General features: G+C 44.4%; 2 protein-coding genes across 2 annotated transcripts; both read right to left on the reverse strand.

Annotated features, from left to right (window-relative positions):
• Window positions 1-14,918: 14,918 nt before the first annotated feature.
• Window positions 14,919-49,190, reverse strand: LOC138246937 (elastin-like). Its single transcript, XM_069201685.1, has 14 exons — window positions 49,154-49,190; window positions 41,042-41,101; window positions 39,441-39,509; window positions 38,744-38,815; window positions 36,232-36,312; window positions 30,637-30,714; window positions 28,170-28,247; window positions 27,428-27,505; window positions 21,535-21,588; window positions 21,152-21,211; window positions 18,935-19,027; window positions 17,875-17,919; window positions 17,178-17,234; window positions 14,919-16,799 (listed from the first exon to the last, which is right to left on the reverse strand). The coding sequence occupies exons 1-14, from the start codon at window positions 49,188-49,190 to the stop codon at window positions 16,774-16,776; spliced, it is 888 nt and encodes a 295-aa protein (XP_069057786.1). The 3' UTR covers window positions 14,919-16,773.
• A 301-nt stretch (window positions 49,191-49,491) lies between these two features.
• LOC138246938 (uncharacterized) lies at window positions 49,492-91,708 on the reverse strand. Its single transcript, XM_069201686.1, has 17 exons — window positions 91,551-91,708; window positions 79,568-79,627; window positions 79,371-79,433; window positions 77,511-77,564; window positions 76,723-76,770; window positions 74,612-74,656; window positions 73,682-73,714; window positions 73,483-73,527; window positions 70,316-70,348; window positions 70,144-70,191; window positions 67,468-67,665; window positions 58,881-58,913; window positions 53,964-54,020; window positions 53,143-53,187; window positions 51,286-51,342; window positions 50,768-50,812; window positions 49,492-49,637 (listed from the first exon to the last, which is right to left on the reverse strand). Exons 1-17 carry the CDS (start codon window positions 91,615-91,617, stop codon window positions 49,492-49,494), a joined length of 1,077 nt encoding a protein of 358 aa, XP_069057787.1. The 5' UTR covers window positions 91,618-91,708.
• Between the last annotated feature and the right edge of the window lie 52,471 nt (window positions 91,709-144,179).

Consider the following 144,179-nt stretch of genomic DNA (forward strand, 5'->3'; position numbering starts at 1 on the left):
GAAAAGTCTTTAAGTCATTATGGATCAGCTTATGGGAGTTTCTGAGAGACTTTTAAGTGTGCATGATTCAGAGACCTTTCTGTGTTTCTTTTATTGCTTTTTGGTGTTGGCAGAACATTCTCTAAGGAAACATTTCAGAATGAATTGCACACAGAAGGGTGTTTTCTCAAATGTAACTCTACACATGCAAATTTACTCTAACATTTTACAGTAAATGTACTACTTTTGGCTATTCACAGTTTGCAAATATAAATTTACCAGAAAGTATAGACCGTGGGGGCTATTCACAAAGGTAACTTACACTTTTGAGTAATTTACATGTGTAGTTTACTCTTCAACTTTTGAGTAAGTTTTCTACTTTTGGCTGTTCACAAAATCCGAGTGTAAAGTTACTCAACAGTATACACCCTACCATTGGTGAATAACCCCCTTAGCTGTCTCCACCAACTGAAACAGAAAGTGGAGACAAAAGGTACGAGTGCAAAGTTACTACTAGTAACTTTTCACATCTATAGTCGGAGGTCTCCACCACCGGAATGGAGATCTCCCAATGTCAAAGTGTAGGGACATTTTTAAAAGTTTATTAAGCTTAAAAAAACTGTAAACATAAATGTATGCTAACACTTAACGAAAACTAATTTTATAGATCAATGTTAAATGCAGAACAAAATAAAAATGCTACAACACTTAATTTTGACTTAAAAATTGAATTAATTTAAACATATTAAATTAAAAATATTTTTTATGATTTATTTAAACATGTCCCAGTTACTCTAAAATTTTTATATTTATGTATTTTGTATTAAAAATACTAAAACCTATGTACAGCATAAATGTAACTTAATTTGTATTTGTATTTTTGATATTTCTAAAGAGCATTCAGGACATCTGTATCGAAGTGCTAAGCTGGATATGAAAGGCAGGCACAATACAAACAGACACTACTGTGTAATAAGCTACATTAATTTATAAATATTTTTTTACATTAAATAAAATGTGTGCATGTTTTAAAAAGTTGAAATAATAATTTATTTAAAAATATTTCCTATGGGATGTTTTTTTAAGTCCCTGTCTCTCTTAATTTCTTTGGAAGAGTGTTGTAGTACCAGCGGTTGGCCATGGGTTGTAATGGACTTACTCCGGGTCTGAGCTGGAATATATTTACAACTGCATTGAAAACTTTTCAACTGTAGTAACTGTAGATGAGCAATTTGTGAATAGCAATGGGCTTAATATTTTTTGGGTGTGTCTTTGTCCCTCCGCTAGCTCATCCATATCCCTGCCTAAACCACTTCCATTTTGTATTAACTATTCCACATTTTCCAGCCACTCCTCCCCGATCCTCCCAATTTTACTACAAAAATGTAGGCGTACATGTGTGGATATCTCAGCAATCGAGGGAGAGATCTATGCATTGAAAGGATAGGAGAGGCAAAGGGATAGACCTCTGCATGTAGTTTTGTGATAGCATTTTGAAGTATGTGAGTAGTACTATTGGAATACAACTAAACATGCTACAACATGCAGTTTGTGAATAGGCCCTAGAGTATACTTGTAATTACATTGCAGAAAAAAATCTGGAAATCATGGTGAATCTCCTGAAGTTGAGTGGCAGTGCTAGAATTATCATATGGGCCATATGGGAAGCTTTAGATCGCTTTTGGAATAACAATGACAGAACAATGCATTTGTTAGCACAATCACCACTAAAAATAGGTACATAAATATGGGTGTGCAATTTCACATTTTTGAAAATGTGTTTAAAATCTTTCTTCAGTTGTACAATCCATTCTTTTAATTTTTCCATGTTGTCACGTGCAAGTAGATTTTTAACTAAATAATTTACATGAAATTTTCGGGTGGAAAAGTGAACGTTATACAAATCTCATAGAAAGAGTCCATTGCATGTCTAAGAACCTTATACAGCTGTGCTTCCATTTTTTTTATAGACACTTTTTGGGATCAGATAGCAGACAGATTACTTTCATCCTACATGTTGAGCTTTCAGACAGCAGAAGTGATAATATCATTAAAGCTTTATCAACACAGATGGTAAACTAAAACCACAAAAGTACTGAATTTACAGCGTCTGCAGTGTGTTCCTTTCTGTTTCAAAGAAACAAGATCAGCAATACATCTCACACATTCAGCATGGGATTTATCTTAAATGTTACCCTTAAAAATATTTTGGAAATGCAATCATTTTGGCTCAAAACCCCTAGTTGCCAATTTCTGAAACTGGGCATATTTTGCCATCAAACACAAAGAATTCAATGAGGATAAATAATCTCAGATCATCCACAGAAAACCTTGTCATTCCATAATTACCTCCAATATCATTTCATTTTAGTAACTGCTTGTGTGATCCCCAGATGTCAAAATGTTGTTTGTATCAAGTAGTCAAGTCTACTGTTTCCTTACATGGGACCTTGTGCCTGTCATGTTTTTTTTATTACATAAGGAAGAGATTATCACCATCATTATGCCAGGAAAATGTAAATTATGTCAAGCATACCGGAAACATATCAAGGATAGGCAACAATATGCAAGCACCGCTACAGTGCCAGGAATATCCAGAATTATGCCATGAACCCCAACAGTATCTCAAAGAGCAGCACCATTATACAAGAGGCAACACCATGCCACTGATTCTCGCATTTATATCAAGAAAACGAACAATATGTTAATTGTGGGCATCATTACGCCAGAGCGCCATTATACCACATATAACCAGAAATATGTTGGGCATGCCCACAATACAGTAAGAATAACACCAACTAGCCAGGGCCAAAATTATGCCACTGATAACCGTAATTATATAAAAAATGCATAGTTAATGTCAAGAATGGTACAGTTATACCAAAGTCATGGTACGTCATGGGACTCACAATTATGGCAAAGACATTCTCAATATATGAAGAATGAGCACCAATGTGCCATGCCGTCATTATTGTAAAGATAGCCATGATTATGTGAAGAGCACCCACAGCACGTCCAGGATGGACACCATTATGCTAGCCCCCCCCTGTATACAAGGGATAATCCCAATAATGTCAAGAATGCAGTCTGTCAATAATCAACACTATTATGCCTGTGCCACAGTTATGCTAGGGATAGCTACAGGTATGTTAAGAGTGTTGACAATAGGAGGAAGATGGGCACAATTGAGCCAGGGAGACACATAAGTATGTCAGGAATGCCCACAATGTATCAAGAATGTGCTCACGCCCTCGAACAGTACCTACAACATGGCAGCAATAACAGTAGGATGCAGTCGTGATTGACATCTTCTCCTTCTCCCACCCAGCTCCCTGCCTCCATTGATCATGACTTGAATTGACAGCTCATCTCATCCATTTAATAGAGGAATGAGGGATGTAGGCGAAGGCCTTTGCTTGTGTGAGGTCTAGGGCCTGCACTGCCCTTCCTGTACGTAATGCTGTGGGCTTTGTTTTTAACATGCACACTGTATGTAGCTGAAGGCCTTTAGTTAAGGCTATGGCTCACCCACTCGTCTACCTCATACTCCTCCTGTCCTGTTTGTTTTTCAGAGGCAGTCACTAGCTAAGATGCTGGCCAGAGTTTAAGCCTCATAGAGTAATTTTTTGCACAGGAATGCCTACCTTACATCTCATTAAGGCAAGGTAGGTCTCCACTCCCAGAAAATGACTTTGACTCCATAAATTTGGCACTAGACGGGTTTAGCACCAAAGTATAAATATGGAGTTAGTTTTGCACCGAATTAGGGTCCAAAAAAATGACGCTAATTCAGTGCAAAAAGAGTATAAATATGCCACTGAATTCTGCTTCTCACTGAACTTCGCAGAATCTTGCAGAGTTTTTAGATAAGTCCACGGAATTCCAAGGAGTAAAATTTAGCAAGTTCCGCCCACCCCTAACTGCCACAAAGTTCCATGAAGCTGAACATAAAAGCAAGGGATAACATTCTCCCAACTGTTACTGCTACTCATTTGCTAACTGCTGTTCACACCCAAAACTAAAAGGAGGTAAAACTAAAATGTTCTCATTATTTCATTGATTTAATTCCCAACCTGTAATCGTTCATGTGGCAGTAGACTGATCTGCACCAATAGAGTTTTAAGATTCTGCAAACACCTGGACATGATACTTGGAAAGTACTTTGTATTAAATCACCCGCAATCATTTTAACATGGCCTTGCTCTCTTTGTTTTCTTTAATTATCATTCGGGGATAATTAAAGCAGTCTAAGAGCACAGTTTTAAGTATTTGCTGCTTGTGTTTACTTTTTAAATAAGTACTGATAAGTGGAAAAATGCCGTCTTTAAGTGATTTTCTTTTGTACCATTTGAAACATTTCAAATACTGGTCGTGCAGGTAAAAAAAAACACCCCGAAGTGGCTACCCTAGCCCCCAAAAAAACACATCCATTCACAGAGTATGTTTTCAGCTCTTCCTTGCTTCTGCATAGAAATTGCACTCGTTAGCCAGCCGGTGGCTTCCGAAGCTTTGTATGAAAATGCTGCACCACAGGTTCCTCTTAGGGGCATATTTATACTCTGTTTGCGCCAAATGTGCGTCAAAAATTTTGACGCACAATCGGCGCAAACCCTGCCCCATATTTATACTTTGATGTCCGACCTGCGGGAGTCAAAATTTCACCATGTGCGTCATATTTTGGAAGGGGGAACCTTCCTTGCGTTAATTATATGCAAGGTAGGCGTTCCCTTCCAAAAAATGACTTTAAGGCCTGTGCCCCATATTTATACTCTGACGTCATTTTGATGCACAGGAGGGGGTGGGCCTTAAAAAACGACGCACAGCCTGATGGGCGCCGTTTTTTAACACTTGGGTCAGGGCAGGCGTTAAGGGGCCTGTGGGCTCGGAAGGAGCCCAGAGGTGCCCACCCCTGCCCCCAGGGACACCCCTGCCAACCTTGCCCACCCCAGGAGGACACCCAAGGATGGAGGGACCCATCCCAGGGAAGTAAAGGTAAGTTTGGGTAAGTATTTTTTTCAGATTTTTTTTTGTGGCATGGGGGGCCTTATTTGGGCCCCCCTACATGACACTATGCCCAATGACCATGCCCAGGGGACATAAGTCCCTTGGCATGGCCATTGGGCAAGGGGGCATGACTCCTGTCTTTGCTAAGACAGGAGTCATGTCAATGGAGGTTGGGCGTAAAAAAAAATGGCGCAAATCCGGTTTGAGGCCTGAATTTTGCCTCAGACCTGACCTGACCCATTTTTTGACGCACAACCCCCATATTCCCATACGCCAGCGCTGCCTGGTGTGAGTCATTTTTTTTTACGCCCCCAGTCCGCAGCGCCGGCTAACCTCATTCCATAAATAAGGCGCCCGCATGGCGCTTTGGAATGGCGTTAGCCGGCGGTAAAAATTTTACGCACAACTGCGTTGGCGCAGTTGTGCGTCAAAAAGTATAAATATGGGCCTTAGCCTCTCAGCCGCTGAGCCACCTCAAGGCTATAAGATTACCCACCAGATTTAGGCTTCTGCACAGAAGTCCCATAAATCAGGAGTGCTGCATGCTATAACAGTGTTACTGAGAGCCTGCGTTGTGACAATTTTTTAATGTTTTTTTTCTATAATAAAAATAAAAAAACATTCAAACAAGACCAACTTGCACATGCAGTAGCCATCTTTGAATGATTTCTCTTGAAGCAAAAAAAGCCATTCCGAAAAATGTCTGCCGTGCATATCCATGAGAATTATAAATAATGTTTCAAGCATGCCTTAGATTTGGCAGGGTTAACAATGTGAGAAAAAATAAGCAAAGGCCAGTACAAAATTCAATGATTGAAAAAGCAGAATTGGGCTCCAAACACTACAAGTAATGTTGATATTACTACAAAATGTAGAGATAAAAAGGGAATAAAATCTGTATCAGTGCTTCTAGGCGTTTTCTGCATTCGTTGGTACAACAAATGGATGGAGTGTGGTATATTAGTACCTCTTTCCATTCAGTGGAAATAGGGTTTCAGGGCACAAAAACCTCATGTGAGCCACACAAGTAACACCACCATGGATGTCCGCTGGTGCCTAGTTTTCAGAAATGTCTGGGTTTGGTTGGTTTCGCTGGGAGACAGATGAGCCAAGGCACGAAATCTACAGCTATTTATAGTGCAAACAAAGGGTTGGTTTTGAGTACAATTTGATCTGCTCAGATCTGTCCATGTTGCATTTTGGGTCCTTTTCTGTTGCGGGCACTAAGTCCACCCACACAAGTTGGATCTTTTATTTGTATTGGGAGACCTGTGGAAACACTGGGTGGTAGGAATTTAGTGGATTTTCTTGGTTTTTTAAACTTTCCCTCACAGAAATATTAATAAATGTGTTTTCAGCCAAAGTTTGATGTTTGCAAGGGCTTCTGGGTAAATTATCTTCATGCGATCCATGCAAATCACACCACCCTGGACTCTCCTGGTTGGCTAGTTTTCATAAATGCTTGCTAGGTTTCCCTGGATGACAGCAGAGCTGAGACATAAACACCACTGCTACACCATTGCAAAAACATTTTGGGGCATATTTATACTTTGTTTGCGCCAGATTTGCGTCGTTTTTTTTTACGCAAATCCGACGCAAAGCTAACTCCATATTTATACTTTGGCGTTAGACCCGTCTAGCGCCAAAGATCTTGGAGTTTGCGTCATTTTTTAGTGTGGACACCTACCTTGCGTTAATGATATGCAAGGTAGGCGTTCCCTTCTAAAAAATGACTCTAAGGCATGTGCGCCTTATTTAAACTCCCGTGCAAAAATGACGCACGGGAGTGGGCGGGCCTTAAAAAATTACATCCAGCCACTTTTGCGTCATTTTTTAATGCCTGGTCAGGGCAGGCGTTAAGGGACCTGTGGGCTCGGAAGGAGCCCAGAGGTGCCCTCCGATGCCCCCAGGGACACCCCCTGCCACCCTTGCCCACCCCAGGAGGACACTCAAGGATGGAGGGACCCATCCCAGGGAACTTAAGGTAAGTTCAGGTAAGTATTATTATTATTTTTTTTGGTGGCGTAGGGGGGCCTGATTTGTGCCCCCCTACATGCCACCATGCCCAATGACCATGCCCAGGGGACATAAGTCCCCTGGGCATGGCCATTGGGCAAGGGGGCATGACTCCTGTCTGTGCTAAGACAGGAGTCATTTCAATGGGGGTTGGGCGTCGAAAAAAATGGCGCAAATCGGGTTGAGGCGAAAATTTTGCCTCAGACCTGACTTGCCCCATTTTTTGACGCCCAAGCTCCATTTTCCCCTACGCTGGCGCTGCCTGGTGTGAGTCATTTTTTTTGACGCACACCAGTCAGCTCCGCCGGCTAACGTCATTCAATAAATAAGGCGCCCGCATGGCGCTTTGGAATGGCGTTAGCCGGCGTTAAAATTTTTGACGCACAACTGCGTTGGCGCAGTTGTGCGTCAAAACGTATAAATATGGCCCTTTGAGTCCTTTCCTATCATGGGTCAAAGACCACACACACGAGTTGGGTACTGTTTTGATCTAGATGTGTGAGACCACTGGATGGTCGGAGTTTTGTGGATTCCTGCAAAATCACAGAAATCTGAGTAAATTGCATGATTCTATGCAAAGTTTGACGTTTGCATGCTATTCTGGGATCCACACAAATCACACCACCCTGGATTTTCTTGGGTATCTAGTTTTAAAAAATATTTGGGTTTTCTAGGTTTCTAGGGTGGCCAAATGCTGCAGCTACCCCCAATGCGAAATCAGATCATTTCGTGGCGGTAAATGTTGGTCTTCACATTACATTTTGTGGTCTCTCCTATTGAAGGCCTTAAGCCCACACACACAAGTGGGGTACCGTTTTTATCAAGAAATGTGTGAGAACCCCGTGTGCCAGGAAATTTGTGGATCCCAGCAGATTCCAGAAATTTCCCTCACAGAAATATGAGGAAAGAGTATCTTTAGTCAAATGTGGACATGTGCAAGGTTTCTGGGTAAATAAAAGAACGTCATGAGATCCACACAAGTAACACCACTCTGGACTCCCCCGGATGGATAGTTTTCAGAAATGTCCGGGTTTGGTAGGTTTCCCTGGGTGGCGACAGAGCCCAAAGTCCACAGCTACTGCACTGCAAAGAAGGGGTCAGCTTTGAGTGGAAAAAGTTTATCTGTCCATGTTGCATTTTGGGTCCTATCTTGTTGCTGGCACTAGGCCCACCCACACAAGAGTGATACTCTTTTAACTGGGAGATACGTGGGAGTGGTACATGGTAAGAAAATTGTGAATCTCCTCTGGTTCCGGAACTTTCACTCTCAGAACTGTGAAGAAAATGTGTTTTTTTAGCCAAAGTGTGAGGTTTCCAATGGCATCTGGGGAACAAACGTCATGGAATCCATGCAAATCACATCACCCTGGATTCCCCTGGATGTCTTGTTCTCTGAAATGTATGGTATGGTAGGTTTCCCTCAGTGATAGCCATGCCCAGGGCCAAAAATCCACATCTACACTCCTTCTTTCCCCCTATTGTTTTTTTTCTCTCTTTTGCCTTGATCAAAGTTTGTTGACAAAAACCCGCCTGCAAACGCCAGCTCAAATTAAGCACCGCTGCTGTCCCTTTTGCAAGGGTGGAGCCTGCACTCCACAAAATTCAGCCACCTCCCCCTGCATTGTAATAACACTGCACAACAATAGCCAATGTTGTCACAAAGTTGGAATAGTTGTGCATATTTTAAATGCATTTCTTTCTAAATACTTTTAATATAAAACAAAATTTGTATGTGCACTGCCTGGTGTGCCCGTACTTCGTAGCTCATGCACAGAACTCCACCTGATATGACAGCTCGTAGTGGCCGGAGTATGGCTGACTATGGCTGTCCCTTATGCCTCTGGCGGTTGAGCTCAATCCAAGTGCCATTCCATGTTGCTGCACCCTGCAACATCATCCTGTATGTCTTAACCCAGGAAACCTTTGCTGCAATCCATGGCAATGTAAACATTGCTGGGAATCTTATAACTGCTGCACCAATAAAATGGCAACATGATAGTGAAGAAGAAATACTCCTGAGGCTGATCCAAATTGTGAATAACACATTCAACAAGTGATGGTGGAAGGGGATTGACACAGAGCAACCAATGGCTAAGGGGAGCTCACCAAAAGCTCCTAAGTATTTTATTTTAATCATGATAACAGCTTTGGCAAATAGCCAGAACTGCCTTTAGCTAGGAGAAATTAAGTTTGTCATAGTAGAAGAGGAATGGGGCAAGTTCACAGTGCTTTCAAGTTTGTCGATTTTGTGTGTGAGTATCACACTTTTGTACATAGATATTAACACGTCACTATGGGAAACAAATGTTAGGTCCCATCATGATGAGGCAGACTGGAATTCCACCCAGGAATTCTGCTACGCCAGACTTGTAATCGGACCCTTAGTGTGCCTTGGAGGAAGCCCAAATAATGGATCTCTGTGTAAAGGGAAAGATGAAGTAAGTGGGTATGCATGAGCTGGATCCAGAGTTATTGGCTGTGCCAGCAACAAGTTGATTGGGCATGTATTGGCAGCATGTGTCTATAGTGGGTAAATATGAGTGCTCTGGAAAACACCAGGGAATAGATTTACCAAAATGTCACACAATTTTGCACAGCAAGAAAAACTGTACTGAGCTATGTGACATGGAAAGAGCAGAAATGTGCCATATTTACTAAAAGATCTGTTCTCTCATTGTGCTGGCACATTGGGAGCCACGTAGAGCCAAGGCAGGCACCCTTGTGCCATTGTGCAAGGAGTCCTTCATTACAGGCAGGATTGTTATTGTGCAAAAAGAGACACCTTCCTTCAGAAAAGCAATCCTTTAGGCATTTACACCTCAGATGGGAAGAAGTACTATTTTGACACATTCTGAGGTTACAGGTCTCTGTAAATCTGGTAATGCGCCAAAATCAATGGATGGTTGCATAGGAATGCCCCCACTCCAACCATGAAACACCCTCCCAGTGAAGAGTAATCCAAGACAGTGATTTGCACTGCCTTGTGTTACTCACGGATTCATCACTTAAGCCCTTGCGTTATCTTGCATTACAACAGCACCACAAGGGCTTAGTAAACCTGGGCCCAGATATCTCTGACAAGAACAAGGACCTCGATGTTGAGCTGCCTGTGAGACCTTGGCACTGCTGCCACAGCTTCGAGGGAAAGACGGGAAGAAAATCTCCCTTTTTGGAGTATAAGTCTGGAAATTTTCACTCTTTAAAAGCAGATTCAGGGATCTAAGTCTTGATGGTACGGTGCAAGGTCAGGCCTGAGTCACAAACAGGTAGATTCTCTGGGGACATCTTAGTCTCCGGCCTGTCTTCACAAGGTGTGTGGCACCGGAGATTGAGATTAATGGGAGGAACCCAGATTAATTTACCAGGGGCAGCTCCTCTGCCATGGTGGAGGAGCTTCCCACCCCACCCCCCACCAGCAGCAGCAGCTGCAAAACTTTTAAACACTTTTAATATAAAACGATAATAAACTATGTTTATTATTGTTTTATAGTAATAAGGGTGGGGCCACTGGGCTGTGAAGAGCGCAAAGGGGACTCCCCTCAGTGCGCATGTATTCTTGGCCGGCCGTGACGGGCTTGCCAAACACACATGCTCACTGGGCTCTCTCCAACCCGGCACTGTGTTGCTGGGCTGGAGACAGCAGGCAGAGACTCTCACTCTGCCTCCGAGCCCCCTGGCTGGGTGCTGTATCCAATCCTATTGCTGTTTTCATGCTGCTAGCAACATGAAAGCAGCGTTAGGATTGGACTCAGGGCAGGCTGGGAGCCAGGGCAGTGGAGGACTGGAGTGGCGAAAAAGGTGTTTTTTTATTTATTAATGTATTTGTTTTGGCCTGTAACTCTCCCAGCTCGCTCCCGGAAGCTGCCCCTGTCATTTACTTCTTTGTAGGTAGCAAGTGAGGTCTGTGATGCTGGCCACCACTAAAACGGGTACCAATCTCATTGAGTGAGATGAGAAGGTAGGATCTGAGCACTCCAGCCATGCAGACGAGTCCTATTTATAACCAAGCTCTTGGATAATTGCAGGCTAGTTTCCCAGCAAAGGACACATAGCACAACCTATCACATGAGCCCTTGTGAAGTAGGAAGAATTGAACCTCACACAATTAAGACATTCTGGGGTGACTTACTAACATTTTGTGCTGGGTCTGCATCATAAAAGTGCCGCACACCAGAACAAAATGTTTTTCTATTATTTACTTTCCAGTGCAAAACTTGTTTTGCGCTGGAAGTTGACTAAAAGTAACACAAAGTAGCGGTGCTTTGCATTACGTAGCGTCAAGGGGTGTTAAAAGGGCATTCTGATGCAATCACCCACACTTTTTGAGGCAAAACCCTAAGGGGCATATTTATACTCTGTTTGCGCTGAATGTGCGTCCAAATTTTTGACGCACATTCGGCACAAACACTGCCCCATATTTATACTTTGACGTCCGACCCCGCGGGCGTCAAAGTTCCACCATGTGCGTAATTCTTTAGAAGGGGGAACCAGCCTTGCGTTAATTATATGCAAGGTAGGCGTTCCCTTCCAAAAAATGACTTTAAGGCCTGTGCCCCATATTTATACTGTGACGTCATTTTGACGCACAGGAGGGGGCAGGCCTTAAAAAACGGCGCCCAGCCTGATGGGCGCCGTTTTTTAACGCCTGGGTCAAAAGGAGCCCAGAGGTGCCCTCCCATGCCCCCAGGGACACCCCCTGCCACCCTTGCCCACCCCAGGAGGACACCCAAGGATGCAGGGACCCATCCCAGGGAAGTTAAGGTAAGTTCAGGTAAGTATTTTTTTCGTATTTTTTTTGTGGCATAGGGGGGTCTGATTTGTGCCCCCCTACATGCCACTATGCCCAATGACCATGCCCAGGGGACATAAGTCCCCTGGGCATGGCCATTGGGCAAGGGGGCATGACTCCTGTCTTTGCTAAGACAGGAGTCATTTCAATGGGGGTTCGGTATAAAAAAAAATGGTGCAAATCGGGTTGAGGCCAAAATTTTGCCTCAGACCTGACTTGCCCCATTTTTTGACGCCCAAGCTCCATTTTCCCCTACGCCGGCGCTGCCTGGTGTGAGTCTTTTTTTTTTACGCACACCAGTCCGCAGCGCCGGCTAACGTCATTCAATAAATAAGGCGCCCGCATGGCGCTTTGGAATGGCGTTAAAATTTTTGACGCACAACTGCGTTGGCGCAGTTGTGCGTCAAAAAGTATAAATATGGGCCTAAGTATCAAAAATGTGGGGCGAGGTTTTGCGTAAAAAAATAACACCTTTTGACTTTGCATGTGTGTTGCACTGTACAGCACAGGTGCAAAGTAGAAAAAGTTAAAAAAATTGTCTAGGCATAGTATTTTGCACTGGAAGTGAACTTTTCCAGTACAAAGCATATGCTAGACTCTCACACGCACCCTTGCACTATGGCACAAAGGTGTGCGCATGGTGCACAGCAGCAAAATTCTGTGTCGGTGTTAGGGAGGGGGCAGAAATAGCCATATCTCTGTAGATATGGTGCTCTCCTGCTCCCTCCCTGTGCTGCTTTGGGTGACTTTTTTGGTAAATCTGCCCCTCTGCGCTGTGTCACTGCTAACTACAACTCTAAAGCATCTGTAGGATACTTCTATATCACTGCTAGGGAGAGTGAAGGCCCCTAGTCCAAAGGAGTGGAATTGAATGAATGAATTAATGAATGAGGCTTGATTTATAAAGCACAATAGTTACCCCTATGGTATACTGGGGTTGTAACACAGCTAGTCAGAGAGGATTAAGCAAGCTGGAAATGCCCCAGTTTAGGTTTGTTCCTCAATAGACTGAAACCAGGGTGATACTGAAAAGATCAACAAGATAATACCAGTATTAAGCTGATATGAGGAGGATCTGCCGCCACCGTCTGCATATTTTGTTCCTTGGGATAGCAAGTTTGTTGACGGAGGCTGGTGGCAAGAATATGTTTTCCTGAAGTGAGCTGACCCAGTATTATTGAATGCTCTGTAAGTAAAACTGAGAACTTTAAAGATGGTATGTGTGTGGAGGGTAAGCCAATGTAGTGCTTCAAGATGAGCAGAGATCGAAGCTTGTGGGGGAGATCTAGAAAGAGGCAGGCAGGCAGGTGCTTAACAACCTGAACTCTGTGTAAGATATAGCGTTGTGCACCCTGATAAAGCAAATTCTCAAAGCGGGAGGAGAGGAGAGCTTGATCTACGGTTTGTGTGATGTGGATGGAAGCCATGGAAAGAACTTACATGGCATTCTCAGTATTTGGAAACACGTTGCAGTCATGCAACTATTTTGGGTTGAAAAAGACAACTTGATGTCTAAAACTACACCTAATTTTTGGTGGAGTTTACAGGAATGGGTGAGAGTTCTAGCTTAGTAGGGCACCAGAACAGTGACCAGACCGAGGACTGTTTGCCAGACAGAAGTACCAAAATCCTGTCCCTATCGAGTTTAACACAATTCAGACTCATCCACTTAGAGACGGCTACCATGGAGGCCCGAAAGTTTTCTTGAATGAAATTCTGAAAAAAATTCAGAAAAGGACACAGTGATTTGGGTGTCTTCTGCATAGGAAACAATGTTGAATCTAAAAGAGCGCATCAAATAGGAAAGTGGGTACATGTAGATATTAAATAAAGTCGAGCTGAAGAAGGATCCCTGAGATATGGATGGAGTCAGGTGTAGACCAAAAGTGGGGAAAATGACCATCTGAGATCTATCCGAAAGAAAAGAATGAAGCCCTTTCAAATCTGACTTCCAGATGCCAAAGTAGGCAGGCGGGAGAAAAGGTCTGAGCGGGAGATGGTGTCAAAAGCCACAGACAGGTCTGGAAGGACCAGAGGGTGGGATCTCCTTGCTCCCAGATAATTCTGAGCTTGTCTGACATTACCAGCAGTGCTGCTTTGCCACTGTGTGTTGGTCGAAAATCTGACTGAGAGGGCTCTAGCAAAACATTTTCTTCCAAGTAGTGTCAGGAGAGTTGAATCCTTTTTAGGAGACATAGCTATTAGCTAGATGGAACTGAAGTTGGTCAGGATACTGAGATCGGAAGAACAATTTTTTAGAGTGTAATCTGAATTTTTACCTTTCGAGAACTGCTACGGCCAAAATGAATGTTAATTTTTATTTTGCATATTCCTTGATTGGATGACGTCAGCAGCATCTTACGGATAGATAAGGTTCTAACTAGTTGGCATATTTTGCACTACAGCTTGTGCATAGGGCACGGACACAACTGAGCAAAAGTTGTTACTGACAAAATGATAAGTATATTAAGGTTCGAAGACCCCGATAACTCGGTGGAGGCACTAAGTGACATACAATAAAGATGGTGGAGAAAGTCTTGGATGAGAGCCAGAAATACTCTGCACTTCTGTCATGATGCGAGTTCACTGAGCAGGTCAAACCATTACCTAAATATACTTCTTGGGGGGTGGGTGTTGCAGATACGGCTCAAAAGGGCTACACATTTTGCAGCAGGATCTGTGCCCCAACACCCCATAACACATTGTCAGGCATTTTCATTAGCTAGAGGTAGAAACTGACTGGCTGCCATATGCCTTGACCACATGCAAGAAGTCTGTGTACACATGAGGTTCCCTCACATCTACTTGCAGTAGAAGTCAGCTCAGCGGCCATGTGGTTGTGTGCGTATATATGTATGTGTATGGTTTACAGAGTACTTCTATAATCATATGGATGAGCTCTTAACAGTGCAAAGGTAGTTAGTTATTCATGGGTTCTTCTCGATGGTTCTACATAAATGAGGTCTTCTCAGTGCTCCTATACGATTAAAGGAGGTTACCTCCTGCCCATAAACTAAGAAGCATCTGTTTTGGGCACACATACATCACAATTCCTCAGTGCTCATATACACGTGCAGAAGCAGTGAAGCGATCGCTATGGCACACACAGACTTAACTGACGATACACAAGTTTTTGTTTTAGGTTTTTATTTATGTGGTTGAGGTGAGCATAGATGATGGATGATCACATGGACATTCCTCCAGGTCTTACAAACATTAGAAAAGTGTTTCAGGGAGGTCCTTCGATAACACAAGTCACTTGTGTCGCAGTCCGTTACCAGAATTTTTCACACCGGCCCAATGTAAGGATCCTGTGGGTGTCTCTAAATAAGTTTGATAGTCATACATTTCAGAGCTGGTGTTTGGTACCAGAAGCATGATCTTGTCTTCTACTGTCACTGGCATTCAGCATATACACTCTGGTACCATTGCTGACATCACTTGTTGGAATCATCCGTGTTAGGCACATCACCCACACAAGATGCTACATGGGTGCAGGAATAATAATAGAGAACAGAGAAAATGTATTCTCAAGAGCTTAATTTGTGCCAGTGGTTGCCATTGCTCGGCACCAGCACTTATCATTAAACATTGACACTTGTTTATGACAGTACACCACATGGTGGCAATCTCAGCCTATTGTTGATAGAGAAGATCAGTTCAGTATTTAGCAATTAAAGGTAATTAAAAAAATGATAAAACTAGCACTTCTACACCATCCCCACAACTTGGTGTGACCTGGAATAGTCCAAACTGTCACACTTGTTTAAGTCTCTTGGTTAGTAGGCAATGCTAGCACTGACATTTTGCAGTAGTGTTTGGCAATATGTGGGTGGCACCACCTGCAGCAGAATACCCCGTGTCCTGGCACTTATTTTTTTTACATATTAAGCACTGGCTTAATATGAAATGTAGCTGGAGCTCACACTCAAAGGGGCTATTTAATTCAGAAGCACTTCTCCAACTGAGGCACTTCCCTCCCCAGAGGCACTTTCCCCACCGGAGGTATCATCCCTGCTTGACGCTCTCTCACCAGAGGGCTTTTCCCATCGAGGCACTTTTCGAACATAATGCCCTTTCCCTAATCATAGCCCTTTCACCACATGAGGCGCATTTACCATCTGAGGCATTTTCCTCTCTAGAATCATTTGTTTTACCTGTCACAAGTAATATTACACAAAGTGCTCTCCTACCAAAGGCTTTCCCGCACCCACTCACCAAGAAGTTTCTCCCACTATGAAGCCTTCCTTATCCTGAGGTACATTTACATGTGCCACCCTTTGCAGACCTAATAACCTTCTCCAACCATTTTACTGGGGTCAAGTTCTTACAAGATTGTAGTTCGATTATACTGTGGTCCATCCTTACCAGAGGCCTTCTTTTACCAACTGCAGGGTTCACTCTAGCCCTGTTAGACGTAAACCACCCCAACCATTCTTTACTCAAGGATATTTCCTGCAAGATTAAAAATTGAGGGGCATATATAAGAGCCCATAGCGCCTCCTTGCGCCACATTAGCGTACTTTGTTTACGTTAATGTGTCCCAATAAGGGCCAAAATCCTTACGCCATATTTACAAAGTGGCGCAATGCTTGCCCTCGCCGTGGTGTGCCGTATTTTAAATATGGCACACACACATGGTGGCGGTAGGGGGACGGTAAAGGGCGCAAGAAAAGTGGTGCTGCACTTTTCTTAAATATGCCCCTGAATGTTTAACAATAATTTACTAAGAGACAGAGCCCCTGAATTGCCCCAGTCATGTGCCCTGTTGTGCTGTCCCCTCTCCACACCCCAGACCCTTCCCACCACCACTTCACCCCACATGAAAATACAGTAAAAAAATATGGACACTGATTACAAACACAACATAAAAAACAGTGATAAAAACAGAGATATGAGGAGCTCTAGCTCAAGAGGTCTGTGGTTGGAGCTAGGATTCTGTTGTTGTCTGTGGCAGGCCTTCTGGCACTTCTGTGCATCTCCCTTTAACATTTACCATTGGCACATCCACCTGCAGGGAAGAATAAACAAGATGGTGTGGGTGCTGCAGCACAGCAATCCTAATGCAAGAGTCCACTCATCTGAGGCCATCCATCACCAAGGGTGCTTCTTTTTATATCACTGTGCCAATCCCAGGTGACCATCCAATTCTAGAAATCAGAGGTTCTACATCTGTGTCAATGCAAGGAGGCTTACCACTATAGTGGTGACAGATCTGCAACCGTGTGCCACCCCCATATGCCCAACCAATGCTAGAGATAACATGTTCTGGATCCAACTGTCAATACCTTAAGCACATCTTATCCAAGATGTGAATAGATGGTTAATCTCTACACAAATTCCCAGAGACTACCCAACCCAGCTCTCTCCGCCCCAGCTTGGTACTCACCTCTATAACCTCCATTTCCCAAGTAGCCATTCATTCCATATTTAGATTCTTTGCCACCTGGAAATGTAGGAGAAAGCCTGTGACATAAGTGTGCAGTCATACCTATTCTGCCTCTCACTCTGGCCTACTTCATTGGCCTACTTTATTGGCTACTGTCAACAGTTGCATGGAATGTGGCTGACCTCACGCCTGATCAAATTTTACAGGCACTGGCATTTCCGAAAACCTCACTTGTTCCTGTACACCAAATTACCTCGGTATACTATCAGGTTATTCTATCAAGCAGTGTCACTTACTCATTAGTTGTTTTTACTTCATAATGAAAATACTAATATTTACCTTTAGTAAAGCTCATTCCAGAATATAAATTAACTCTCAAACACACAAAAATGCATGATTTATTTCAAAGTCAAAAATGATAATTTAATCTCCTTTTCATAATTTAATCTCCTTTACAGGGATGAATAGCTGAGTAGGTCCACAAGGAATTTCAATCCTTGACCGAGAGATTACACTAAGACAACTGCTGTGGTACATTAATCCACTAGGCTATGTTACCAGCCAAATTAAGCCTTATATATTAGTCTGCTAAATTCTCACTTTGCTAGTTAGACTAGACTCTCTTTTATTAGCGACTTGAGCATCCATAGACCTCCCACCTCCCTCTGTACAAGTATTGAATAAAAAAGTGACCTACCGTATGGATTAGGAATTTGTCCGGCTCCTAGTTGTGCATATCCAGCTAGGAAAAAAAAGTCAGTGGGTCAGAATTGAGAGTCAGAAGGGTAGTTTATCTCTCCTGGTAGGAGGCTGTATGGAAGGACGCAAATCGGTGGAAATGGCAGTCTCTTCCCACATTGGGCAGTGTGGGGATGTCCCTGTTTCCCCCAGTAGGCGCTCTAAAGTAATACTGCAGCATCTCACAGTATGTGCTCTAAGTGTCTCCTATCAGGATCTCTCAGAGAATGACCCAGTCTTTAATAGAAGGGGGTGGAGCTCTCAGCATCCCCCAGAAAGGGTTGGGGACTAAATCAACCCTGCTCAATATAGGTGAGGTGACAACGCTCATTCTCTACCGATTTGGAGCAATGTAGGGATGTTAAACTCTCTCCTGTAAAGAGGAGGCAAAAGTAGGATGTGCCAAACTATCATGGCAGGGCATGGTATATTCCAATCCAGGATTCCCCTGTAAGGAGACCCAATGGCACTATGTGTGCATCTCACCTCATAAGCCGAATGTTGTCCCAACTTCCATCCTTACTTTGCAAACTGACTTAAGTCAGGAGGCTCTTGTGCATCTTTATTGTTTGGTGTTTTCCACAAGCAGAAGCCTTGCGAAAGGAAAGCTGAAGCATTACATGTCAGGCCGCTATGACAGAGAAGCAGCAAGCAAGCAGTTAAAGGACAATTCAAAATTCAAAGCTCTCAAGAACAGGGTTCAGGCCCCTGTGATTTTCAACCACTCCAAAGATAAACCTAATTTATGTTGAGAATCCTGCCCGCAATAAGGACATCCCAATTCTGTCTCACCATAGTGAAATGAAGCCTACATAGGAAGTGGGGAGCCGAAGAGGTGGTGTGTGCTTCCAGTGGACAGCCTTATGGAGCACACCATCCCTGCAAGCTTACTCTTTGTCAAGTCAGCTTTGCAGCCTCGGTGGGAAGATAATGATGGAGCAAAAGCCTAATAATGTGTCATACCCCTCTGCCCTTCCAGTTTCCCTTCCCGCACCTCCCTCACCCCACCACCCTGATACCTTTGCTGGATTTTGTGTTCATGGATTTGGACTGAGCTGCATACTCCGGGAGTGGCTGGTGGCCCTGCACCTCCTGCAATGGAGCCAGAGTTCCTGGGAAGTCGAGAATGTTCACAATATTAGCACCTCCAAGCATTGCTTTAATGGCTTATCATTTCTCACTTCAAAAGGGTAAGATAACGACCTGCTCCTACTTGGATGCTCTGGGAGTGGGTCCTAAAGAAGAGTGGGAATATGATTATAGTAACATTGACTATGGCTGCAGATTATGCACGCCAGGCCAATTTAATCTACTAATTCTCCTGTCTCCTCATGACACAGACTCGTCTGGCCTCTGATGGTGCTTACGTTCTTAATAAGGTTATCGCCTATTGTATACTTCAGGCCTTTTTTACTTTATTTTCCTTCTTTGTCTCCACTGCCGCTCTGGAGAGACTGTGACTGTTTTGAGCATTCTTTATAGGTCTATGTGAAAGCAATATTTCTAACTCTCACCATCAAGTCTTACACTGTGACCTCTAGTTCTCAAAATATTTGTGAACTGAAAGCAGACAGCTCTTCCTTCACATGTGAGAAAAGCTATGTATCTGTTCACTGTGACATGAAACAATGCCCTCATCATAGGAGTCTTGAGAAGTGCCTTAAAACTTTTGTAATAGCAATTCAATCAAGTAAACCAGCCACTTAGCATGAAATGTATATCGAGATTCGACACAAAATAGCTCTAATTTTCCCAAAAACATTATTTCTCAAAACGTTTCAGTTGGGTATGCTTTAAATTCACATTACATATAGATACACTAAGTTTGGTCAATGTTTATTAATTTCTTCCTGTCCATCCTTACCCCAGTGCTGACATGTTTCGAATTTCCCTTCTCTTCTCATATACCTTGTGGTTCACACTAGCCTCCTTTCTGTCTGCCTGTCCCAAGACTGTCTGCTGTATGCTTACGTTCTTGTGTCTCCATGAGCTCCTGAACAAACACAATTGGCTAGATGATATATCCAGAACTGGGCATGGTCCTCCATATGTGGTCCCCAAAAGCTACCACGTTACTCCAAATGGGGCTTCACAGGTAATATAGAGTCATACCAAGGCCGGCCCTTTTCTTCTGGTTATTATACCTCACATTCCATATCTCAATAATCCTCCTGCAAACTGAACCCTGGCATGTCCACTATCACTTCCTGGGATACGATACCCCCTGAGCCCTCCTATTATTTGTGAACCTCAGAACCTCTCAACTTAAAATGCACTGCTTCTTGGGATGTCTTCATCCAGTGAGCAGGACTCTGGTCTTGGGTTACCCTGTGGAGTAGCTGATATCGGAAGATTAAAGTAATGGGAGGGGAGGGGAAATCCTAGTATCATCTATGGTAAGCACTGTCAATTGTCTCTTCTCAGAAGTGAACTGTGGAGGTAACTGGGAGTCCCAGAGGATGAAGGCAACAAATGGGGATGCTACTGACACCTTACGGTGAAGGTGTGCTGCCTTTGAAGGAAGAAGATCCAAGTACTGATGACCTTTATTGGAGAAGGTAAAAAAGTAATGCCTGAAGCAGAGATATCCAGCTTTCTCAACAATTCCATCCAAATCGATTCACAACTGGGACCACTAAAATCCAGGCCAGGATGTGAACACTTCCACTTTCCACCTCGTCAGTGCAGCTGGAGCAAAATCAAGCTTTCTTTCTGTGCTCATGTAAACTGCACAGAAAAAAAACATTCAATGAGGCAAAGGAACCTTGCATCATATTGGACCTCCATTCCCCAAATGACCATGGTTGCGCATTATTTGACCTCGACGACATCCCAGCATTGGCAACTTACCCAACCCATCGACTACATTCTGTCGAAGGGAAAGAGGAAGTTTGAAGAATGAAAACAACATAATGCAATCTAACAGGGTTTTTGGCACTGCACCAAGACCATTTTGGAAGGCCCAGGAACCCAGTTCTGATATTGGAGAGTTTGATTTCTGCACTAAGCCCTCCCTCAGGTCACCGCTATGCATCACCAGTCACTGAGCTTTCTAGAATTGCCCAGTTGTTAGAAAAGATACCCGCATGCACGCAGACCAGCGAAGGATGGGGCACCCCATCCCGGGCAACAGAAGGGTTAGTAATGCCGTAGACATTGCTCAGAGCAGGGGGGAGGAGGTGGGGCTTGTCCTCGTAGGTTTTGTTCTATAATGCACAGTGTCGCCAATATCTCACCAGGCGCCAGTCCCGCAGGCTGATCGTCTCCATTCAGATACCCCATGTTACTGACAGTGCCTGAAATCAAGGTCAAATAACGCAGTGTAAGGGAGCGGTAGAAACACAATGGGAGAGGTAAAGGGAATGTTTGGGGGTTACAGTGCATAAACTACAATGCCTAAAAATAATTATACTCAAAACATACTTTTAATCATAATTACAATGTCCACAACTACATTTTTGAAAATGTGCATAACAAACATAAAAAACAAATTAAACCAATTCTAAATCTAAGCATAATGCTAAATCTGAATCATGCTCCATGTTTAATTCTTTTGTAGATGCTTTTTTTTTATCTTGACGTGATACAGAGAGAATAATACCTGATTGTGCCAACTCACCATCCAATCCAGTGGGGACTACAGGCTGGCCACCATATGGAAGCTGAGCTGCACCTAATGCAAAACAAGATAAAGATGCAGGAGCAGTGACGGGAAAGGGTGTGAAGAGGAATAAAACTGGGTAAGGACTAAAACAGAGGGTGACAAATAGAGGAAGGGATAGAGATTTCACATTTGGACCAATCTGAAAGCATTCTAGCTTGTTCTGGCTGTGCATGTATAGTTGGTCTTGCCCCCAGTTGACCTGTTGGCCCTCCTCAGGGTCATTGGGCAGGTCCTCCCACATCTGCAGCTTAGGTGCCTGGAACCTTTTGGCTCATTTTTACTACTTTGGCCCTGCTGCAGACATATGGCCCTCTCTCCAATGCAGAGAACAGTGTGTTACTGTTAATTCACAGTCACTACATCATGGTACCTTCACTACAGTGTTTTATATCAAAGTAAATTGTATCAGGAGTTGTTAAATTGTGTTACTATATGTTGCAAGCTGTTACTTTGCAATAGTTAGTATTCAGTGTTTGGGCTCCAGGGATGGGTTGAGGATAGCAGCAATAGGGAAGTTTAGGGCTTAGGGATTGAATGATTGTAGGGGTAGAATGGGTTTTTAAGGCTCTGGATTGCGTTGAATATACTCGTAAGGGTTTATTTGGGGCTCAGTAATGTATTGAGTATAGGAGAAGTAAGGGTTTTTGGGGCTCGGGGTGGGGTGAGTGTAGTGTTAGTAACGGGGTTTTAGGGCTCACGGATGGGTTGACGTTAGGGGTCGTAAGGGCTTTTTAGGGCTCAAGGATGGTTTAAGTTGTGTGATGTAGTGTTTTATTTGTGAGGGTTTTTAAATGGAATGAGGGTAATTAAGTATTTGGACAATTTATTTTTAGGGTTCATTATGGGTATGTAGAAATATTTTTTCAGGAATTTTATGTTTTAAAAATTGTTTTTGGGAAGAGGAAGTAACAAGACAAATGGAATCTAATCATATGTGTTATAGTTGTACTTTACATAGAGGTATCTTATAATGCGATGTAAAGTTATCAGAAGTAAATACTGATTTGTAAAGTACCAAAAAGTAAAGTGTCACAAAGTAACAACGGACATTCACCCAGATCAGAGCATGCTCAACAAAAACCACCAAGAACTCTTTTATACTTTCCAGATTAAACATCAGCCTCGAGGAAAAGTCCATCTTCTTCTGAACAACAAGAGTCAATATCATTGAAGGAACAGTGAGTCAGAGCAGATAACATCAGAGCAGATACCCAAGGAAAGGCGTTCGCTCAACTTTTATTTACAAAATCAGAGATTACCTCTTCTTTTCAACACAATTTTCAAAATGTCCTTTCAAAGAGGAGTCCATCAATGATTCGGGTCTCTTCACTCCTTTCTCCCCAGTGACTGCTGATTTTAATTTAGCTCTTTATTTCTGCCCATTAAGGGAAATTCATGATATCCTTCCTGTTATCCTTCTTCTCGCTATCAAGTATTTAAGCTAAAGTTCCAAAGCCTGGAACCCGAGTCACCTATCTAAGTAACTCAGGGCCTGATTTAGAGTTTGGCGGATGGAGTTACACAAACATAACGGGTATCCCGCCCACTGTATTCCAATTCCAATATATCCTACGGACATTCTAATACGGCGGAGAGAATATCCGTCACATTGGCGACAGAGGAACCCGTCCACCAAACTCTATATCCGGCCCTTAATGCCAAAGCATTTCCTCCTCCAACTGAAAGTATCACAGTGGGTTTTTCTAGATCTAGCATTGTCAGCCTGTCTTTCCTGAACCATAAGCAGCTTAAAACCAAATGTCATTTGGGTGTTGTCTCCTACCCACCTGAAAATGAATTATTACTAAAAATAAGAAGCAACTCACAGATCCTATAGAATTGTTTATCTATTTATTCTGGTTTCTTATAAGTCTCCATTACATCGAATCACTTGTCAAAAAGCTGTCTGTTAAGGTTGTACATCAAACTATCAAACTGGAACCTAGCCTGTTTTAAGAAACCGTGTTTTAGGGGGATTTCTATAAGGAATTAAACTGATGCCATGGCACGCAAAGCTCTTTCAGAGCCTATTTTCAGATACATGAACACAAATCTTTGCAAAACATTTTGGAGTTGATTACGACTTAGGCGGACAGAAAAGGCCGTCTGCCGAAGTTGACTGTCAGGTTGCTGCCAGTGTGGCTGCCTTCCAGCTGGCCCCATTAAGAGTTTCCCGCAGGGTCAGCGGGAAATGGCTTACAACATTGATGCCGGCTAATAATAGAGCCGGCGGCAATGCTGTAATGCGTAGGGTGCACCAGCACCCGTAGTGATGTTCACTGTCTGCACAGCAGACAGTGAACATTGTGACTGGGCTTGCCAAGGGGGGGCCTGCACTGCCCATTTCAAGTGCATGGGCAGTGCAGGGGCCACCCTGGGGCCCTCTGCACCCCGTCTCCGCCAGAAGTTACATGGCGGTGCTAGTGCCATGTAACCACTGGCAAAGTGATCCCTAGGGCAGCACTGCATGGATTAGGACCGCCAGCACTGCCAGTCCCTTCTGTATAGGAAAACTGGCAGTGTTGGTGGTCCGACCGCGAAGCTATCGCTACGGTCGTAATGTGGCTGTCGGACCGTCACATTGGTGGTGGTCCGACCGCCACCACGACCCTTGCGTTCTCAAGACTGCCAGGGTCGTAATGACCCCCTTTGTGTAAGTGATCAGACAGGATTGTGCAGACACTTTAAGCTGATTGTTATAGTTTGTTCCATTAGTTATTCTACTTTTTTCAATAACTCTCTCAGGAGAGTCTAGTCCCCCTTCCAAAAAAATCTGTAGCTAAGCTACTTAACAATTTGTAAATGTTTATGTTTAAATTTGGGCAGTTTAGATAGTATTATGACATTCTTCTTTGATTCACTTAGACAGTTAGGGGCTGATTTAAGGGAAGTGGCACCGCACCCAATGCTGCGTCACTTTCCTTGCACCCCTTATCGCCCTCCTACTGGCACCATGTGTGCATTGTATTTCAAATATGGCGCACCATGGTGCACGGTAGGGAGCAATAGCTTAATTTTGTTTACGCTATTGATGTACTCTGCAGGAGTAGCGCCACAATTTTGGTGCAACTCCTGCAGAGTACACAGGGGCCTACTGTATTCAATGGCATGCCCCCTTTTAACGCCTGCTGTGAGTAGGCATTAAAAGTACTGAGAAAAATGATGCAAAGAAATCTCTTAGATTTCCTACCGCCATTATTTCAGGCCCCCTAAGGGGGGCACACCCCCTTTGAATAACTTATGCCTGGCACAGGCATAATGTAGCACAAAGGGTTACAAAGTTGCGCAATGCATGTATTGCACAACTGTGAAAATATGGCGCAGCGTTTTTGGCCATCCAACGCCACTTTAGCATTAAAAAATGACCCTAATATGTCATTAGGATGGCGCTAAGGGCTCTGAATGTTTCAAACTGGACATCTGCGGAGGACGCGCGCTGGTGGGGTAGGTTTATTAGCCTACTATCAAGACTCTAAAAATCTTAGTTTCTGTCACTGGCCAGCGATCCTTTTGGGCTCTATCCTGAAATTAGGGATGGGCTACCTTTGCATTAACAAGTAGGACTGAGTAAGTGACTTAGTTTTTACACACTTGTTGATATTATAATTTTTGGAGAAGGTTGTTGTCCTGATGAAGCGTCGCTGGATCCGGCTGGACCGCTTAGACGCGAAACATGTAGACTTTTGAGTGTGAGGAACCATAATTGGCTATAACCTCCCCATTTTTTGAGAGTAGGTGAGCATCATTAATCACTCATTACTCCTCATTTTTGTTTTTAATCTTGGTTACCATCTGATTCACTACTGATTAAAACGATGAATTATTGCCTATAGATGGTAAATCAATTTTAAGTTTTGATTCTCTCCAATAGCTGCTCGGTTACTTAAAATTAGGTATCCCAGTGATAACTATCACTTTTTTGTCACAACTACGATCCGTTTAGGGGAGCCCATCAGGCATTGTAGTACCAGCCTGATGAGGAGCTTCCCAATGATGATGCTAGACATCCATTGTGATGCATGAGGGTTTTGCTCCTGTCAAATTGGGTGGCCCCTGTGAATTTTTCTATGTATTGGAACAGTGTACCTATTTTTGTGTAAGGATTCGAGTGGGAGGCAGTACACTGGACCACTAATCTCCCGGTCCCTCCTTTATCATTGTTTATGTGCATATGACAGCCTTTGCTAGTAGGTGGGCGGATACCCACTGAAAAAAGGTACATCAGGAATGTGTGGTGTGTTGAAAGGTAGGATGGTGTATCTTTTTTTCTGCGTAGTACAGTAGACCACCCCTATCATGCAGTTCTGTACATGCGCGTTAAAATTACTTATACTGAAAATGTTGATACATGCTGTGACTCACCTCCCAAATGCCCCTTTTTGCCAAAGGGCAATCTCATTTTTGAGAGCTGGAAAGTGTTCTCTTTTTACATACTTTCTTAAAAACTCCTTCTCCCCATTGTATTTAAACAGGAAGCTAGTACCTACTTTGCTGTCCCAAAACGAAATTCTTTTAAACTTTTAATGTTGTGGGCATCTCAGCACAATGGATATGATATGTCCACGAGAGGATGTAGTTATTAATAAGCTGATGAACTCCTTTACTGTTATATTTATTATATATTTTTTTACTTACAACAGCTCCTCGAGGAATAAACTGCATACGTCTTGGATCTATGTCCTTGCTCTTGGCTTTATTTCTATTATTTTGTTCCCATCTTTATTTTTGCCCAGTCTGATCTTAGCTATTTTGTTGCAATAGTTTTGGGGAATAAAGGTATACACTTTTTAACTCTTCTCTGAGGCTCAGCCTACATTGTACCATACTACGTCACTTTCTGTAACCAAAGAAAATGGCCTTCATGCACAGAGAGCAACGTTGCAAAAATACTCTGCTTGATTCAAAAGAAGTTTTTGTCGACAGATCATTGTATTATTTGTTTTAACACATAACTTTCAATTCACTGAGGACAGAACTCTTTTACAGGTTGAGAAAACTGAATAAAAAGGATGACAATATTTATATAAAAATTGTCTCCTCATCGTATGCAGTGACACAGAAGTAATATTATATACAGAAGAAACAGTATACAGTGGCAGGGAACACTGTAACAAACATACAGTGTGGGAAGAACAATACAAAGACTTAGGGGCTAATTTAAGTGCCCCTAGCATCTCCTTATGCCACATTAGCACCATTTGTTAATACGCTGATGTGACCCAACAAGGCTGTAATCGCCGCACCAAACTTAGAAAGTGACACTTTGTAATCCTTTGAGCTACATTATGCCTGCGCCTGGCATAATGTATGCAAAGGGGGCGTTCCCCTGTTAGGGGGGCAAAAAAATGGTGCAAAGAAATCTAAAAGATTTCTTTGCATCATTTATTTCTGCACTTTCAACACCTGCTGAGGGCAGGTGTTAAAAGGAGGAATGCCATTGCTTACAATGGGCCTCAATGGTTTTTTCAGGATTAGTGTCAACATTTTTGATGCAATCTTGCAAAGCTCCAAACTAGCGTCAAAAATGTTGCTGCTAGTTCCCCTTACTACCACCATGGTGTGCCGTATCTTAGATACGGCACACACATGGTGGCTTCCGGGGGGGGGGGTGCTAAGGGAGGCAAGAAAAGTGTTGCTGCAGTGGGTGCAGCACCACTTTTCTTAACTGAAAGAACTATGCAGTGGCATTGCAGTAGTAAGGGAATTATTTAAAAAGTACAGAAGTCTAACAAGGGTTTGCAGAGACCATACCATAAGGAGAGGCAAGGAAGTTACATCGGAAGTACTCTGCAGCGACAAGACGGATATGTGGGCAGTATTATACAATTATCGATTGATGTCCATTTACCATATTTGCCAGCTGATGGATCAACACCAAGCCCTCCCTGGACTCCTGCTTGTGCACCATAGGGTAACTGTCCGGCACCTGTAGGAATAAGAAAGAGTCAGTGTCAGTAATGGACTTGTGGTAAACCAATGGAAAGACCTTTATGGGGAATAAATACAGCAGTGGTATTCATAAACTGATAAATCTACTGATCCAGCTGTTGAGGGTATTGGAAAGGGTATTCATTGTAATATACAAAATAAATTAAGAAGGCATAAAACAAAGCAGATAGAAATAGCTCACCTGCCTTTCAGGACCCAGCATCCCATGCTAGAAACCCTCTCTCTTTTTGTAGCTCTGCCTTCAGTTCTCTACAGCACATCACTGTGCTTCAGCAAGGTTTACTCTTTACCAATACCAAATTATAAAGTGTTAATGGGGAAATGTTTGCAACAGTATCAGTGCGGTTGATAGTGATCATGAAGCTAGCGAAGCATGCTGAAGACGGCATTGGAGAGATTACTGGAACCGTTACTGGAGGGTTTAGAGAAGTTGTGATAAAGCAAATGAAGGTACTGTTGAGTCCACTGTTGAAAATAGTATTGAAAAAAACCTATTGCTAGCTGTTGACGAAGTTACAGGTTACGTAACTCATGAAGGCACTGGGAAAGACTTTGGTTATTCTAGCTGAGACATTGTTCATGGAGTAATTATAACTGAAGAAGGTAATGGTAATGTTATTGAGTCACTGATGCTATTTTACCATATTTGGCAGCTGATGGGTCAACACCAAGTCCTCCTTGAACTCCAGTCTGTGCATCATACTGGGGTTGACCAGCACCTGTGGGGGGAGCACAGTAGAACACACAGCTTAAGTTTTGTTCAAGCTTTACTGAATTATCTTCTGCATTATTCTTGGGCCTGCTCTTGATTGATCTACCAGTTGTGACTTGTGAGGAGGAGGGATTTCTCCAGTCGCAGCACAGTGAGTGCTGCCTGGCACTGGAGTATTTATCGCAGAAGGAAATTAATGTCTCAGGTCTTTGGTACTTCATTGTGAGTTTATAATATCTGAATGAGTGACCAATAAACAATTCTAATCCACCACAGTCCTGCTATGACCTTTGAGGTTCCTTTTCCTTAAATGCTCTGGACTATTGGATCTCCATAGGAGCAACAGAGTCAGACAGCTGCCCAGGCCTTGGTATTTTATTGAAACATTCAGGGGGTCATTCTGACCTTGGTGGATGGCGGAGGCCGTCCGCCAAGGTACCGCCGTCAGAACACCGCACCGCGGTCGAAAGACCGCGGCAGTGATTCTGATATTTGCCCTGGGCTGGCGGGCGGCCGCCAAAAGACCGCCCGCCAGCCCAGGGCAAATCAACCTTCCCACTAGGATGCCGGCTCAGAATTGAGCCGGCGGAGTGGGAAGGTGCGACGGGTGCAGTTGCACCCGTCGCGTATTTCAGTGTCTGCTGGGCAGACACTGAAATACTTTTTGGGGCCCTCTTACGGGGGCCCCTGCCGTGCCCATGCTATTGGCATGGGCACAGCAGGGGCCCCCAGGGGCCCCGCGGCACCCCCTACCGCCATCCTGTTCATGGCGGGAGAGCCGCCATGAACAGGATGGCGGTAGGGGGTGTCAGAATCCCCATGGCGGCGGAGCGCGCTCCGCCGCCATGGAGGATTCAGACGGGCAGCGGAAAGTCGGCGGTACACCGCCGACTTTCTGTTTCTGGCCGCGGCTGAACCGCCGCGGTCAGAATGCCCAGCGGTGCACCGCCAGCCTGTTGGCGGTGCTACCGCCGACCTCCGCCATGGCGGTAATTACCGCCATGGTCAGAATGACCCCCTCAGTCTCTTGCACAGTTTTTTGTTCTTTAGAAAAGTAAACACCTCAATCAATTTCCAGTCATACTGCCCACCCACCCTAACACACATATATATTCTTTTTATTCTCTTGTCTTAGAAGTTTAATACAAGCCCTGTTTTGCCTTTCCACCCTTGAAAGTCCCCCCAATAACCCTTAACCTTAGTGGCGTTTGGGCTCAGATCTAGACACAGTGCGTCCAGATTCCAAAAAGAACTCACATTTTGGCTCAAGACACCAAACTGCAGATGTGGTTTTGGATACCCAGATGTGGGAACAGGTATTATGGAATGATTGTTTGGTAAATACCACAATGCAAGAAGTTAAGGTATAGTGGCACCATATAGAAGATGATGTATAAAGGGCTATGCATGTGTTGGGTGGAGGGAGAATGTTTTTAACCATATTGTGCTGCAGAACCGTCAACGCCACGTCCTTCTGCTTGAACACTGAAAGACGACTTGAGAGCTCATGCGGTGACAAGGAGTTCGGTGAAAGGGATTCAAAATATAGCATGTGATGAGAACAGTAATATCAGCTCTTTTGTCGCTCCATATGAAAGGCTGAGGTTAATAATATGTCAGGAGGGTTGGGGCACAGATAGCAACAAGTCTTTTCAGTGACTGCCAGATTTCCACATTCCTTTCTAGGACAGTAGACTTAGGGACTGATTTAAGAGGCCCTAGCACCACCTTAGCTCCGCCATAGCATAATTTTTTTATGCTAAGGCGGCGCTAAAGTGGCTTTTTACACATGCCATATTTACAAGGCGGCACAATGCATCCATTGCCCTACTTTGTAAACCCTTGAGCCAAATTATGTCTGCACTCAGAGCAGGCATTAAAAGGGGGCATGCCATTAAATACAATGGGCCCCTATGTACTCTGCAGAAGTAGAACCAAATATTTTAGCACTACTCCTGGAGAGTACATCAATAGCATCAGGAATTCTGATGCCATTGCCCCCTACCCTGCTCCATGGTGCACCGTATTTTTAATACGCCACACACATGGTGGTGGTAGGGGGCCACTAATGGGCGCAAGGAAAGTGGCACTGCACTGGGTGCAGCGCCACTTTTCTTAAATCAGACTCTTAGTCTCAAAGTAAATCTATTTTCATATAGGCCTTTCTGTTTTTGCCTCTCATTTCTCTTCAGATACAGAATCCAAACCTAGCTTGACTACTTGCTATCAAGAGTATCTCTGTCCAGTAACCGCTACAAAAGCTAGTCACTATCTGGAGGTACCATGACTGCAGTCCCGGGGGGAATGAATGCTACCTGTCATGAACCTGCTTCCCTAAACACACCTTTATACCCCTAATCATCTTCATCTCTGCATCATTCCAATTCGCTACTTACCATACTTTCCAGCAGCGTAGTCTCCTCCCAATCCTGCAGGCATGATTGGCTGCCCATTGTAAGGCAGCTGCCCAGCTCCTGCAAGAAAGTAGGGGCAGGGCTGAGAGATTCCCACATACAAGCAAAGAAAGGGGGACAGAAAAGAACGGTATATATGCAGGATTTCAGTGTCCTACTGGATCCACCATAATAGTATGAAACTCATTTAGTGGCAACTTGTCACTCCCATTTCATCTATTCCTATCCAGAGGACCCTCCATCCCTGAGATCTCTTTAGTCAAAAAATTATTGAAAATAATTATAACCAGAAACCAGCACGGGGGTCAGTTGTGTTATGATACGGTGGCAGGCCATAACTACTGAGGGGCAGGCCTATCTCCCTCTGATTCACTTCAGGGGGAGTGGAAATTGAACCTCGATTTCTAAGAAAATCTTATGGTACTAGTTGTCTCAAAAACGGTGTTAAAATCACTCAAACTTGTATTGTCCTGTACTCCAGGGATTACCAGTCTTTTTATCAAGACACTTGAAGCAATAGTCAGATCCTATATCAAGATAATAGATGCAATGATTGTGTGCAAAAAATAATACAATGAAAGTGTTAGAGTGCAAACATTATTAATAAAATTGTGTCACTAAACATAATGAAATACCATGTTTTAAAAGGCCTAACGGAAATCATGTATTAGAAAATTAAAAAAAATGTGTAGCTGACATGGCGGACACCATAAACAACATATATTAATATGAAAATATAATATCTAACGAAAATGTATTTTGCTTAATAATAATTAAATGTACTGAAAAATGAGTATTAATATGTACTAAAAGAGTTAATAGTTTAACTAGTATGAAATATTTTATTCTTCCTGTTTTAGCATTAGTTTTAAAAGCATCTTGTTTTAGTAATTTTCCAAAGGCACGATGCCTAAAGATTGTTAACTCTGCAAAATAATGTTTCTTCAAATATCCTGTGTGACTTGCTCACTGTGGAAAAGATATGTCCCCTGCTTGTAGAGTTTGTTTCCTGGGATGAGATAATAATGTATGAACTAAACAAAAGACTTCAGTGCTCAATGTCGTGTTTCATTTTACAATATTTGTATTTGCTTGAGTTTAAGTTTTTGCCAGAGAGGAGATGAGCCAATCGTGGGTGCAGAAAAATAACAAAGAATCTTATGGAGTGCAAAACAAAATGTATTGGTTGAAACTAAAACACCACATAGTCTGGCCAATAGAAACTTAGGTAGTTGCTTACTAGGATTTTAATATAGCAAAGTTTAGGTGATGTAAGCTCAAGATTCCTTTTTTTTCTCAGCTAGTGAAAAGATGTGTTATGTTCCTTAGCTTTTTGCCTCTATCAATTCAGATGCATTAAGACCAAATTTTACTGAACTGTTCCCTATTATGCCATTGCCCAATGAAGAACAGAAGATGCTCCACTGATGAAGACATCGCTGCTTGCTGATCCATTTAAGAGAGTTATAACTAAATGTGCATTTGTTTTTATTGCAGATTCTTATGTTTTCTTTTTTAGAAAATCCAACTGCTATTTTTGGTTAGCGCCATATTCAGATGTTTTCCAAATTAATTTTTGTCTTCTTTTTCTTTTTGAATGACGCCTAAACATGCTTATTGAATTAGAGTGATAGGGATGCCAAAATCTAAATTCGACTGTATATATATATATATATATATATATATATATATATAGTTTGATTGTAAACAACTCATCTTTGATAAATAAATGTATTCTTTTTCCATCACTCATCTGTTATTGTTGTTATTCTGTATTGATGTTCTTGAATGTTTAATGATAAATATTCTATCTAGATTGAGATTCTTCCGACTATTTGGTCAGTCTGTATTGTTTCTGTATTTTGTATAATTTGGTTCTGCATTTGATTTACGTGGTCTTAGCATTGTTAATGTAAAGGGCAATAAATGTTTGAACTTTATTAACCTGGTGTGGTGATTCATTACCACATAGGTCATGGTGTGTATAAATGACTGACTCCAAAATTGAAATTGATGCTTATTAATTTGATATTGTTAATGTTGATTGTTAGGACGTTATCACACTCTTGTCTGAGTCAAAAGGTTCAGGTTCACCTCTAAGAGTAATAGATGGTTATCCTATACGTGTCACCTTATAAATAAAATATCAAAAGAAATTTAAGTATGGGCGTGCCCATAAAAGTAAGCAGAGAATATGTTCATGGGCTGGATCAGTTGCTTCCGAGATCAGTATTTGATCTCATGGTCACAGGTTCTGATCCAGGTGGGATCACTAAACCATTTGTCCCAATGAGGGGAGGTTGATTAAATGACTACTGATTGGACAGGAATGTCCTCGGCATGGCATATGCGACTATAACCTTGCGTTTAGTACCCAACTACATGTGAAACTGGTACCCTGACTTTTATTCTGGCCCATCCAGTGCACTAATCCAGTGTGTGCTCTCAAGCATAGGCCTATACATGGTAAAGCCAAGGTCTTGATATTGTTCTATATACTAGGAGGGCACACCAAGCACATCCTCGTAGCAACATGGGACTACTGTCTGTTTCTTGGGTTGTTGACATAAAGCAGAGGGGCAGTGGATCAATTTATCTGACTCAGAGGAGTGCAGCCTACAAACTCATTCATGTAAAGTTCCAGTAGGATGTGACAACTGACCCTTGTGCTGACATGTTGTGTATGCTGAATTTGTGTGTCCACAGAGGAGGTATGGCAAACATGTTATAGCATGACTCTGTGTAGCATGAGCATGGTTGCTGTGACCAGTGGGATCTATTTGAGATGCTTTCTGGTATAACACAACACTAGATGAAATGTAGGGTATGGACTTGTTTCTGATATGGGGGGGATGAAGATAGGACCACCCTTAACATTCTACGAGGACCTTTTAGCAAGGGACTGTCAATTAACTTTCCTGAGCGCTGTCATTTGGTGAATGGTTAGACACAGGAGTGAGATAGCAGAATCTGTTGCTTAAAGGTAACAAAGTTTCTAAGCAGGGTTGGCCCTTTTGTCTTTCCCTGATCACCACTTCAGGAAGGCTGGTGAGAGGTGGGTGCAGAGATCTCATATGTCATTGTACCCTTGATTTGGATATTTCTGCTTGGAGCCAGCATGATTATTACATACTGTGAGAGTCATCACATTGCACAAATACTGCTTGCACTATAGACAGAAAATTATATTTTAAAGGGAATCACTGCAATCTTGTCCTAGAGCCTTACACAGTGGATCCACATCCTGTCTGGAAAATAAATGTATAGGTGGGATCCAAATCATCCCACTTTGTTTCAGTTCAGAGTTTTTGTTGACTAAGGAAAGAAGTGCAATGTAGAGTACTAAAAGAGCTGCAGTTTGACCAGGGTTGGAATCTGCCTGACATTCAACTTGCCAGAGGTGAGGGGACATCACCTGGAGTCTGTGCAACTTTCTGACTAGCCCCTGAAAACCTGCTTGTCTACTCAGTCAGGGAAGTAGGGGGCCTGACCATGTCCAGGATGAGAAATGTAGCTATGTTCCCGGTCTGAGGAACACCCAGAAGTCAACTTGTGTGTGGGAGTGAACCCAGTCAAGACCCAAAGTGACAGCCAAACTTGTGTGGTTCATTTGGTGACTTACATGAAGTAATAATAACTTTCATCATCAGTGCACAATCTTCCATCTTCACGGTAAATTGAGGAGTTAGCCTGTCGCCAGTGATTAGCTATGTGTCTAGACATCCCTAGCACTGCATCATAGGGCCTCCCCAATAGTATGGAGACCACAACTGCCAAGGAGAAACAACCACAGAGCCTGGTCTGCTGTGCTGAAGCTTCATGTGATCCAAGAGGTAGAGGACTCTGCCGAGAGACTGCACAGAGCACGGCATGACTTCCCCACCCTGGTGCAGTGTTTCAACTGGGCAGGTAACAGAAGGCCCTGTCTGAAAGATTGAGAAAGTGTATCTTGCTTTAGATCTCTGTAGTTAAACCCAATGAGTGGGACAACCAAACATTTAGCAAACTACAAGATTGAGCAGATTTGTGAATCCCCTGTAATGATCAAATATCTGTAATTGTACTTGCACCTGAGCAGGTTCTTGCCACTAATTACTTATAAGTAAATGTCCTTTACAGAAGGGTGGGGGATACTCTCACAGTGGGATATCACTGTGGTAGGGAAGAGAATCCCACCCCTGATCAGGAGCCCAGGTAGGTGCGGACACTATCCATCTTGGTTACAGCTAACAGTAATTTGATGAACCCTGTAAGTGAGCTCCATTACTGGGTGTAGCATTACATTCTGTTGAGTTATAAAAAACACTTCTCTTTTTGTACAAAAAGCACTGGACTGGAAAGCATCTTATTGAGTATGTTGTTTGATTGTTGAGTTTTTAACCCTACATCATTCCCTGAGAAGCCTTTGTCTGATCGCCATCACAGCCCTAAGAAACAACTGCGGAACAGTTTGGAGTTGGCCTAGTTTGGAGGAACATAATATGGTGGGCACCAGGACACTGGTTGCCAACAACCTCAATAACTAAGATTGTGGGCCAGTATCGCTGTCTGCCCTGCCCCCTCTTCCCAGGATCTGCCAAGTATCATTGAGTTGGGTAATAATAAATATCCATTTTCAAGAGGACCGAGGGACTACTCATGAGTGAAAGTGTGCTGTACACATAAAGTTGCTATGTTATATTATGTTCTTTGTTGGTCTTTTTTAATACTGAAAATCTAATTGAAAATGGCATCCTGCAGCCTAATGTTCTGGAGTTTTAAAAGTCATTATTGCTTGCCCCATTATTTGTTCAGCAAGTGAATATTTAAATCACAGATTTATGACTACATAACTGAGGGCCATCCAAATGCAGAGACCAGCAGACTCTAGACCCAAACTGGCTGCCACAAACAAGAAAGTGTACTTGGGTCAAAATAAGTAGTTTTAGATCTACAACATCGCATGTTCTGCATCAAGATGCTCCATGCGTATTGGATTGAGAATGGCTCAGCAGAATCCCGCAAAATTCCATAATTACAAATCTAATTTCTCTAAATACCTAGGCACAAGTCATTAATACCACCCTGCTCTCAGCTCGACTATTGTAGCATATTTGTGTATAACAGTGAAGTTACTTGGATAAACAATGATTGGTGTTATATCACTATATCATGGTCAAAATATTGATCCTTAAAAATCACATCCACTATTGACTGCTGTTATTTTTTTTTATGGTAAGTACACGTGATACAGTGGATGCATTAGTTGTGTAGGTTATGATTAGGCCATACTATAGTGACATGAAACTCCATAATCTCACTCCGTATATCAATGTAATGCATTTTAACATTACTTTATGCCACTGGACATTTGTAAAGAAATTAAGCATACAGTTAAACCATGACTTGATTTATAAAGTACATAATCTGAATGGGCCAATGTTTGATTTTATGGGCTGTGGTGTTGATAAATCTGTTGTCTGGTAAGCAGGGTTTTCTGGATTCTGTTGATGTAAGTCAGTGTAGCAGCTTAATTTAGGAACTGTATCTAAACCCCTGACAATAGCAATTCTGCAGCAGTCTTGACAAATACTTTACCATATTTCCCAGCTTTTGAACTACCATCGTAGGTACCAGCAAGTGGAACAGAAGGCTGAACTCCAAGAGGACCAGCACCAGCTATGGGGGAAGTGAATAAAAAAGGTTAAGAGATAAGATACCAAGAAAAGATGGCTGAGTTATATATGTGATCTCTGACATATGAATAGGCCAGGCATGCTGTACTCCTTACGATTCTATGGAATATAGAGGCAAGGAATATTGTGATATGTTAATATCATGGACAGAACATCCAGAGGCAAAATATGGAAAGATACCAGCATGTAGAGGAAACATAGATTTACTATTCTTAACTCCACAAAAGTACCTTGAAGCCATCCGAGAGAGAGAGAGGTAGTTATAGTTAGGACCAACTTTTTCCACAGATGGACCATTTTTTGTGTTGTCATTAACTTTGGCGCTGTTTGACGAATTGGCACACAATTTGTAAAACTAATAAAACAGTCAGTTCAGCTGCTGTTTTTACATTTTTGGAATGATTTGTCAAGTTGGGACCCGAGAAAAAGTGGGGTCCCAAAACATGTTTTCCTCATTCTATGTCTATGGGGATTTTGAATTTTTTAGACATGACTACAGTATGAAGGGCTAAACGAAATTACACCAAGTTTGGCAGGAAGCTAGATCTTGGTCCACAAGTTGTGCTTTTTGTGATTTGGTGTAAATCTGTTCAGTTGTTTTGAGTTAAGGTTAAAACAAATATGGATCTCTAGGGACACGGATTCCCTTTGTAGGGTCCGTGGATCCTGGGGAAAAGCAAGGTACTGATTGGCTGGCTGTAACCTAACAGAAAAGTTGCGCCTGTCATTTTGTTTCTCGCATCGGCTGGGGGTGAGAAAAAACAGTGTAAAAAAACATATAAGAGGTCAGGATACAGGTATCCTGACCCCTTAAGACACATGGAGGGACCCCTCATGGCCAGAAAGTTGCCTTTTTTTCAGGCCAATCTGCGGCTCCTGGGAACTGCCACAGGGCTCAGCGTGGCTCCCAGTGTAAACTTGCAAAGAATCCGCGAATCAAAAGAAAAAGAAAAAAAAACACACACCAAAAGCACTGTGGGTTTCGGTGGATGTAGGGGCGTTGGTTGCAGGTTATGTCCTGCTGCCAACTGCAAGTGACCACGGGCAAAGTCGGAAAAGTTGCCGGAAAGTAACTTTAGGCAATGAGTTATAGTTTATAAACATAAGTATAACTATAAGTATAACTGCTGAATTTCTATGTTTTTTTTATGAGTAAAATATTAATCTAACTATAACTTAGCTGTAACCTTTGTTTTTTTTCAGTGACTATATAAATAGTCAAGGTATGTATATGTGGAGTTAGTTATAGAAACTCTATACTTGCTTATCTTTAAATATTTTGTCCTTTAATATTGTATCCATGATATTTGCTGCAAGATTCCTATCTCGATATTCCAGGGGAATATTCCCCTTCCTGACAGAGGCACCAAGCAAACTTGTCCCAAGAGAAAACAGAGTTGCACAAACTTTGTAGCATCCACTTCAGAAGTCTCAAGCCCCTTCTTTAGGGCTGTTCCCTGCTCCAGGTTTCATCCCACTCTGTGCCACGCCAAAACTTCTAATGGGGTCATGGTCGGTTAAAGGTTGAACCCTACATTTTGGAATCTATTTCTCATGAAGATTAAAACAAAAACAGAGGAAACACAAATCATATATATATATGTATATATGCACAGGGTACGAGTTCACCAAATATTTGTCAAAAAACTTTCTCCAGCATGATAGCTATTTATTTGCTTCCTCTACATTGTGCAATATTATATTACATTAGCGGCCATTCCAACACATTGAGCTAAGCTATGGAATACATATTTTTCAGTAAGACGCACATGAGATTTGGTTGGCAGCAGGGTCGGCACCTCCGCTAAGGCAGAGGAGCGTCGCCACGCCCCACACCCCCGCCTGCAACAGCAGCTGCCAAACTTTTACAGTAAAAACATAATAAACTGCAAAAGGGGCAGGGCCACGGGTGTGACAGGGACAGAGGGGGAGTGCATAGCAGTTCCCCTGAGTGGGCATGTATGTTTGGCCGGCCATCTCGGGCGAGCCAAACGTATATGTGCAGTAGGCTCTGTCCAACCCGGCAATGCAGTGCCGGATTGAAGAGAGCAGGCAGAGGCTCCCACTCTGCCTCAGAGATCCGAGGCATGGCTCTCCGTCCAACCCTACCACTCCTTTCATGCAGCCAGCAGCATGAAAGCAGCAGTACGATTGGACATAGGGCAGGCTGGGAGCTTGAGCCTGTCCCTGCAGATTGGAGCGGTTTGGAGGTGGTGCAACGAAACAGTTAAGGTTTTTTTTGTTTTTTTTGGTCAGGCTACCCCCCTCATCTCCCCTCTGTGCTATGCCTAACCGCCCCTTCACCCTCCTGTGAGCCGCAACTTGCTGACAGGCACTTTCTGTGTCCTCATTCCTTCCTAGCATGTTCACCATGTCTTGCTTGGTATTATACAATTATTTGGAATAATTCCTACCATATTTTCCAGGCTTTCCTTCAACTCCACCTCCGAGCTGGGCTCCACCATAGGGCTGCTTACCGGCCCCACCTACAGACAGATGTACAACGGATTAGATGGTGTTATCGGCCAAATTAGAGTTATAAAGGTAAGAAAAAAGAGAAAGGTTCACCAGGGAACTGGGAGGACATGACAGAGATTGATCCTCGAAATTGGCCTTTTTTGCCTATTATTCAAACACTTTTATACTTGAGGAAATGAGATAGAGTCAGTGTTTCACAAATATCCAGGCAGTCTCTGGGATTAAATGTGTACTAATTATAATGCAATTTTTCATGGACGGCAGTATTCCTGTGTATAAGGCTAGATTGAATTAGGGAGCTGTATTTAATATAATGTTTTGCTTCAGACCATTAAACTCACTCCTGTCCCGTTTTGTGATGGCCTTCTTTGTGATTTTGAGTATGGCATAAAGAGAAGTACATGTTATAAGAAACATATGAAGTGAGGACTAGGAGAGCTACCATTGAAAGGGAGTCCTAATATCCCTTGTTACCCAGTCCCCATCTGACAGAAACTCTGCCTCACATGCATGCACCACCGACCTCAGAGCAACCAGAGGTTGATGATGGTGTATGTTCAATGGCCACACATTGGCTGGCCCACTTGGTAGGCCTCCAGAGGTCCAAATTGTTGATAAAAAAGGAAGCCTCACCGTATTTAGCAGATGCTGGGTCGGCACCCATACCAGCGCCAATGTTTGCACCATAAGGAGTTTGCCCTTCTGCAAGAAATAATAACACAGACGATTGAGTCCAAACAACAGGATATCAAATGGCAAAAACTTCCAGGAGATCCAAAAATGTGATATTGGTTTTAAATAGTCATCTTGCACCTATCCTTGCCATGTCTAGCAGGAAACAACTTCTTCAGGTATTCGCTGCATGTACAACTCAATCACCTTGGCCACACTGCCAGCAGAATAGATACTGCTGATCCTATCCCAGGTGTAATAAGATATGACATCAGTAGCAGAAAATGATGTTACTAACTGTAAGGAATCTGCAGCTGGAGAAGGTAGCATAAACCTACATAATCTACCTAATTATTCAGTGTCAACGGGGTGATCACATTCCAATTTGCATTTCCCATCTAAAAAACAGTTTAATCTACGACATTAGTCCGTTTGGTTCAATTGAGGTAAGACAGGAGTCCAGCTCTCAGAATGCATTCCAGTAAGCCCAGATCTGAATTAATGTGGTAAACATATACACTCAAGCTATCAAATTTGAAACAATATTTTACAACACAAAATCTACTGCAGTTTCTACAAGACGTAGCAACATTAAACCTATAATCTATGCAGCAGAACATGAAATCACAGAAACTTAGTACATGGGATGAATGTTACGTCACTCAACGTATCACAGCTGATACAGGTATTACTTAAGCATATAACAGCTACAATGAGTTATGACATCACAGGTACGGCAGAATATGATATCACTGAGTCCATCACAGCTGGAACAAGGTCTGACCTCACTCTTGTGGCAGTTTAGGACATCACTTAACATAGTGAAGAACGACCTGAAACAGCTGAATCTTTCAAAGCAGTCACAAAATACGACTAAACCTCTCACAGCACTAGCAAGCAATGGCACGAGCGAGGCTGCCTTGTTTGTACCCGGATATGACTTAACTGAGGATTTCACACATCCCTTTGACCTCCCTGTGTGTCAGACACTGTATCCCCCATCAGTGTGTGTGGTCTACGGTGGTCAGACTAACCCAACCCTCTGCTCCGCCAGTGGTACCTTCAAGCAAGCCTGTCTGTTTTTCAGAAGGAAAATGTCAATTTTAATTTTTTTTATAAAATGTTGGATTGTGCTAATTTTTCAAGAAACATTTTCCCGTCAGGTATATGCACTACTGCCAAGTAAGCTGTAAATAATAACCCACCACTTTCTGCAGCAAACTTCCCCTCTTTTGCGTGGCCATTGGTGACCTCCATCTGACCGTGGGTGAATAGTTTGCACTCCCAGTGGCATAATCTAATATTAGGCCCTGCCAGTGAGAGAATGATGATACCTGGAGAGGAGCTTTGCCTCCTGGTCCCTCAATCTAACTCCTGCTTCACTGCTGTCGCTCTGATCACAATCTGAGGACATGCACCACAACAAGCAAACAAAACCACTGCAGTCAGGGCGATTCATCCCCAGGCTACTTGTGATGTAATAGTCCAGCAGCCTCTCCATTTCCATTGGGGCCTAAATGTGCCTACATGACTTGGAACCCCAAAAGAAAGAGGAGCCTTACCACTGCGGTACTGTGGCCGGAGTCCTGTGCCAGGGTACGGGCGGGCACCAGCATCATAAACTGAAGGAGAAAAAAAAAGTTGTCTCAAGCATCCTCCTATAACCAAATGAATATGCTTGCTTGCCCGGTGCAAAGTAAACGACTTCTAGGTGCATAACTACATAATGGAATACACATCAGGCATAGGTATATGTGGGAGCAAAAGAAACCCTGAAAACGAAGTCCGCCTCATTAGGATGTGCAAGACACAAAGACGGGTGGTAAACACAGACTAGAGAGCCACTGATGAGTTAATGTAGCTCTGAAGGTTAATGTTCTTGTTGCATAAATGTGTGTAATCTACACGTCCTATATAGAATGTAAGATAAAGACAGCTATGTTTTGGAAGTTCCTAAACAGTTAACGTAAACAAGGGGAATGGATCTTGGGTGATATGTATTTTAGCTCCAAGAGACTCATTCGTAGGCTTTATGTGCTAAGTACAAGCTGCGTCCCCATCACTGCGGTTACGGTTGAGTTTACCTAGGAAATGCTGTTCTTTGCATGATGATTACTACAGACTTTCAATTGCACCACATTTTGGAAATGCTTGGGCCCGTATTTATACTCCGTTTGCGCCGAATTAGCGTCGTTTTTTTCGACGCAAATTCGGCGCAAAACTAACGCCATATTTATACTTTGGTGTTAGACGCGTCTAGCGCCAAAGTATGGGCAAAGAGCGTCATTTTTTAGCGTGAACGCCTTCCTTGCGTTAATGAGATGCAAGGAAGGCGTTCCCGTCTAAAAAAATGACGGCGACGCAAATGCGTCGTATTTATACTCCCGGGCAAAAATCACGCCCGGGAGGTGGCGGGTCAAAAAACCCCGCATTTGCGCCACTTTTTAACGCCTGGGTCAGGGTAGGCGTTAAGGGGCCTGTGGGCTCAAAATGAGCCCACAGGTGCCCTCCCCTGCCCCCAGTGACCCCCCCTGCCACCCCTGCCCACCCCAGGAGGACACCCAAGGATGGAGGGACCCACCCCAGGGACATTCAGGTAAGTTCACGTAAGTATAATTTTTTATATTTTTCAATTTTTTTTGGGTGGCATAGGGGGGCCTTATTTGTGCCCCCCTACATGCCACTATGCCCAATGACCATGCCCAGGGGACATAAGTCCCCTGGGCATGGCCATTGGGCAAGGGGGCATGACTCCTGTCTTTACTAAGACAGGAGTCATTTAAATGGCGTCTGGGCGTCGAAAAAATGGCGCAAATCGGGTTAAGACGATTTTTTAGCGTCAACCCGACTTGCGCCATTTTAAGACGCCCTAGCGCCATTTTCCCCCTACGCCGGCGCTGCCTGGTCTACGTGGTTTTTTTCCACGCACACCAGGCAGCGCCGGTCTGCTTGCGCCGGCTAACGCCATTCCATAAATACGGCGCCCGCATGGCGCTTCGGAATGGCGTTAGAGGGCGCTAAATTTTTTGACGCTAAACTGCGTTAGCGCAGTTTAGCGTCAAAAAGTATAAATATGGGCCTTGGTTTATTTAATTTTGTTATTATTTTCAAATCTGGTGCAGATTGATAAAGAGGGTCAAATGTTATTTTGGAGAAAAAAAAAACATTTTGGGAGTGTAAATTTGAAATACCTAAGTTAATGTTGACCTTCCTCTGCAGTCCAAACTACTGGACTGATTCACACCAACTTTGGCTTGAACGCAGAGAATGTTGTAAACCTGGTCCTATGTATTGATCAGAGTAAATCTGTTCAGTATTTCCGGAAATATTAGAAATTAAAAGTCGTTAATCAACACTTTAAAGGGTTCATTTTTATATGTATACGCAAAGCTAGCATTTTTGGTTCACATCTCATACACAATTTTCACATATTTAGCAGTGCTGATTGTTCAGCGTTATTGAAATTCCACGGATTCGCACATTATGTCTGTGGACCCGTTGGATTCTGATTGGTTGAGCGTATGTAAGAGATTTTTCTCTGCTGGCCTTGTTGGTCCTCGGGCCTCAAGAACTACAGATGCTACCCAAAAGATGTTTTCCTAGGGCTATATGATGAAACCTCAGACACAGTTCAGAAGGGTACAAAATGCAGTAATTCCCAGAAGTGGCACCCATGTGATCTGTCAATGACAGGACATTGCACATTCTGTGCCATGGACATTTAGAAAGTATGTGATGATTGATCAAGATCGCAGATCTCCTGCATAGTTCCCGTGAATTTCTTGGCTCACTTTCAACACTATAGTGATCATGGTCTCTATGTGTTAGGGGACCTCCGAAAAATGTGAAAAATATGAATAAACCCAAAAAATGTATTGAAAAATCTTACGATAAGCAGCGTTGTGATTGAAATCTACTTCACCTCTAAAACCCACTGAAATTGCCAGTTTGGGTTATTGGCAACATGTGAGCAATATTGTATCATAATTACACTTCAATGATATTAATAATAATAATACGATTGTATTTAGGCTGCGGTAGCGTGGCGGTGACGAGAACCATCACTGGACAATTTCAGTGTTTAAGTTGGGCTCACCAACATTGTCCATTAACATGTGTTTTTAGCAACATGTGTTGTCGCAGACCAAACCTTAAAAGGACTAGCCCCCAAAGGCATGCTTTAGCCTACAACAAAAAACATAGGCTCTGCAGCCTTAGTTGATCCCACGGGGCAACTCTCACAAGTCTTACTAAACTGAGGAGTTGACCCACTGTCTGCGATGCACAATTTCTGAACAAGTGATCAGGCTTTTGTCTCAATGCTGTATAAAGGAACTTTGCAGGAGACTGTGAGAACATAGGCCAAGACCTGCAGCCAGTACACAAAAATATAAAGAAATTAACCGAAGTAAAGTGCAGTGTGAGACATCTAGCCTGCAGATTAGAATGCTACTCATGTTAACCATTGCTTTGTTACAAATTTTCTCTTCGCTGAATTTCCTCAGAGTTTACAATACTGACCACACCTACTGGAAAGCTTGATTCCCATGCTTAGCAAAAAGAGCAGTACACTATGACAACATTTGGCAACACCAACCACAAAAAATTAAATCACGAAATGAGTCTATTGCAACTGCATCAGCACTGAAGATCAACGACAAAAATAAAATACACTGATCTGGTAAAGTAGGCTGACAACATTCACCTCTAGCCAGAGAACAAGTATTTGCTCCACTCAATTGAAGAACAAGTGTGCACGAAGTAAAATGTATTTTGGAAACGAGGGGAGCTGTGGCTGGCGGAAGAATAAGTAAAAATGTTGCAGCAAAAAAACGAGATGTAAATTTGATGCTGAAAAACAAATGAAACAGTGGCAGCTCGCATGCCTACTGTAATATACAAAACATAATAGCACCCAACGAACAGGAATACAAATAGCAAAGGATTAATTTTAGGAAGTCAGTAAGGTTACAACAAAAAAGTTTTTTTTAAAAGTAATTTCATCAAAATTATTCTGTTTTGAAGTATATAATTTCAATTTTTCCCAAACCCCACTTCCAATGCATCACAGAAGGAAACCTTAAAAATATTTCAGTGTATGCTATGTTTCCAACCGAACAATAGATCTTTATTTAGCAACTGTACAGTAAAAAACATATTAACCCGCAGGTTACATACCACTGCTCAAATTAACTTGAGTCAATAACTGATACTTTGTCACAAGAAAATCGGAAATTGTACTTTTTATTTTTTACGCAGCATTCTAAGAAATTCTGTTTAGGGTGTATGATTTGTTTCTAAATACTAACCTCACCATGGGGTTTGTGGACAGAGAAGAATAGACCAAACATTTCCAAGATGAAGACCGTACCATATGTTGTTTTATGGTAGCAGCCATACCTCTGCATACGCCACCTCTTACAAGCCAACATATGATATGTCTAAGATCTAAAAGTGATAATAGTTTAATCATAAAAGTGACTTGTGAAGCACACATTTCCTTCATATAGATTCTGTTATATGTTTTTTATGAGAGAAAAACTAAGGATGTCTTTTATTTATGTAAACAAACTTATTCCAAAGCACTGTCCATATTCTGTAAATAACCACTAAAGACATTAATAGCAATATAATTATGCCCTGCTAGTTTGTTGCTTCTGTTGACAACTCTTTAGAGGTGTTAGATGCGTTTGTCTGCATGTAAAGGATGATCATATATGAAACATGGTGCTTTTGGGCACATCATCCACACCAAATCAGCTACATATTTATTTCAACCACATGTTAGAACAGCAACAGCAACTAAATTCCAAAAAGGTGTTGAATAAAGAAATACAGTACGTGTATCTATGCTCAAATTCTTCCCACAGAAAAACGTACTGTTCAATACCTGTGCCATACGCAGTATCACAACATGTGGAGAGGCGGGCACCAATAAAATACCTTGGTAAAATGCATTTGTTAAATTAAAGGACAAACACATCAAGGGCAGGAATTTCCAGGCCAGAAAGACATATTTATAGATAAGGTGAATCACCCAGTTTGGAGAATAATTGTATCTCCTGGAACAACATATAGTAAATTGACTTCAATTTGGATGTGGTTGGACGTGCATATTAACGACAAAATCAAAAAAATTGGAAAATAAGGCTGGAAAAATTAGTTTCATTTTATTTTAACAGAATTTAAAGTCTTGCAAGAGTTCTTGTCTTGCATTTCTACAAAGCTATAATGAAGTTAACAATAGCAGAGCAGACTGAGAGGATGTATGGCCCCAAAAAAGGAGCTAAGTAATGCCCTGTATGCTAAGTCATGAGTGCTGGCAGGGAGGGGCCCTGGAGAGAGAGAGACTCGAGATGCGACGCGAGGCTAAGCAAGTTTCACATCGTTGTCCCTAGATTTAGCTACATTCTACCAGAAAGAGCATATTGTAGCTTTGCTGTGCATTGAGCTAAATGACCGGGTGTTTCTTTTGTAAAATAAGCTTATTTTAGGAGCCAGAGGCAAAGGAGCACAGCATTGGAATAAAGCCAAAACACATGTCAGCGACATGGGAGGAGGCGGGATGAACAGAATGCTGCAATAAAAGGCAAGCAGCTACAAGCCTCAAACACCCACAGAGACAAGGGAGCACAAAATAAATAACAAAAATAGTCAGTCACAGCAATAGATAAATAAATCAAAGTGGAATAATACAGTAATTGGTAACTGCTCTGAAAAAGAAAAAGGAAGGAGAAAAAGGCAGAACTGACCACTAGTGACCAAGAATTTTTAAATGACACTGCAACCAACAAACTAAATCGCTTTAAGCCATAAGAAGTATACTAAAAGTATACACGAGGTTGAACGCTTATGCTCGATCTAAAAAGCAGAGAAGGGCGCCACATTTTAGCAGTGGAGTGTAAGACAGTGGGCATCCAAGGGTGGATCGCAGAAATTTATGAACCAATAGTCAGCTATGAACTAAACATTAAAAAGCATAGGGTGGACAAAGGGAGAAGAATGCTGAGCCATGGGTGAACCCAGGAGAAGACAGGGAGAGGCCAGCCTGGGTTTGGGTACAGATGATAAAGAGCTGAAGGTGGGCTGTGACAGTGAGAAGTTGTGGTAGTCTGAAGAGGCTAAGACTTTGAGGAACTAGGATGGCTGGAGTAGACTATAAGAATCTAAGTGTGTGCTGACACCTAACAGTGGCAATCTTGGGGAATGCAGAGGCATCAACAGTGATGGGCTGGGGTGGAAAAAGCACATACAGTGAGGAGCAGAGTGTGTAGATCTAAGGGCAGAGCACAGACAACTAAGGACTGAGGATGGACCGTGGTGCTCACAAGGATGAGCCAACCCAGACTGAACAGCCTGACTTGAGCTGGGGCAGTCTCAAACCAGACAGTGAAGAACTGTAAGTGGATTGAGCATAAACACTGAGGCACTGAGATGGGGGTGGCACAGGTGGTGAGGAGCTGAGGGTGGGCTAAGCATAGAAAGTAAGATGGTAGGGGTGAACAGGCCACCAAAGAGATCCAAGGGAAGGTTGAATATGTTATGTTATGTTTTAATATTTCATCTTATAAAGTGTGAACAGCTACCCAACAACAGGTTTCCCAGCGCTGACAGATGAATCGATTGAAAACAGCTGCTGTCCGAATTATGCAAAAAGATGTGTCTTAAATTTTTTCCTAATACTAAGAAGATTGCAATTCGCTGTGATCTGGACTGGGAGACAGTTCTCCAAAGATTGGATGCACGGTTTGCAAATGATTGACTTCTTCCTCTTTTTTCCTAATTCTGGGAACCTTCAAAAGAGAGACAGCGTTTGACCTAAAGGCTCTCGAGGCTACATGTGGAGTGATGATATGCTGAAGAATATAAGTGTCATTTCAGTACTGCAGCCTATGAACAATACATAAGGCTTTAAAATTAACTCTTTTCTCAGTCGGTAGCCAATGTAAACAAGCCAAGGGCCGGCACACAGAACTTCTTCTTGGCAGCCTTAGCAATACTTGTGCTGCTGCGTTTTGAATCACTTGGAGCCTTTTTATAACGTATGTTGGGCTTCCCAGGTACAGCGAATTCCCATAGTCAAGATGCAATAGAATTAGGCCTTGACCCACAATCCTTCTATATGCCAAAGAGAGCTATCTTAACATTTTCCTAATGGAGCTTAGTAACCTGAAGCAAGTGCCTGACACTTTATTCACCTGATAACTCACAGTTAAGTCCTTATCCAAGATAACACAAAGGATTTTTATTTCAGGTTTGGGAACAGGAGGATTTCCCAGACAGGTGGGCCCTAAATATTGGTCCCACAATGTGGGTTATTTCTAACCACCAACACTTCAGTTTTATTCCAATTCAGCTTTAAGCAGCTGGCTGCCATCCATCTCGCTACTTGAGACATGGATGTGGCAGTGGCTAATTTGTGCTTGCAGTTTCCAGTACTGAGCACTAGCACTTATTTTGAGGGCCGGCGCTTATTCTTCTACCCCAAGCATTTGCTGCGAGCAAAAGACACATATGGGAAAGATGGAGGAAGAGAAAAACTAAAAAGCGTCACAATGGGAGAAAGCAGAAAGCTGCAAAAGTGAGCTGAAGGGGGAGGGAGTGACTTTAAATGGATTGAAGAGTCCTGAGATGGCTTCAAGATTACGCTACCTCAGTATTCCGTGTTCGCATATTTAATTGCAGCAGCCATGTGTTTAAGAGGTGGGCTTTGAGCACCGGCAAGTCTTTATTTACAAATTAAGCACTGGCATGTGGTCAGTTTCTTGGAGAAGGTGGTAGTATCTGGTGCCAATGAGACCACAATTTGCGTATCGTCCACGTAAGACACTATTGTGAATCCATTAGAGCAAAGAATGTCAAAGAGTGGTTGCACATATATATTAAAAATTGTTGGGCTCAGAGATGAACCCTGAGGCACACCAGAGTCCAGCAGCTGCATGCTTGACAGATAAGGTCCTTCAGTAACTTGAAAGCTTCTATTGGTAACAAAAGATGTTAACCATTTTAGAGCTGCCCCTGTGATCCCTAATGCTTTTATCCTGTCTCTCAGGACTGCATGCAATACCATGTCAAAGGCTGCTCTCAAATCCAGAAGGATGAGTGCAGCAGACCCTCCCTTGTCTAATGTTCTTTTTATATATTCTGTAGCTAGTAGAAGAGCTTTAGCTGTGCAACAACCTCGGCGAATGCCAGTTTGTGTATGATGCAGCAGATTGTTAGATTTCTGAAAATTAAAGAGAAACCCATTCACAACTCCTCCAGGACTTTACATATCCTTGGGAGTGGAGAGAGATGGGCCTACAGTTTTCTGGCTTGTCTTGATCTTAGGACATTTTTTTCAACAGAGGCTGGGTAACAGCATGTTTCCAGATGGCCGACACTGGGCCTGATTCCAACAAGGAGTTGTATGAAGAAACTAAAGCAGAAGTAATGAGCTCTCCTCCTTGTAATAAAATATTCAATGGAGCAGGATCAAAGGGGGGTCCTGATTTTATTGTCCTTGCTACCTTTAGAAAATCAATGGTATCCCTTGTTGGAAAAGATGATAGCATTATATTAGGCCTCCTATCTATTTCCCTGAATTGCATTATAGCAAGGGAGTCTGATGTACCTGCTAAAGATTCATAAATCTGCTTGACATCAAGTCCCAAAAACAAAAACAGTTGTCATACCTGAATCTTTCACCTTCCCCTGCCCGGCAAAAACCATGAGCGAGAATCTGCACTGAATGAAACCAATGATAAGCCAAAGAGAAATCTCCATTGATGTATCAAAGACCAAAAGGGTAAAAAATGATTGACAATCTACTGAAGTCTCAGATCTGTAGGATATAGTGAGGTTCCAATGAAATGTATGAATTGACTGGTAAATAGAGGTTAAGACTCCATTTACATCTGTGAGACATCCCCGATGGATAGGTTGGGCAGTTGTCCAGCAATGCTCACTTTACATGTGATTCCTTAAATATACCTCAGTACCAATGTTCCTGGCAGTGGTTTAGTGTGGTGGGTCATGGAAAGCATGTTGGTTGCAGGTGATATTTTGTGGTACTCAAAAGGTAATGTCTACCTCTCAAAACTAGTCCCATGTGGGTCTTACCATTCGGGTACCCTTGCTGTGGTTCAGCTACTTGGTAACCGTTTCCTGCTCCATAACCTGACAAAAAAAAGATAGAAGGTTTTTGCAATGGTAAATATTGACACAAAGAAGACGCAGAAGTGTTCATCCGAGGAGTAAGGTCAGAGACTGCTTCAGCAGAGGCAGGACATAGGCAACAGGAACACACAGCCATTGTTAGTGTTGGGATTTTAGAGGAGGACAATGTGCGTTAGTAGAGTTTTGCAGTGCTTTGCTACTCTACAGTGATTTTCTAACCCATTCCCAGGTTTCTATCGCAGATCAGAGTCTGATTCAGATTGTGGAGGTGTATAGTCAGATGGGTGATGGAATTTGCCTCTTAGTATAAAACTGAGGCCAGAGCATTGTCTCAGGTTGCTTACATGTCTTCTTATTCTGTTGTGTGAATATTGCCCAGCAAATGTATTTTTGCGCTAGGTAGATGGTGAAAGCATGTGTGGCTAGCCTGTTAATGGCATATTAGGGTATTGTTGAAAGAGAAAAGAAATACAGAGAGCGGGGGTACAGAACAAAAAAAAAAAAATCAGAGAAGACAGCAGTAGATTAAACAAAGAGAGAAAATAAATCAGAGAAAAGAATGAAGGAACTGGAAATAGAGGGGACGCACAAAAAGATCTGCAGAAGGAAGTGAGGAGAGAGCAGAGAGTTCAGAGGATAGTAATCTAGACAGAACAGGAAGTATAAAGAAAGAAAGTGAATTGAGATGAAAAATTGTTGACTAATGAAGGACATAACAAGGGGTAAAGAAAAGAAGTGAGAGGCAGGTAACAGTGAAAGGAAGTAAGACCAGAGCTAACAGTACAGCTGAGGGAAGTGAGGTGATGACTGGAGACAGATAAAGAAAGGAGGGAACGGGAAGTACAAAGAAAGAAATGGAATACAAAGGTAGTGAAACAGGATCATGTAGTATGGTGGAGGAAAATGAAAACAAAACAGGAAGTACAAACAAGGAAGGGGGGTGTCTGGTACACGGAAATTGAGTGGTAAAAGAAGGGGCGGCAGTAAGGAGAGCAGGAAGTAGTGTGAAAACCATGGAAAAGGGTAGAAAGGGGAAGAAGGGAAAAGATAAAGCATGTGACGTGATGAAGGGTACGTCAGCCTGACCTCTCCATAGGTCCAGAGACACAGAAACCAAATAAGTGACATACCTGCTTTGCCCAGCTTGGATCCCAGACCGGTGCCAGCTCCTGCAGCTGTGAAAGGGAGTGACAGAGCACAGGGTTACATCAGGGAAGACATCCGGTTGGTGGGCCAGCGCTTTGTAGACTAGATATTGTGATGAGGCCAAAACAGAAGACAGTCATATGGTAAAACGCACCAGAGGCAGGGGAGAGAGACTTGTATATGCCCTGTGGAAGGACAGTAGAATAACTCCTGTTGTGACATCTGATGAGTAGGCCATGTGGTGAAGCCTGCAGAATGGGAAGGTATTGTATACAGGGGTGCATGTGATGAAACCACCTTAAGAAATCCTACTTTAAGGTCAATAAACAATAACCATTTGTCAAGCTGGAAGAGGAGGCCTGATCATAAAGCCTGCATAACTGATCACTGCAGTTGGGTATTGTACCTGTATGGTGAGGTCAGTGGAATACATGGTTGGAGCAAGTCTGACCTAAAGCGTGCCTGTGGGGAGGTTTGTATGGTAGGCTGTTGTGAGTCTTACCATTAGGGTATCCCTGCTGGGCACCAGCTCCCAAGTAAGCGTTCCCAGGTCCATAGCCTGCCAGACAGAACGAAGACAGTGGTTACCCTGCAGCCACCATGTAATGCAAAGTGCGTGCAAAAAATCTTATACAATAAAACAGGTAAAGCAGGTTAGGATTTAACTGATAAACAGGAGTTGCCAGGAAAGGAAATGAGAAGGGAACAGGAAGCAGAATGGAAGAACATGCAATGAAGCCGGAAATATATGGCATTGCAGAATGAACATCATGAGTAGAGGAAGGAAGGTAGAATACAAGTACAACAAAAGCAAGAGTGACAGGGAGTACTGATGAAGCAAACAAAGAATATGCTGAGTGTACAGAGAGACCAAGGGCCAGATGTAGGTAGAAATTAATTTGCGAGTTGCAAATTGCGAGTCCTTCCGACTCGCAATTTGCAACTCGCAAATTGGTATGCAGAAAGGTGTCTCAGACACCTTCTGCGACTTGCTATGGGGTCGCAAAGACCCACCTCATAAATATTTATGAGGTGGGTCGCAGTTTGCGACCCCATAGCGAGCCTAGGCACTCACGGGGATGGTGGCCTGCTGGAGACAGCAGACCACCATGTCCGTGACTGCTTTTAAATAAAGCAGTTTTTTTTTTCTCTTTGCAGCCCGTTTTCCTTAAAGGAAAACGAGCAGCAAATAGAAAAAAATACCGAAACCTTTTTGTTTCGGTTTTTTTCAGAGTAGGCAGTGGCCCATAGTACCACTGCCTGCTCTTAAAAAATATTATTGGGAGCATTCACAAAGAGGAAGGGGTCCCATGGGACCCCTTCCTCTTTGTGAATGAGTTACCATCCACTTCAAGTGGATGGTAACTGCGGGTTGATTTGCGAAAGCTTCTGCGGTCACAAATCAACCCTACATCGCGGTGCGACTCGCAAATAGGTAGGGAACGCCCCTTCCTATTTGCGAGTCTGAAACACATTTTGCGAGTCGGTACCGACTCGCAATATGTGTTTCAGCATCGCGTGAGGGCATTAGCGCCTCGCAAACGGCGTTTTTTGCTGTTTGCGAAACGCTAATGCCTTCCTACATCTGGCCCTAAGTCCCTCATTTTGAGTCCAACTGTCACTAGACCACCAGCACAAGGTGGTCGGACCGCCGCCAATGTGGAAGTCTAAGTGCCATATTTCAACTCAGGCGGTCGGGGCATGGTGGGACCACCAGCACTGCCAGGATCAGGGATCCCGGTGGTCTAGAGGTAGGTGTCGGTCCTATTCCGCCAGGCCAGCACTGCAAGCAGTGCTGCCCTGGGTATTACGGCCTCGTTCTCTACCAGCATTTCATGGCGATCGCACCGCCATGAAAAGGCTGGCAGCGAATGGATGCAGGGGGCCCCAGGTGCTGATGTAGCTGGAAACTCTTAATGGGCCTGGTGGGGAGGTAGCCACTATGGTGGCAACCTTCCCCTCGGAAGTTCGTGGACGGTCAAAACCGCCACAGACATCACATGCAGGCCCTAAGTCAAAAGTGGGAAATAAAACACAATGAATGGAAACGTGGGGGAAAAGCAGTAGCTGAAATAGGTAAGAGAGCATGAAACCTAGAAGAAGGATGGATGAAGAGAAGGATGTAAACAGTAAGAGATGGTAAGGAAAAGTTGAGAGAAGAGGAAGTAAACAGGAAGAAAGGAGACCAGAAGTACAGTAGAAAAAAAAAGCCCAGAAGTACGGTTGAATAAAGGAAGAATTGGGACAGAACATAAAGAGAAAGAAGCCAGGAGGACAAGAAGTATGAAAAACATGACGAGAGAGCAGAAAGCAAAGAGAGAAGAATAAGCACAAAGGATCCCCTCCATGAGTAACTCACCTCCTTTGCCAGGCTTGGATCCAAGACCAGTGCCAGCTGCAGCATCTGTGAACGGAAGACAAAATGCAGTGAGGGAATGCAAGAAACTGAAAGCCAGAGGGTACGAGTAGGTTAGGTAGTAGAAGGGCGGGTGAACAGACTGTGGGATAAGGGTTTTAGAATATATCAGGGCCCATATTACGTAATGGGCGCACCCACCCTATTTGCACCACGGCCCACCTTTAACAGGGAACAGTTCACCCTCTTACTATTAATGTGCTACCGCCAGGGAAGCCACAAGCTTGTGCCACCGGGAGGGAAGTGCATTCAGTGAAATATGAAGCAACTTTTAAAAGATACTCTGTTTCACAGAGCAGGTGCCTGCACTTCAGAGAGGGGGGCAGAGGTCCCTTGCAGATGGGTGCAGTAAGCCCACGCCATCCCCTTCACTCTGAAAGGGCGCACTGACAGGGCTTCTTTTCTGTTGCATCCACATCCGTAACAGGGTGCGGGCACAGAGGCAAAATGATTCCTTCATGTGCATAGGGTCACATCCCATGAAAATGAGCAAACACCCTCTCACGAAACTACTAGTGCTATGTATGTTCCAGCGCTATTAGTGGTACAGAAGGGGTTGCACAAGCATCTGCAACCCCCTTATGTAATACCATAGTGCTGTGGGGGTGCACACGCATGTTCTGTCTCCAGGGCACTATGTGCAAAGTGGCCCCAGTTGAGTTGCATGCGTGTGGTGAAAAAGCTCGATAGATTGGTTGGTAGAGCCTCAACTAGTGTTTGTATAGCAAGCCTTATAGAAAAAAGAAGTCTTGGGTGGCACTTACTGTTAGGATAGCCCTGCTGGACACCAGCTCCCAGATAGGCGTTCCCACGTCCGTAACCTGTTGTAGAAAAGATTTAGATTTCATTAAGCAGTGTGCAAAATTATAATTCTGCCAGCATGTTTGTGTCAAAAAGTGTCTGCACTTAATGAAGCTGAGACATTATTAATTTTCTTGTTCAATAAAGCTTTTGCTGGATTTCTTCCAGTTTTGTGGAGATTTTATCTGTAAAAAAATTAATTTATAGGTTTTCTCAAAAACTGAAGGACACTGACCACCCAGGGGAAAAAACACAGAAATTGTTTTAGGAGTTTAAAGTCGTGGTACTGTCTCCATAACATTCATGAAAGATTATGGATCAAAACCTATGTTTGCACATAAATGTTGAAACAAAAGAATTTTAGCACAAACTTATACCTTAAAATATTTTTAAGGACAAATGTTGCCCTCTGGTGTATTGCACACTGTTACATCCTCTCAAAATTAAATTTTGCCAGTGTACTTAAAATCTCACCCGCCCAGTTTTAATTTTGCAAAGTCTATTTCTGCCAATTTGTTACCCAATAATTGCCTAAGAATATTTTGCAACTCCATTGCAATTTCTTCCAGAATTTCACAAATTTAAGAGAAGCCAAGTTCCACAATTGCTACTTGTATCGCTGGACTCCCATGGGTACTAGTAGCAGGTGCAGGTAGAGGATCAAAATAGAACAACCAGAGACATGCCAAAAGTTGATTGACTAACTGGCTATAACAGTGAAGATAAAACTGAAAACATTGAAGGAAGAGAAGGGAATGGAGTAGAGAAAAAGATACAAAGTAACATTATGGAAGTCAGGAGTAAGAGCTACAAAAGAAGAAGCTGGATTTGGGGGTTGTTCACTGACACAGTATCAAGTAAAAAAATATTATTGGCAAAAATATTGTGTCAAGAATGTTGTTTACTACAATATTGTGCCACTACGCGTATAATGCGAATGACAAAAACACTGATTCAGACATACTGTGGAAGAAATATTGTTTAAATTGTTGTATATACCCTTTAAGGACAAAAAATAAAAATATTAAAATATCTGCATTTAATTTAATGTGAAATAAATAGCTTTGAGTAAATATTTCATACTACATCTTTATAGAGATGCCCATTCCAAACTCCAATGCAGCTTAGCAAGTTAGAGAAAAAAATAACTATAATCATTATTCAAATACATTTAATTGAAAATAGTTAATTAACATAAATTAAAAACAAAAAACATTGCCTAATGTAAATGTTTACATAAACATATATAAAAAATTGCTATTTAAGAATCAGAATTAAATAAACAAAGTCAATATAAAATTAAATATTATATTAAACCTCGCAAAAATACAATTTACTAAAAAAATTAATATAAACAATTACAAAAAAAAGTCTAAAGATAAGCACAATTACATTTTTTTATCATAAATCCAGTTTCGCCAACAGAAGGGAAAGGGTTGAATTTCAGAGGGATTAGATTTACTATTTCCACTGCAATCGATGCAACCGTGGGGAAAGTGCTGGACTTTGGAGGGTTTAGATATACTATTCCCATTCCAGTCTAAACAACAATAGGGAAAATGTTGGAGTTCAGATGGGTTAGGTTTACTATTCCCACGCCAGTCCAAGCAACACTGGGAAAATGCAGGACTTTAAAGGAATTATACATAAAGAGTAGAAGTCTGATTATTGAATAAAATATTTTAATAACTGATCAAAATGAATAGATTATACTACATGATGAAATCCATTTTATTTAATAAAATTATCAAATTTTTAAAATATATAAAAAAAATATATTACTCATTAAAACCTTCACTTGACTAACACACAACATAACAAAATATCAAAATAAGCACCAAATTATTTAATTTAAATACTTTAAAAAAAAAAAAACTTAAAAACAAACTGCAATGCTCATGAGACCAGAATATTCTACTTAGTAAAATAGAGGCCTGTTGGGGCCCGAGGGGGTTGAAATCCCCCTTGGGCTCCGAAGGTTTTGTAAACATCTCTTGCTGTGAATGTTCTACAGCTAACAGCTTGCAGGGCCATGGCTGTTCGCTGTTGAATATTCACAGCGAGAGCTGTGAAAGGGAGCTGAAGTCAGCCCCTGCTTCTCTACGGTTTGGCTGAACTGCTTTTTGTAGTTCAGCCATGCCAGCGAGACCCGGGAGCTGACCAGCATTCCCCCCCCACTCCTTATGAAGCCCTAGTTTTAGTGAGCTACAGGAGGAGCGAAGGGTGAACCCTGCTGCATAGCCTCTGCCTTTCGCTTTCCTCTGCCTAAATAATATATGTTCGAGAGGCAGGGGAAAGAAAGAGGCAGATGCTCTGTATTAGAACATTGAAATGTTAAGAGCAGCGTGCCTGTACCAGTTCAAATAGGCTGCTGCTTCTCCATTGTCTTCAATGGAGCTCTCATCACTCCAATGTTAAATTTACAATAATGAATGAATTGCCATTAACTTTCAAATTTTTAATTCAATTAACTTCCGGCCCTATTCCGCTACAAACCCAACAACCAGCTACAAAAATATAACTTTAAATTAAAATACACATTAAAATTCACAAACTAAACTAAAAAAAAAACATAACAATTAAAAATTTAAATAATTAATATTCAACTAAATTAATAACTTACAATAAAAACGCATAACCATTACATTTAAATTATTCATAATTTAACTTACACCCTATTCCCATACATACCCAACAAACAGCTGCTACACTATTAATTACTAATTGAATTAAAAAATAAATTTCTAAAAACATTAAAATAACAAACTATATTTAAAAAAATGTATAAAAATGATACTAACATCCTAACACCTAAAATTAAAATACTAACCAAAACATGTTAAATATTAAAAATAAAAATGTTTACAAATATATTAATGAAAAGAATATTCAACGCAATGGGCCTGATTACAACTTTGGAGGAGGTGTTAATCCGTCTCCCAAATGTGAGGGATATACTACCAGCCGTATTACGAGTTCCATGGGATATAATGGACTCGTAATACGGCTGGTGGTATATCTGTCACTTTTGGGACGGATTAACACCTTCCTCCAAAGTTGTAATCAGGCCCAATATTCTTTAAATCAATATTATATACTAAAAAACACCTGATACTCTTGACAATTATAATCTGTCCCACGTTATTTTGATAGTAGCAATATTTCTTTAATGATATTTTTGTCCCATGATAATTAAAACTCTATATTTTGTCCAAACGCTAATGGGGATATAGCGGAATGAGCATAGTAAAAAAGATGCACACATAAATTACAAAGAAAAGAAGGCACAGCGCGTTCACTGGAATAAAGGAGAGTACATGAAGTATTGATGCAGAAAGGAGGACACTGAAAGGTAACTAGTTAGGAGGATACAGAAAGTACAGAGGTAGAAAGGATGGCGTGGACAGTTCAGCTGAAGATGACAGGGTAATGGAAATATAAAGCCTGATAGAGGGAATATGAAATAAAGAAGGAACAGCGTAAAGAAAGAAGAAGAGAATAGGAAACAAATTAAAAAGAAGGGAACAACTACTAAAGGAGAAGAAGGGTGGAAACAGTAAGTAAGGAGAGAGGAACGTACAGGGAGTAAGGCGAAAGGAATTAACTTGCAAACAGAATTTACAGAAGATAGGGGATGAAGAAGTACACAGGAATTAAGGGTAAAGCAGAAGTAAGGAAGGTGGGAATATGAAGTAGAGTAGCAGTTAGAACAAACAGGAAGAGTAAGGGAGATTCAGGAAGACAGGCGGCAACGGGAAGAGAAGGGGGTGCAAATGGTTAGATATAGAAGAAAAAGGGAAAGTACTGAGGATGGAACAGGGAGTAGAAGAAGTGAGGAGGACGCATGAGGTACGGAGAAGCGAAGAAGCAATGAGGTTTAGTCAAAGGAAGTGAGAAGGCAAAAGGAGGAGAGGGGCTTGAAGTGGGTCGGCATACAAGTAAAAAGGAAAGAAGTCAGAGTTGTACAGCAGGTGGAGAAAATGACAAGACACATGGAGAACAGAGTAGTGAAGAAGGAAGCCATGAGGAACTCATGATAAATAAAGTGGAGACCAAACAGGACCCACAGAGAAAGGAAGGGAGTTGCAACCAGTAATTAAAGAGGGAGAGGGAAGAAGCTCGAAAGGAATGGGAACAGGAGATTAGATCAGATGGTAGGGAAGAGGTGGGAACAGGAAGTACAAAGAAAGGAAGGAGGGAGGGAAAGGAGACACCAACAACTGCAGGGGAAGAAAAAAAGAGGGAGTAGAAGTTGAGACGAAGGAAAGGGAAACGTGCAACGGGGCAAAAAATAGGAAAGAAGAAAGAAGCATAAAAGAGGGAAGGAAAGAATGAACGAAAGAAGGATGGATTGGCAGAAAACGCTACAAAAAGGAAACCAGAGGTAAGGTAGGCGGAATAAAGTGTGCATGAATTTCAACGGATAGATGTGAGAAGTGAGGGGGAAGTACAAAGGAAAGAAGTCAGAATGGAACAAGAGACAGGCTGAGGAAGAATGGAAATAGAAATGAAGACGAGTTTGGACAGGAGGACATCCATCATACTGGGTGTCCACCAAGTGGAAAGCAGCCAAAAGAAATGGCATTTGCAAATGAGAGAACAAGAGCAAGAAAGGAAAGGGAAAGAATGTGCACAGAAGAAGCAGTAACGGTGGGGATGGTATGAGATACTGAGGGACAATCAAGAAGAGCACAGCAAGAATCTGAGCAGGGAGTCAGAAGCACAAAGGAAGTGAGAACGGAACTCGAGGTACAAAAAAAATCAGTGAAGCAGGAAGGTCAGAGGGGAAAGGTGAGTAGGGAAGAGTCTGTGGTGAAAAGGAAGATGTCTCCCCTCTACCGTGGCTCCAGGGGCCCATTGACACCCGACTGGTGACTAACCTGCTTTTGCTGGCTTGGACCCGTGTCCTGCACCTGTGAATGAAAAAAGGACAACCAAGTGGTTATTTCGAGAAAAGAGAGGGCAGGTGAGTCCTTAGAGGGGATGCTGTCAACCCTCAGGAGGAAGACACTAAACCAGGGGCGCGCCAGAGGGCTGTTGCCAAGGACAAGTGAGCTTGTTGGTGAGGTGTTGAATGACAACAGCAATGAGCACCATATTTTCTATTTTCCCTTCAGTTACTGTTTAAATTGCAACTGTAATCCACACGTGTGGGAACTGTTGCTTCCATCCACGGAACATAGAAGAACCTTGACATGTGCTAACCCAGTCACCAAGCAGAATCTGAACGCAATGTCTGAGAGTCTGAAAGCACACAGTGAGATGGTGTGATACCTGCTAACAAAAGCTGCCAGAGATACTGCTACGGCCGTGCGAAGTTCAAGTAATTTGCTGTTTCGTAACTACGCAAAATTTTGGCAAAATTACGTGAAACGGAAGTCCTCCTGTCAATTTTTGCTGTGCGGGTGCATTTTGCGCCAAAGAAATACAGCAAAAAACGAAAAGAACCACGAAAACAGCCACCCACGTTGTGCTGTTCTTGTGCGTTCACAGTATTTTTTTTAACGCGAATGGCGTGTCTGTGGCACGTAATTACGCAGAGTCGCCTAATAGTGTAATTTTGAGAATTTCGCTGTAACGTAACAGGACAGTCTCAAAAGTATGCTTATTATGCAGTCATAATTCAAATTTCAAACAGACCCACTACTGACACGCTCAGTGAAGAGGGACAGCCTTGTGGAGGGGAGGGAATGCTCTTCTGGTGATAACTGTTGACCAGGATTGTGAGGACTGCTGAAGCACAGCCCTTGCGTGGAACCAAATACTGCGTCTTACAGCGACACCTTCTGGCTATGGCTCAGATTACAGCTGTAGTGACCCTTGCAGAAACAGAGAGATAGCAAGAGACAGAGACATGCACTGACACCTGCTACATGGTGCTGGAATTAATGGAGTGACCCGTAAGGAGAGACAGCTCTGTACTGTTGTTAGAGTGACCCCTGCTGACTGCGGGCACTTCGGAACGAATGTCCTACCACTGGCATATTGATGCAGAACCCCAGGGCCTGGGTATGTACCTCCATTATAACCTGGGAATACTTATAAAATATAGGGTTCATAATTTGCAAACACGTGAAGAACTAGGAGTTTTTTTTCTTCCAAACAGGTTAGATATTTTTACAGGTGAATTGCGTACATAATAGCAATGCTCCACGCTCTAATCTGGGTAAGTTTGAAACATCAATCTCCAAAAACAGTGGCTTAGTTCAATTTCCGCTTTACAGTGATTAGGCAAAGCTAAAAGCGTAGATATAAACACAAATTCATCCACGGCGATCTTCGACCCTGAAGACTGATCAGTAAATAGGTCAGGGGCCGAGGAGCCGGAGGCGCGCCAGAGGCAAGCCCGTCTGCGCCCGTCCGTGCCTGGACCGCGCCCAGCGCCACCCCCCTTGGTCCTCACGCCCCCCGCACCCCCTGCCTTCGATACTCAGCCAGCGAACTCCTCGCCCTCAACCCTGGCCCCTCCACAGAGTGCTTCCAGGCCACCCTGAAGCACACCAAAGGACCTTTTTCCTGCCGCACCTGCAACTTCACCTGCAACAGAACAACGAAGCCAGCAACAACCAACACAAACCACCTGCACTGCATCCTCCTCAACACACGCTCCGCACGAAAGCACGCCATCGAGTTCTGGGACCTGCTCGACACCACCGCCCGAGACGTAGCCTTCCTGACCGAAACCTGGTGGAACGACTCCTCGGCCCCTGACATCGCCATCGCCATCCCTGACGGCTACAAGATCACCAGAAGAGATCGCACCAACGGAATCGGCGGAGGAATAGCCATCGCCCACAAATCTACCCTCAAGATCCACACCCACACGGACGACACCCTCAAGACAGCCGAACACCTCCACTTCCAGATTCACACGGACCCCAACACTACCCTCAGAGGAACCCTCATATACCGTCCTCCAGGACCAAAAGCCCTCTTCAGCGACACCATCTCCAGCCTCGCAAGCACCCACGCCCTCACCTCTTCAGACTACATCCTCCTGGGAGACCTAAACTTCCACCTGGAGAACAACAATGACGCCAACACCGCATCACTGATCACCAACCTCTCCAACCTCGGACTCCGTCAACTGGTCAACACACCCACCCACGTCGCCGGCCACACCCTTGACCCACTCTTCACTTCAAGCAACCACATCTCATTCAGCCACACCTCCGAACTCCACTGGACCGACCATCACTGCGTCCATTTCTCCTTCAAGAAAAACACCGAACACCACCGCACCCCTCTACCGCCTCACCGCCTCTGGGGAAAAGTCACCGAATCAACTAACCAGCACCCTCGCCAAAAACCCACCACCCGACCCCACCGACCCGGACTCCGCCGCCATCAACCTCCAACAATGGATCCTCAACTGCGCCAACATCCTAGCCCCACTCAAGAGACCCAGCGCCAACCAAGAAAAGAAAAAAACAGCCTGGTTCACAGAAGAACTGACCACCTCCAAACGCACCTGCCAGAAACTCAAGAAAAAATGGATCCTCGAGCGCACACCCGACAACCTTGCTACCCTCAAGGAAGCCAACCGTGAACACCACCAACTGATCCGACTCGCCAAGCGCTCCCACTTCACAGAACGCCTTAACAACAACGCTCACGACTGCAAGGAACTCTTCGGCATCGTGAAGGAACTCTCCAACCCCAACGCCAACGTCAACGACGTCCCTCCATCCCAGAAACTCTGCGACGATCTCTCCACCTTCTTCTACCAGAAAATCGCAGCCATCCATGACAGCTTCAACACCTCACCCCGCCAGACCCCACCCCCAACAACTCCTCCCACGCCGACCACATCACCACCTGGACCCAAGTAGACGACGCCGAAACCCTAAAGACCATGAACTCCATCCACTCAGGATCTCCCGCTGACCCCTGCCCACATCACGTTTTCAACAAAGCCGACGCCACCATCGCCCCCAAACTCCACAAGATCATCAACCTCTCCTTCAACACCACCACCTTCCCGGACAGCTGGAAGCACGCAGAAATCCAACCCCTCCTCAAGAAACCTAAGGCTGACCTCAACGATCTCAAAAACTTCCGACCGATCTCCCTCCTCCCTTTCCCAGCGAAAGTCATCGAGAAGATCGTCAACGCACAGCTCGCCCACTACCTAGAAGACAACTCCATCCTAAACCCCTCCCAATCAGGTTTCAGACAAAACCACAGCACAGAGACTGCACTCCTCGCTGCCACAGATGACATCAGACAACAAATGGACAACGGCGAAACCTCAGCCCTGTTCCTCTTAGACCTATTAGCCGCCTTCGACACAGTCTGCCACCGCACCCTACTAACCCGTCTACACGAAGCCGGCATCCAAGACAAAGCCCTCAACTGGATTTCCTCCTTTCTCTCCGGCAGAACCCAGAGAGTCCGACTCTCACCTTTCCGCTCCAAAGCCACCAACCTCATCTGCGGCGTCCCCCAAGGCTCCTTACTAAGCCCAACGCTGTTCAACGTCTACATGGCCCCCCTCGCACAACTGGCCCACCAGCACAACCTCAGCATCCTCTCCTACGCTGACGACACCCAGCTCGTCCTCTCCCTGACCAAAAATCCTCTCACCGCCAAAGCCAACCTCCACGAGGGACTGAAATCCATCGCCGAGTGGATGAGCAACACCCGCCTGAAACTTAACTCCGACAAGACGGAAGTCCTCATCCTCGGGCGCACCCCCTCGGCCTGGAACGACTCGTGGTGGCCCACCGCCCTGGGCCCCCCACCCACCCCAGCCAGCCACGCACGAAATCTCGGCTTCATCCTCGACTCCACTCTCACCATGTCCAAACAGGTCAACGCGGTCTCCTCTTCCTGTTTTAACAACCTCCGCATGCTCCGCAGGATCTTCAAGTGGATTCCAACAGGAACCAGAAAGACGATGACCCAAGCCCTCGTCAGTAGCAGACTCGACTACGGCAACGCACTCTACACAGGCATCCCAACAAAAGACATCAAACGACTCCAACGCATCCAGAACGCATCCGCCCGCCTGATCCTCGACACACCCCGCCGATGTCACATCTCCCCCCACCTGAAGGACCTCCAGTGGCTCCCCGTGGACAAGAGGATCACCTTTAAACTCCTCACCCACGCACACAAGGCACTACACGACACCGGACCCACCTACCTGAACACCAGACTCAACTTCTACGTTCCCTCACGTCAACTACGCTCTGCCAACCTTGCCCTCGCCATCGTCCCCCGAATCCAGCGCAAGACCTCTGGCGGCAGATCCTTCTCCTACCTCGCCACCAAGACCTGGAACTCACTCCCAACCTCACTATGCCAGACCCAGGACCTCCTCACCTTCAGGAGACTCCTCAAGACATGGCTTTTCGAACGATAGCAGCACCCCCCCCCCCCCCCTTAGCGCCTCGAAACCCTAACGGGTACATAGCGCGCTTTATAAATTTATTGATTGATTGATTGAAAAGTGTTATTTTTCTTAAGGAATCAGCACTTCAGGAGAAATGATTTCAGGAAAGAAACTGAAAACATCTCGACAATAGCAGAGGTAGCTCAGAGCCAAAACATGTGAACCCTAATACCTGGAGCTCCATCTACACAGCTAGGGCAGCTATTCGAGATGTTTTCGTCTTTCTTATTTAGGTACTCTGGTGTATAATATTTTAACCACATACTGTTGCTGTAAAATTGCATTATTTTTAAGGACTTCCCTGATATGCTGGTTGGATGAGGAAACAAAGGGGCATATTTATACTCTGTTTGCGCCGGATTTGCATCGTTTTTTTTTACGCAAATCCGACGCAAAGCTAACTCCATATTTATACTTTGACGCTAGACCCGTCTAGCATCAAAAATCTTGGAGTTTGCATCATTTTTTAGCGTGGACACCTACCTTGCGTTAAATAGATGCAGAGTAGGCGTTTCCATGCAAAAAATTACTCTAAGGCATTTGCGCCTTATTTAAACTCCCGTGCAAAAATGACGCACAGGAGTGGGCTGGCCTTAAAAAATGACGTGCAGCCGCATTTGCGTCATTTTTTAACGCCTGGTCAGGGCAGGCGTTAAGGGATCTGTGGGCTCGGAAGGATCCCAGAGGTGCCCTCCCATGCCCCCAGGGACACCCCCTGCCACCCTTGCCCACCCCTGGAGGACACCCATGGATGGGGGGACCCATTTCAGGTAAGTACAGGTAAGTAAAGGTAAGTATTTTTATATATTTTTTTAAGTGGCATAGGGGGGCCTAACTTGGGCTCACCTACATGCCACTGTGCCCAATGGCCATGCCCAGGGGACATAAGTCCCCTGGGCATGGCCATTGGGCAGTGGGGCATGACTCCTGTCTTTGCTAAGACAGGAGTCATTTCCATGGTGGTTGTGCGCCATAAAATGGTGCAAGTCAGGTTAGCGTCAACATTTTTGACTCTAACCTGACTTGCACCATTTTTTGACGCACAACCCCCATTATTCCCTACACCTGCGCTGCCTGGTTCCCATCATTTATTTTTACTCTCACTAGGCAGCAGCGCCGGCTAGCGTCATTCCATAAATATGACGCCCGGCTGGTGCGTTGGAATGGCGTTAGCCCGCGTTAAATTTTTTGACGCAAAACTGCGTTAGCGCAGTTTTGAGTCAAAAAGTATAAATATGGCCCAAATTTTTCGTCTTTCTCATCGCAACATATGTACCCCACATTCAACTTCCCATTTCTGAGAAAACCCTGGTGTTTACATTATGGTCGATTAGCCAAGTGTACATATTGGCTATGCCTTATTTAATTGATTCTGGAGCATATAGATCTACCACACCTCCGACTGTGCCTGGATCTTTGGTCCAGATAAAATTCTAAAGGTGTTGTTAATTTGTTAAAAAGGCAACAGCAGCTGGGCCTTTTAAACTGATCTGCAATTGAGTTTATAGTTGCTTTAAATAGTACAGTACAGGGAATTATACTAGACTTAAGGGATTTAAAGTGAAACGATTTGCACCATTGATGCGGGTACATAGACATGCAACTGGCATTGTTTCCCTGAAAAAAAGGATATAGGCATGGGTGAGAAATGACCATATGTGATGTTCAGTTTCCTAGACCCAGCTAAACCCTTGTTCTAATCCTGGTGCTGTGTGTGTTTATGTGTGTGCTAAATTTTTGAGATGCAGCAGTATCTTAGCTGGTTGAGAAACTGATTCGCCCTTGTTCAAATGAGGCAATGTAATCTCCTCTCTCTGGTTCAAATTCTTTACCTTGTCCGAAAACCTACTCTTCTCAGCAGAAAAAAAAGGCACCAATAACAAATACCTTTGTTTCAGTCAGAATGTTACTTGGCTAACTGGGAGTGCTTTTGTGGGCTACACACAGAGTAAAATGTGTGATTGACATTTACTTCCATCTATGGGTGGCGCTTTATAAGGGAGCTCCTGTGTCAACCGGGGAAGCGTACGTCGCGCAACTTGTAGATTTGTCATCAAAATGGAGAACAGGACGTTAACATTGCACTAAGCGGTTAAGAACACATCTGTCTCATTATGTGGGTAACCTATCACGTGACTGCGAATGCTCGTCACTGTATCTACAAGGACTACATTGCCAACATTTACATTGTTACTTCAGCTCGTCATATTTACATGTCGTCAATACACACAGCATGTGATGTACGATAGGACATTGTCTTCGCTGCATCATCAATACCACTGTTTCGACAGTTCCCCTAATCACAATTCCTACTGCTGGCCCGACCCCTTTTCCTAACTCCACACCTTACCACTACGTCTGCAGCGAATACAAAACGCCTCCGCCCGCCTCGTCCTCGACATACCCCGCAACAGCCACATCTCCGCCCACCTGAGACACCTGCACTGGCTTCCCGTCAACAAAAGGATCACCTTCCGGCTCCTCACCCACGCACACAAAGCCCTCCACAACAAGGGACCCAAATACCTCAACCGTCGCCTCAGCTTTTACACACCCACCCGTCAACTTCGCTCCGCCAACCTCGCACTCGCCGCCATCCCTCGCATCCGCCGCACCACGGCAGGTGGGAAATCCTTCTCCTACCTGGCGGCCAAGACATGGAATTCCCTCCACACCAACCTCAGGACCACCCATGGCCACCTCGCATTCCGGAGGGAACTCAAGACCTGGCTCTTCGAGCAGCAGTAACCCCCTCCCCCTAGCGCCTTGAGACCCTCACGGGTGAGTAGAGCGCTTTATAAATGTTTTTGATTTGATTTGATTTAATCCTTGCCATGCCCTCTCCCTAGCGCTAACCTTAACCCCAGCCGCAAATAGACACAATTCAACTCGAAACCCTAACTGTTGTTCCAATCCTACCCCTGCCCAAACCCTACCCAGGACCCTCTGCCTCGCCACTAACTCAATGCTTAACCACGTCTCCTACTTCAACCGTACCACAACCCTAAAATGACCACTGACCCTTAATGCAACCTGCAACCACGATGCAGCTCCTAATCTAACCTCCACTGCTCATAAGCCAAAACTTTAACTCCCAGCCACAAACCCTAATCTAACCGCTAACCCTAATTAGCCCTTAACTCTCGGCCCTTGGTGACAGCACCTCTAGTTCAGGGAAATGCTGGGAATACCAGATTCTTTTATGACATCCAATATGGCTGGTTACATTTGGGTTGCATGCACAGTATTTTCTGTGGAGAGTTCCTGCCTTAGAGGTGAGAGCAGCTCAATAGTAATTTTTGATGTTGGGGAGCGTCACCCCTCTCCCTTGCCGGCTATGAGCTGAACAGGAAGAAATAGAATGGCAATGAAAAGGTAATTTCTTCCTATGCAGCGTGCACCAGCCCAGAGACATGTTGGGCGTGCCCTCTGCTGCCGGAAGCAGAGGTAGCAGAGAGCTGGAGCAGTACCTGGACTGGATGCTCCAAAGTGCGCATGTCACTTTGACCGGCTGCTTTGCGCCCTTTGAAACTCTCCACCCAGCTGTTTTAAGACACAGGCCTCCAAGGCCTGAAAGAGCGTCCAGCCAAGTTGCCCCATCCAATCCAGGCGCTTCTTTCATGCTGGTTAATAACATGAGAGCAGCATCTGGATTGCCTCGGGGAGCTCTTCCTCTATCGGAGAGCAGACACACAGCCCGTGGGTAAGTACCTTCTTTTTTTTATCTGTGATGCATGTGTAATGCATATGTGTAGTGCATGTAAGTGTAGTGTTTGTGTTTGTGTTTTAGTTAGGGTTTTTAGTGGGAGGGGCGATTTAGTTTAGGGTTTTGGAGGGAGGGGTGTTTTTTTACTCGCCCCACTGCTCTAAAAGGGTACAGGCTGCCTCTGTGAAGAGGAACGTAGAGGTAATGGATTGCATTACTGGCAGTGGACTGCTTTCAAACAACATTTAGAACTAACGGCTGTTGTAGTCTGTCGGACATGGTGTAGGAGCACTACGCTTTTTCAGTGCCGAATCCAGAGCAGACGGGAGGAAAGTCTAGCTGCCTCAGTTGTTCTAGGTCTTACCTTGCTGTACTCCAGCTCCAAGATAGGCTCTGGTGTTAGGGTAGGCTCCAGCACCAAGGTATGCCCCAGCACCAGGGTAGGCCCCAGCACCAGGGTAGGCTCCAGCACCAGGGTAGGTTCCAGCACCAGGGTAGGCTCCAGCACCAGGGTAGGCTCCAGGTCCCTGGTAAGCTCCAACACCTGCTCCATTTGGATAACCTGTTGGAAGTTAATTTAATTTCAAATCTTGACATGGTCGAGCCTGGCCACATAGCGGCTGAATGGCAGAAACATCACCCAGGGGTGCAGAGCAGTAAACAGATACCTCAAAAGACCAACAACACACCTCCATGCCTGTATTTCTCACTCTCACTACTTCCCTGAAGCCCAATTCCACAACACAAAGCATGTGAGCAGTAGTCAGTGCTTTAAATTGTAAGGTACTGAGTACCTGAACTTCTTAAGTTTTAAAGCAAAAGTACCTGTACTTCTGAATAGAAATGCAGGGGCATATTTATACTCTATTTGTGCTGAATTTGCGTCATTTTTATAACGCAAGTTCGGCTCAAACTTAACTCCATATTTATATGTTGACGCTAGACCCTTCTAGCGTCAAAATATAGGAGTTAACGTCATTTTTTGGATGCATGAACCCACCTTGTGTCAATGAGATGCAAGGTAGGCATTCCCGTCCAAAAAATGACTATAAGCCTGTAGCGCCATATTTATCCTCCTGTGCAAAAATGATGCACGGGTGGGAGACAGGCCTAAGTCAGACCAGGCATTAGGGGACCTGTGGACCCATTTCCATGGTCAAACACCATGGAATGGGCCCACAGGTGCCCACCCCAGACCCAGGAACACCCCCACACACACCAGAGGAGCACCAGAGGATGGGGGACCCTATCCCAGGTAAGTAGGGTAAGTTTTGGTAAGTATTTTTGTTATTTCTTTTAAAGTGCTATTGGGGGTCCAACAAGGGGGCCCAGCATGGCACTGGGTGCGATGGCCATGCCCAGGGGGACACTTGTCACCTGTGCTGGCCATTGGGGTGGTGGGCATGGCTCCTGTCTTTCCTAACAGGAGTAATATTTTTGGTGGTTGTGCACCAGGAAATGGTGCTAGTCTGGTTGGAGGCATTTTTTTTTTTGCTTCTAACCAGGCTACCGTCATTTTCTGATGCACAACCCCCTCCTTCCCTACCGCCACCCCCACCCAGGTAGTCTTCTTTTACGACGCTAGCCCATGTTTTGCGCCATTCAATAAATATAGTGCCTGGCTGGCGTTGTTAAATGACGCATGTCAGTGCTAAACTTTTTGCCGCAAAACTGCAAAAATTGTACTCTGGGACAATGAGAACCTGGACTTCCACATTCCAATTGCATGTGTTAAGCCTATTAGGTAAAATGGATCAGTGGATTAATCAACTGCTACAGAAATCGGTCTATTTAACCTGCTAGTTACAGTTTTTATTTGTCTTGGCCGAGCTGAATGAGTCGCTTATATTTTAGAGGCTCCATAACAGAGTGCCAGCTCTTTGAGTATTTAAATCACAGAGGCGCAGATTTACTATTCTTTGACCCAAGGCAATGCTGAACCAAAGTTGCTGAGCTGCCTTGTGTCAAAAGGAGAGGGAAAACATTTGCCTACTACCATCTACTAAGATGTGGTACATTTTTGCCCCCCAGCGCTGGCGCACTATTAGCAGCCATGCAGCAATGCACACACCCTTCCACCATAGTGCAAAAGTGTGCACGTTCCATGAAGCATAGGTTTCGTACTGGAAGGAGTCCATTCTAGTACAAAGACTATGCTCTAAGGCGTTTCCCACTGAGCCGTACAAAGCAGCACGCATGCACAGTTAGAAAAACGGGGAGAAATGAAAACATTCCTACTCATTACACCTGCCCTCAGGAGCTGTAAGAGTTTGCCGCTAATCCGTGTCTATGAATGTTTGTAGGCTGGGACATGCGCCAAAACCCATGGGCCGTTGGATGGCAATGCCCATGCTCCACCCAAGGAATGCCCCCCTTGACACAAATGAAAGGCAAGCTGCGTATGGCACACTTTGCATTCGTTTGGGATAGTATCTAGTGGAAATCTCGATTCACACTGGATAGAAAATCTCACTCCATTTCAAAGCGTTAGTAAATCGCAGCCCAATTATTCAAACCGTCAGTGTTATAAAATATTCTGACCACTTATGGTACAACGATGACCCTAATAGGGGGACAGATATTAGTCTGCATCTCAGCCCCATCACTTCGACACCATCCTTAGGCACCAAGCTTCACACTGTAAAATGAGACAACTTTAGGCTGACTCACTGGGTGTATGCCTTGCAACTTGGCCTGGTCCAGTGGCAGCCGTGATTTTAATAGAATCTATCATATCGTGACATCGGTGCTTCATATGTTACCTGTCTTTCGTGGACTTACCATCTTTTATTGACCTTACAGGGGTAGTTTGCATGCATGCTCACCCACATACCCAAATATGTATTATCCCTGCAAGTCGAAACTGTGACAGGGACGACCTAAAATACATTTTTCCCAGATATTAGAAGGCAAAATTTAGTGGTAAATTGTTCTGGCCTCGAATATGTCGCTGTATTTCTAGCATGCCTCTGCTTTTAAGCGGAAGTACGGAAATACAGCTGGAGACAAACATACGGGACTCCTTCTGCCTGGTCCTCACCTGCTTTCTGCTTCCCGGCGTTAGGGTAGCCGCTCTGCCGTCCCAGAGCTGCGAACCAATCAGAAACAACCGAGCTTCAGAATTGTACAGTGTTTTTGTCGTCCAAGGACAATTTACAAAATATGTTTTGTTTTAATTTGCGGCAGAGTAAGGAGAATACGGAGTTACTCACCTGCTCCGTAATTTGGTTGGACTCCCCCATATCCTTCAAGAAAGAGAGAAAGAAAAAAAATTGTGTCAGGAGTGGTGGCGTGAAAGTATTACAGGTTTATAGTCGCGCCTCCTCTATTTAAAACGATAGATACGAAACTGCGCCACCTCGTGTGCATGTAATACAATAGCATGCCCAGAACCAGGAAGACATTCCAATCTATGAACTGATAAGCAGCCTCCTTTATTTAATGTGAATAAGTATAGGAGGGAGGCGAGCAGAACGCCCTCTCATGAGTGAATCTGTGTGGGTTGAGTAAATTATGCAGTAAGAAAAGGCAAATCATGCCTTTTGTAATACTATTGCCTCATGATTTTGTAATACTATAGTTTCATGATTTGGGGTGAGGGCAAAACGCTCCCTCCCTCTTCTAATCTCTCTTTAGGGGGATTTGAACCACGCTCATTTTACCACAGTCACTTTCATTGGCTCGTTGGCTTGCCTTTTAAAATCTGCTTGTTTTCATTCATGAAAGGTATGCATAGGTCATGCCTTTTCAGGTGTTTAGCCCTCCTTGAGAGCACCGGTAAACTACTGGAACCATACGAGGCTCCATGTTTTCCGTATGGTTCTGAACTACTTTTTCTCTTTATTTCACAGAAAAGTCCGGTTAGGAGTTTCCAACGCTAATAGCTCTAGCTCGACATAATTCGAGACCCGTTGCATTGGTAACACTGTCTGCTCATTAGCTGCACCTCAGTGGTCAAATTTTAACACCCAAATATAGCAATAAGTAATAGCAAGGTGATCAGCCCAGCATCGCAAAGGGCCTTCCACTGCGCTGCAACACGTGTTGCTCCATTTACAGTAACATTTGAACCGTTTGAGCTTAAAACTAAATCTTTTTTTTGTAAAATCTGCAGATTATGCAGCAGATGATGGATTAAGTGCAAATGCTGCAAATTTATAATTATGCAAAAATCACCCCGGCCGCACAGTCACATAATTCCGTGGCCCCAAGTATAGCCAATTCGACCCTTATTATCGAGACTGAGGAACTGCGGGAGAAATAAAACAATACCTCCCTTGTCGTGAGTACAGCCGCAAGACAATGACGGCAACTTAGAGTAGATGTCTTTAAACTGGGGAGGACCCCTGACGTGGCCTGAATTGATGTCAAGGAGGTGTCAAACTGTGGCCTAAAAAAACTTCGTGGGGGGGGGAACGCTTCCAAAATTCAGTCAACACTTTTAGGGCGAGAGGTCTACCAAGAATATGTTGGCAATCGTTTTTAACATGTTTTAACCCCACTATCAAAAACAAGAACTGGAAACAGAAGCAATGTTCCAATTGTTAAATATGCCAGAGCTGTCTCACGGCCCTATTTCTAGTGAAATATCTGCGGCTTGTATTTTAAGCGCACTGCATTTTGGGGCTTGCACTTTCATATTTAACACTGCACTGAATACTGGTGGGCTCAGAAATCCCACTTACAAAAAGTGCCTTTTTGCTGAAAAGCCAGGACTGGACAAGTAAGTGTCACACTTTCCAACAAGTGTGATAAGGTGACAAAATTGAAGGCTGAAATGAACTCCAGTTTTTGACAAATTTTCTTTGATGCCGTTTTAAGCTCCTTAAACGTTTTGGATGACTTGACTGCAAAAAATGTTTAATTTCAAGATTTATTTGAACCAAGAAGAGAGACAAAGGATAGCATCTGGAACATTCTGGCTTGCTTTGTTTTGCCTTTCATGCATCTAGTGTGAGTAGTTGAAAAGCACTACTGTAAATCAGATTTATGTGTTAGAAAGTGCCCTTTGAAGCCCCACAAAATGTTTGAACTTGCTCGCAATATTTAATATTTTATAGAGAACTTGTTTGTCATTTGGGAGGGCCTTTATATTACAAAAGGGGTGGAACGTGGGTCTGAGTATAAACAGTTTGAAGACCTTTGACTTAGGGGGATGTGTAACTACAACTGTATAAGAAAAGCAATAGCAACTCCTAAGATAAACAAAAGTAGCAGCAAAAGGATAGGAGCACTACTCCCTAGTGGTTTAGTGATAAGTATATGCAACTACAGGAGGAAATAAACAGAAACACCATGTTGGTCTGCAGTGCAAGTAATAACTGATGGGATTTTAGTGGGGTCCATTGTGGTGACTGTGCACACTTCTTAGTTCCATCCTGGTAACTCACACCCAAATGCAAGGCCGGCCTTGTCGTACAGAGAATCAGGCGTTTTCCCTGGGAAGCTGGAAGGGTGGGGGGAGTTTGTCTATTGGAAGTGTTGACAAAGGGTAGCACAGAGAGTTAATGTGCCTGCTACATGTGTACTATGCAAATCACAGAACGAAATTCTATGTGCGTAGCTCAGTGGGATACTGCTTTTGTCACAGAGCTAATTTTGCTTCCTTGCAGTTCAAAAGTTACAATCAGAATCTAGCACAGTGAGCTATGAGCTGCCAGCTAAGAGCTGCATGCAACTGTAGGGTACAGGTTACAAAGTTATGTCTCTTCCCCAGTCTTTGATTATCCTAATTTTGCAAAAAAAACAAAAGGTTTGTTTGGATAGAAATACATTTCTATTAGTAAAGTCAACCCCAACCATTGTGTTACATTCTAAATCTTGAGCTTTTGCTTCCGCAGACAAAGCACTCTTAAAAAATGCCTACCAGTACGAATGACATGCTAATCGTACACCTTGTAGTTCATTTTGTCAACATTTTCTATACACTGATTTACACACATATGATTTATTGTCTCTGTATGTGTGCATGATGTAAAGTGCTCCAACACCCTACGCTGATAAGAGAAGCGCTATAAAACAAAGGAAATACATGTGTGAGAAGGGCTATGGAGAGTCGAGAGGCACTGCTACAGGGTGATGGTGAGGAAATCATTTGAGAGCCCCAATAAAGAATGTCGTCTCCTGGTGCACATTAAGGTCATCATTTACTATGCTTTAAAAACGAATACAATTAAATATATAACGAAAAATGTGTTGAGGAATGCACAGTTTTTTTGCAATTTTTCCCTCAAATTTTCCTGGAGGGAAGAACCCCTCAAGCACTACTGTAGTGGTCAGGCTTGCTCGCTATGTACCCTATGGTGGCTGGTCTTACAAAATCTGCCAGGGCAGCTTTGGGTTACCAGTCCGGCCTTGCCCAAATCCCACACTTACTCACCTGCTTTCTGATTCCCAGGCTGAGGGTAGCCGCCTTGGCCCAAAGCTGCAAATCAACACAAAAAAAACCAAGAACATTATCATTGAGTGTATGGTATTTATTTATTCACAAAGTGATAACTCTAAAGGTGAGAATCTTTCCCTCAAAAGAGCTGGACCCTGGGCCGCAGGGTGAAAAAAAAAAAATATATATAACTAACCTGCTCCGTAGTTTGGTTGAGGCCTCCCATAACCTGCAGGAAAAAGGGAGAGAGATTGAGGGACATGTTGAGAGTTCAGGGGACGCAGAGATGGTAAGAAAGACTGGTGGAGCAGAAGAGGGATTGAGGTACAGTGAGGTGAAGGAGGCTGTGGAGGTTTACCCATCTGTGAAAGGATGTAAAGCAAGGTAGCACTGAGCAAAGATAGCATACAGAGCAGTGAGAGTAATTCTAAATTATCTTTAAATTGCACTGTAGTAGTGTGCAGGTGTACTATTTTGACTTCTGAGGTAAGAGAAGAAGATAGGGGGAGGCATAAAAGAGGCAGTTTGAGGGTGGACATTTTAATCAGCAGATTGACAAGACACTGACGATTCTGCTACATTAGGCAATTAAAAATGTTGTACCATTCCGCGAGCAATACAATTTCTCAGAGGCCCATGGTCATTGACAAGCACCATCATCATCCTCATCAGCAACATCCTGCTAAACAAGCCCCTTAATGTAAACAACCCCTGATATGCTAGGGATCAGATATACATGCAGAGATATGCCAGCCCCCGGTATACCAGCCTCATACCACACTAGTCCTTAATGTAAACACCACCAGATATAAACACCAGATATTCCTGCAGAGATATACTAGTCTTCTGATATGCCAGGCCCATGATATACCAACCCCCGACACACCACTCCATTATATGCCAGTATCCTGATACACCCGATCCATGACATACCAGCACTGATATATTAGTTCCCTAATGTACTAGCAGCCTGCTATGGCCTACCCCTAACACACCACCACATGATACACCAGGCACATAACACTCCACCCTAGCCAGTTAAAACACTAGATCCTAACAACAACCATCTTTTAGATAGGCCTGAGACCCAGCACAGTGCTGGGCCCTGGGGGTTCACCCTCCTCACCTGGCTTGTTTGGCTTTAACCCACGTCCATAACCATTTTGTGCACCTGCAGGAAGAAGGGAGGGTAGAGAGAGAGAGACACATTGGTTAATGGCCACCAAGCCCCCTCCTTCAACACAAGGTATCCTGTATCCAATCTAGTAGGAATAGAAGCAAAGTCCCAGTTTTTCCTCTTTGCATGACTGTGCTCAGATTAGTGCAGTGGAAATCCAGTTTCTTTTCTTTCTCTCTTTCTCTGAGCATACACCCAAGTCCTTTTTAAGGGGGCGGGTTGTAAATGGAAAGGGCAAAAGGCAAAGTCTGATTCTTCTTCACTCAAAGTCCATCCCAGGAGGGACAGATGTCCAGGTCTGGTCCCGAGTCCACTCCAGTGGTGGACTGGGAGCTGGGAGCTAGAAGCAGAATTGCAAAATGGGCTCATACAGCCCCATATGAGTATAATGAGTGGATCTGACTGTTTGTAGGAAGATTTTTTTTAAGGGGGAGGGCAGAAGTTTTGGTCTACAAGAAAATTGCCTGCCTTCCCTTGGGAAGTTTTAGTAACAGGGTACCTGATGGCCCCTTCTTCCAGCCCCTTGTAAAAGCAATGGATGGGTGTATTACACATATAGTGCAAACCTAGCAAGGAAGCTACGTTATGACATGACATAACAGATGATCTACAAGACTGTGTACATCAATTGGAGATTACACAAATGCATTTTACTCACCTTACATGTCACATATTTTTTTAGGCTTCAGAAAATTAAGAGATTTGCCCAGAATAATCCAATGTCGAGTCAAGCACTCAGACTGGGATTCAAACCTCAAGTTCTTAAGATGGCTAGCCAATCCTCTCTTCTTCCACCTAACAGTGGTTTTCCATGTCCCACGTGGAGAGTCCAGCCATGGTCCAATCAAGGACAGACACACATGCAGTTTTAGTCCTTCTCCCAAGGGTTGGCTAGAGCCCAATTTTAGGAAAGATAGGGTGTGCCACACAATTCTTATACTCCAAGAGGCTTCAGAAACAGTCCCAGGAGAAAAAGAAATCCATTGGTGGAATCACTCTCTCTAGTTTGCAAGGAGGCTCCCTATTTGTGGCCTTAAAATATGTTAATAGATTTCAAAGTTATTCATTGCCATCCCCCAACTAAAAACTTAGACTGCAAAGAAAGTTAAAGAGAGGGGGTGTGACTCCAGCCCTTTACACTTAAACTCCCATTTTCAATATCTGGGTGGTTTGATGGGATGATCTACTCCTGGGGATCATTGCAGGAAGGATACAAGTCAGTCTCTGGTGTGTCTCCTGTTCGAAGGTTTGCACTCCGAGTCCATTCCAGGAGGCCAAGGAAACTAGGCCTGCCACACCGTCATGCTCCTGTACCTGAATCCATTCCAGCTGGATTCCAAATCCAGGACCTGAACTTCTCCATTTCTCAGTACATTCCAGAGTACAAAAATATAGATGAAAGGCTATCTGAGGCTAATGGACATAAACAAAGCTCTATGACCTGCACAGGAGATGTAGACATGAAGGGAGGAATTCAGTTGTAGAAAGTACCCTTCATTGGTTGTTTGGATAAAAGCCTTTTCGAGTTTGAAGAAGGCAATGTACTCCTACCCGCCGCTTAATAGATGTAACCCCCTTTGTAAACCTTTTCTAATTTTGACCTTTGCTTTCAAAATGTTTCATGTGCAATCGTTAATTGGTGGTGTACAACCATACCAAAAATGCAATTCTCAGAATGCACTCATGAGGCAAGCAAAACAGTGGTTTGGAAATAAGCTGTCTTTGTGACACATCTATATATGTTAATCCTAGCAGAGCTACTTGTAATAGAGAAGAGGGGAGCTGTGGGTGCTTTGGCCATGCATCCATATACAGTAGAATAAGAGAAGGCTTCTCGGTCTTGGGGATTGGAGTGCTTTGTCCATGCCAATCACCTGTCAAGAAGGGACTGTGTTGTGCTGAAGTGTGGAACGTCGTTGTTTGCACCACGGAGAGCACATTCCCTTTTGTGCCCTATAATGTGCTTGAGTTTGTGGGAAACTTAAGGTATTACTCAGGTTTGCTTCAACAAAAGGTGGGCATTCTAGGACCAGATCATCCCCTCCATCCTACTGACCCACCTTGTCCGAGCTGCCGTCCTTGAGCTGCTCCACTGTCCGGATATTTCCCTGAAAATACAGAAAATGAGTGTCATACTGGTCTGCCCTATTGCCCTCCTCTCAAGTCAAGAACAAAGAGACTTCCTCATCGGGTGCATTTGATCACGCTTTTCCTCCCTTCGATCATTTTCCCCTTATATATAAAAAATCTGTGAACCAGAAAACTAATAGAAGCTTTGGCAAGGCATCATTGGTAGACTGCATTGTGGGTAATTCAATGCACCGCTTTGGAAGGCGTCCCCTGCGTGCAGGGTGTCTGAAAAGGAGGCAGCTGTTTGCTTCCTGATCAGACAGGCAGCCCCAAGGTCCTTTCATCTAACATTCTTCCAGTCTCTCAGAGTGCAAGGCCTATTGGAAAATATCCACAATAGGCCAGTGCGCCTGTAGGGGCAAGCAACGTTAATTCGAAATGGTGATAAAGACATGGGTCACCCTAAAGGCTGTCCTTTCCTAAGCAAAGCCGCCCTTCTAGTGCTCAGAGTCTTCTGGTGTTCCTATTGGGTATTCACGGCGAGCCTTGGCGGTTTCTTGTTTTCCCACTGGAGGACGCCCATGTATGTATCCCTGGTGACTTACTGATTTTCATTCACTTATACTTTCTCCTATATCCAGCGACATTCTTCTTTCCCATTGTAGGTTTCCACACCAAGCCTGGGGACTGTCTGCTTTCTCATTGGCTATAACTCACCATGATGTTTTACTCCTTTCCATATGGATGGCACCCTCTTCTCCCCCGTGAGCTCTATTACCTGACTTAGGTCCACCTCCATATCCAGCTTGGGCACCCAGTGGTAGGCTTGCTCCTGGGAGAGGAAGAAAGAGTATAAGAGTCTGAAGTGATAGCTAAAAAGGAGTCCTCATACATCAAATGGAGCTAATTCATTAATTCGGAATACAGCTTTGTGTGTTTTATTCATTATTCAGAGTTTAAAGCAAAGTCACCAACTTCTGTAAATGTGTTTGGAGGCTCCTTACACCAACCCAACACTAAAGCAAGAGTCCTGCTATTCATGTTACCCATGATCCACTGAGGCAGCTCCTGAAACGCCTATGCTTTTAACCCCTAATTCTACACAGACAAGGATGGCCTAGTACCAGCTCTTTCTTCTAAGGAAAGTCAAACTGTTTCATCCAGAAAGCGACTTCTGAAGTGCTGCTCAAGCCCTTGTACTAATGCATCAGGATGGTGGTAATTCACTACTTGATGGCCCCCCTTACTCCACACTGGCACCCCTTAGAAGCATCTACACGGTACAGCACGTCTCATCCAGAGCCTAAAGAAATAAGATCACATCAACCCCATCTTGATGGGGCTCCATTGGCTCCCCTTGACAGTCCTCACCATTGTCAAAAACAGCTGCATCATTTAAAAAAACACCACAACTAGCCCCCCTGCTTATCTTGCAGACTAGTTCACCATCTCTGGTGCTTCTCAGCACAGCTATCAGAGCCATAACACATACCTCTGCAGCCCCTGCAGTGCAGAGAAGTCCCCAACCCTTTAGGGGCCCCTCAGCCCTTCAGGAGAGACCCCATTCAGCCAAAGGCCAATGAACATCTGTGACATATGGGAGGCTCAGTGTCCCCCTCTTCACATTCTGTAGGGGGGACATCATTTTGTCCTATGCCACTGACGCCAAAACCCAGAACACCATCAGACTGCAGACTATGAAGCATAAAAAAAACAAAAAAAACAAGACAACAAGCTTTTTAATTAATGCACCCAGGATCTGGAACCACATCCCTGAATGCACCAGGACTCCCAATACAGGCGCAACAAAGGCCCACCAGCCTCCCCAGTGCGGGGGTCCCCGAACTCCATCACAGCAGTCTGGCCTGAGAGGTCATGAGTGAGTCCACAGGGGTGCCTTCATGTCCTGTGCAGGTGGCCCCTTAAGTTTTGTTATGTCAGTGCCCCCCAACACTGCTCCAATTTTTGAAAGATTTGAAGATGCAACTATTAAAGCACGCTACAGAACGAGACATTAACCGTCCACAATCTAGCTTCCTGTCCACTTCTCGCTGACTTTATGCTTGTCTCTCATCATGCACAACACTCTCATACAAGCCAATAGACCGGATTACGGCAAGAGACTCCCGAGTTCTTAAGCCAAAAATAGCTTTACTTTGGCTGCCATCCACCGGAAATTGCTTCACCTTCAATATAAGTCAATGGGAGAAATATATTCTTCCGAATATGTGTTTATAAATCTCCCTCTTTCTCTGCTGCCTTTTGGCTAGTTGTGCTACAGAAATTCCATGTATGTGCATATATACAAACGTAGACCCCCACATATTTAGGCCTCTGGAAGCTGAGCCACCTCATCTCTGTGTTTAAAGGGAAATTAGAGTTCTCAGTCCTCCAGTAGGGCTATCCTTCAACATCCACGGATCTCACAAGAAGAGTGTTGCCTGGGGCCTAGGCCTCAGAGGGCCGGACTACATTACACGATACATGGATCTCACAGATGGAGCACTGCAAGGTGCCCAGGCCACAAACTGCAGAGCCATCCCTTGGGCTCCAGAGTCCGTATGCAGAGTTATCTTCAAGTTCCAAACATTTTAGACTACATGGCAGGTTAGTTCCTAGTCATGGCCTGCTAGCTTACCTCCTGCTTTGGCCCCTGCTGGACCCGGGCCTGCTCCAGGCTGCAGACCCCCCGCACCTGCACCTGAGGGAGAAACAATGACGTCATTACAGGGCGCCCAAAAGCGAGCAGAGCCCCCAGAGGCGCCAGGAAAGATAGACCCCTGCCCCTGAGGTGTGCTGGTGTTAGCGGTGTACTCTCCTCTCTTCTGTACTTACCTCTCACATAGGATGGGCGGTACAGGTTACCCAGTGCCCCAGCTGCCTGCGGTCTCAGGCCTGTAGGGACAGAAGAAGCAGACGATGAGCCTCTGAGACATGGGAACGCACATATCTGTTATGAAAACGAGATTCGCAAAACACTGACTTGTTTTAGCAGTACAGTGTTGTGTTGCTGTTATTATAAGACAAAACACAGGAGGGTAGCCAGTCACTAAAATATCTCACCTAGCCTCGAACCGGAGTCGAGATCTACAGCAGGCGGAGCGGCTCAAACTTATTGCATCGGGTTTTGTAACCCACTGAACCATATTACTTGGATTCTAGCCTGATCGCACTGGTATCGTACCAGTTATTTAATAAAATATTGCGTCGAGTATTGAAAGGCATTTGATTTTAAAACACATAGAAAGGCCCAAAGTATTTCTTTAAAAAAGCCACATTTGAAGAACACCGCAGACATAACACACGCGTGTGCTGAACCTGGAGAGAGCTCATGAGTGTAAAATAATGCGCGTTTTTGTTAGGAAAAATGCTTTTAAACAAACATTTACAAAAAAGTCATAATGCACAGATGTGGAATTTGGCACCTAGGAGCGGAGGGTCTCACAAGACCCTAAATCACGGCCTTTACGGCCAGTGGTAATAGAAGGGCAGATTGTTTACTGGGCTATGCCTTGTTTAGTCTACAAGTATATTCAGCTTTTAAAAGCACACACCACAAACTGAACGGTGTCATGGTGCTCGGATGGTCAGTGTTACCTAGGGTTTCTGGTGATATCATAAACCACGAGGCCAAATTCCTAGAAGTTTGCAAATGTCCGAGATGGCAACATAGGACCATATTACGCACATTACCCGTTATATACTTTGGCCCATATTTATACTTTTTGACGCACAACTGCGCCAACGCAGTTGTGCATCAAAATTTTACCGCCGGCAAACTCCATTCCAACGCACCATGCGGGCGCCTTATTTATGGAATGACGTTAGCCGGCGCTGCGGACTGGTGTGCGTAAAAAAAAATGACTCAGACCAGGCAGCGCCGGCGTATGGGAAAATGGGGGTTGTGCGTCAAAAAATGGGGCAGGTCAGGTCTGAGACAAAATTCAGGCCTCAAACCAGATTTGCGCCATTTTCTTTTACGCCCAACCTCCATTGACATGACTCCTGTCTTAGCAAAGACAGGAGTCATGCCCCCTTGCCCAATGGCCATCGACAGGGGACTTATGTCCCCTGGGCATGGTCATTGGGCATAGTGGCATGTAGGGGGGCCCAAATCAGGCCCCCCCTATGCCACAAAAAAAAAACAAAAAAAAATACTTACCCCAACTTACCTGAACTTCCCTGGGATGGGTCCCTCCATCCTTGGGTGTCCTCCTGGGGTGGGCAAGGGTGGCAGGGGGTGTCCCTGGGGGCAGGGGAGGGCACCTCTGGGCTCCTTCCGAGCCCACAGGTCCCTTAACGCCTGCCCTGACCCAGGCGTTAAAAAACGGCGCCCATCAGGCTGTGCGCCGTTTTTTAAGGCCCACCCCCTCCTGTGCGTCAAAATGACATCAGAGTATAAATATGGGGCACAGGCCTTAAAGTCATTTTTTGGAAGGGAACGCCTACCTTGCATATAATTAACGCAAGGGTGGTTCCCCCTTCCAAAAAATTACGCACATGGTGGAATTTTGACGACCGCAGGGTCAGACGTCAAAGTATAAATATGGGGCAGGGTTTGCGCCGATTGTGCGTCAATATTTTTGACGCACATTCGGCGCAAACAGAGTATAAATATGCCCCTTTGTATGTTACATGTTTTGTTTGAGGCAGTTAGCTTGAAAAAACTGTTTTCTTCAAAGTGAGAGTACAATGTGCATTGATGAGATGAATATAGTTTAGATTAACAATCATTCTAAAAGTGACTGTTTTCCCCCAACACCGCCGCTTGTATGGTTTAGTGTTGCTTGCCATGTTGATGAAAGAAAGGCATTGATGGAATGGTGCAATTGTTTGCTGCAACAGGTACCCCATAATTGGAGATTTACTGCACTGGACACATAATTGGCCACTTAAATTGTCGATTTAACTTTTTAACCAGACAATTTAGACAACACTGCTGCATAATTTGGTCCCCCATGCCAATAATCCTAGTAGCTCTAACAATGTTTAACTGTTTTGGGGATATAGTTAGGGTGATGACATTTGAAAAACTATAAACTGGTAGAACTCCCACCGGGATGTCTGCTCATTAACCCGTGAGCTAGGAAGAAGTGTTCGAAATCTATAGGTTCCTAGCAAAATTTAGCAGCAAGTCCCGAAACCTACGCTTTCGAAGAGAGTCTGTCATGTGGCCAACAGGCTAGACAGGTATATCTGCTGAGGGCGCACTAGAGGACGCAGTTTTGCTATCCCTTTATGCCTTATTGGACACAATCTTGCACACTGCTTTTTACCAAAATCTTATAGTGCCTAGCAGGGGATGTAATTCTCTGGGAGCTATGTTCTGATATACCTTCATGTTATATGAATTCCATAGACTGGGACACAGCAAGGCACTGTATGAATCATGTGTAAGTAAACAAAAAGTGATGGATGGAATGCTTGAATTAATCTTAGCCACTGGTAATTAATTAGGCTGCATTCCTGTCCATCCTTATTTTGCACACTTGCCCCCTCAGTTAGGACCCAGCTATATGCAAATCAATCTTGACGCTGCTCCTGTAGGAACAGTTCAGCCAGAACTGCCAGGTCAGGTCCTCCCTGAACTGGCACACAAGCAATCTAGGACCAGTTTTTGACCAATTAGGGACCATCTGCCAGGTATAGGTCGATTCCAGTGATACTCATCCCACTTAGGGCGACACACTGAAATATACAAAAAGTATCGGATAGAATGCTTGAATTATTCTCAGCCCTGGTAATTAGGACCACATCGTGGTCCATCCTCATCTTGCACACCATGCCACACCAGTTTGGGACCAGTCATATGCAAACCTGTCTTAACCCTGCTCCAGTGGAACAGCCCAGTCCAACAGCCAGGCCAACATTCAAGCATTCCTTCAAACACTTTTTTGTATGCTTTACTGTATGCATATGTAGCATAAACTAACTCCCAGTTACCAGTTTATATCAAGCTAGTGAGAAATGTCGTGACATCACAGTTAGCGAAGTGGCAGGCCGAATGTGACCTCACAGAAGATGAAACCAAAAGATGAGCATGATATCACAAAAAACAAAGCTACAAAACGAGTATAACATCAGACATGACACCAAAGATGTACGTAATATCACAAATAACAAAGCTTGGGGATGAGTGTGACATCCCGGAGACAGAGCCATAAGCCACAGTGTGACATCATAAAGGAAGCAGCCATTGGCTGAGTGTGACCACACAAAGGGAGTCACAAGATGATTGTGACACCTCAGAAGATATGACCACAAGCATCGCACAGAGTGAGGCTGAATGTGAAATCATGCCACCAAAAAATGTACTGACATCAGAAAATGCGCACTCGTGGGCTGAGTGACTTTAAGAAGGTTGAGAAGTGGTGTGACATCACAAAATAAGCCATAGTCCGAATGAATGAATGTAGAACTTAAATAGTGGGGTCAACACCTCAAACGTAGGTGTCCTAGCGCTCCAGAGTGTGACATCGTAGAAATCGAGGCTGCTGGCCACGTGTGAGATCAGAAGGCAAGGCATTATGTGGACAAGGTCGCAAGTCAAGCGTGAGTTCACAGAGGACGAGGCTGAGTGTTACATCAGGGATGGCAAGGGACAATGAGTGTGAAATGACAGGGAACGGGGCACCAGTAAGGGCCAAGCGTAATGTCACGCATCAAAAGATGCATCATGGCACGCCTTTTGTTTAGAGTAAGCTACAGAATGTCACTTTACGCTTTGTGTACACAACCCCTGACCTATGCCGACCATCAGGAGATGCGGGATTAAGGTTAAGCAACTAAGCACAGCTTTGTGGACTAGAAACGCCATCGATATGGTATGTGGCTCTGAAGCGAGAATTGTATTGATAGAAGTTTTTTAAGCAGCTGTAAAAGTATCCCAATATATTCAGTTAGTTTAGCATTCTAGTCATGTGAGAGGAAAGCTCTTATTATATAGGGTACTTGTGAAAACCACGATTCTTTGAACTTGTAGCAGTGAAAATTGTAATATTTTCTGAAGGTGTGTTCAAGGAGTGAAGATGCCCTACTGAAATGGGAAGGTTTTTTTGAGTTCCGACAGATGTGCGCTGGCTGTTGAGCAGACAAAGCATAAAGCAATATTTAAAGCGCTGAGAAGGCAGTCTGCTGAAGACGAGGTGGGGGAAAAGTGCTTGATGGGCCTCCAGGAGACAGAGTGCAGACCGCCAGGGCCTCCTAGAACTCCCGGGAGGCTCCTTGAGGGAGGGGAGTGGGGGCAGACTGAAGGTGGAGTAACACATCTCTAGCCAGGACTATCAAATCAATCACAAATCAGAAGCAAGGGCTAGCACATCAGATATCATTACCACATTTCCAGGCAGGACTGCCACATTCCCAGATAGGACTACGGCATCTCCATACCAAGACTATCACATTGCCAGCCAGGAGCATCACATCACTAGCCAAGATTATCACATCATAAACAAGGGGTAGCACATCAACAGATATGACTACCATATCATCAGCCACAACCACCACACCTCCAGTCTGGATTATCACATCACCAGCGAGAGCTATCATGTCTCAGGCCACCACATCATAGGGAAGACTCTTGCATCTCCTTCCAAGACCACCACATCTCCAGCCAGCACTATCAAATCTCCGCCCAGGAATATCACATCTCTAGCTAGGACCAACACGTCACTAACCAGAAATATCAAATGGCATGCAAGGGTTAGCACATCGACAACCATGACTACCATGTCCCCATATAGGACTTCCACGTCACCAGAAATCTGTCACTTCAGCAGCCAGAAATACTATAAGCTGGGATCTGTTTCACCACAAGCAAAGTCTATCACAGCAACAGCCAGGTGTATCACTCCCTCAGCCAGGACTACTGAATCCCCACCCATTGTTAAGGCATTGCCAACAATGTCTATTGCACCTCCTGTCAGGACCATCTCTGCACCAGTCAGAGCCACTAAACACCCAACCAGGATTGTCATACCAACAATCAGGGTTATGTTATCACAACCCATGGCTGTAATCAGCCAGATCTATCACATTCCAAGCCAGAGAAATCACATCACCTACAGTGCAGTGGTACTGCCAGGCAGTATTATCTTACAAAGAGCCAGGGCTATCACATCCCCAGCCAAGCTCATGCAGACGTCAGATACAAAATATGAGAAACCACCTTAGAAAGCCACCCATCAACATGAATGAAGAGCAGCCCAAGAAGAACCCATGTTTAGACTGTTCCAGAGCTCAGCACAGACACCACAGGCCAGCTCCCTACCTCAACACATTCTGGAAAGCAAAACACACAAACTCCCAATACAGACTAAAGAGCATGAACTGCAGTCAGAAACAGACATTCAGCAATGCCATGCTCCGCAGCTTCTGTGACAGAAGTGAAACCAAGAGATGTCAAAGTGAAAAGGAGAGAAAACAAGGAAGTCAGGCTCTGGAACCAATTTCAGAGGCGGAGGGGTGTTAAATCTCTGTATACAGTGTCACAGGAAAAGATGGAAGAAAGCAAGGTGTGCCATGATCTGTAAGCCAATGCAAAAGGGAAGTACCCGGTTATGCCAGGCTCTGCAGCCAGTGTGAAAAAATGAGAAACCCAGAGATTCCAGGATCTGCAGCCAGTGTGACAGGTAGGACCAAGTAGTGTGTCTTTCTGCAGCTTGTGTGACAGAGAGATAACCAAGAGATGCAATGTAACACAGGACAGCGATATTTGAAAGCCAGGCACTTCAACCAGTGTGACAGGGCCTTGACGCAGATAGACTAGACTCTGCAGCATGTGTGAAAGAGAAGAAACCTAGAGATGTAATGTTCAGCAGCCACTATGATAGGAGAGAACCAGTGATGCCAGGTTCTGTAGCTTGTGTGACAAAGAGAGATCAAGAGATGACAGAGGAGAGCGACTCTTCCAAGCTAGGCTCTGCAATCAGAATGAAAGGAGAGATCTAGCAATAACAGGCTGTGCAGGCAGTGTGGCAAAGGGATAATCCAAAAAGAGCAAGATAGAGAGGAGGGAGAGAAACAATAGACTGGAAAGAGAAACAGAAGGACAGAGCAGAGAGAAAAGAAGTGAACAGGTTTGATGAACTGGGGAAAAGTCAGACAAAGTGGACAAAGGAAAGGAGAAGTAAGTGGGGCAGAGAAAGGGAAAGTGTTGCAATACCAGTGAATCAGTAAAGGTGCACTGGTAAACCCCTGCCATGCCAACATGTCAATGAAGAATTACTGAACGTATCTAAGGACTCTGGGTGTCGATTACAGCATAAGATGGAGACACATGCTCAGAGTAGGATTATCTGTGGTAATGAGTTTGGAAGATCATTCAATCCATGTCAGTTCTTAGGTTTAATAATGTCTCATTTGAAATTTTGGCACTACGTCTGTGAGGAAGTGATGTAAGATGCTAAAATACCAGTGGATAGGTATTTAAATGAGGCTTGGAACCCCAAGAAATGTTTTTGTCTCATTGTCTCATTAGTGTGAGGACTTGGATGGCAGAGTGACCAGTACGCGTTGTTGTAGGTATAATAACAAACTACCAGCTTGACTCATCTAGCTAGATTCATTCTTGTGTAAATTGAAAGTATAGGTGAAATGTTTTGAAGGAATAATGGACTTGGTGATATTGTGTCTAATTATACATTAGCTGGGGGTTTAAGATCTATGAGAAGAGAAGCGTTGGGTAACTGCAAAGAGGGGTTTAGATGTTATATGTCAATCATTTCAAGAATATTAAATTTGAAACTCAGTTAGAGTTTAATTTGTGGGATTCAGCCCAGTTTTATTTGTGATTCTATTTAAGAGCTATGGGAAATGGAGAGCCTTATGACAATTTCTGTAAGGTTGTTAAATGTGACTATTATGGGGATATGAAGATGTGTTTATTAAGTGGGTTAAAGTCTGAATACGAAGTAGATGGATATTTGATAATCAGTGCTACTTTGCTCTTTAGATATTGTGTCTCTTTAATAACTTTGTGAAAGAACCGGTCATGAGGAAAAGCTGGGACCACAGGATTTAAAAAAAAAAAATTGGTTTAGATGGATATGTGGTTGCAATTAGGCGAATAAGCCCCGTTATTTGTGGGGTAAGATGGAGGTAAGTCTATCTCCAGCTCCCTTTATAAATAGCTTCAGATTATATTTACTTCATGAAACATATTTCTGTTTTAATTAGGATCGAATTATATAATATAAAAGATGACATTTAATTGTTTGCTGAAGAACAAAATCAACTTATACCAGCGATTTATGAGAACTCCAAAAATAGATTGTTTAAGATTGAAGATAAAATTGGAAGGATAAGTAATACTATGTTTTAGTTAAGGGACCTAAGTAGATATGTTTGTGTAGATTTCTACATTAAATTTAGGTGAATAACATGAGAGGTAATATCAAGCATTTTAGCTAAGAATCAACTGAATATATATTGAAAGTGAAGTAATATGTGAAATCATACTAATGTTGTCAATGAATCCCCTGCAATTAAGATATGCTTTCTTGTCACATTGTTTATTGTATGAGTCCTAAAAAAACAATATTGCCAATACATTTAGGTATAAAACTTACTTGTATGATCCACAATTGAGGTGAAGATTATTTAATAGTTGAGAGGATAATATGTTTGTGGAATAAATATAGTTATCGATTTTACAGTGAAATCAAGTGTTGATATGTGTGTTACTCTGTTCTTGTTACAATCCTGAAGAAGCAGCTTACAAGGGCGAAATACGTGTTGGCTATACTGAATTGTAACCATGTATAAACACTGATTATTATGTTCAGAATATCAACATCAGTGAATAAATACCCATAACACAGTTTCTACTGAATTAATTATATATGTGCTCAATGTTGAATTTCGTTATAAATTTGGAATGGTTTACGATGTAAATTAGAGGAAGAATTATACATATATATTATAATATTAGGAAATATAAAATCAGGATTGGCACCGGTATATCTACTTGAAAAATGATATTCATTTAAGTTACTGCTCCCATGTTTATGTTTTTAGAGAGAAAGTACAACGTTTATGTGCCCACTTTGTGCAGAAAATCGGGTCCTCTCGCGTATAGGTGATCAAGGTCTACCACAACGTCTAAATATACTGGAAGACCACTGCAACTTATGGTACCTGAAAATAGACAGCTGTCTTGGTTTTCAAAGGGAAAGGCCAGAATAAGAACCAACCAATACCAGCCTAAAATGAATGCAGAGTTACACACTAAACCAAGTACTACTTGTTCGATATAATATTCTAAGCCCCACAAAACATCATTCAAACCTCACAATGTCTTCTGTAAAGAATATGTGAACTTCCTTTGCTACAACAGTCGGGTGTGAGGCAAGGGAAGAGTTGCATAGCATTGTGCTGCCAATAGGTTCTGTGTGCCCCAGAAGCATTGATGATAATTAGCGCATCTGATAAAATCGAATACATTGGGTATTGGTATGATAATTCTCGTTTCTGAGGCCCTATTTAAAAGCGGGCCAGATAATACCAACACCTCTGCAAATCCCTGTAAGCGCAAGGGTTGGGAGTATGAATTGAGGGAATCTGCAACATCTGGTAATTACTAGGCGCCTTAAAGTCTGCACCCCCGCAATTTTCCCCAGGTACTCACCAGCAGGGCAAACTTGCCTATATATGGTGGCAGCAAATGTCTAGTAATTATTGGGACATGTGGGTTTTGGTGCAGAAAGCGCCCAAACCTGCATGTTATGCCTCATTTTGATTGAATACCTCTGCAATAGGCAATAACTATTGCACACAATACATTCTGATCATGAGTGTATCACATTTTATTGGGTGTGATAAGAATTCCCAACTGTTCTGGGGCACTAGTAATCAAGCCCTTACAACTTTATTCCATCAAACTGGATAACAGCATTCAGATTTTGATGCTATGGCTATCAACATCCGCGTCCTGGTTTTTACTGTGCATGTTTCCTCAGGTTATATCGGCAGGTTGGAGTTACCTTTGTGTACCTGTGGAAATTTACTGTAAAATCCGCCCAGTTTCTAATTTCCGCACCCGCATAAACAGTTTTTTGAGCAGGGCTCAGATTCATCAGTTCATCTTCTAATCAGGGTCTTGGCTTCTAAGGTGAAGACCATCAAAGCAAGATTGCAAATTTATTGGTAACAGAAGACGAACCCGAATGACCTACCTCAACCTCCCCACAAAGAAGCCAGCAAGGTAGAATGAAAGAAAGAAAGGATGAAAGAAAGAAAGAAAGAAAAAAAAAGCATAAATACAGCGGTGTCTGTGGGAGGTGTTAGGCCAGTCCCCAGTAGACCTGATACTGGGCTTCAGAAAAAGCTCTAGTGAGAGGATTAAAGAGATCATAGCGCCTTTCCCTCAAAGTTTCCTCACCTTCTGACACCTGCTTATACAGGCCCAAGATCCACTAGAAGTATCTGATTCTAGTATACGGCTGCGGCATTTTTTGCATATATATGGATTTATCACATATGCCACATAATCTTCCATCTGCTGCATGAGTTGCAGATGCCAACAAATATAAAACTTGTTCTAGCTCAGAAGCCTCAAAAGTCACAAAAGGGCAGCAGTGCAGGGCTCTTTGCAGGGGTGACTGGTCACCTTTGGATGATGCTCATCTTATTCAGGTGATAAACTGGTACGAAGGATGTGAAACTTTTGCCCAGACAATATTAACAAAACTAGCGAGTGAGACGTTTACGATTCACCTAAAATGTTCGCAAACTTCTCATAGTTTGTGTTTCACAAAACGCATTTTTGCTGCTCTTTTCTCACGGTGAAGCAAAATTTAATTTTGCACAAAGTTCCTCATGTCTTTTAAACACCTTTGTAACCATTACGAGAAAAAGCTTTGCAATTTGACACATTCGAAAAGCCTTTCCTGGTGACCTCTTGACGGCATACGCATTGTCCACCCTCCCTCCCCATCCCCAAGCCTTTCAGATGTAGCGGTCTGAGGTGTGACAAGCCTTTTCGAAAAATACACCTGAAAAGATGAACCGATGAACACCATGCAGCAGCACCACCAACCCTTCAGATGCACATCTTAGCTGACTCTGCCCCACCTCTCCAGGCCTGTCATGTGCACTGGCCCGTAAAAAGACAAACTCTCTCCTAGCCTCTGGCCCTTACAGCTGCATGGGTAGACTGTCCTATCCTCTGCCCTTAGAGATGCACCCACTGACTGCCCCAGCACTCTGGGCATTGGAGCTGCACCGGCTGAGTGTCCCAACCTCTGTCCCTTACAGTTGCACCGTCTGACTGCCCCAGCATCTGGCCCTTAGGGCTGCAACGGCTGACTGCCCCAGCATCTGGTCCTTAGGGCTGCAACGGCTGACTGCCCCAACATCTGGTCCTTAGGGCTGCAACGTCTGACTGCCCCAACATCTGGTTCTTAGGGCTGCAACGGCCGACTGACCTAGCCTCTGGCCCTTAGAGCTGCACCGTCTGACTGCCCCAGCATCTGGTCCTTAGGGCTGCAACGGCTGACTGCCCCAGCATCTGGTCCTTAGGGCTGCAACGGCTGACTGCCCCAACATCTGGTCCTTAGGGCTGCAACGTCTGACTGCCCCAACATCTGGTCCTTAGGGCTGCAACGGCTGACTGCCCCAGCCTCTGGGCCTTACAGATGCACCAACCGACTGCCTGAGCCTCTGGCCCTTATAGCTGCACCAACCGACTGGCTCAGCCTCTGCCCCTTACAGCTGCATGGGTAGACTGTCCTAGCCTCTGGCCCTTAGAGATGCACCTACTGACAGCCCCAGCACCCTGGGCCTTCCAGCTGCACCGTCTGACTGCCCCAGCACTCTGGGCCTTGGAGCTGCACCGGCTGAGTGTCCCAACCTCTGGCCCTTACAGCTGCACCGGCTGACTGTCCCAACATCTGGTTCTTAGGGCTGCAACGGCTGACTGCCCCAACATCTGGTCCTTACAGCTGCACCAACCGACTGCGTCAGCCCTCTGGCCTTTAAGCTGCACAGGCTGACTACGACAGCCCGACAAGTCTCACACAAGCGCGAGCCTTACATATCTGTAGCTATTCCACCCCGGTCAGCCCTTGACACCAGTGTGTCAACACATTTCACAAATCGCCTGTGTGCCAAGCAACCTCTTAAGTTAATATTCTCATAACCTAAATGTAATGGGTCCTCGCACCGTTAGTGGCTTTAAAATGCTCGCCTTCCTTTTGGGGACCAAAAAAGTGCCTTGTTTCCATTCGCTGTTCATTTTCCTAAAACGTAATAATCATCATATCCCATTACATTTTAAAGGAGGGGGGGTAGTCCCATCATCATAACCATTGTTTCATTTCTTTCTTGAGACTTAGCATGTTTTCTTTTGAAAAATTATTCGACAACACAAAAGAATCAAAGCTGAAAACGCCGGCAATACAAAACTCGTTTTACAGTGTACGAAAATTACCTACAGTTAACCTATAACGCTTGGCAATGGGCCCTATATTATCACAGGGCAGGCAATGCAGTTAACCACATCCCTCTTCGCTCCGAAAACTGCGTCACTAGGCTCGAATGACTTAGAACAGGCCGCATATTGTAAATTTATCCTGTAAATGAGAAGTAGTCTTCCTACAATCCCTGGTTAATAGGCCACATATAACACCTGACAAGTCAGCTACAACAAGGGTAGGGAGAAGTCCTGGGGCAGTCAAGTCCGTCCACAAGGAAGTTTCCCACAGACTGTGGGGCCCACTGGAGAGCAGAGGTACAGGTCCCCACCAACTCGGACAGGACATCCTAGCCGGCAAACGCTTACAGGTTCAATGCCTACAGGGTGATATAGCGCCGTTCTTACCTCCTTGCAGGCTGCACCGCGCCAACCACAGAAGAACAGAGACTCGCAGCCACGTGCTTCCCATCATGGTGACAGGGTCCTCAAGGCGCTATATGTACTATGGAACTTGGAGCAAGCAGGGTAGCAGATGTCAGAGCAGGCTAGGTTAGAACTTGGGACAGACGCTTTATATAATGGGATGTGCCGGGGCGGGAACAGAGCAGACCACACCCATTTTCCGCCCCCAGCCCTCTGCTTCTGCCTACACCTTTAGAATTCACATGCGGACAGAGGTGGGGGTGGTAAAATGACCCTTTGCAAATTGTAAGAAAAAAACGGACAGCAAGAGGGTGCGAAAGGAAAAGGAATGCCAGCCCCTCTCCTGGAAGAACTGCACTTAGCAAACATCAGTAGAAGCAATGTCTGAGCGTATTAATATTTTTTATGTCGAAACGGAGAATGCAATATTATCGTGGTCAATGAGCGTATATTAAAATACTTTAAAAAAAGACAGCCTCAAAAAGAAAAGTATATGATGCTTTAAAAAACATATACACGCCATAGCGCTGTGCAAAACAAAAAACAGATGCTAACATTTACATCGTCATGTCGTCTCAAGCAACATATTGTGCCGTGTTGTGTGTTGGTGATTATGCAAGGTGGAACGAGGTTACACTTGTGTATTTATTGTGTCTTTATAGCGGTTGCGAGAATCATAAAAATGGGATTACCAGTGGGGGCGTACTGCCGCACCTGGTATTTTGGTATTTGGTAACACCAACAACCATGGCATCGGCAATGCCAGGTGAAGTATTAGTGCCCGGGAATACTAGACTCCCAGGGTCCCAGCTTGGAGTTATGTCGCGCACAATACACAGCTGCGCAGTCCTGACAACCTCTTGTGTTTAATGATGCACGTGCACGTGAAAGATGTGTTCTTAACTTCTACCTAGAGGCACGTGGCTTCTTTTATGGGAAGCGCGTAATGAAAGTGTTCATGTCATGTTCGTAATGTACATTGCACAATGTACATTGAATCTAAGTTCAGTTGGAGCGATTGAATAGCATTTACTCCTTTGCGTTCCATACCCTTAAGGTGATGGACTTCGTGCCCTTCGGATTCCACGAGCGAGGAGGGTCTTGCAAGAAGCATATTTTTAATCCAGGTGGGACAGTGGTGATGACGCAGAAATGAAGGTCTTACATTTATTAGCGCTTAAACGTAGTGCTGCAATAATCAAGTGTGACTTTAACGAACTAATAAAGATTGTACGGGGACAAAATGTGCCCTCAGAGTAGTTTGCCAACATTTATAAGCGTGCTTTATATAACGTGATGTATTAGAATTGCACTAATCCGACATAATCGTAAACGTGTGCTATGATTTGTTTGTTTGAAATGCTTTAGCTTAGCATTACTTTAGTGGAAGCTTCGGCCTAGTTGCCTGGTCTCACGGTTTAGATGCTCGTATTTTTCCAATGTGCTAATAAACGTGTATTTTTGCTTGAAGCTGTACTTTTCCACTGAGATCGTTCACATGCTTATCTTAAGGTTTCGTGCCAGCCTGGCATTTTTCTCTTTGCTCCAAGGTCAATCTGCAGGTGCGGACAATGGAAGCTCTGAAAATGAGTTAATTGGTATAAAATGTTGCAACTTGCGTACCCGTCTCCAAGGATAATGTATGCTTAAGTAAAAGCTTGAGAACTGTTGTTTTTGATTGGACAATTTGAAGCCAACCTATGAACCCTCCAATGGAAGACCCTACTGGATTTGAACTGTTGTCTATTTAAACCAGGTGCACGAGAAGAAAGTAGCTATTACCCGACATCGCACCCATTGCGCCATTTTGCAGCTAATATGGCCCACCTTGCTGCGATGCCATTTTGAAAGAGACTTTGATGCTTTCTCTAATCGAGAGAAAGAGACTTTGAATGATTCTTACCCTAGAGACTTTAACTTTGATTTGTCCCTTTGCATGAAGTAGTAGTTTATCTTGCCGCCGTGAGGCAATTGCCCCGTCCACCCCTGCCCCTTTGCCCCGTCCCATGCTGATCGAGAAACGGTACCTGTGAGACGAAGACTTCCTTGAATGCTGATTATAATTGGTAAATATGAAAGGAAATTGTACAATTGCATTGTGTTTCTTTTAGGTAACCAACTGCTGATTTTTGATAAGATCCCTAGTTAAGAGTTTTTCTAAATTAATGTTGCTAAATTGTTTTTGCATGAAGTCCCACATGCCGATGCTAATTTGAGGTTAGATGAGGATTCCTTTTGTTGCATGATGCAATTTGAGACCTTGTTATGCTGACTAAATGTATGCAATTAGCTCATTACAGATTATAGTTCTAGTGATTTGCATTGCTATTATCGAATGCCTTGTTATTCAAATGCTGCATAGATTGCATCTTTTCCGCCGTTATGGACAGCTATTAATGTTCATTTATGTTTATCATTTGGTGTTGAGACACATCTACATTGTGCTAGCTTTGTTAATATAGGGAAATAAATTCACTAACTTTGAATAAACTGGTGTGGTTATTCCTGACTGAAAGGTCAGGGTTCGCCGAAATGCATTCTGGATTAATTGTTAAGTGTTATGTTGACCAGGGTATTGCTTACGTTCGCTATTGATTATTGATTTGATTAAATTGACTGATCTCGGGTGAAGAGAGTCCCACTTAGCCAAAAGATTCATCGGCCTAAAGAGCGTCCAAATACAGGTAAATTATTAGTACGGAACGCTCTATCAGTAGATGGTAGCAGAGGACGGTTTAGACTTTTGGGACCCCACTAGAGACATACATGGTGTTGAATTAACGGTTTAGACTTTGGGACCCCGCTCGAGAGGTATATGGTGTTGAATTCGATTTTTCTTGGGTAAAACAGATTGAGAAAATGATGATGGGCTAGGTCCACCGCGACTTTCCCGGGATCTCGGAGCTTGCGAATGAAGAGAATGGAGGTGTGAGATCAGCGTTGGCGGTTCTAGTGATGGTAAGAGTGAAGTTAGGATTTTGCGCTTGCACAGCTTATTGCCGCAGATTGCGTGAAAAGGTTGCGAGGATTTTAGAGGATAGCGGAGGTGCGACTCCGAGTGTAGAAGTAGGGAAGTCGTCGAACTTCATAGAAATAGCGGAGGTGCGACTCCGAGTGTGAGAGTAGGGAAGTCGTCGAACTTCATGTGCATGTGGCGCTTCGTGCATAAAAAGGTCCACGTGGTTGTTATTGTTGAGACGGGCCCTGCGAGGTCAAGAGACTCCGGAGTATGTTGAAAAGTGTATGAGACACTTGTTTTATGTTGTGGTCTGGTCGGTTTAATAGGTTGATCGGGCGTGGTCAACGAGTCGGTACGCGTGTTAAGGGAGTGAAAGAAACTTCGACTTCGGGCTTTGACAAAATTCTAAAGTGCACTAGAATAGATCACTGACAAGTTGAGAGCAGTCTGCGGGTCAGATTTGCTTGCGAACGTGGGGACCGAGAAAGATGGAATAACTGCCGAGGCTAGTGAAAAATCCCTAAGGTCCTGAAGCGATTGTGTTACCCTTCCTGTAGTAAACCGACAGATCTGTTTTATTATTATTTTTTTGGTAGCTCGCGATACATGCAAGAAGTTGTTACGAGAGGAGCTGAGTGAAGGAGGACAAGCCGCGAGGCTTTGTCAGCCGCAGAGTGTGTGAGTGTGACGTCACTAGGAGCCGCGCTGGGATAGGTTGGTTGTAGAGAAGGGTCGCGCACGGATTGGACGCAGTCCGTGGGGCTCGATTGGAAGGGGAAAGGCAAGCGAAGAGTATTCCGGGAATTAAAGTCCCCTATTGATTACAAACTTTGTGAAATAAAAGACGAGAAAATGAAATTTTTTAAAGCATTAAAGAGTGCGATGAAGGGGGAGTCTTACATTAAAGCGAGCGTAGGAGAGGAAACGCCGCCCGAAGGTACACCAGCTTACATTGTAATGGAGGAAAAAGGGGTAGCTCCGTGCCTCTGGCTAAAGCAATGGCACAAGCTGACAGAGAAACATGGGAGCGTAGCGTTCCCGATCCATGGGACATTCAATATAAGGATCCTAGAGAATTTGAGATTTGCGATGTACGACATGAAGGTACCTCCAAGGCCAGCACAGTTTGAGGCTCTAGCAATTTGGGAACTGATGGCTAGACAGCAACAGCAAAACAAGTTCGAAACCAGGATAAGAAAGGTAGAAAAGACACTAGCGGACGCTAGGTGGGATAATGCACAGAAGGTGTGGAGGTCAGATGTATTGCAGGGGATAAAATTGTTTCCCGCAATTACTAAGGAAGAAGAGGAGACAGGTAAGAAAGCTACCTGTAAGACAAACAGGAGGTGTTCCAAGGATAGAGAGGACGAGGAAAAGTTGAGAAGAGAAGAGGAGTTAGAGGATGAGGAGTTAATCATGCAATTGCTGAACGACCGTCCACCACCTTATGCAGAGAGTGGACAAGGTCCAAGTACCAGTTCTGCCCCTCCGGCACCGGTACAGAACAGTGAAACTCAGAGTTCAGGAGCATCATCGGGATCTAAGGACCCGAGTTTACTGTTCACCCCGCAGATACCGCAGGTTAGGAGAATATATCCAGATGTGCCCATACTGAAACCAGCAGAAAATTATCAGCCGCAGGTCCCAAGGTACTACAGCAGTGACAACAGTACGGGAATGATTCTAGATCCAACCGCAATGGGAGGACAGAATGGTCACAACCCAACACTGGCACAAGCTGAATCAACCCATTTTTTGATGTCTCAAAAGCAGATGCAGGGGGGAAACGCACATGCTCAGATGACGGGGAGTCAGATGGGCATGCCGGCAATGATGACCCATAGTGTGGGAATGAACATGTCTCAGAACATGGGAAATGGACAGAACCCAGATGCGATATCACTACCCATTACTGTAGGTCCACCGGTACCTTTGTACAGTCAGCCTAACTTAGGTATGAGCGGTCAGGGATCAATGCTGCAGAATGGGACAGAAAGGAGGTGCATAGAAAACACTCCAGGGATAACTCCGATAGCGGCTCAGCCAAATGGATCTGGGTCCTTGATGGAGTTTAGTCCCATGTGTGCTCAGTCAACACTGGTGAGGTCGAGTCCCCCACTGATGATACCGCTATCATCGAACACTGAAAAGTTGCCGCAACCATCGATGGCAGTCGATATGAATGCTACACTGATGGGGTTGAATGCGCAACAGCTAACACAGTGGTTCAACAGTCTGAATTCCACACAAAGCTCAGCCAGTGGGAAGGGAGAAGATTATCTGAATAGGGTCAGGTTGAACATGGAAGCACAAGAATTGGTGGAAGGGACTATGGGTGTGAATAGGTTAGAGTCCTACTCGGAAGAAGAGCTGAGGTATCTATGTCCCAGGATTACGAGAGAAGTGAACAAGGTACATAGAAGCTTGCAAGAAATAGCTGACAAAAACGGGGCTGACATAGACAAGACGAAACACTTGAGCAGGAGCTACAGGTTGGATTTCGGGACCACAGATTTTGAACACATGAGGTCAGCAGGCATGAAGGCGCACCTTAGAGAATTGTTGCAGAGTGCACAAGTGTGGAGGTGCTTAGACAAATGGGAAAGCAGATGGGTAAAGAGAAAGGAAAAGAGAAAAGACAGTGTCCCAGAGCTCAACGAGAAAAGACCACAGAGTAGTGATGCAGTAACCATGTTACCAATGAGGGAGACAGCAGGGGGAAAATTAATACATGTACCATGGCACAGAAGCGACATTCAGTCTTTTACGGATGATTTTCCCAAACTGAGAGAGAAACCGATTGAATGGTATCAACAGACTGATAGGTTTGTGAAGCTTGCAAAATGTCTCTGGGAAGACCTGAACACTCTCTTTGAGATTGTGGTTCCGGCAGATTTGTGGGAGGATTGCAAAAGAGCTGTAGGTTGGCCGACAAGTGAACCAGAGAGAGACAGGGATACGGGTGCACCATCACCTATGGTGATGAGCTTGTACTATAAGGTGATTGAGCATTTGAAGACGAAGGTTGCCGCGAAAAATGTGGATTGGCAGAAGATCGATCGAACTGCCCAAGAGGCTAAAGAGTCGATTCATAGTTACTATGAGAGGTTGTTGAAGGCGTTCAAGAACTACAGTGGCACGGAAACAATAGAGGCGAAGGACATGCTTCATTTTGTGTTTAGATTTGTGGAAGGGCTGAGACCAGAGATAAGTCAGATGATAAAGTCGCATTTGATTTGTTGGCAGTCGAAACCTAATGATGAGGTGTTGAATTATGCGAAATACTGTAGCGACGAAATTGAAGTGAAACAGAAAAAGTTGAAAGAGTAAGTGATGATGATGCAGCTTAAAGCAGTTCAGACAGGTCTGCAAGGGTTGCAAGGGTTCCAACAACAGGTACCGCAACCGCAGCCGCAGTTGCAGGGAAATATGATGTTTCAGCCACAGGCGAGAGGCAGAGGCAGAGGAGGTTTTGTGAATAATGGTCCGGATTTGAACACTGTTGTGACTCCGAATGGTGTGCAGGCATTGAAAAAGGTGATGCCGTGTCACGTGTGCGGAATTGTCGGACATTGGAAACGCGAGTGCCCAATGGTGGTGCAGGAAGGTGCAGGTGCAGGTGTTGGTCAGCAAAACAATGATGTCAATGCATTTCAGACAATGAGGGGACGGAAAATGAGAGGTCCAAACCCAAATTTTCAGACCATAAATCAGTTGCAGGGATTACAGCCCATGCAGCCGCAGCAGATGCAAATGCCCCGTATGCAGATGACGCAAATGCAGCCAATGCAACAGCAGTTTCCCATGGTACCTAATCAGCAAATGAAAATACCCTTGGCACCAATGAGTCAGCAGCAAGTGATGGTTCCTCCACAGGTCTCGGGTCAGGTAATGAATACAAATGGCACCGTACAACAGTTCCCATTACACAGTGAGAGTGGAATAAACAATGTATGGGAGAGTGAAAGTTCAGGAGAGGAAGGAGATTGTGTGCTTGCAGCATCCTTGGAAGTTGATCAAAAGGGTCCGTACGTGGAGGGAAGAGTAATGGGTCATCGTGTCTCATTCTTGGTTGACACAGGAGCCACACGTTCAACTGTTAAGAGCATTGAAGTACCAAATTTGCCACTCTCAGGGAGAACAGTTCAAGTGGTGGGAGTAGCAAACAGGCACCTGACAAACCCAATTACAGATCCGGTACCAGTCAGCATTGGTAACTATCAAGGGTTACATAAATTTGTGGTATGTGACTCAAGCCCGATAGCACTGTTAGGGAGAGACCTATTGTGCAAATTGGGTTGTTCGATTATGTGTTCGAACGATGGAATCAAAATTCAGACGAGCAGTGATGGGGAAGAAGAGGACAGTGTAGAGGGGGATGAGATGGAAACTGTCGATGAAGAGTATCCTCTGATTTGTCTTTTCCCGATGATAACTGAAGAAGATATTCCAGCTGAATTACGGGAAACAGTCGGAAAGGAAGTGTGGGATATGACACGGAAAGAGGTGGGATTGATGAAAGGAGTGGAACCAGTGAAAGTGACTGTAAAGCCCAATGCAACCTTTCCCCAGACCACATGGCACAAGACACCCTCATGAAAGTTGCCCAACTCGTTGACGAATTTGTAAAGCAGGGAGTACTGAAAGAAGTGTTAAGCAGTCCATGTAATTCACCAATCATGGGTCTAATAAAGCCGAGTGGAAAGGTCCGAATTGTACAGGACTTGAGGAAAATAAATGACATCATAATTAAATGTTGCCCTGTCGTACCAAATCCAGCTGTGATAATGTTTCAAGTCCCTTGCGATGCTGAGTGGTTCTCAGTCATCGACTTGTCACAAGCATTCTTTTCTGTGCCTCTTCATGAGGACAGCCAATTTCTCTTTTGTTTCAAATTCTTAGACAGAGTGTACAGTTGGTGTCGAATTCTTCAAGGGTTTTCTGAGTCACCGTCAATATTCAATCAGATCCTAAAGAAAGACTTGGAAGCATTAGAATTGCCATTCGAGTCAACCCTAGTACAGTACTTCGATGACTTACTGATTGCATCAAAGACAGAAAGTGGCTGCACAGCCGATACCATTGCTCTGTTGAACCATTTGGGAAGGAATGGACACAAGGTGTCTCCTTCCAAATTGCAGTTTTGTCAAAAGAAAGTGAAATACTTGGGTCACCAGATAGAGAAAGGGTCACGGAGAATAATGAAGGAAAGAATAACGAGTGTACTTCAAATGAGTCCACCAAAGACAAGGAGGGAGGTGAGGAAGTTTTTGGGAATGGTAAGCTACTGTCGTCAGTGGATTCCCAACTTCTCAACTCTAGCAAAGCCTTTACTGAAACTGACCCAGAAGGATGCCTTGGATCAAATTGAGCTGAAAGGAGATGAGATGGATGCTTTTATCGAATTGAAGGAATGCATGTGCAGGGCTCCAGCTTTAGGTATGCCTGATTACACAAAGCCTTTCACATTGTTTTGTCATGAACGTGATGCATGTTCTTTGTCTGTCTTGACTCAAGCCCATGGTGGCATAAACAGACCAGTAGCGTATTTTTCAGCTACTTTGGATCCGGTCGCAGCAGCACTTCCAGGGTGTTTGCGCGCCGTAGCAGCAGTTGGTATCAGCCTCACTCAGAGTGAAGGAATAGTGATGGGACACCCAGTAACAGTCATGGTCCCTCACTCAGTTGAGATACTTTTGACCCGCTCCTGAACGCAACACATGACTGGAGCAAGACTCACAAGGTATGAAACGATAATTCTGGGCTCACCGAATGTGCAGCTGAAGAGGTGCACTACGTTGAATCCAGCAACCTTGCTTCCCGGTGAAAATGCTGAAGTTGAGAATGCTGAAGACGTCGAGCATGACTGCCTTCAGGTGACTGAATTTTGCACAAAACCTCGACCTGACATTAAGGATACTAAGCTTGATGAAAATTACCAAATTGTTTTCGTTGATGGTTCATGTCTAAGAGATGGGATGGGAATTTTGAAAGCAGGATATGCTGTATGTACTGTAACAGGTGTCTTGGAAGCGTCCTGGCTTCAAGGAGTCTATTCTGCACAAGTAGCAGAACTTGTAGCCCTTACAAGAGCATGTCAACTGTCTGCATTGATGAAAGTCACCATTTACACTGATAGTCAGTACGGGTTTGGAATTGTGCACGACTTTGGACAACTATGGTCACAGAGAGGTTTCCTGACTTCTTCAGGGTCCCCAGTGAAAAACGGGGAGAGAATAAGGGAATTGTTACACGCCATCCAAATGCCAGCCGAAGTTGCAGTGGTAAAGTGTAGTGCTCATACAAAAGGACAGGACTATGTTTCTCTGGGAAATGCATATGCGGATCAAGTCGCAAGATTTTGTGCCTTGAACTGTATATTACTCAGGGATGAATGGAATTCGATAAGTGAACCAGAACTCGAACCAGCTGAAGCATTTGCCTTGAAGGTCGTAGATACAATAGATGAACTAAAAGCATTACAGAATAACGTCAGGGAGGATGAAAGAGATTCCTGGATTAAGTCACAATGTATAAAGAGACCAGATGAGTTATGGGTTTCAAATGAGGGAAAATTTGTTTTGCCAAATAGTCTCTTATCGCAGCTAGCGCGGTTCTATCATGGGCAGGCTCACCAAGGGAGAGATGCCATGATAAGATTGTTCAAAACTGATTGGTTTAACCCCAGATTTCGTCAAGCTGCAGAAGCAGTTTGCCATCGATGTGTCATTTGCCAGCAGATGAACCCAGGGAAGGGAACGGTTGTGAACGCGAGCCACATTGGTAAGGCGAGTGGCCCGTTTAGTAGGATGCAGATGGACTTCATTGAGATGCCTGTGCATGGAGGTCTGAAGTATGTGTTGGTGATTGTGTGCATTTTTAGTCACTGGATTGAAGCATACCCCACACGTAGAAATGACAGCCTTACAGTTGCAAAACTATTGTTGAGGGAGTTAATACCACGTTTCGGATTCCCGATCTCTTTAGAATCAGATAGAGGAAGTCACTTCAATAACGAGGTGATAAAGTTACTTTGCGCAGCGCTGAACATTGAGCAAAAACTGCATTGTAGCTATCGCCCTGAAGCCTCAGGACTGGTGGAACAAATGAATGGTACATTGAAATCAAGAATGGCGAAAATACGTGCATCGACAAATTTGAAATGGCCTGACGCATTGCCCTTGGTGTTAATGTCAATGGGAAACACCCCTGACAGAAAGACTGGATTGTCTCCGCACGAAATTCTCATGGGCAGGGCTATGAGACTTCCTGCAGTTCCCGCAAACGCGCTTTTAAATATTACAGATGATATGGTGTTAGACTACTGCAAAGGTCTGGCTGACGTGGTTCGCTCTTTCTCTCACCAGGTGGAAGCGACCACCTTGCCACCGATCCAAGGTCCAGGACACACACTGAAAGCAGGTGACTGGGTCGTGGTAAAGAAGCACGTGAGAAAGTCGTGTCTGGAACCCCGTTGGAAAGGCCCTTTCCAAGTGATCCTGACGACAACTACCGCTGTGAAGTGTGCGGGAGTTCCCAACTGGATTCACGCCAGTCACACAAAGAAAGTGTTGTGTCCCACAGATGAGGAAGTTGAAGCGCTGAAACTGCCAGTGCCTGATAAAACAGTGCTGAGCGCTGAGACAGAGCAAAACCGAACTGAAAGCGAACAGGCAGAAACAGGAGAGAGAGAAATATTCTCTGAGGACGAAGCAACAGACTCACTTGGGGAAGGCCAAGGAGAAACCTCAGACAGCGACGAAGCAGCTGAAGGTGACAAAGAGCCTGAAGCAGCTGAGGGTAGCAAGGAGCCTGAAGCAGCTGAAGGTGACAAAGAGCCTGAAGCAGCTGAAAGTGATAAAGAGTCTGAAGAAAGTAACGGTGACGAAGGGCTCGAAAGAGGTGAAAAAGAAGGAGAGCCTGATCAGAGGAGGGCTTTCCCAGAAGCAGACGATAGAGAAAAAGAAAAGGAGAACGTGATTGATTCCCCAGAAGGAGGGGACAAGGCAGAACAGAACGAAAAAGTTCAAGCTTCCACAGAAAAGATCGCAGGTCCATCAAATGGACACGGTGCAAAGAGGAGACTAAGTATATCACCAATAAAACAAAGGACTAAAGGAAATTTGAACGATGGAGAAAGGCCAAAAGTGAAAGAGAAAAGAAAGGAAGTGTCTGTCGTGGTACCATCCTCAAGTGAAGGAAAAGACTTGGCCAAAGAGGAGAGTACCAGTGAGGCAGAATTGAAAAGAGAAGCAAAATTGAAAAGGAAAAGGATACCAAACAGGAGATATTCCGGTCCAGAATGGGGCTATGCAGTCAATGACGATTGGACTGACGAATTTGTATCTCTTAGCCTCCAGAACGAAGAAGAAGAGATACCAATAGAAAAGAAAAGTTTTATGGACTCTGTCGATTGAAAGGGTAATAAATGATATTGCCTGCTACAATCTAACGTGATACAACCAGCTGAGCCATTGCTAAACCGGATGAGACACTTGCTGAACTGATAAAAGACTGAGTTATTGCCGAATTGAGACAAATGCTGCTAACCGATAAGTGACTGGCCTCTTGAAGAAGACTGTGTGAACATTGCGCTCGTTCAGCTTCGTAACTGAATTGCTAAATAGTTTCTTTATAGGTGCTTCTAGCTCTCTGATTCTATACAGATCATGGCTACACAAAACAGTAGAAAGAAATATTGTAAATATGCGTGTATAGGCTTGATAATTGCATGTGTACTAATAATAATGGCAATCGTGCTTGGAATGCATGGTAAGGGTGAGAATGAGAAAATTGATGCTTCTACTTTTGCTCCTGTTACTGTCACTGAACTAACCGCATTGAAAAGACTAGAATTAGATGAGAGACACTTGCATGATAAGAAGGAACTTTCGTATAATGTTTTCTATCGCTTGCTAACAGAATATGTTGAGACTATGGATGCGAGAGATTGTTATGTGTATACACAGATACCGACATCAGTAAAGGAAGGGGTGACTTATCACCACATGCCTCTTACATACGGGATTACATGTAGTATAGTAATGTCTAGATTTTATGGTCAAACTAACATACAGTATTTTTACTCGAATCATGATGTTACCTTTGCATATGTTCCTATAATAGCGCAGCTAAGCCAGATTGCTAAAGATTGGGATGCTAAAATAATGAGGGAATTTTTCGAGCCAATGCAACCTTTTGAAACGGCTCACGCTCATAGGGAAAACCTTACCTGCTCGCTCTCTGCAGTAGAAATAAGCTTTTTAGATCGCACAGATGATAGAAGGGCACAAATGAATGCGAAATTAGAAACAGAGCTAAGTAAGAGGACTTCAGTAGATCATTATGATTTTGCCGCAATAAAGACACAAGGGAGAATAGCTTTAGATGCTTGGCATGTAGGGAAATTTTGTATATATCGAGGTGAATCTTATTATGATAACATTTTCGTAGGAGCGAGTGAGTGTAAACATACGTTTATCTTTAAGGCCAAATGGACATTCATGATGAACGGACTTGACCCTGTCATTCCAGGTGTATATTACATTTGTGGGTATAATGCCTATTATCGTCTTCCAAAGGGATGGTGGGGAAGATGTTATTTGGGTATAGTGTTCCCAAAGGTTTATCAACTGGATGACCTATCGATGATTCCAAAGACATCTGGATCCCATCGTATCCAGAAAAGAGAGACCGCAGCTGCTGTGGTAGGAGATATATTTGGAGCCATGATTCCTTCATTGGGAGTTGTGTTGAATTCCATCAAAATAAGAAAGTTGTCTACTATAGTGGATAACATGTTGACAAAGTTTTCAGGTGCTATAATCCTGATAGATGCTGAACTTGCAGCGGAAAGGGCTATGACTCTTCAAAACAGGCTTGCCTTAGACATTCTTTTAGCAAAGGATGGCGGCGTTTGCAAAATGCTTGGTGCGCGCCACTGTTGCACGTATATTCCCGACAACAGTGTGAAAATTAAAACTATGCTTGCTAATCTAACAAAAGAGAGTGCAGATTTGAAGGAATTGAAAGAACCAGGAGTGTGGGAGAAGGTTGGAAAAGGACTTGCTTCAGTGGGAAATTGGATTGGGGGAATTTGGAATGGAATATTACTGAAAATAATACAGGGAATTTTAATAGTACTGATTTGCATGTTTGGAATTTGGGGAATAAAAAGGGGAATAATAATGATTATGGAAAGAATTAAAAGAAGGAAGGAAGAGAAAATGATGAAAAGAATGGCGGAAGAATACAAAGCGAAAACTAGGGGAATTAAAAGGAAAAGAGAACTGACAGAATTTTAATGGAATAAAATTTGTGGGAATAGTTTGTGTGATGACAAGTAGTCATCAGAGGAGGGATTGATGACGCAGAAATGAAGGTCTTACATTTATTAGAGCTTAAACGTAGTGCTGCAATAATCAAGTGTGACTTTAACCGAACTAATAAAGATTGTACGGGGACAAAATGTGCCCTCAGAGTAGTTTGCCAACATTTATAAGCGTGCTTTATATAACGTGATGTATTAGAATTGCACTAATCCGACATAATCGTAAACGTGTGCTATGATTTGTTTGTTTGAAATGCTTTAGCTTAGCATTACTTTAGTGGAGGCTTCGGCCTAGTTGCCTGGTCTCACGGTTTAGATGCTCGTATTTTTCCAATGTGCTAATAAACGTGTATTTTTGCTTGAAGCTGTACTTTTCCACTGAGATCGTTCACATGCTTATCTTAAGGTTTCGTGCCAGCCTGGCATTTTTCTCTTTGCTCCAAGGTCAATCTGCAGGTGCGGACAATGGAAGCTCTGAAAATGAGTTAATTGGTATAAAATGTTGCAACTTGCGTACCCGTCTCCAAGGATAATGTATGCTTAAGTAAAAGCTTGAGAACTGTTGTTTTTGATTGGACAATTTGAAGCCAACCTATGAACCCTCCAATGGAAGACCCTACTGGATTTGAACTGTTGTCTATTTAAACCAGGTGCACAAGAAGAAAGTAGCTATTACCCGACATCGCACCCATTGCGCCATTTTGCAGCTAATATGGCCCACCTTGCTGCGACGCCATTTTGAAAGAGACTTTGATGCTTTCTCTAATCGAGAGAAAGAGACTTTGAATGATTCTTACCCTAGAGACTTTAACTTTGATTTGTCCCTTTGCATGAAGTAGTAGTTTATCTTGCCGCCGTGAGGCAATTGCCCCGTCCACCCCTGCCCCTTTGCCCCGTCCCATGCTGATCAAGAAACGGTACCTGTGAGACGAAGACTTCCTTGAATGCTGATTATAATTGGTAAATATGAAAGGAAATTGTACAATTGCATTGTGTTTCTTTTAGGTAACCAACTGCTGATTTTTGATAAGATCCCTAGTTAAGAGTTTTTCTAAATTAATGTTGCTAAATTGTTTTTGCATGAAGTCCCACATGGCGATGCTAATTTGAGGTTAGATGAGGATTCCTTTTGTTGCACGATGCAATTTGAGACCTTGTTATGCTGACTAAATGTATGCAATTAGCTCATTACAGATTATAGTTCTAGTGATTTGCATTGCTATTATCGAATGCCTTGTTATTCAAATGCTGCATAGATTGCATCTTTTCCGCCGTTATGGACAGCTATTAATGTTCATTTATGTTTATCATTTGGTGTTGAGACACATCTACATTGTGCTAGCTTTGTTAATATAGGGAAATAAATTCACTAACTTTGAATAAACTGGTGTGGTTATTCCTGACTGAAAGGTCAGGGTTCGCCGAAATGTATTCTGGATTAATTGTTAAGTGTTATGTTGACCAGGGTATTGCTTACTTTCGCTATTGATTATTGATTTGATTAAATTGACTGATCTCGGGTGAAGAGAGTCCCACTTAGCCAAAAGATTCATCGGCCTAAAGAGCGTCCAAATACAGGTAAATTATTAGTACGGAACGCTCTATCAGTGGCGTAGCAAGACACCATAAGCCTGGATCAAGCAATGAGATTGTGCACCCGCCCACTGTTTGGATAGTAAAATGCAGCCATAATTTAGGAGCCCTAACACTCCGCCGCCCTGGTGCCACTTCACTGGCTGCACTGTGGACAGCTACTCCTCTAAACTGGGGAATTTACTCAAAGCCCATATTCAACTCTGCGCTGTTCTGCCTTTTGGCTAGGTTCGTGCTATAGAAATGCCATATGCAAATATACTTACAACCTAGTGAGCTCTCTTACATGGCCCAAAATGTATGAAGTAGCGTGCTACCCAGTGCCAAATTTGTAAACGAATGTCAAATAATTTGAGAGGGTAGTAGTGATTTAATAATCACACCTCCTATCCTACAGTCAATAATAGTAGTGGGTAAAGTAAAATATAGCAACACACCCGTCAGCAAGGTATGTGTCGGTCTTCTAGCCCTACTACCAAAGGCACAGCAACCAGTGCCGCTAATTGGATCCACTGAGACTGTATAGTCACAAAGAAACCAGACGCACTCTGAACATAGAGTCCAAATATAAGTCTTATTGTCCAAATAGTAAGGATGTGTAGAAACCAGATGAAGTCTGAATCGTTTATTGGTATGTAGCAAAATCAGTTCTTCCAAATCTACAGATTCTTTTCACAACAGCTGACACATGTTATGTCCCATCTGTGACTTTTTCAAGGCTGTGAAAGTGCATGACAAGAACCAAACAATGTAAAATCTACTAGATGATAGGGGTTGAAAATAAGCAAGTAAGTCCGCATAGTCCTTATGCAAAGCAAAATATCTCATAAAAGAATCTATAGATCCCAATACATACGACAGGAGTAGAAAGTGATGCTAAAAGACTTGATTCAAACAAGAGGACCTAAACACCACAGTGCAAAATAGCAAAAAGCAAGACAAACAGTGAGTAGACTTAGCCAGTTGAGGAAACTAATTAAAAAGTGCAATATCCTGCATGGACAAGTAGAGCGCAAATAAAGAAAGAAGAGTATATAAAAAGGGCAAACTGACCTATAAAGATGTAAACAAAATAGTCTAATCCTGAGTCATATAGTGGTCCTAATGGTGATGCATGTAAGCCTGAAAACATGATATTGCAACACAGGCATTAGAAGAGGGATGTACAGAACTCACTATATGTTCCCGTGAGTGATGTTGTAGACACTCTACCAAGAAACCCGTCGTACTTGTCAGGCTATAATGTGATGCTCCTTGAGAGAATGTTAGAGAAATGTCTGTGCCCAGAAAACTCTCCATTCAGTCAAAATTCTGCACTTGGACTGCAGTTACACAGTGTTAAAATGAGTGTACGTAGTTACAGAGAGTCATAAATACACCTAAAGTATGGTAAGTCAAAAAAGACCTACCAAGAAATGTTGTTAAGAAGGTAGGCACCGAGAAATGTTGGAAATTCTCCCATATTCAACAATTAGGCTGCAGAAAATATAGTAATACATCACAAAATGCAGTCACACACTTAATTACATACACTATAGAATAATACAAAAGAAGACCTACCAAAGTAACCTTCTTCAAGAAGAGTGGTGTATAATGAAACAAAAGATTTGTGCCAAAGATCTAGCAGTGGATATATACTGTGTATCCAGAAAAAGTAAAAACAACAAGAGTGTTAGTGGCTAATATTGAAGATTTGGTAAATTCAAATAATACAAAGTTTTAACAGCATAATGAAGACATACACAGAAACGTGCCCTAATCAGCCGGTCGTAGCACATGTGTATTTTTGGGAGTTAAAGGTTAAAATAGTACAAGGACCATGAAAAGTCACCATCTAAGTCCCACAGGTGAGCTAGGGCATGACAACTGTCGTTATTGAACACAGCCCAGAGTCATGCCGAAGTAAAACCATGCTGCTTTCCTGAACTATAACACCACAGATAAAGAACAGTTGCACTAAGCATCCCTGAATAAAACACAGATGTGACAAAACACATGTTAGCTGTTGTGAAAAGAATCTGTAGATTTGGAAGAACTGATTTTGTAAAATAATGTATGCAGGTGTCCAAAGTTGTGCTCAGAAACCTGCTGCCGGTGCTATTACATTTTAGCACCGAAGACCAAGGCTGTGTAATCCTCAATTTACCTCAGGACACTTCAATCCACTACCACACTCCCCCTTAATCCCACTCTTGCAGGTTCCTCCTTTCTCCCTTTGTGACGTATTTTCCGTCTTTCTCTTTCCCCTTGCTTTTGGGAAATGTCTGATCAGGAAAAATAAGTGCTGCTCCCCAAAAATGAGTTCTGATGACCCCTCAAATTAAGCACTAGTATTACCCAACACCAAAAAACATTTCAGGGCCTCTCTCATGCTATGAAGCACTATATTTAGAAAATTATAGATACATATTGATCTCATTTAAAGTGTTCTAAAAAATGGCTTGACCAATTTTACCATTTGTGAACTTCACCGATGGCCCAAGCAGGACGCATGTGCAAGTGAAACTGCATAGACTTTTGAACCATTAAAAGTAAATGTCCTAAAAAGAAGGTCATGTTAAAAAAACAGACTTCCAAAAAGCATCTTGAACTACGCAATCCTTGATCATTCTTCACGAAATTGTGTAAGGGAATGTGTTTTTCAGTGTGGATTTGCATATTATACAAAAATGTGAACATTTCAAAAAGTTGGATTAGCTGGAGATTTTCATGTTTTTGTACACTATACATGAGTCACCAGTTCCCAAATAAGTTCCTGTTCTAGAATATTGCTGAGTGGGACACGCATGAGCAGGATGTGGCGTCTACAACAGCACAGGTAGGTCAGAGAGAATAAGGTGGTTTTCTTATCCCCATCCAAGAAGGGGAGAAGCTCTTTCCTGCTATTGGCTAGAGTAGTCTTGATGGCCCTCCCAGGTTGAATTCCATACTGGTGATTGTGGAATAGATGGTTACGTTCAATGGACTCGTGTAGTTGTCCCGTCACTTTCCTTTTCATCAGCAGATATTTTTTTCAGGTGGAAGTAAAGACAGCCTATTTCAGAGGCGTGGGAACAAATTCTGAAAGAAGGTAGATGCTGATGAAATCAATTATATCCAAGAGGGTAGAAGATTTGTTTGTGGGATGTGAATGAACATGGTCCTGTGAATGCATTGGATGTTTTTGTGTGGGGGTTAAGTTTAAGACCTCTTGGTTTCTGAGAGTTGAGACAAGTTGAAAGTTGGTTTTAAATGAGGAAGTGATATAGTGTTAATGAGACACTTCTGGAAGTACTGAAGAAGGACTTGCAGATTTTGCATTCAAATTGTTGAACTATGCCTGGGTTGCATTTAAGGCATCAGGCCTTGTTAGTTCCTGATAGATATTGGAGATTTGCTTGGTTTGGTTGGCTCCATTGTGAATGATTTTGGAGTAATAAACATTATTTTCGCTTTTGAAGAATTTGTTTGTGGTCAGAGGCACATAATTTACAATCACTGTTTTGGTTGGTATGATCCAGCTCAGCAAGTTTCCTAGTGAACTACTAGGTTGTTATGGGGCCCATCTTATTTTTCTTTCTTTTAGGAGTGAGCTTGAGTGTCTGGAGGAAATGAATGATCGGATTAAAGACTGTTGGCTAGTGCATTGGGGTCAGTTGCTGTTTAGGTTAGAGGGTTTGGGGGATGAACAGGTGTTTGGACCATACTTGTGGTTACACAGCCATGTCAGCGAGCGCAATGTTATATATATATATTTAAAAAATATATTTTTATTACATTTTTGCTTTAATTCTGCTTCCAACATTTACTAGTCACATTGTATAGACATATTACATCAATAACGTTGCTGATACACAGTTTAACACACTAACTTAACAACTTAACTGAGGTCATTATCGCACATTAAATGAGGGGTACAGAAATGGTTCCTGAACAGTCGCTCGCCAAAGTATAAATATGGGCACTTTTCCATTACATCAGGTATATACTCTTGTGGAACTGGCGCTTATGCGCTGCGTGGGGGAATATATAGTGCGGTGGGGATGTGCGTGTTGAGTGTGGGGTATATAGCTTGCATTATGGTGTGGAAACTCAGCTCTTCTGTGGGCGATCGTAATGGAACACCCCAGGCTTACATTCGGGCGCAGGGAGGTGCCAACCATTCCGGTGATTCTCACTTGAAGAGTCCCTGGTTGGGCAGGGTGGAAAGCCGTCAGGGCTGACTACTATTTGCAGTTGTTCGTGTGCTTTAGTTCAAGGCGGTTTCTCATCGCTTTTGGCGTCTAGTCTATCTATCAGGATCTCCCACGCCTCACTACCCGTCTGCCGGGGTCCCATTTTTATGTTCCTTAGCACCATCAATTCTGCGCTGGCCCATCTTAGTGTCGTGTTGAGCCAGGACGTCAGGTCCGGGGCAGTGGCCGACTTCCAGTTCATTGCTATCAATCTCTTGTACATTACAAAAGCTAGATCAATAAACTTATGTAGGTGCTTGTGTTTTTTGTCTCTATTTCTCAGTCCTAGCAAACAGGATTTAGGCTCTACTGTGAGTGCCAGGCCCGTCAATTCAGATACCTTTTCCACTATTGCGCTCCACTTTACACGCACTAGGGGGCAGTCCCATACCATGTGGTAGAAATGTGCCAGCGGGGCACAGCACCTTGGGCAAGCGGGGTCCGAGATAGGGAACATGCTTTTAATCCTGGCTGGAGAGAGGTACGTTTGGTGTAGATCATTTAGTTGCGTATATCTGAACCTAGGGTTTCTCGATACTCCCTTAGTGTGTAGTAGGGCACAAGGCCATTCTTCCTGTGTGATCGGGAGTGGGAGCACCTCGTTCCACTTAGTTAGTGCCTTCCCCAGGGCAGGTACTGTTTCCTTATTCAGTGCTTTGTACAGGTTCGACACTATTTGCAGTTGGCCGTCGTATTGTAACATATGGTGTACTGCAGTGGAGGTCGTGGGTTCCTGTTCTCCCGACCCCCACGTCTTCTTTATAGTGTGGCATAGGGCACAATATGTCATAAATTGCCCTAGGTTTACTGCTGTGAGGTTGTGTATTTCTTCGAAGGTCATTAATTTCCCTTCCTCGAAGCAATCGCTGACCTTCTCGATGCCCGCCTCTGCCCATACCGCCAAGGACCTTCCTCTGTCTCCCCCAGTCCAGCCCGGGAGGGCCCCTAGTTGCACTAGAGGGGAGTAGGGGAGCGCGCGGCATCCACCCTGAATATACCTCTTCCAGCATGCATGCGCCACCTGCAATTGGAGTTTGCTGGCCATACCCTTCGGGGCTCCGGCTGCCATCCATGCGACCAATGGTATGCCCCTTAGGTTGGCCAACGCCCCTGCCGACTCTGCTAATGTGGGTCTATGTATCCAGTCTAGTACCCATTGGAGCTGGGCAGCCGCATAGTAACGCTCGAAGTTTGGGGCACCCATGCCTCCTTCGGCTACAGGGCGCTGTATTGTGGTGAGGGCGACACGCGTTCTGCCTCCTGCCCAGATGAGTTGCAGCAGTGCATCGTTTAATTCGCGGAAAAAGCTCTTGGGGACTAGGAGTGGCAACACAGAGAAATAATATAGAAGCCGGGGGAGTATCAGCATATTTGCTATTGCAACTCTGCCCATTGGTGACAATGGCAACTTGCCCCAGAAGCGAAGTGATCCCTTAATGGAGGCAAGTGCTCTCCCCAGGTTACCGTCTCTGAGGTCCTCCGGTTTATGGTATATTTGAACCCCCAGGTATTTAAATGAGTCAAAGCACCATCTCAGGCGCCCGTTGAGGGTTGTAGCTCGGTTTGACAGTGTCCGTGCGACATGGGGAAATACGCACGATTTTTCCCAGTTTACTACCAGTCCGGACATTGTGCCGAACTCAGCGAGGAGTGTCATTACTGATGGTATTGTCTCGCTTCCGTTGCGGAGATATATTAAGGCATTGTCAGCGTACAGAGATATTATATGTTTCGTCCCGTTCCTTAGTATACCCCATTCCTCCTCCCTCAATCTTAGGCGAGTGGCCAGGGGTTCCATGGCGATAGCAAACAGCAGGGGGGACAGGGGGCATCCCTGTCTAGTGCCTCTTGCGATCGGGAAACTTTCGGATACCGTTCCGCCTGTTCTAACCCTTGCTTGTGGCCCAGAGTACAATGTCTGCACCCATTGTATGAATTTTGGGCCGATTCCCATTTCCCGCATGGTGTCGAATAGGAAATCGCACCCCAGGGTGTCAAATGCCTTTTCTATGTCCAATGATAGTACCATTTCGTCATATGCCTCCGGGGGGGTGCTTTCCATCACTCCCAGTAGTCGGCCAGTGTTTAGGAATGTAATGCGTTTGGGGATGAAGCCTTTTTGATCTTCGTGTATCAGTGTGTGGATGACAGGGGCCAGCCTGTTGGCCAATATTTTGCCCAGAATTTTACAGTCGGTGTTTAATAGTGATAGTGGTCTATATGATTTGACATCTGTGGGGTCCCGTCCCTGCTTGGGCAGGACCACTATCACTGCTTCTCTCTGTGTGGGGGGCAGTGCCTTGTGTCTCCAAGCCTCTTCGTATACTTTTAATAAATGGGGCTTCAGGAGAGCCGAATATTTTGCATAGTATTCCATTGGAAGGCCGTCCATACCTGGTGCCTTGTTTCTTGGCATTTGTGTTAGTGCGGCCTCTAGTTCCGCAGCACTCAATGGGGCTTCTAGTTCTTCGGCGTGTTCCTGAGATAATTGTTTTAAATTAGCGCCAGATAGGAAAGTTACAAGCTGACCGGGTGTAAAATCTGTGCGTTTTGTATATAGGTTCGTGTAGTAGTCCCTGAACACCCTATTTATATCTGCCTGCGTGGAGACCCATTCATTGTTGTCTAGTTTTATAGTCCCTATTGGGGTCTGTTGCTGGACTCCCTTTAGGAGCCAAGCCAGCAGTCTGCCCGACCTGTCCCCCTCAGATTGTTGACGAATTAAGTGATACTTATAATCATGTTTGCGGAGGCGAGAGTCCGTTTCTTTGTATTTTATGCGTGTCTCTTTTAGTGTGGCGTATGGTGCTTTATTACCGGCTATCGCTACTTTGAGTGTTCTCAGCTCCTTCTCCAATTTGCTTATCTCCGAGTGTAGGGCGCGCCTGACCCCCCACGTGGCCGCCATGCAGAACCCTCTTACCACCGCCTTGTGTGCCTCCCATTCTGCTGCTCGTGTGTTTGCGGAGTCAGAATTGACTTCCCAGTATTGCTTTAGTGCTGTGCCTAGTCCCTCTGTGTAGGCCTGGTCTTGGAGCGCTTCTGGCTGCAGCCGCCATGTGGAAATTACCTGGCGGGTCCCGCCCCAACCCAGGGTTATTTTGAGCGGGGAGTGGTCCGACAGTGTCGTCGCTAAATATTCTGACTCCTTTGTTAGCGCGCATATGTCGGTGGTGCCCCAGATTATATCTATTCTTGTGTGCACCTTGTGTGGCACAGAATAAAATGAGTATTCTCTCTAACTGGGGTGCTGTATTCGCCAAAGGTCGTGTAGTCTCATGTTGTCCGCCCATTTCTGTAGTGGGTTCTTGGTGCTTCTGGATATTACTGCTGATTTAGGAGGAGCTGATCTGTCCAACTCTACGTCCGGGAGACAATTAAAGTCACCCCCCCATATGGTGGGCGCTGCTGGGTTGTCTAGTAATGCCGGGGTTAGCGACTCCAAAAATCTCACCTGCGCATTGTTGGGTGCGTATATCCCTATGAGAGCTAATTGTCTCCCGTCTAGGTGGCCTTCCACTATCACATACCTGCCCCCTGTGTCAATCTTGTGCGAGGTTCTGGCAAACGGGACACCTCTTGCTATCCAGATCAGCACCCCCCTGGCATACGCTGAGTGTGTTGTGCCTGTGACCTGCCCGCCCCATTTTGTCTGAATCTCTTGTAGTTCATCTTCCATTAAGTGTGTTTCTTGTAGGATAGCTATGTGGGCCTTTAAGCGCTTGAGGCGTGCGTGCACTTGCGCTCTCTTGCTTGGTGTGGACATTCCCCTTACATTCCACGTAATTATCTCATATTGTTGTGCGTGTGCTACGGTTTGTTGAGCCATATTTCCCTGTGTGGTGTCGGATGCATTTGCTCCCTCTTGAGTCCTATTTCCTTCCAGCTGTCTGCACATTTTACTAGGTATATGACTAGAGCTGGCGAGCGCGTTAGTGTACCCTGCTGACAGTGTTGACCTTGTCTAACCCCTTTAACTCCCACTATCCCACCCGCCCTGTTTACTGATCCCTCTAACTGATTGCTACCACTCAAACTTAAAGAAAAAAGAAAAGAAAATGAGAGAAAAACCCCATCTTTGTTGCTTAGTGGGGTCAGGATCCGTTCGGACACTCGTGGGGGGGCACTCATTCGGGTCGGGTGTGTCACCTGTGCAGAGCACACACCCTTCCTCAGACCTGGTCTGTGAATGTGCACGTGCATTGGCGTGAGCACCCCTGGGAGGGCCTTCTCATTTATCTGTCCCCCCTCCCCCCTTCCGCCGCCCACTGCGCTTATACCACTATAATCACTGGTGTACAGTTTGAAAAAAAAGATACTTTTCGGAGTCAGTGCGATTTGTGTTAAGATTCCAGCTTTAGCCGCTTCAGGATTCTGGACTCCTAATGTCCTGGCCGGTTTCTGACAGTCTCGATTTTACTGCATTATCTAGTTCACAGTTCGTCTGCTGTTCTTGGAGTGACATCCGGGCCCCTGAGCACTTCTGTGATTGCTGAGGTTAAATTGGTCGAATCCGAGTCTGATGCAGATGTAGGAGTCGTCCGGAGTATCTCAAAGGGGTTTTGCATGAGCATCGGAGTTTCTTTTAATATTTTCGCTCTTTCTTCTGCCGCCTGCTTCTCAGTGGGCTGGCCCCTTGGGCGTCTCTTGCTGTGTTTCCTTGTTGCGACGGTGGTCCATTCCTCCTCCTCAGGTGCACCCTCATTTGAGTGAGCGATGCCTTTGGCATGCATCCATGTCCAGGCATCTTCTGGGGAAGCGAACATATGCGTGCGGTCGTCTAAGCTCACCCTCAGTTTAGCTGGAAAGAGAGCGTACTTAATGTTGTGTTCCCGGAGTCGTTGTTTGATTTTCACGAAAGAGTTCTGCCTGTTCTGTACTTCCTGAGTGAAGTCCGGGTATGCGTGGATCACTGCATCCTCAAATTGGAATGGACCTTTATTGCGGAAACGCTGTAGAATCAGGTCTCGATCCCGGTAATTCAGGAGTCTCACTATGAGAGATCTAGGGGGCTGACCCAGTTGTGGAGGTCTGCCCGGGATTCTATTTGCTCGTTCTATCGAGAAGAACTTGGAGGGGGAGCCATTCAGTACCTCTTTGACTGGCCATTGCTCTGCTGTTAGTTCCGGGTTTTGTTCCGGGGGGAATTCCGGTATCCCCACTAGGCGAATGTTGTTACGTCTGGATCTGCTTTCTGCTTCTTCGGCCCGTCTCCAAAGGATCTTTACTTCCGCGTCTAACCGTTGTATTTGTTTCTGATTGTCTGTTACTATTAAGCCTGTCGCTTTTAGGGTATCCTCCGTTGTTTTCACCCTCTCAGACAATTTCCGGTGATCCACTCTAAGGAGATTTAAGTCTTGCGTTACTGCGTCTATTTTATGTTCTAAGGAAGATTTAGTGTCCATGATAGCCTGTAGTACTTTTTCGAATTGCACCGAGTGCGTTTGAAGTGTGTTTTCGAGTGATTGCAGGGTTGTATTTTGCGGTTGTTCAGTGTGCGCCAGGCCCGGCGTATTTCGCTCCTGGTTCTTTGACGTCCTAGATTTCCCAGCCATTTCTTCTCCTTACGGATGTCGCTATCGACCACAGATGGAAGGACTGATTGGATATAACTTTCAGTGGTCGTGTGTTTTCGAGACTGTTTCTTCCAGGATGCAGAGTCTTTTTTTTTTTTAGGGGCTTCTTTGTTTATTGTGCGAGGCATGTCCAAAGAGTGATGTGGGATGGCGCTGTGACTCCTGCAGCAATTATGGGAAGTGGGGGTGGGGGGAATCAGCCCGCACCCCCGGGGCCGCTCCGGGCCCGGCGGGGCACAAGATATTGAATGTGTGAGCACCTCGCCCCCTGTTAGGTGCCCCTCGCGATGTCCTCCTTTGGGGGGGGGGGGGAGACCCAGGGGGTCCGCGCTGTCTGCGTGGGGACGGCTCCGTCCACTCACGGTTCGATGACAAGTCTCTGGGTGCACTCCTGCGTAGGGGGGAAGAGGGGGCGAAGAAAGTTCCGTCTCCGATTTGAGTGCCCTCGGTGGGTCCCTACTGGGGCCGGGTGCCGTCCCTCGCAATCCCTGCGTGCAGGAGGAGGGGCGGGAAGGGGGGGATGCAGCCGTCCGCCTGCGGCAGGCGTATCGCGCTTCACCCTGGCCTCAGGTGAGCGCTCCTTATGCCGTGCGCTCCTAGTACCGGGGCGGCTCCCTCTCGACTGCTCGAGGTCTCCAGACCGAGCACTGTGGGCCGGCACACAGCTCCGTGGCCAGTTTCAGCTCAGCGTTGTGTTCTGTAGGTAGTGAGGGGGAGCGGTGTGCGGCGGTCGGCAGGTGGAGGCCGAGGATATCCGCGTCAGCTTGGTGCCTCGCTTCGGAAGCGGGCGCGTCTTTGATGCCGCAGATGCCTCCCAAGGAGGGGGGGAGGGGAGGGGAGAGATGATCCCCTCTCTTCTGCTTAATTTCACCGATCCTGCTCCCAGCAGGATCGGCCTGGATTGAGGCGCGGAGCTCCTGCTTCGTTCGTAGCTTGGTAGGGAGGGTGGGGGAGGGGGGGGAGCGGAGCGTCGCTCCCGGTTGCCGAGGGCCCGAGAGGGCCGGTCCAGCGCTCGGACCCCCCGCCTCGTCAATGTCCCGGGGGTCCAAGACTACCGGCCGCCGCAGCGCCCTCCTCACCTGATTTCGTCGTTTGGGCTCTGGGAGCCGCTTCGTCGGGCGCGATCGGATCGGCGCGACTCCAGCCGCGTTCAGCAGCGATTCGGCTGCTCCTCGGTTCCAGGGTCGCTCCGGGGGCCGGCACGCTTCGTAGTTATTGATGCGCCCTGTCCGGGGGTGCCCACCAGGATCTGTAGGCCAGGCCCGAGTCGGGGCTCCTTTCTCAAGCGTCCGACTCGGTCGCCATCTTGGATCCTCCCCCCGAGCGCAATGTTATATGTGGAAATTTGGTTTAGGTGTGTGGATTTCCAAGCTTGAAGAAGAACTCTTCTCAATTCCTCTTCACTCCACACTGACCAACACTGCTTTGGAGAAAGCATCCACCAGCACTATTAAACACCATCCATTGACTCTGTGGATTGCCACTGGGATCCCAGGTGGAGCATAAGGGCAGCCTCTTTGTTAGCACTCTGTTGTAATAGTGGGCTTGCCATGACAAGCCTTGGCAACCATTTAATGCCCCAGCAGACTGGAAAGAGCGGACTTGGTTGGCCCGTGGATAAATAAGCAGACTTGTGGAGGGTGGACTCATTGGTGAATGTTACGTGAGTAGGGACATGAACATGAATTGTCGTACAGAGAGAGTAAAATGCGGGCAGAGGAAATCTGGATGCCACAGAGATTACATTGGATGCATGGAAATCAGCAGAGTGGATAAACAGCAATCTGAGAGCACTAACTGAGTGGCCCTGTTGGCCTATGGAACAACTGTGACTGCCAGGATAGGCCTTCAGGCGATCCCAGCTTCCAACAAAACATAGCAGCTTATCATCAGTAACTTTTCTTTAAAACAAATTTCAGTGAGTTTTATATCAGCAGTACATTACAAATACGGGGACGACATCTGATATTCCATTGGCTGCTTGTTAACACCTTCATCCTCAATATAACATCGAACATACCATTCCCCAACCTCTTTAATTATTCCCACCATGAGTTGTGCCCTAGACAATTGTAGACCTCTGATCATTAGTTTCTATCCTACTATGTCATCTCAGCTGTTATAGATTGCATAAAGAGTCCCTACCCTCTTCTGCACAGGTGGGACAGTGGCATGCACAGTATTATGGATCAGCCCATTCCTATGCATCCGGTTCTAAGGGGAGATTGGTGCAGGTGAGCCTTTCGGCAACCGTGCCTGTGATGGGCGTTCTGGGTCCCTTAGAGATTCCACTTGTGCCTCCCAAGTGCAGGCCATGTCTAGCAAGCCTACTCCTCTTCTAGCTTCTCTCAGTAATACTCCACCTTCATATACAGCCCACCTCTCAAGTTCTTTACACCATGCAGTTGCTCGAGAGCCCCCAGGGGCCTCCCAGTGCCTGGTGATTTCTCTCTTCGCTAATAGGAAGGCCAAGTCTTGGAATCTACTAATGACCTTTGTTCTGGAAGTGTGTGGGAACCAGGTCTACAAGCAATGGCCAGGGGAGAATGGAATCTCATTCGTTATAAACCCAGCAGCTATTGTCATCACCTCTTCCCAGTAATTCTGCAGTGAGGGGAAGTTCCAAAGCATATGTATGAGTTCCACCCCTATCTCCCCACATCTCAGGCAAGCAGCATCATTCACATTAAAGTATTTATTAATGCGTCCTGGAGTGAGGTATGCCCCATGAAGAACATAATAATTACTCAGTTTAAATCAGGTTTTTCTGAACACCTTTGGTACTCTTTCTAGGATAGTCGGCCACTCCACCTCAGGGATAGGAACCCCCGGTCCTTCTACCATTTGGTCTGTAAGATTTCTAGGGGTTGAAGCACATCCTGTTATTTCCCTATAAAGGCATGTGACCGCTTTTTAGGTTCCCGAAGATGAGATTATGTAGTGACAGCATTTTTGAGGTTGTGTTCAGACGGGCCCGTCACTGCTCTTTGGAGTAAGAAGTGGACCTGCAGGTGGTCGAACTCCACCTGAAAAGCCACAAATGGAATGAGCGCCTCAGCTTGGAATATCTCCCCCTACTTTTGTCATCCCCTGCAGCTGACCACTCCAGCAATTCTCCCCAGTTCCCACCATGTGGCAATGTTGTGAGTATAGTTAGGGGTAGATTAGGCGAGTACGGGACTCGCTTATGTGTCTTCTGCAGGCAGCGATTCCAACACTGTCACATTACTTGGAATTCTTGGCTATCGTCTTCTGTAGGGTCCCCGTTCTAAATAACACCTCTGATAGTCTATGAAGTTCTGGGTAGAATGGCCCCAGCACCCAGTCCCGGGTCCACCTGCCCACCATCCATTTTGTGAACCACTCGGGTTGCGCTGCAATATAATACCCTTCGAATTCAGGCAAGGGCAGCCATTCCTCTGATGTTGGGCACTGTAGTGGAGACAGTGCCACATGCCTGCGCCCTGAACCCCATATAACATGGTGATCAAGGAGTCTAGCTCCTGAAACATCGCTCTGGGGATCCATACTGGTTGTACCATAAAGAAGTACAACAATCAAGGCAGTGCCACCATCCTAAGCAGAGCAAGTCGTCCATCTCCTGAAAGAGGAAGCGTTTTTCAAAAATTAGTGTGCACCCTTAGCGACCTGATTAGTGACCCCACATTCCCATGTAGGAGATCACCCACTTATGAAAAAGTCTGATGCCCAGATATGACAGGCAGTGTGGTTCCCACTGCAGAGGTTCCAGCCCCAAGGGAGTAACGGTACACCTCCAACTGGAACAACATCAGTTTTTGCCAGTTAACTTTTAGGCCTGATACTCTTATAGCATGGCCCTGGCTTCCCCAGGTCTGCCATATTTTTAAGAAAGAGTAGTAGGTCATCTGCATATAGGGCTATACAGTGACGATGTTCACCAGCCTGAACGTCCTTGTACCAGTTGGCAGTTCTTGCATGACAGGCCAGCGGTTTCATAGCCAGTGCAAAAAGTAGGGGAGACAGGGGGCTTCCTTGCCTTGTCTCTCATCCTACCCTATAGCCCTTTGATATGGTCAGACCCTTGCGGACTCTGGCCATGGGGTTTATGTACAATAGCCTGGTCCATGCCAAATCCCTGCATGTATTCCAGTATTTCCTATAAATAAACGCATTCCAGGCTGTCAATTGCTTTTTCTATATCAACAGCTTGTCCATGATCATAGGAAGTATCCTCCAACAGTTTCAGCAGATGCCATATATTAAGTGCATGTTACAGCTGGAGATAAATCCTGTTTGATCAGAGTGTACTAGTTTGAGCTTGAATGGAAAGAGTAGTCTGGCTGCCAAGATCTTACTAAGAATCTTGTAGTCAATATTAAGCATTGACAGTGGCCTGTAGGCCTTGCAGTCATATGCAGGCCTTCCTGGTTTCAGCAGGGGTATCACTAGTGCATCCCTGGTGGAGTCTGACAAGTCTCGTGTCTCTAGCTGCCTTGTGAAGGTTTACCAGTCTAGGGCAGTGGTTCCCAACCTTTTGACTTCTGTGGACCCCCATTTTATCATTACTGGAACCCGGGGACCCCCAAACAATAATTATTGGAATCAGGGGACCCCCCACTAAGTCATTACTAAAAGCTGGGGACCTAATCTATTAATATTATTTAATTTTCTAAGCAGTCGCGGACCCCCGAGGATGATTTGTGGACTCCCAGGGTTCCCCGGACTACAGGTTGGGAACCACTGGTCTAGGGCCTAATTCTTTTACATACATTGCGTAGAACTCAACAGGAAATCCCTCTGTACCCAGTGTTTTCCCTCTTGCTGGACTCTTTATTGATGCACAGATTTCCTGCAGGGTGATATCACCACCTAGACCCTTAGCTTCTTCATTTGTAAGGGTTTGGAGGGGCAAAGATATTAAAAAGGCTTTATGTCCCCAGCATCATGGGTTACGGAGCTCGTATATAAGCCTGAGTACTATCAATAGAAGAGTTGATTGATCTCTATCTGCCCATATAGAGTGGGTGCCCCCTCTGTTACAATCTCCATTATGACAGAGCCCTGTCTCACTGGATTGGTAAACTAAGCCAATAAGGACCCAGTGCGGTTATGCTCCAAGTGAGCCCTTACAATGTAGTTGCTGTAATTGAAGCATCTAAATCTTTCGAGCTGGCACACCACTTTCTCTGTACAATCTTTCAAGCTTGGTTGCAAGTCTGGATGCTCAGGTCTGCGCCTCGCCACTTCCCTCAGTTCCTGCTCTGCTGCTAGAACTTCCTGCATCAATGTGCCTCTAACTTCTATCGATGTAGCTATAAACTCCCTCTTGAGCACCGCCTTAAAGGCATCCCACTCTTTCTAGGGGAAGAGACCAAGTCATTGTTATCTGCATAATATTGCTTGATACTTTCCCTGATTACCTCTTGGTATAGTGGATCTTCCAAAGATTTGGGTTTCAGTCTCCAAGTAGAGATGCACGGTGTGGGATGCTTCAAGTTAAACTGGAGAAGCACAGTGTTGTGTTCTGATATCATTTGGGCTAAATATTCAACCTCATGGACTAAACTGTGAACATCAGGTGTGCATAGGTATGTGTCCAGCCATATATGGAGATCTAGTAGTCGCTTGAGAAGAAAGAGTAATCTCTCTCTTGCGGGTGTGTCCACCTCCAAGTATCCATCAGCCCCCATCTAGTTTGCAAGTCAGTGAAAATCCTGTTCACTGGTGAATCCCTCAATGGAGGGTGTGAGCGGTCAGTATGAGGGTCTGCCACACAATTGAAATCTCCTCCTGTTACTGTTGAGTGGACTAGGTAAGGGACCAAAGCTTCCAATAGGTCGCCAAGAATGCCCCCTGTTTGAAATTCGGGGCATAGATGTTAACAATCAGTATGTCGCGACCATCTAGGCGGCCCATCACCACCACATATCTACCCTGAGGATCAATCAAATCCTCTGTGTGCTGGAAAGGGACCCCCACCCAGATCCAGATCAGTGCATCCCGTGCATAAGCTGAGCAAGTAGTACAAGAAGCCTGACCCCTCCATCTTCTCTGCAGCGCAGTCCCCTCTTTAACTGTTAGGTGCGTTTCTTGTAAGAGTGTAATATGGATACCTCTCCTGTTTAAATAGGACTCCCCATTGAAGGCAGGTTGCTGTGGCAGAGGGTTCTGAGTAACAGGTCTCAGTCAATGAAGTATGACATGTCACTGAAAGGGAGTATTTCCCCTCCACCACTTTCCGCCACCCTCAGGGTGTCTCTTAGCCAGGGCACAGCCTCTTGCCACTACCCAAGTCTTTGTCTGCTGTTTAGCGCCCTTCTGTGCCCCAGGAACTACTTCGGGAGGCTGGGGGTGGGGGAGTGAAGCCACTCATCTGCTCACCCCCATGCCAACTGTTGTTAAGAGTCGACTAGCTCCTCTGCGGACCCCGAGAAGCTTCAAGATGGCATCAACATCTACAGCCCGCTCTTGTGTTGCACAGCAGTAGGTTAGGCAGTTAGTAAGGGACAATATCTCCTGTATCATTAACAAAGGCAGGGTGGACCAACACGTTAGCAGCAGGGAAGTGCAAGGCCCCTTTCTTACAAGTAGTCAACCATGTCAGAGTGTGGCTTTAAAAGTATAACCAGCGCTAAAGTTTTTGCTCCTCCCTAATTTTGTGCCCCTGCCAGCCATTCACTGTAGTTCACAGCTGCAGTGTTCCACTACTCTGGAGCAATTTTCCTCCTCCTATTCTCCACCCCCTGCCTTAGGTTCTCTTCTATGTAGCTTTGTTGCCAAGTCTACTTTAGGCCAAGGTCCCTTGCTATTGGCTGCTAGAGGGCTGTGTCCATGTCACACTCCTAAGCTTCAGCATTCGGCAGCCCCTCTGCACACTCCCAGGGCGGATCACACCCAGTGGTAGCTGGGGCATGCCGATTCAAGCGCCTACCAGTACTGCAAGTGGCCTCCAGTCAGTTTGCGGCTGCCATCTCAGAACGTAGCTGTGCAGGCTCTCTGATTCCCAGTGGGGATCCCACCCAGTGATGCCCCTGAGTGGCTCTGTGGAGCTGCTGTCTGTCCCTTGTCTCCTTCCCAATTCTTTTCACCCTCCCTAAGAGGCTTCTCACAGATCTGCTAGTGCTGAGGGGGAAGCCTCAAAAACTGCAAGTGTCCTACTGCCGATCGTGGCCCGTGACACAAGGCTAGTCTGTAGTGCTGGGGGGCATGCACTCCTGTACTGCCTCACCGAGTGTGTCCACAAAGCTTCAAACTACAGTGCCAGACTTCCTCAAGCATAAGCCCTAGCCGATGCAGTGGTATCTCCTCCCCCCTCGCTGTTACCTGGCTTAGCTACCACCACTGTCCTCCCAAGACCAGCTGAGCAGCCCTAGGGCGATTCAGTCAACTCGGTCATCTCCACCCTGCTAAAAACAGCTTGAGACCCACTGGGGTAGCCCAGAGCACTCTGCAGTTGTCTAGGCGGTCATCTGTGCCATATCAGTGCGAGCGCCCACCATTGTCTCTTTAGCAATCACCAGTCAGCTTGTGGACGCCATCTTGGAGCCTCGACCACACAGTGCTCTCTCTCAGTTACTGTAGTGTCCAATCTGCCCTAGGTGGTGGACTTCGTCCCTCACTGGAGTGCTTATGGTGTCCTCTGCAAATTGGTGTCCCCAGAGCCGCTCATCACGGACAAGATGGTGCTAGATTGGGATCTATCGGCAGGAGCACCGAACTGTGCTTCCTACATCCTTGGCACCACACCACGCCCCTCCGCAGCTCATCATAGTCACTGTGGGGGAGTTTTTCTTAGCAACTCCAGGTATGTGCTGTAGACCTGTGCAAAAACTTAAGAGAGGCCCCGGAGAAGTTTTGTGAGCCAAATAGGAAGTACCAAAAGAAGCCAGAAGGTACAGAGAGTGCAATGAAACAGGAGGGCCCCCACTGCAAAGAGATTCTAGTCAGGGGACAAAGGGATGACGGTGACTCCATCGTCTCGGGTGCCCTCTTTCCCCCAGTCCCTCAACCTCAACGTTCCAAAAGGGTAAATGTAATTGAAAGTAGGCCCCTGGGATATACAAAGGAGGGCTCGTCTGCATGGGCTACCTTTAGCTAGTGACAAAGTGTTTCTCTTGCTGTTGGGGTCTCTCTGCAATGAGTACCATAAGTTCCTAGACGTCTCCCTCAGGGCTTACCAAATTCAAATAGAGAAGAGCTGCAAGGTGGCTCACCAGGGGTGAAGTGAACTGTGAGCTCTAGCAGAGTCAGCAATACATGTATTCCTAACAGGAGAAAGAGGACCTTTACAAAGAAAGTAACATCCTACCTCACCAGGAGCACCTGAGGAAGATGCCTCCCCCTTTTCACTGAGGAGTGTCTCCAGACACACGGAGCAATATGTCTGTCTTCATCCTTAATTCTACAGGGACCAAAGGTAGCAACAAACGGAATTCAGTGCAGAGGCTGGAGCAGATTCTTCTGTTCCTGTTGCTGCCAGTGTTCTTGTTGCTGGTGTAGGCTGCTATGAGACAACAGGACTGCCCTCTCTGGATGTTCAAGGAGGCACCACAGATCTTCTGCCTAGGAGTGGAACACTAATTTCTATCCGATATTCTTCCAGGTCTCTGGCTTGTTCAACAATTCAGGTCTTGTATAGTGAAACATCCCCTTCTGAAAAAGGAATGAAAGTTGCCAGTATTTTGTGTACTGTGGACCAAGTATTGTGGCCCAGATGTACTCTTTGGACAACATGATGTCTCTTTGCAGCCTTGTATTAACAGCCGAGTGAAGGATTAAGCTCTCAACCAAAGCATGAATTTCTGCATTTTCGTTCTTTTGCAAGACCTTTTTTAACTGGTCCTGTAGCAGATGCAACAATGGGATAGCTTAGTCCATTGTGCTGTCCATGCAGACTTCACATGTGAAAATGTCAAAAGGAAGTAGCATCTGTGTCAGACATTTGAATAGGCCACATTTGTCATGATCCATGATCATGCTTTTTCCCATTCCATCCCCTCTTCTTTCCATTACACACTCATTGATCAAGCTGTACTGCTCAAACAGACATTGCAACATGTAATAGGTCGAGTTTCAATGTGTTGGCACTTCCTGTATGCCACACAATTCTATGGCACATGAATACATTTCCATGCAGCATTTGGACAGTTGAACATGGTGCACTAACCCCCATCATTTCCACCGAAGCATGCATTACCAATAGAACCCTCTTTATTTAACCGTCCCATTCTTAGATATGGACTAACTGCACCCATGCAATATCGCCCAGGCTTACACATCACAATACATATTGGTACAAGTTCACGCACAGCAGTGCACAAATAGCACATGCGTGAATAAAACACCCCTCCACCCCACTAATGTGTGCAGAACAAATATACTTCTGTTGATCACTGATACATTTGTTGATCACTGGAAAGCTCGTACATGACCAGCCCTCCATAAAACCAACACAATTGTTTGCAGGCTATGGTATTTTCTAGTCTTGAACCGGAAATAATTCCATTGCTTTGCAGATTTGTTGGTCTACTGCACCCATTTTAAAATGAAGGACGCAAAAATCTAAAACAATATTATACAGTAGGACACACACACACTGGGATATACAAACACATTTTTAAAAATACACAAAAAGAAACGAAAATACACAGAAACCCTAGAGCATAAAGTAACATGAAGCATTTTTACTTTATTCAAAATTGCATTCAAAGCAAGAAACGTTTGTTTCTTTCATCCCTGTCGAAATATCATCAAAACAAATAACACACTCTCAAGTTTAAACAAATCGAGTTTAATATACATCACAATGTGTTGCATGCCACCTACTGAAAATACTGTTTAACATGTTTTAAATAACTCAACGGGAATCATATTCATTTGGTTCATAAGAATCACCGAAGAGCATCCATAAAAGTATCCATAAAGGCTCCTATAAGTGCAAACAGATCCTGACATGCGCTGAAAACGAAAATTAATTACTAGTAGCTGTTACCACATTAATACTCAGTGATGCCAATGTATGAACCCCAGGTTGCCAACCGGTTGGTTTATGCACAGGGACTGGTTTACAACCGAACTGAAGTAGTAATCCGTAGCATTGCAAAGCCTACATTCGCAGGAGGTTGCAGAACCTCCTACCTTAATAATGTCTAAGAGGCAGGAGGCATTTTATGGTCCCCTGAGAGAGAGCCTGAGAACGGGATGGAGGGCGGCAAGTAGACCTCCATCCTTGTGCTTGCATTCCTTGTATGTAAACACATTGTTTTCCTAAAACTAACACCTACCCATTAAGTGGAAAGGGGCTGCTTTAAAAAAAAAAATTACATCGAGGGAATGACATAAGGGGTGCGGGGGAATGGGGTTATACACGGGTTCCCTAAACAACTGTCCACTCTGCAGTAACCCATTAAGGGCTTGATTTAGAGTAAGGGGGTCTGGAAAAGTCAATCATTTCTGGGGGCACGGAAAACCTTCCAGGGAAGGAATCTGTGCTGGTTGAAATTCCGAGGGCAAAATCCGACACAAGGATAATATGGTGAACATTATTGCATCAAAGGGTTCTCTAGTGGTGGAGCCTCTCCAGTGGAGGAGTGCCACATCCTTCACAAATCAGTAATATCCCATTACTGCTCAGTCCTAAATGAACTTCTTAAGCTTAGAAAACTCCTAAAATCCTGACTGAACGAAGAAGGACTTGGGTTTTGCGCTTACGAATAATTTTGGGTAAAAGAGTCTTCAACATTTCAGACAATACTTGCTCAATTTCCTCTACTCACCCACTGCCTAGATCAACTAAAACGGCCTGATTGTTGTCATTAATTGATATGTTCTACTAGTAAACCTGCTTATATTTACTTTGTTTTGTTCAATCTTGTACTCTCAGCATACTTTAATCCATATTATCCTCACCAGATGGTGTAAGAGAAAAGGGTCTTCCTGGCTCTCTTAAATCTTTACTTTACATTTATCAAAAATAGAAAAAATATCTGCGTCAGATGCATTAACCACTTCTTGAATATGTACTTAGATTTATGTTTTTCTTCAACAAAATCTGCTGGATTCATTGGTCTTCACCCAGCACACGCAATGAGAAGGCTGTTTTCAGTTAAATAGAATGCAGCTCTCTCTCATAACTCTGATTGGCTCTTGCCAACCAATCAGTGTGAAGGTGTGTTTCACAGAACTGAAAATGTGTTGGTATGACCGAGGGATGAGAAACGAGGAGTAGGAATGATGGGTGAGGAGTAGGGATGATGGCTGAGGCATGAGAAGTAGGAATGATGGAAGATGGATGAGAAGTAGGGATGAGAAGCAGGGATGAGGGATGAGAAGTAGGAATGATGGAAGAGAAGTGGGGATGATGGAAGAGAAGCAGGGATGATGGATGAGAATTAGGCATGATGTATGATGGATGAGAAGTAGGAATGATGGATGAGAAGCAGGGAAAAGAAGCAGGGATGAGTAGTAGGGATGTGGCGTGAGGAATGAGGATGTCCTAAAATGGATCCCTTCCCGTTTGCAAATGGGTTAACATCAATTTGAAATTGGTGTTAACTGTGATTGATTTGTGACTGTGGCGATTGTTTTGCAACCGCGTTCACGGTCACAAAACATTTAATACATACCACTGAAAGTCTCAATAAGGAAGGGACGCCCCTTCCTAATTGGGAGTCACAATCCTTATTTTGTGAGTCTGTAACTGTGTACCAATTTGAAAAATAGGGATGGTACATCGCACCAGGCCATTTTGCGGTTGCGAACAGCGAATTTCACCTTTTGCGACCGCAAAAAGGCAGCGTACAACTGGCCCTATATTTGTTTTACAAATTAACCACTACGCAAACAATGCAGAGAAATAAGTACAGGATGCTCATTTTCATAAACATTATGGGAGTAGGGGGTTCCAAAAATGATTGAATGCATACAATGGGACTTTGCATATATCATAGTATTTTCTAAGCAAAAAGAACATTAAAACAGTTAAACAAAACGCTACCAATTGTGGAAGGCACATAGGATGCTGGCTCATTCTATGTGTTTTCCAGATTTGATGAACTTTGGTTCAGTCCATTTTTAAATTACCCTAAAATTCAGCTGTAGCTTTTCAATAGGCATATGTAAGTAATAGGTCAGTTAACCTGCTTGGGAACACGGGTAACATAAAACAAGTAAATTAGCCTTCTGATAGACTCAATTCTCCAATATTCTTGAATAGACCCGAATTTGTTTGGCTGGAATCCCCTCAGCCATCCATTTTTCCCTTCCACTTGAAGGCTAATATCAGAACGGTCTCAGATAACAGGATGGAAAACTAAAGGAATGGATATTTAGCCCTCAAAAACATGCTATCCCAAAGCAGTGTAGCATGTTCTTCTTATGAATAAGAAGCTAAGTTACGTTAAAAGCACCATCTCTTTTCTCGAGAACATCAGGAGGAATAAGTAAGAAAGGGGAACCAAAGCAGGAGAGCCAATGTAACATCGTGAAAGGTTTGTCACTTTTTTATATTCTCTCCCAAGCCTGACAGAGGGAGCAGGGAGAGAGCTTCACGCCTCCCACCCATATTGCTAAAGACCAAAAGGGATTAAAAATCCACCTGACCTTGACCAAGGGTCAGGGTCCCCTACTGAAGTCCTCCTAGGTCCTACTATAGGGTGGTGAGGAATGGACACATTTTCAGACACCCCCCTCCCCCAACTGCCCCGCCTTACAGTAGGGTCAGAGAGTGTAGCCCACTCTTCTTCCCATTAAGACTGACCATCTTTGGCTTGCCCAGGAGCTCAGGTTTTAACTCCGGCCGCATCTCACCCACATGCTAGAACTTGGGCATAAGACTGATATTATTATACTGTACCTATGACCCAAAGGCCATGGAGAAGATTGAGGGAAATCTCTGTGGCCTTTACAGTTGGAGTAAATTGAAGGGAGCTGCGGCGTCCCCTCTCTTCTAACCAAACATTCTTTCTCTCATTGTCTTGCCTAGCTACTGGAGGGGAACCTCTCACCTCCTCTCCAGGTCCTTTCATGTGGGCCTGGGAGCTTTATCAGCACTTCTAAGCCTCACTCTCCCTACTGGTGCACTTTTCAATCTAAACTCTGGTAAGTCATAGCTGTCCCTGTCCCCCATCTCCCACTTATTGATATGCGCGAGAGGAGGAGAGGGCACATATGTAGTGTCCCAGTATCTTGTTCTTAATTGAAAGTGGGACCTTAACTGCCACCTTCCCCTGAATTCTGAAAGATCTGGCGAAAATATGAAGACAAGAGTGAGAGACTATTTGACTATGTGAGACTTTGAATGAGTATGTCCATGTTTCAAAAACAAACGGCTGAGGTGCTGGATCTACTTAGAGTTAAGATTACGTTACTTGGGTAGCTGATTCATTTCCAGGTTTTCAGTTTTTAGGCAGTAGACACTATTTCACCTAACTTAACCATAACTACACTTTAACTATTTTTGTTTCAGGGTCATTTAATATATGACAAATGTCACATAAGTTGAAAAAAAACACTACATTTACAACAAAAGTGTGCAATTTCATAGAGTGCAGTAATATGGAGAGTTGATTCAGGTGAATCTTGCATAGAAAACTACAGAGCAAGAACTTTGAGAAGAAATGGGAGAGGGTGTCAGATGGAAACAGTTGTATGCCTGTACCTTGAAGATATATATTTTGGCATGGTACATAGTTAAGAAAAGTAAATCTTTACTTACCTTTATACTTACCTTAACATTATATTACAGTAGATAATATTCCTGCTACAATATTTCTGAGGATGGTATGTAAAACATGATATAATTGTATAATACCACAGAGAGATCAACACTGTTGATCCCAAAGACATCCCAACACCCTCTTAGAATCTTACAGAAATGATGACTAGCATCTACTTCTGCCTTATAGCACTCTATCATGGAAACTCTTCTCCTCTTCAAGCCTGGGACTGACACTCTGCCAGCAATGAAGGTAGAATTATCCCTGGGCTGTCAATCAAACGGAATGGTCCATATGTGACACAACATCTAATTCCTTTTCTTTCTTTCTTTCTTTCTCTTTCTTTCATTTATTTATGAGTTCTGTACGACATCACAAGCTACTTGCTGGACACTTCAGAGCACTTGAGTGAACAATAAAGGAAATGTTGAGGAAGAACATTCACAGAAGTTATAATGGAAATTAATTTGGGAAGGCATCAGCTACACAACGTTCCTCTGTTGACGTCATGTGGATTCAGTTAAAAGTCAATCTAAATTGCTCTGTTTTGAGAAGACTCTTGGGTAAAGATAGTTGGGTTTCTCCTGATGGTTTGATTGCAGGGTGCTCTGAATTCTGAGGCCCATATTTAAGCTTTTTCATGCAAAACTGCCCTAACGCAGTTTTGTGTGAAAAAGTTTAACGCCGGGTAACGCCATGCCAAGATGCTGGCCGGTGTCTTATTTATGGAATGGCACAATCCGGCGCAAAGGGTGCTCTAACGTCAATGAAAATGACATTATCTGGGTGGTGGTGGCGGTATGGGTGAAGGGGGTTTTGCACCAAAAAATGACGTTAGGCTTTTTAGAGTAAAAAATTATGACTCTAACCAGCCCAGCTCATTTCTTGATGCAAAACCTACCATACCACATGACTCCTCTCTTATAAAAGACAGGAGTCATGCCCACCACTCCAATGGCCAGCACAGTGGACAAGGGTCCCCTGGGCATGGCCATTGCACCCAGTGCCATGTAGGGGGGGGGCATGTCAGGGACCCCAATGGCATTTTAAAAAATAATGCAAAATACTTGCCTCTAATATCTATACCTTGGATGGGGTCCCCATCCTCTGCTGTCCCTCTGGTGTGGGTGTCCCTGGGGCCTGGGAAGGGCATCTGTGGACTTATTCCATGATGTTTCACCATGGAAATGGGCCTAAAGGTCCCCTAACGCCTGCCCTGATCCAGGCATTAAATGATGGCATTAAGCAAGCTTAGCGCCATTATTTAGGCTCACCTCCCTCTTGGGCACCATTTTTGCACAGGAGAATAAATAAGGCGCCTGCACCTTTGAGTCATTTTTTGCCTGGGAACGCCTACCTTGCATCTCATTGATGCATGGTAGGTTCCCACTAGGAGAACATGACTTTAGCTCCATAAAAAGAATGAATATGGAGTTAGGTTTGCGCTGAATTAGCATTAAAACAAATGCCGCTAATTCAGTGCAAAGCTAGTAGAAATCTGGGCCTGAGTCCCTTAATTCCAAGTGATCTGTTTCTTTGTTCTGCTTCAAGGGACATTGAAGGATCAAATGTGAGGACTCTGATAGGACCTTCCTGACCCCAAGCAAGCAGATGTCAATCTTTGAAATTTTTGAAAATATTCAGGCCCTTTGCTTTAAGCACCTTTTACATGATCAGGTGTCATTTAGATTTGGTGCTTCACTCTATTGGGAGTCAGGGCAATTGTTTCCAAGATGGTCCCAAGTGAATTCATCTTTATTGATTTTGAGATATTCATGCTGCTTACTTCTGCAATCCAGAGAAGAAACAAAAAACAGTGCCATCTAGTGATTTTTTCTGAAACGCAATTGATTGAAATAATTGCCCTCAACAGCCTAGGCCTTTCCAACTTTCAAGGGGTGCTTTATGCCTAACTTTTGAAGTTAGAAGCAGATCGCACTGTTCTGAGTTTAGAGTACTGAGGTGAAATCTAGCATAGGATGCCCATTGTCAGTGCAAACGTGAGAAACAGGTCTGGAGTGATAAAAGGTTTTTCAAACCCCCTTCTGCTGCAAAAGCCTTCTTGCTTTTGTTCCTTGAAATTATTCGATCAATTTTTGCAAATGGACCCCCTGCTTTGCCTACCTGCCATGAAAGCACCTCTTTGTCATGGGTGGCTGTGCCCCTTTCAAAATCTGCAGTCTACACAAGCCTCTGAAAGTCAATAGAAGCTGGCATCTATGTGCATCCCATTCCAGGGTGCTGTGTTCACTTGCCCACTGTTAGAAATGGGGTCTCTAGTTGGCAGTCAGTTTACACCCTGTCCAAGTAGGAACCCTCACTCTAGTCAGGATAAGGGAGATACCCCACTCAGATAACCCCTGCTCACCCCTTTGGTAGTTTGGCACAAGCAGTCAGGCTTATCTCAGGCTTATCTCAGAAGCAATGTGTAAAGCATTTGAACATAAAACACACTAATACAATGAAAACACTACAAAAGAACACCATACCAGTTAGCCAGTAGCCAATATTTATCTGGGTAAAACAAGACTAAAACGAGAAAAATCCAACATACAGTAATAAAGATATGAATTTTGCAACATTTACTTAAAAATACAGTTCCTTGCAGTCGATAGCTCCGGGCTAGCTATGGTGTCTGGAAGACCCGCAAACAATACCTTGGAAATGTAAGGCATAGTAGTCCTCGCGATGAGATACAGAGAGAGGCGCTGCTGACATTGGCAGGTGTTGGTGGGCATTGGTTCCAGAGGTCGGTGCAGGGGTCGTCGGGCCCTTGAAGTCACAAGTGTTGCAGATCGAACTCTGGGCTGATGACGAAGTCAAGAGCGCTGGCGTTTATGTCAACGTGACTGCAGTGCGATGCGGAACGATGCGACATGCGGTACCCACAGGTCAGAGTACAGGCAGTGGCTCGGTGATGGAGTCCTGCAGCATCGGTGAGACTAGGGCTGCCGTGTGGAGTGAGGTAGTGCATCATCCTGTGTCTGTGTCTCCAGGTCCAGGCGCAGGCAGCATCGTCGTTATTGCCGAAGCGATGTCATCTGTAGGCCCAAGGCGCCAATACGATGCGGGACAGGCTCCTGGCAGCACCCTCGGGTCATCGTGCAGGCAGGGGCATCTGATGACAAGGCTGAAGTCTATGGTGCTGGCATCGGGGGACCGCGACTGCGGTGCGGGATGGGACAGTGCTTTGTGTAACTCACGAGCGGTGTCCTCAGGCCACGATGGAAGCAGCAGCGTAGGTGCCAGCATAGAGTGACGGTGTTGGGGATACAAAGGCTGTGGTGTGAGTAAAGCGATGCATAGGGTGGGGCCCACAGGTCATGGTGCAAGCAGAGGCTCGGTGGCGGCGTCAGATGGCGGCGTCGGTAAGACCAGGGTTGCGGTGCGAAGCCGGGCACGGCTCCATGCAGTGGCGTCAGGTCACAGTGCAGACAGTGGCGTCAGTGACGGCATTGTGGTCGTTTTTCTTCTGTTTCAGCACAAAACACACAATCCCAGTGCTGTAGGCAGATGAAACTGAAGTCTTTGATTTCCCTGAGACTTCCAACAGGAGACAAGCTCTACTTTAAATCCTTGGAGAAACTTCACAAGCAGGATACACAGCAAAGTCCAGCCTTTGCCCTCTTTAAAGCAGAAGCAGCAACTGCAGGCCAAACCAGCAACGCACACACAGCTTTTCCACTCTTATCCTTTGCAGAGGTTCCTCTTGATCCAGAAGTGTTCTGAAAGTCTGAGGTTTTGGGTCCACTGCTTATACTCATTTCTCCCTTTGAAGTAGGCAAACTACAAAGGAAAGGCCCTATTGTTCACAAGATCCTTCCTGGCCCAGGCCTGGCCCCAGACACACACTAAGAGGTTGGAGACTGCATTGTGTGAGAACAGGCACAGCCTTTTCAGGAACAGGTGTCAGCTCCTGCCGCCCCACGTTAGCCCAGGAGACTTTTCAGGATATACAGGACACACCTCAGCTCCCTTTGTGTCACTGTCTAAAGGGAATTCACAAAGACCTCTACTGTCAGCCTGATCCAGACATGGATTCCACAGGAAGGCAGAAGAATAGAATGGTTAAGCTAGAAAATGCCCACTTTGTAAAAGTGGCATTTTCTAACAGACAATCTAAAAAACAACTCTACCAAAAGAGGTATTCTAGTCTCCATGTTAACCTATGGGAGAGATAGACCTTGCAATAGTGAAAATCAAATTTGGCAGTATTTCGCTATCAGGACATGTAAAACACCAGTACATGTCCTACCTTTTAAATACCCTGCACTCTGCCCATAGGGCTACGTAGGGCGTACCTTAGAGTGACTTAAATGTAGTAAAAGGGAAGGTTGGGGCCTGGAAAGTGGGTACACTTGCCAGGTTGCATTGCCAGTTCAAACACATACATTACAGTGGCAGGTCTGAGGCAGGTCTACAGGGCTACTCATTTGGGTGTCACAATCAGTGCTGCAGGCCCACTAGTTGCATTTGAAATACAGTCCCTGGGCACACATAGTGCACTTTACTAGGGACTTACTAGTAAATCAAATATGCCAATCATGGATAACCCAATCACCAATACCATTTACAAAGGGAACACTTGCACTTTAGCACTGATCAGCAGTGGTAAAGTGTGCAGAGACAATAAACCAGCAAAAACAAAGTCCAGCATACCATAAAAACAGGAGGTCAGAGGCAAGAAGACAAGGGAAACACACCAAAAGATGCCAGGTCTAGCACTGACCCTGCTAATATTGGTTTGTTGAAATGCTCTGTACCGCACTATTGACTACTACTGAAAATACACTTTTCAGACTGATTAAGAGGGATCTTCATCCTGGTTAGGATCAGGGTGTGAACAATTGTGAGATTATGGCTTGAAAGATTTCACAAATATGTGAAATTTCAAAAAGTCTTATTTGTGGTATGACGATTTTTAAGGTCACAGAGGCCCATATTTATACTTTTTGACGCACAACTGCGCCAACGCAGTTGTGCGTCAAAAATTTTACCGCCGGCTAACGCCATTCCAAAGCACCATGTGGGCGCCTTATTTATTGAATGACGTTAGCTGGCGCTGCGGACTGGTGTGCGTCAAAAAAAATGACTCACACCAGGCAGCGCCGGCGTAGGGGAAAATGGAGATTGGGCGTCAAAAAATGGGGCAAGTCAGGTATGAGGCAAAATTCAGGCCTCAACCCAATTTGCGCCATTTTTTTTTACGCCCAACCCCCATTGAAATGACTCCTGTCTTAGCAAAGACAGGAGTCATGCCCCCTTGCCCAATGGCCATGCCCAGGGGACTTATGTCCCCTGGGCATGGTCATTGGGCATAGTGGCATGTAGGGGGGCCCAAATCAGGCCCCCCTATGCCACAAAAAAAATACGAAAAAAAATACTTACCCCAACTTACCTCTACTTCCCTGGGATGGGTCCCTCCATCCTTGGGCGTCCTCCTGGGGTGGGCAAGGGTGGCAGGGGGTGTCCCTGGGGGCATGGGAGGGCACCTCTGGGCTCCTTCTGAGCCTACAGGTCCCTTAACGCCTGCCCTGACCCAGGCGTTAAAAAACGGCGCCCATCAGGCTGGGCGCCGTTTTTTAAGGCCCGCCCCCTCCTGTGTGTCAAAATGATGTCACAGTATAAATATGGGGCACAGGCCTTAACGTCATTTTTGGGAAGGGAACGCCTACCTTGCCTATAATTAACGCAAGGCTGGTTCCCCCTTCCAAAAAATGACGCACATGGTGGAACTTTGACGCCCGCGGGGTCGGACGTCAAAGTATAAATATGGGGCAGGGTTTGCGCCGATTGTGCGTCAAAAATTTTGACGCACATTCGGCGCAAACAGAGTATAAATATGCCCCAGAGTACACTAGCAAAGGAGTGATCCAGGACCAAATGTTTCCAGCAGCATGTTTTTAAAACACGTTTCTTTATTAGAGCTTTGTACTGAAACAAAATACGTCAATCAGTGAATTTGGATGTATATTGGACATACAAATAAGCTTTGCCTTAATTCAAGCATCACTTTTAATGCCTCAAACTAGTCTCTTTGAAACCAAAATACGTGGAATTGGAAATATTTCACAGCCACAATATTTGTGGAATGTCGTGAATTTCATATAATCTGAAATGTGCGAATCTCATGAACTTCATAAACATAATAACTATTTTCCAGAGTCCTAGTTAGGATGCTTTCACATTTTAAATGTGTCTTAGGTATTGAAATCCGAGTTGATTTAATTATTTGTACATAGGAAGGTCCTTTTAGCCGGATTTGGGACATGTTTTAGACTTAAACCATTCATAGGCAAACGAGTTACGCAATTACTATTCTTTCAAAGAGTAATCTAATTTACTTTTAGCCTCTGCTTTGTACTCTTATGTCTCTCAGTACCCCATATGACAACAAATTTTTCTTATTGAGATCACAACCCATGACGAAGAATTGTATGATATTTGCACTTCTAATAATCTTTTAATAATCTTTTAATGGAAGTTCCTTTAGTTACCTTTATGCACTGGGGTTTTCTATCACACTCTGTCCCACATCCTTACCATCCAGTTACAGGCCTGTGGATTGAGTTTGATCACACCACTGAAGGTGGGTAAAGATATCTTTGGAAGCATTTTGGCCCATATTTATACTTTTTTAGCGCCGCATTTGTGCCGCTTTTTGACGCAAAAGTGGCGCAAACTTACAAAATACAATTGTATTGCATTGTATTTTGTAAGTTTGCGCCGGTTTTGCGTCAAAAAGCGGCGCAAATGCGGCTCTAAAAAAGTATAAATATGGGCCTTTGTATCCTGTGAAGTCTTTATTGAATGTGTGCTGGTAAATATGGCCGAAATACATTACCACTCCATTTCCCAGTAAAAATTGAGATGTTTTATAATACTGCAGATGAGCCAAAATGCCTGATAATCTGCATATCGGGTATTTTTTTGGCTCCACAGCATCACTAGCACTTTCTAGGGTATGCTCTTGGAGAGGTATCTACCCATAGCATTGTAAGCCTTCTGGCTAGTCCTTTTCAATTGCAGTAGCCCAGATGTGCTTAATACCCGTCGTGGTCCCCTCTTAAGTGTCTCAGTGCATGATAATCGGCCTCAATTCAAGGGAGGGCCCAGAGGCAGACGTCTGAGGTTGGGTGATCTTTTACAATATCACACTTCGGACATTGTGGTACATTGGCAAGGGATTCGACTTTTGTGGTGTGCTTGGAGTTTGCATGAGTATATATAGTTAACAAGCGTACTTTGATTTTTGGACGTTTTCCCATGCTCGACCACTAAAAGGTTTATATATAAATGTATGCAGAGGCAATGCTTTACGAACTTGTGTAAAAAGAAGCCTGTTCTGGAGAGCGTGATAAACTGTGGCTTTTGAAAGGTCACACACAGTAACCATTTAAAATGTGGGTAGCTCTCGATAGGTTTACTTTTGTCACCTGGAAATAAGAAGTACATTTCAGCCACTTTTAAAAAATGTCTCACTTGTAGCTGAGAACTGAGGACCCATCGTCTCTGATGTGCCGATGAATCACATAGTGAATTCAGCCCACACTGAAAATCTCGCGATTCCCCTATAAGCTGAACAGCCTCTGCCCACCAGGTGGGAACTGGCCGCGCCTCATCTTCTTCTCAAATGTTTTTCTTGGCAGAGCTCAGCCAGTTCCATGCACTACTCGGCGTGTGCTTCTCTGAGGAGCATCCAAGACCACCGAAATGAGTACATGATGACAGATGGGCTTGGTCTGTCAGTATCTGTTGGAGGTAGAACTTGGTCTGTCCTCCTCATCATTTCTACAAGATTTTGCAGGGTATGAGGGACAGGCCCATCCGCAGCACAGCACCCTGATATGCAGGAGAAGGGAAATGACTACAGTATGGGGACAGCATCCCAACATGCATTTGACCAAATGGAATGCAGGAACTAGCCAAGACATTCAGGACAGCTCCTGAAGCAGCAGAGTGGTAGCACTGCTAATACCACTTGATGAACGAAAAGGGTTGTGTTCAGTGAAGCCTTTTAGGAGGTCTCTTTGTTTCTCTCTTACCCCCCTTCATACTCACACTAAGGGGGTCATTATGACTTTGGCCATCCACCGAAGTCCCAACGGTCAGGTTGCCGCCAGTGCGGCCACCTTCCTGTGGGACCCATTAAGAGCTTCCCACTGAGTCTGCGCTGGCCCAGCGGGAAATGATCTGCAACATTGATGTCGGCTCATAATAGAGCAGGCGGCAATGCTGTAGTGTGTGGGTTGTACCAGCACCCGTTACAATGTTCATTGTCTGCAAAGCAGACAGTAAACATCACGATGGGGCTGGACAGGGGGGCCTTGCACTGCCCATGCCAAGTGCATGGGCAGTGCAGAGCCCCTCCTGGAGCTCCCTGCACCCCGTCTCTGCCAGCAGTTACATGGCAGTGCTACCGCCATGTAACCGCTGGCGGAGAAGGGGGTCGTAATCCCCAGGGCTGTGCTGCTTGCAGCACCTTCCTGGAGGATTGGCACCGCCAGTCCCTCCTATGGAGGGAAACTGGCGGTGCTGGCAGTCCGACTGTGGTACTACCGCCACGGTGGTAATGTAGCGGTCGGACCACCACATTGGCAGCGGTCCGACTGCCACTGCAACCCTGGCAGGGTAATGAGGCCCTAGTGCACTCCATAGAACACAGACCATGGAGGTGAGTATACCGCCCATTCCTAAGGGTTGCTCTGTCTCATACCTGGGTAGTTCACCACAAGCACATACCATGCTTGGTTGTCTGATGCCCATTCCTATATGTTCCTTCCCTGCTGCTCCTGAGTGGACCCTACAAACATACAATGGGCGCATGGATAGTACCCATCCCTATGGGTTTCTCCTCTTCCACTCCTGAGTGAACTTTTCAGAGCATATACCATGTTTGTGGTACTGCTCATTGTTCGGGGTTCACTGTGTGCTGTTTCTGTTTGGCCCTCAGACCACGAATGATGGTGAAGTGTACAGAGCCCATTGTGGTTGGATTCTTTAGAGAGTATACTATGGCTGGCTTTTTAAAGCTCATTGCCTCCTGGTGCTCCTGGGTGGCATTCTTGGGAATAAGCCATGGCTTGAGGCCTAAGGGACACTCTTTTGTCCCTTAGGGTAGATTCCTGAGAGCATATACTTTGGCTGGTTGTGTAAAGCTCATTCCTATGAGGGGCTCCCTGCTGCTCCCTGGTGCACTTTCAGAGCACATACAATACCTCTTTGTATGATGCCCGTTCCTATGGGTTGCTCCTTTGCCCCCGGGTAGACCCTCAGATTATATACCATGGCAGGATGGATACTGCCCTTTCATATTGGTTTTTCCTCTGCCACTCATGTGTGGAGTCATTAAAGCACATACCATGGATAACTCTATAATGCCCATTGCTATGGATTGCTTCTCTGCCATACCTGGTTGTTCTTTTCAGAACATAATCTATGACTGGAAGTATAACTCCCATTCCTATTGGCTACATACTGCCACTACTAGATGGGCTTCTTGGAGCATATGCCATGGCCACATGTCTTATACCCAATCCTCTGGTTTGCTTCTCTGCCACTCCTGAGTGAGCTTCATAGAACATATACTTCAGTAGATGGAAGATTCTACTTCTCAAGGGTAGCATATTTGACTTCTAGCGGATTTCCTTTGTTACTCAATCATTGTGGCTTAGACCTTACAGACAACTCCAATAGTAGTAGATATCTACAGGCACCACCATGTCTATTCTCACTCTTTTTGCCGACACCCGCCCTTACGAAGCTACACATTCACTGCAACGCAGTATGACCAATCTCTGCCATACAAGCACAACGCCAAAACATTTCCCATTTAGGCCACACTATACTAACGCGCTTTCTGTCCATTGATACCCTAACATCTCATGTGTAAGCATCTTTTCTCTCACTTCTTTTACCATAGTATTGAATATGTCATACAACCACAACTCTGGTTTTGATGCACATTGAAACACTTCTCATATTGGCCTTACAATAGGCACACACTTTTTCATCTTTAGCACTCTCACAAATTGTGGAGCTACCTGCCAACAAATGAACTTCAGCACCTAGGCAAAAGTATGAAGTGATATATAAACCTTAACTGCAATACAACACAGGATACAAATCATGTCCACAATATGAAGGACATCACCCCAGCAGGGTCTTCCATACCTTGCAAAGAACTTTTACAGCAATTCTTTAAAAGTTCAAAACTGTCCCAATATGCAAACACAGGCCAATTTTTTTTGCTATCTAATTCACTAATGGGGACTGATGAAGCAGAAAATGAAGGTTTTACATTTATTAGCGCTTAAACGTAGTGCTGCAATAATCATATGTGACTCTAACCGAACTAATAAAGATTGTACGGGGACAAAATGTGCCCTCAGAGTAGTTTGCCAACATTTATAAGCGTGCTTTATATAACGTGATGTACTAGAAGTGCACTAATCCAACATAATCATAAACGTGTGCTACGATTTGCTTGTTTGAAATGTTTTAGCTTAGCATAACTTTAGCGGAGGCTTTGGCCTAGTTGCCTGGTCTCACGGTTTAGATGCTCGTATTTTTCCAATGTGCTATTAAACGTGTATTTTGCTTGAAGCTGTACTTTTCCACTGAGATCGTTCACATGCTTATCTTAAAGTTTCGTGCCAGCCTGGCATATTTTCTCTTTACTCCAAGGTCGATCTGCAGGTGCGGACAATGGAGGCTCTGAAAGTGAGCTAATTGGTATAAAATGTTGCAACTTGCGTACCCATCTCCAAGGATAATGTATGCTTAAGTAAAAGCTTGAGAACTGTCGTTTTTGATTGGACAATTTGAAGCTAACCTATGAACCCTCCAATGGAAGACCCTACTGGATTTGAACTGTTGTCTATAAAACCCAGGTGCACGAGAGGAAAGTATCCATTATTGGACATCCCGCCATTTTGCAGACTTCGTAACTATTATGGCCCACTTTGCTGCGACGCCATTTTGAGAGACTTTGATGCTTTCTCTAATCGAGAGAAAGAGACTTTAAATGATTCTGGCCCTAGAGACTTTAACTTTGATTTGTCCCTTTGCATGAAGTAATAGTTTTACCTTGCCGCCGTGAGGCAATTGCCCCGTCCACCCCTGCCCCTTTGCCCCGTCCCATGCCGATCGAAACGGTACCCATGCTGATCGAGAGACGGTACCTGTGAGACGAAGACTTCCTTGTATGCTGATCGTAATTGGTAAATATGAAAGGAAATTGTACAATTGCATTGTGTTTCTTTTAGGTAACCAACTGCTGATTTTGACAAGATCCCTAGTTAGGAGTTTTCCTAAATTAATGTTGCTAAATTGTTTTGCATGAAGTCCCACATGCCGATGCTAATTTGAGGTTAGATGAGGATTCCTTTTGTCGCACGATGCAATTTGAGACCTTGTTATGCTGACTAAATGTATGCAATTAGTTCATTACAGATTATAGTATTAGTGATTTGCATTGCTATTATCGAATGTCTTGTGATTCAAATGCTACATAGATTGCACCTGTTTCGCCGCTATGGACAGCTATTAATGTTCATTTACGTCTATCATTTGGTGTTGAGACACATTTATATTGTGCTAGCTTTGTTAATATAGGGAAATAAATTCACTAACTTTGCAATAAACTGGTGTGGTTATTCCTGACTAAAAGGTCAGGGCTCGCCGAAATGTATTCTGGATTAATTGTTAAGTGTTATGTTGATCAAGGTATTGCTTATGTTCGATATTGATTATTGATTTGATGAAATTGGTTGATTAAGAGTACGGAGAGTCCCACTTAGTCAAAAGATTCATCGGCCTAAAGAGTGTCCGAACACAGGTAAATTATTAGTACGGACCGCTCTATCAGGACCACTTTTATTATGGGCTTGGGGCTTATTTCTGTTCCAGTCCGACCCTGGTATTTCTCATTTGGTCTCTTAATTTGTTTCATGCAAAAAACCAGACTCAACTCCCAAAATTGACTGTTTAAAAGATTATTAATTTTAACTACACAAGGAACTGTGGACAGAATAAAGTGTGAGGAGGGGCTGGCGGAGGAGTTGGAGGTAACGACAGAGGGGAAAGGGAAAAGGATCAAGTCCGTCTTGGTGACTGTCTTTCCCTAAATAATACATTTACTCGCTGGTCTGAGACCTGATGAGGGAGTTGTCGGAGATCTAGCTCGCTTCCAGGTTCCCTAAATGGTCAGAGGAGAATATACACAATCGATGGAGAACTACGTGGAGTACGTCAACGTAGACCTAAGAATAGTAAATCTACACATATACTAGCTTTGATGGTATATAGTGATAGTCAATATTCTGGAGTTAATATTGTTGCAATATGATATTAAGAATTCAAAATTGTGGTACAACACCGTTTATGTGTGTGTGTCTATGTGCACACACGTGCAACACAGAGACAGTGAACCTAACACCGTAGGTTGCCAGGAGCTAGGGAAAGTCAATAATATGTGGATGAGTGTTCTCAGAAGTGAAATTCCACTAGCACTACAGGCATTCAGTAGCACGGGTCCCTAACACCATATCATTCAGGAAAATGAGACGTGCCCTCAGTGTATCATACTAAACTTTCTGCTTTGCACCCTCTACTAGGGAACTGGCTCTGTTCCAATCCTGAGATGTTCTGCAAAGCCAATGACGTCGAAGACAGGGGGCTGATGGCCCCTTTATTGATGTCTAGGCCCTTCCCCCGCTTTAGGATGACAGATTCTTGGCTCAGGAAGTGCATTTGAGAACAGCTCTGACGCTCAGCTCTGTTTGCTCATCCTGTATCCCTTGGAGACAGTTTGGTACTGTGAAGGAGAAGTTAAATATGAGCCCCTTGATTCTCCACTTCAATGCTCCTTAGACTAACAACATGCAGGATATGCTGAAATATGAAATATAGCCTTTAATTTCACTTCACTGAGAGGAACCTTGCTTCTGCCTCCACCACTGGGACCTGATCTCGCAATGAGGTCACACAGGAACTGTCATGAGACAATGAGCAATTACCCAAAATGTACATGTCTACTGCCTACCAAAAACTCTAACCTGCTGGGACATTTAGCTCATTTGTTAAGGTCAATAAGCCCTTAACTTTCCATCCAAAACTGTGAACTCAAACTTTGGGAGCTCAGTCATGTTATTCCAAGAGGTTCAATCAATCAGCCCGATCTATTATTTCTTTATCACTAACCAACATGTCACCAACATGCCTAGCTAAGCCATCACCCAGAAAGAAAAACAAAGCCATGTTATTCAAGTGTTTGACTTCCAATTGACCAAAGTCCTTCTTATCAAAAGGAGCCCAACTGTATCATTTTCTTAATTTTCCACTCATCAGTGAAGCTTGGCATTGGCCCCCAAGCAGTCAATCCATGACCTTCCAATCTTTGGCTTCTCATCAATCAATGCGCTACTCAACCATTGTTTACACGGTCGGTCATTCCCCTCAACCAGTGAATGCTTACCTCCCTTTTCACCAATGGTCTACATCACCAAATGAGCCTATTTTGATCTGGAGGAATATTGATCTCCAATATTAATTCAGTCCTTAGCTCCCATCATCAGCTACCACTGAACTGCTCACCTATGACAGAGTATCTATGGTCTACTGTCAATCGTCTATTAGTGACACCCATCCAATCACCAGAGCTCCAATTATTATCAACAGAGAATGTTCAACCATTTTCTTATAAGGCATCTTATCTGCTATTGCTATCAATCCAATTAATGTGACTTCAGATAAAAACAAAGACAGCTCAGCCACTTCCAAATACTTCATTCCTCATCCATGTTCAGATATTTCTTGACCTCCATCTCACCAATATTCCACCATGGAGATGTACCACAAGGCAATAATCGACGTTTCAACTGTCACATATCCCTGGGCTCCAAGTCGGAGGGTCGTTCCCAAGACTCTCGCCCGGGGGCACTGCAGCACAATTTTGCTTGGGTCCTACCCATGCTTCATTGGTCTTTGTCTACATTTTCCATAGTTACTTGATGTGAAATGGCCATTGTCATTAAAACCCAAGCTACCTATTTCAGCTTTCATGCCTAAAGTTGAAAGGAAGCTGTGAGAAATTGGATCTCTAGTTGGCAGAGGTATGCACCCTGTCCAAGTAGGGACCTCAATCTTAGTCAATGTAAGCCAGAAACATAACCTAAATTAACCTGTGCTCACCCTCTGATAGCATGGCACACAGCAGTCAGGCTTAACTTAAGAGGCAATA

Source organism: Pleurodeles waltl, chromosome 7, assembly GCF_031143425.1.
Source record: "Pleurodeles waltl isolate 20211129_DDA chromosome 7, aPleWal1.hap1.20221129, whole genome shotgun sequence".
NCBI classification, from domain to species: Eukaryota; Metazoa; Chordata; class Amphibia; order Caudata; family Salamandridae; genus Pleurodeles; species Pleurodeles waltl.

Excerpts from the sequence above, each read along its gene's own strand:
- LOC138246937 (XM_069201685.1), bottom strand. The coding sequence starts at position 49,190 with ATGGTTTTTGCCGGGCAGGGGAAGGTGAAAGATTCAG. Across the intron at positions 41,102-49,153 it reads GGGGAAGGTGAAAGATTCAG|TTTATGATGCTGGTGCCCGC; the intron begins GTATGACAACTG and ends TTTCTCCTTCAG. Across the intron at positions 36,313-38,743 it reads AGGAAAGCCTGGAAAATATG|CTGGTGCTGGTCCTCTTGGA; the intron begins GTAGGAATTATT and ends CTTCCCCCATAG.
- LOC138246938 (XM_069201686.1), bottom strand. The coding sequence starts at position 91,617 with ATGATGGGAAGCACGTGGCTGCGAGTCTCTGTTCTTCTGTGGTTGGCG. Across the intron at positions 70,349-73,482 it reads GCCTGGGAATCAGAAAGCAG|GATATGGGGGAGTCCAACCA; the intron begins GTGAGTAAGTGT and ends TCTTTCTTGAAG. Across the intron at positions 53,188-53,963 it reads CCAGCAGGGCTATCCTAACA|ATGCTGCAGCTGGCACTGGT; the intron begins GTAAGTGCCACC and ends TTCCGTTCACAG.